General features: G+C 43.1%; 6 protein-coding genes across 8 annotated transcripts; 4 read left to right on the top strand and 2 right to left on the bottom strand.

Annotated features, from left to right (window-relative positions):
* Positions 1 to 20,293: 20,293 nt before the first annotated feature.
* itga5 (integrin, alpha 5 (fibronectin receptor, alpha polypeptide)) lies at positions 20,294 to 54,282 on the top strand. The gene is made up of 30 exons (XM_076740909.1): positions 20,294 to 20,698; positions 29,457 to 29,587; positions 33,834 to 33,934; positions 34,412 to 34,535; positions 34,684 to 34,745; positions 34,829 to 34,874; positions 34,966 to 35,091; positions 35,189 to 35,233; positions 35,474 to 35,517; positions 35,736 to 35,792; positions 36,389 to 36,441; positions 36,618 to 36,826; positions 37,534 to 37,725; positions 37,813 to 37,858; positions 38,388 to 38,501; positions 39,791 to 39,846; positions 40,256 to 40,413; positions 40,509 to 40,646; positions 43,167 to 43,234; positions 45,164 to 45,314; positions 45,451 to 45,543; positions 46,525 to 46,604; positions 46,711 to 46,791; positions 46,894 to 46,999; positions 47,359 to 47,517; positions 48,108 to 48,215; positions 50,496 to 50,609; positions 51,267 to 51,368; positions 51,457 to 51,579; positions 51,690 to 54,282. The coding sequence occupies exons 1-30, from the start codon at positions 20,484 to 20,486 to the stop codon at positions 51,771 to 51,773; spliced, it is 3,186 nt and encodes a 1,061-aa protein (XP_076597024.1). The 5' UTR covers positions 20,294 to 20,483; the 3' UTR covers positions 51,774 to 54,282.
* Positions 54,283 to 54,373: 91 nt separating this feature from the next.
* Positions 54,374 to 74,917, bottom strand: rapgef3 (Rap guanine nucleotide exchange factor (GEF) 3). 3 transcript variants are annotated; one of them, XM_076740912.1, is made up of 28 exons: positions 74,846 to 74,917; positions 72,379 to 72,464; positions 67,840 to 67,884; positions 64,326 to 64,432; positions 64,110 to 64,231; positions 63,328 to 63,505; positions 63,113 to 63,197; positions 62,643 to 62,703; positions 62,100 to 62,176; positions 61,839 to 61,985; positions 61,647 to 61,753; positions 60,884 to 60,972; positions 60,168 to 60,253; positions 59,318 to 59,461; positions 59,131 to 59,210; positions 59,005 to 59,035; positions 58,790 to 58,865; positions 58,458 to 58,595; positions 58,149 to 58,246; positions 57,816 to 57,941; positions 56,963 to 57,144; positions 56,370 to 56,460; positions 56,203 to 56,253; positions 55,937 to 56,024; positions 55,770 to 55,834; positions 55,618 to 55,672; positions 55,417 to 55,488; positions 54,374 to 55,285 (listed from the first exon to the last, which is right to left on the bottom strand). In XM_076740912.1, exons 2-28 carry the CDS (start codon positions 72,439 to 72,441, stop codon positions 55,167 to 55,169), a joined length of 2,583 nt encoding a protein of 860 aa, XP_076597027.1. In that variant the 5' UTR covers positions 72,442 to 72,464; positions 74,846 to 74,917; the 3' UTR covers positions 54,374 to 55,166. The 3 variants fall into 3 exon arrangements, with proteins under 3 accessions (XP_076597027.1, XP_076597025.1, XP_076597026.1); XM_076740910.1 differs by lacking the exon at positions 74,846 to 74,917 and adding an exon at positions 73,136 to 73,288; XM_076740911.1 differs by lacking the exons at positions 72,379 to 72,464; positions 74,846 to 74,917 and adding an exon at positions 71,157 to 71,628.
* A 1,035-nt stretch (positions 74,918 to 75,952) lies between these two features.
* LOC143327089 (tubulin alpha chain-like) lies at positions 75,953 to 76,715 on the top strand. The gene is made up of 2 exons (XM_076741251.1): positions 75,953 to 75,990; positions 76,382 to 76,715. Exons 1-2 carry the CDS (start codon positions 75,953 to 75,955, stop codon positions 76,713 to 76,715), a joined length of 372 nt encoding a protein of 123 aa, XP_076597366.1.
* A 415-nt stretch (positions 76,716 to 77,130) lies between these two features.
* Positions 77,131 to 80,359, top strand: slc48a1a (solute carrier family 48 member 1a). Its single transcript, XM_076741991.1, has 3 exons — positions 77,131 to 77,853; positions 78,718 to 78,885; positions 79,027 to 80,359. Exons 1-3 carry the CDS (start codon positions 77,724 to 77,726, stop codon positions 79,161 to 79,163), a joined length of 435 nt encoding a protein of 144 aa, XP_076598106.1. The 5' UTR covers positions 77,131 to 77,723; the 3' UTR covers positions 79,164 to 80,359.
* Positions 80,360 to 81,949: 1,590 nt separating this feature from the next.
* Positions 81,950 to 89,454, top strand: LOC143327086 (solute carrier family 26 member 9-like). The gene is made up of 20 exons (XM_076741245.1): positions 81,950 to 82,074; positions 82,281 to 82,420; positions 82,555 to 82,665; positions 82,813 to 82,988; positions 83,083 to 83,247; positions 83,325 to 83,477; positions 83,624 to 83,706; positions 83,796 to 83,943; positions 84,026 to 84,139; positions 84,259 to 84,336; positions 84,422 to 84,517; positions 84,591 to 84,697; positions 84,814 to 84,883; positions 86,244 to 86,336; positions 86,439 to 86,579; positions 86,738 to 86,989; positions 87,589 to 87,643; positions 87,991 to 88,127; positions 88,758 to 88,811; positions 89,446 to 89,454. The coding sequence occupies exons 1-20, from the start codon at positions 81,950 to 81,952 to the stop codon at positions 89,452 to 89,454; spliced, it is 2,307 nt and encodes a 768-aa protein (XP_076597360.1).
* A 9,378-nt stretch (positions 89,455 to 98,832) lies between these two features.
* Positions 98,833 to 102,689, bottom strand: tmdd1 (transmembrane and death domain 1). Its single transcript, XM_076742060.1, has 4 exons — positions 102,376 to 102,689; positions 100,694 to 100,813; positions 99,681 to 99,833; positions 98,833 to 99,195 (listed from the first exon to the last, which is right to left on the bottom strand). Exons 1-4 carry the CDS (start codon positions 102,584 to 102,586, stop codon positions 98,996 to 98,998), a joined length of 684 nt encoding a protein of 227 aa, XP_076598175.1. The 5' UTR covers positions 102,587 to 102,689; the 3' UTR covers positions 98,833 to 98,995.
* Positions 102,690 to 138,984: the final 36,295 nt, after the last annotated feature.

The raw sequence follows: 138,984 nt of genomic DNA, 5'->3' as shown, positions 1-138,984 counted from the left end.
GGGGGGGGTTTGCAAATCTGGGAAAGGATGTCGAATCACTTCCTGTGTATGTGCCCTATTCCCTAATGGACAATTAAAGTGAATCATGTAAAAGTCCCTGCTTGTGGCGAAGGTCTAATCCCCATCACAGCAGGCAAGGCACTCCTCAGCCCTAATTAATACCATATTCTTACAGTACTTTTAACATTTCTCTCCTACTTGCCTAAAACTGGCAGTGATAGTCATTCCCAGCAGGGACCAGACTGTGCTGACATTTATAGTAGTTCAGTTTTCAGTAGCGGTCTTGTATATTGATTGTTTTATCCAAATGACCTCATTTCCTGTAACAAAGGGGTTCACTGGAATACCTGTAAAAACAATGCTTTGCCCTGTCGTCTGTGTGGTTAAGAGTTTCCATACTGTGTGTGCTGGGCTGCAACTTTTTTTTCCTCTCATCACCCTTGGTGTCATGGAAACATGTATGCAAAAGCAGACGTATGTGAGTGTGTGTGTGTGTGTGTGTGTGTTTAGGGAAGGCATGTTGGAGTGGAGGGCACTTTCCATTTGTGGAATAATCTGAGAGGGTGGAGTGTACTCAGGAAATGTGCCGCTAAAGTTACAGGTGCAGTTTAGTTTGAAGCTGATAAGACTTCTTGTATTTTGTATAACTGCTCCTTATTCCTCATAAAGAAAGTTGAAAAGTTACTGGAGTGAGATAAATCAAACTTTTAGCACTGATTTTTGTTGACCCCTAAGCTCACTTCAAGGTCCAGTATGAAGGATTTGTGGCATCTACTGATGAGGTTGCAGATTGCGGCCAACCCCTCGCTCCACTGCTCCCTTTCTGAGCGTATAGGAGCTGTGAAACTTGTGGTAAACACGAAAGGCGCTCTGTAGACTCAGTGTTTGGTTTGTCCATTCTGGGCTACTGTAGAAACATGCCACTACATATAAACTGATGAAAACATACTTATGAATATTCCATTTCTGTGATATTCTGTGACAACATCCCTCTAAATCTTACACACTGGTCCTTTAACGGATCACAAATTTTCAGCTTTGCTACATGCTAGCTTTGTATAGCATGTTGCCACATGGCTCCTGCTTTGAAAAGATTTGCTTTTTGATGAAAGAGTTCAAAATTTTGCAGTGAGCTCAAACCTAAGATTGCACATTAGATCCTAACCGCCATTAATTTCTCCCTTCCTGCATGTCAGGGAATTTTGTCAGACAGAAACGCTATTTTTTACCTGCTGTCTCATTGGTGTCATTGTGTGCTGGGAATCAGGGCCTGGTCTCAGGTTACTGCTGGGAAAACAGGCGTAGCGTGAGTCCAACAGGTGATGGGCTTGATGGAGGGGCTTGTCATAACACTGCAGCGCTTCATCACCGTGGAGCTACTGCTGAAAATTAATTACGTATCAGGGATGACTTCAGGAGCTTATTTATAGCCTCTCTGTAGGGTCTTGGTGGAAAGGGGATCCCCTCAGGGACTGGAAGCAGAAGAGGCCTTTCTCCAAGAATAAGCTGCTCGTCTGGACACTGAGCAACATCCGTTTGACTTGTGGACTAAACAAAGTAATGTGAGGTCAGTCGGAGTGAGACCTGCTCTGGATCTTTGAGCCGATGCCACGTTTTAAGTGTTAGTAATCAGTAACAGATAAAGTTCAACAAAATGAGCATGAGGTTAAGCTCTCTAATGCGCTGGAATGCCGAACTGACCCGTCCTTCTGCGTCATTTTTTAAGTTTACGTCTCAAATAAATCACTATAAAGCAAACCAGGTGCAAAATAAAGACGACTACTGCTCCTCTGCTATTCACTATTCAGATAAAAACAAGCCGTTTTCCCTCGAAGAAGATGTTGCTGCTAATTGTCTGCTGGATTCAGAGGATGTCAGTCCAGGCATGCACGGTCACCTGAGCTGTAAACTGGTAAAGGAGGGGAGATTACGCAGCAGCAAGAGAGCAGATTTAGAAGGTCACACAACACTGCTGAATGTCAATCTGATCTCCGTCTTCTTCCTTTAATGACCAGGCACTCCCAGCTGCCCCCAGAGAAAATGTTATGGTTCAGCACTTCCGTGAGACGCGACGGCTTTCCCACTGGCCCCTCAAAGAAATCTGGTTACAGGGGATCTTCATTTGTCTGGGTTTTTAAGAGTTAACCGAGACCGACGAGGCGTTCTTGAAAAACATCAGAGGACTCCGCTGTGATCTCGGTACAGATTTACTTCAGTCCCATGTCAGACAGCATCCTGGGAGCTGATAAAATATTTCAATAGAAACTCTAAACGCCCTCCCTGAGATTAAGCTCCAGGGGAGATGAGGAGTTCAAACTGGCATGAATTGTTAGTGGCGTAACGTGAACTGGAGAGCAGCTAGATGGTTAATGATTAGAACATGTCGTGATCCGCCTCATTTCACCCTCTGGTCCTGTTTCCCACCACTTTTTCCCTGAGGCTGTAGCACTGAAAAATCATTGTTTGGTGTGGGCACAGAGGCTTAAATTAGATGCTTTTAGGTACTTTTCCTGGCCTGATGAAACATTAGAAATAGATCTTTGCCTGTATGTCGTATTTGGTATTGGAGGATTTGGAGGACCTCTGTTTAGCAGGTGGGCGCAGACTTCTCAGGGATGTTTCGGATATTTCACTGGATAGACTTATTTGTGCTAACTCTTTTCTGAGCAGATGGCTCCCATCCCAGTGAATGATGGGTAATCCCCTTATTTCATGTCCTTGAACAATTTTTTCCTGTTACCATGAAGTGTTTTTCTTCTTTAAAGGGTTGGTTTCACTTATGATTTAAAGGGTCAATTCACCCTCATTATGAAAAACCATTACTCACACACCTCTATTCCCATGCAGACCATTTGATTGAGGAGATTGTTTTGTCAACACACACTTTTGGTTTTATTTGTCTAACAACAAAGGTGATTGGAGCACAAGGTTTTGTTGTTCATACCGCTGAAAAAAATGACATGGAGGATGCTACTCACTCTCATGTCGGTACGCTAAATTTGAAGCTAGGGCTAGCTTAGCACAAATCAGCAGAAGGAACAAGCTAGCTTGTCAGGCCAAGAAACAATTGCAGTAACGACCCATAAAACCTCAACTTGTCCTTTTTACATTTCTGTTTTGTACAACTGAAATTTAGCATATTAGCAAATTTAGCATTTAGCAGCTAACTGCAACATATAACAGGGTGAACTCATTTACACAACCATCACACACAAACACCCCCCCCCCCCCCCACACACACACACGTACGGCCCTCTGCACCCTGTGTTGGGTGTCACTAGATTAGAGGGTTCTGCAGTTTCTCACTGACTCAGACTCTGACCCTGCACGCCTTTCCTTGCATTCAGGCCCCTTCATTAGGCTCCTGCAGAGTGTGGCCACTCACCCAGGGAGGGGAGGTCATCTCCCAGCCTTTTACTAATCACAGCCTCCCCCCCCCGAGCAGCCAGACCCCTCACCAGCAGCTGGCAGGTGAATCAACGAGCTCTTTGTCGAATCACCTGAAACTGTTTTCTCCCCTCTTTTTTTTTTTTTTGGTTGCTGATTATGGGGTAAAAGCCAGTGAGTCAGAGAAGTACCTTTGTTGGGTTTGAACTAACAGCTGCTCCTCATTCATTACCTTAATGTTTTCTTTCTTTCTTTGTCATCATGGAGGAGTCTCATAAGGCTCGGCCTCGTACTTATGCGGTGATGTATTCTTGTGTGCTCATGTTTAGAATCAGACCAAGTAATCCTCCAGTTTCTCTCTGGCTGTGTAATCCTGAATTTAAGCCTCACAAGTTGATGTATGGAACAAAATTCGGCGAAGATGGGAAAATAATGGTTCAGATCACATTTAAAAGAGGGATACAGGAAGAATGGAGGTGGAATGGAATCAGCAGGAGGAAGGAGTATGATGAGTGTACGATTGTGACAGGTTATATATGAATGGGGAAGGTTTGGGAACCCTGACCATTAATGCTTGGCTTTAAATCACTGGTGGTGCAGGGTGTGTCCCTATTATAGAATAAGGGAAGTTAAAGCCCCATGCTGTGCTAATGAGGATGCCCGGTGCCTTAACACAGCATGGGTGCTCCTGCCTGTGGAGAAGGTTGCGGGAAAATTGAGCTGCAGAGAGAGGAAGTCCACAGGATCTGGACAGAGATCGTTTCTTCACCAGAACACTGAGAAAAATGTTCCACACTCTGAGAAAACTAGCATGAGGAAACTTTGAGTCGGATTCGAGGGAGGGTATGAAATATGTGTCTTTCATTTGGATGGCTGAGTCATCAAACGGCGTGCATGTGTGTTATGAACTTCATGTTTTTCAGGAATAAGATTTTGGGAAATGTGCTTATTTGCATGATGATAAAGCCTATATGAAGCAGAGCGTTAGCTTGGATAATCACAAAGACTGGAAACAGGGTGGAGCAGTTTTAACCTAATAAAATATGCTCACCAGCGCCTAAAAACTCATGACTTAACATATTTTATCCATGCATGTTTGATTAATGCACACTGTTTCCCCTTCTTTCCAGTCTTTATGCTAAGCTAAGCTAACAGGCTTCTTTGTATCTGTCACTTCGTTTCCCAAAATGCTGAACTATTCCTTTACATTTGTGATTTTGGGATGATTTGAACCCTCGTTTCTTCAGCTACTTTAGATGTATCTATAAAGAAGAGCTGTGGAAAAGTGGCATTAGTCTGTGTTTTTACAATAGTGCTCTTAGGATATTCTTTAGTGCTTTTTTCATCTCCATTTACATAGCCATTAGTAGAGTGCATTAAATCTGTCAAAGTCTCTTTTATCCCTCAAAAGGAAAATGCAGTCACAGTCTGACACTGACCACAGCACTTTCTCCACTGCCTTCAGTTCAGGGGAAGTGTTCTGAGTAACTGTGGCAGAATAATCAAATACCTGTCTGCTTTAATAAAGCCGTTTCAAACAAAAAATAGAATTCCAATTGTGTGTTAAGGAATAAGAAGTGGTCTCACATGTTTTGATGTGGTCGCGGTTTCCTTCAAAATGATGACAAGAAGCTTCTGTATTAACCTTTAAGTGTTACCCAAAAATTAGTCGCCATGGGCTAAACCCTGTGTTAAAGAGACGTGACCTCGAGGTGAAATGGCTGCGTGAAACAGGAAGAAACACACCCAGATTTTTTTTGCTTTGCTTTGCTGATTGCGTTCAAGCCACAGTTGTGGTGTTTCAACACCTTTTTAGTGTTTTTAGCGACTGTCCAGTCTGAACTGAGTGTGTGCTTACAGCATGCGGATAACAGCAAAGATGCAAATAAATGCACTGAGGATGAAAGATTTTTGTTTGCTTGTGTGATGATAATGTCTCTACAAATAATTCCTGAGCTCAGTATTGATGCACAAACATGCCACACACACTGAACTGTGCTGGACTGAACTGAATTATTTTGCAATGGTGTTGCATCATAAAACATATTCTTTGTGAAATAAAGAACTTTTCCTTCCCTTTCTCTGTTATAAAGGAAAAATTTTCACATTTTCAACATTTTGAGAAACATAAATTTGCTTTCTTGTTTATATTTGATAAGAAGATGATGGACAACATGCCTGTTGATAAGCATGGCGCTGTGGCCAGGGCACGGTTAGCTTAGCTTAGCATTAAGAGTGGAGGTGTGGGGGAAACACGCCTGGCTGGCTCTGTCCAAAGTTTAACCAGCACCACTAAAGCTCAGTAATTAGCACAGTATGTCTAACTTCCTCAGAGGTGCTGATTAGTGGATTTTGTTATCTTTGGACAGAGTCAGGCTAGCTGGTTCTCCCTGGTTTCAGTCTGTGTGCTGAGCTAAGCTAAGCAGCTGCCGGTGTTTAGCTTCATAATTACTGTACAGGAATGAAATCCCATCAAATTTAGCCTAGAAAATGAATATGTGTATTTCCCAAAATGTCTAATTACTCCTTGAAGGACTCCACGCACATTTCTCATACGAAGCTTGCTTGTCAGGTTGTGGATGTTCTGTTGCTCCTGACAGATAAGTATTTCAGCAGCTTAGAAACAGATGTTCCGTTTTCTTTTACATTTGTCTATGAATAAGCAAATAAAGTTTTATAGTTATTCTGTTATTCGCTCTGTCAAGTATGTCCGAAAGTGAACCGCAGGAAGAGTCAGCAAACTCGCACCGATGACAAGACTCCAGGAAGTCTCTGCGTCCGCTCACGATATACTTACAGCGCGTAACTGCCTGTAAAACCACAAGTTGTTTGTATTGCATCATTGATGTGCGCGACTCAGCAGAGTCTCTACAATGAACAGACGTCTCTTGAGCTCAGCCTTCAGACAGTGGACGTGAGTAGGAGTGCAGTCATAGACTTAAGACCCAGACAAAGTTCTGCATCTTTGTCTGCAACTTTTCGCCATCTGTCAAGATGCCTTTATGAGTAAAACCCATTTAACAATGTGGCCAATTGTGTTATCAACAGATGATCTGCGTGTAAATCTTTTAATGTGGTGAATTTCATCAAAAAACGTGCGGGCCACCCTCGGATCAGTGGTAATGTGGCGAATAAAGACGCTCCAGATCCCAGGATTGGGGAACAATTGGCTGTTGTTCTCATGAAGTTACTGTTCCAGCTTGTCCTGCTTGAGCTTCTCTGTGATGTGGGGTGAGAAAGAGGTTGGTATCAGTTAATCATTTCAGTTGTCAGTGCATTTTCTTTTTGCTGATCTAGAAAGACGCACATGTTTGTCCTGATATCGCCTCCAATCCGCTCTTATCAAAAGGCATCTTCAGAGAGACTGGAGCACCTGGCGGATCGAGGTCAGGTGAACCAGATGGCACCTGTGGAATTCAGCCTCCTCACCTGCTGCCAGGGTGTGGAGCGTCCAAACACCTGGATATAGTCTGGACACTGAGTTCTTTCTGTTTGGATAAAAATATCTGGCTTTGACTGTCTGTCTGGGGGTTTTTCAGACTGATGTGTTGATAAGTGAAAAAAAAAAAAATCACATGAGAAGCGTCTGCAGAATTCCAGCAGGGCCACGCATCAAAAAGATGTCTGACTGGAAGCATGATATTTTATAAATGATTTTCAATGTGTTTCCAATCAATATATCTCACATCTGAGGGCCTCTCACAGTTCAGAAAGCTGTAAGAGGCTTACATGCACTGAATCTACCTCATTCCCTTTTTACTAAGCGTGTGGTGGCTTTAATTGGCTGTAGGAGGTTGTGGTTCAAGACGTAAGGACGCCCGACATGACTGCTATGGAAATAGCACATTATGAGCAAAGGAAAGCCTTACTCATACTGTGCACACAGAGGGGCCTCCATCGCTGTGTCATCAACGTGCAGGACTCTCAGCTGAGAAAATGGGCCCTCCTCAGCCAGTAAATGACCCCACCCAGCTGGTCTCTGCTGTCCTCATCCAAAACCTCCTCTCTCCACCTCTCACTAACATCATCAACATGGCCCGCACCACAACTGAGAGACATGGAAGCAATTATAGCAGCAGGAACGGGAACATACAGGGTGAAGTCAAATCTGAGCAACCTAAGGAAATCAAAGCTCTCCTTCTGCGTTAGCATGCCAGGGCACTGATCACCGGTTCAGGAGGCCGTCAGGAAGAGTTGTGTCATGAAAAGGAAAAGCTTTTATGCATGTCTGGTACAGGGAAATTAGGGGATTTGAGCATATGTTGGGTAATAGGGCACTAATTTTACAAAAAAAACCCCAAACCTTGTAAACTACTGCATTACAACTATGCTTAATGTGTGTGTGTGTGTGTGTGTGAGTGTGAGTGTACTGAGCATGTTAGAACTGTACACCTATCGGGCAAGCATACCCAAATGTAAGTACTGTACTTGTACTTGGTCTGAAAATAGTGGTATCAGTGGATCCCTAAAAATAACCCTGATGATGTCATGAAGGTTGTCTCAACTTGGGCAAGAAGCCCAACTTTTCAAAGGAAAGTGTGACAGGAAAGTTTCAAACTGTGGACATAGAGGTGGAAACACGTGGGTGTTAACAAGGCAGGGTGGGTCTAACGAGACAGGCTAACAAGTAAGATTACAGGAAGTGTAGGAGCAAGATTTTTGGAACATCTGCGCAAATGCTGCCTTTAGACAGAGCCAGGTTAGCTGTTTCCCCCTCTTTATGCTAAGCTAACTGTCTGCTGGCTGTAGCTTCATACTAATAGTACAGACATGAGAGTGGTATATCTCTTCTTATCTCACACTTTTACCTAATCAACCTCATTGATTTCTGTAAATATATACTTATTCTGAATTTGATGCAGCAACACTTTTTGGCCATTTGCAATGATGGTCCCGGAGCAACATTAGGATGGGATGGAGCGAGGTTCACCACTTTGTGAACACATGATTGTATAAAGGATTTTATTACAAGGGCTCAGGAACACTTTGTAGAACACTTTGTAGTCGGTAAACACGATTCATTTGCAAATGATTATAGTCTGTTTGTATTAATGTTTTGAGTTCCAGCTTCTTTGGAATCAGGGTTGTACTTCCTTTCTAACATTTGCAGTGCACGCAACAATAAGTCAACAATCATAACTTTCACAAGAAATTAAAGCGACTCTTGTGATTGAAGTCCCAGTCATACTGTAATGGCTTGAACTAAAGCTGCCAATAAGAAAAAGACATCAATCCTGAGGCTTTGAAAGCTGTGAGCATTGATATCCAATGAGCACAGTTTGGAGTGAATGGGCTTAAAAATGCAAGGCCAACGACTTGGTCCTTGAAATCATTTTTGTCTCTGGATCCACACCAGCGGCTTTGATTCTCACAACATCCATGTAATTATTTCTGAATGATGATAATTTTTCTCACCACTTACTTCTCACAGGCTCATCCAACATTTCCTCTGATCCTCCCTTCGTACTGTGCTGTTTTTTTTTTTTAACTCAAGCCTTTCCGCCCAGGCAGAGGTCATTATCGTTCACATCACATGGGGGTATTACGAGACGACAAGGTATTTCTTCCAGGAGTAACCGAACTCCTCGGTGGCTGTGATTGGGCCAGATCGTGACGAGCTGAGGTGGGTCCGTCTGGAGAAGCTGGACGCGCCCATGACAGCAACTCCTCAGGGAGTGCACCCCTCCTTGTTACCCATGGAAACTGATGTATAACACACACAAGTTTACTCAAGTGTTCCGGGTTGTCCGCGTCCCCTGGTTGTGGATTTATGTAGTATATATCCTGCATGTGCAAATGTGTGTGAGTCAAAGTAGGACAGACAGACTGAGGGATGGGGCTGCGTTGTAAAAGGGAACTTTCTGCCTTAACAGCTCCCGTACCTAGGCAGAACGCGCGCAGAGGCCTGTTCCAAATCGCTAATAGAAAGCAGACGCATGGCGCATGAGGAGTGAGGCTTTCACTGCACAGCTCCAGAGGGAAGCTGTGACGGAGGAGAGGAGGTGGGGAGAGTAAGTCAAGTAGGCGAAAAAGAAAGAAAAAAAGAAACGGGCAGATAAGAAACCTTTAGCTGTTATTTGCCTTTGGAGCCTGCCTGAGATGGGAGCGTTAACTCCCTGCTTGTGTTTGAGATTTCTCCATCCGCTCGCAAGATGAGTACAACTGCCTGATAAGGAGGAAGCCAGCGTAGCACTTAACGGAGATAATTCTTTCAAACTGAGCCTGTTGCATGTGTGAGAGAATACGCGACCGCTTGACATCTCATTGATTTGGCTGAACGGATAAAGTGCCTAACTACAACCACATGCACACACACAGATAACCACCCAGCTTCAACTCTGAACTCCCTGACAGCATGTTGAAATGTGGCCAGCAGCGTGTTGGAAGATAAACATGGAGAGAGAAAATGTGAAAAGTTGAGTATGGTGTAATAGTGTTTTTTTTTTTTCTGTTAGACAAACTGTGTCTGAAATGGGAATAGAGGGGGAAGAATTGGAGGTCTTGGGTAATCTGGGAAATTGGGACTTCAGATGATTCATCATCATCATTTTGTGAATCAGATGTTTTCTCAAGACCACCAGACCTTTTAACCTCCTCATCGCTGCCTTTCCTCTCCTCTCAGTTTCATATAAAACTTGCCCTCACGTCACATTTCCGATCATCTTCCTTCTCTTTGCCTGGAGAAGCTCCATGCTGGTCATGTGTGAAACATCCGGCGAGTAAGAACAGAGGCTCCACTTCAGTGGAGCCTCTTTTTCTGCCCGTATGTCAGGTCATGAGCAGGGACAGCGTGTGCTAGACGGTGGGAGCGCACTGATAAACGCTACCGAGAAATACACTGCCTTATTTAGAATCACAGTTGGAAGAGGGTTTGAGTCACAAGGCACTGGCAGCACAGTCTCTCCCAAGGGAATTCATTAGGGAGAATGAATCAGCATCTTCGCGCAAACATTAGGTGTTAGTGTTTATGCTCTGCAGCCTTTGTGTGACATAGGTATTGCCATGAATGGTCAGCTCTTCCTTGGAGTGAGACATTTAGTCTCCAGGTGGTGGAGATGAATCAGCTCTCAGAACAGTGCTGTCACTTCCTGCATGAGTCTCAGAAACTGGAAACTAAAGGCTGAGATTTCCTTTTAGTTTCATTTTGAATAGCTTGAACTGCACTTAGTGATAAATCATGATAAAGTTTATTTGATTAGCACTTATCCAAACCAGTGTTACTACAACAAACACGGCAGCAAAATGCTCGGTGATGTATGGATAAACAGGCTGGTGTAAAGGATAAAGGAGGAGAAAAACTTTAAACAGAGCAAGGTGCCGTTAGAATAAAGTGCAGTGGATCTCAAAAGTTAAGAAGAAAATAAACCAAAAGATTAAAAGCCTTTTCATAAGAATCCGTCTTCAAAGTAATCTGAAAGGAGAGGCTGATGTAATAAGTCAGAAATGTCTTATCAGCTGTCTCCAGTTACCAAAATCAGCATGAACCTGAAAATCAGGCAAATCTCTACAACTATCAAAAACATGTATTTATTTCAGAAAGAGGGAGGAAGGATCTGAACATCTGAAAATTGATTACGACTGCTCAGAAAGATTAGGTTTTCTTTCACATTAGATACACACAGTTACGATTAGACTTTAATAAGAGAAGCTCAATCAACTTTAAATCAGCTGTAATTGATATTTCTATAATATCAAAGTATGAAATGACGGTGTGAAAGGGTTCACTCACAGTGACGAACCTACAGAGAACTATCACCTGCAGCTACCCCCTGCTTTACAGAGCTTTACAGTGAGTTTTGAGCTCATTTGTAAGCTATTTTATTGCCTTGGTTCACTCTCACTTCTCTCATGGTAACATTTTGGGTCAAAGCAGGAAGCAGTTTAAAAAAACAAAAAAACACTGTACACTTCCTGCTCAGTGCCAAACAGCAGATAGACACAGTTAGTGATTAGCTAGCGAACACGGTGGAGCAATCATCAGCTAAAGAACCAGATATTTCCCCCAGCAGCTGGTAGAGACCGAAAACGGAGCTAAAAGAGAGGAAATGCTGGATTGAGAGTCATAATAATAATAAAGCTTATTATTATTATTATTGTTGTTGTTGTTGTTGTTGTTAATATGCATTCTGTGTTTTGGACCTGTACTCATTAATTTTCCTGTCGGTAAAGTGTTGTGGAAACTGTGGAGACTTTGGCTCAATAAATCAAAATGTTGAAATTAAGAACCGTGAATGCTTTGTGTTTTTTTGTTTGTGTGTGTGTGATACAAACTCTTCATCTCCTGTGGTAGTTTTATAGGAAGTTAGCTACTGGCAAGATCATGCTTTCCTGTTGTTTTCCACCTGGGTGTTCCATGATAGAAAATGAGTTTTTAGTGAAATAGGAGATGAAGCGCTGTTGTTAAAAAATGTATGTTTTGTCATTTTCCCCACGGGGAAGACACCGCTGTGGCTCCAGTGTGTAGGTGGTCCTCTGCTAATCCCTGAGCCCTGTGTTATATTACATTACTGCTTATGCCTGTTATGTGTGGTCAGGAAATGCATTTTGTCAATGCATTTATTTATAATTACAGCAGCATTATGTAAATGCCAGGTTACAGTGAATTGGGTGCGATTCAGAAATAATGCAGCATTCGTTTTAGCAGTCGCACATGGAGACGTCAACACATTCATCTCAGCAACATGTGACGTTAAATAAGCTGTTAAATGTGTCTGCCCTCCTTTGAAGAGCAGCCGATTCATCAGCAGCACCAAAACACAGCATTCCTCAACACAAACGCAGGAAGACACAGATTGTTTCAGTTCTTGGCAACATGGCGCTCTCCTAATAATGCATGTGTCCCCTGATAAAACATGCCAAGATCACCCAGTCAATGCAATATCCACACATTAGGGGATATTCAGGGGTGAAACCTCCCTGCCTTGTGCTTGGCATGTGGATTTGGTAAACCTGCCTTTACTGAGCAAAATAAAAGCCAAGATGGAAAAGTTATTTTTAGTCTGCAGCAGGCTGTTTGAATTATGGATCCCTTACAGACCGGAGAGGAGTCGTACAAGCTGTAGCAGATTCAGCATTAACGACTGTCCCAAAAGCTAAAAGGCCTAATAAAAAGATTTTCCATGGAGACGTCCCAGATCGAGATGCACCAGCAACAACAATACCTGCCTTGGTGCTTTTTGCCCTGCTGGTTATTGTTTAAATGTCAGTTCTGATTTTAAAGCACGTCTGTTCTGAACATATAAAGACCCGTATTACTTCTAACAGGTGGAGATCCTGCTTGGATTATTTAACACATCAACCTGTGATGTGTCAGATTTCAAGTGGAGGAAGAAACCTGCAGTTGAACCATAATAATACTGTTGACCTGGCACCCTCAATTAGAGAGGACACACTGTTTGCTTGTGTGCATGCTTTGGTTTGTTTGGCATGTAACCTTATCCAGGCAGAGGACACACTACGTGCCGAGTCTTCTCTAACGTCTTCATCAATTTCGGCCCCCACCAAAAAGCTGATATTACCGCGCCAATCACTCCCCGGGGCCCCTCACCCTGTGCTTGCACCAGCAGAGACCATGGCTCATATAAGGGAAAGGCATGAGCTACTTCAGCAGACCACCACGGGATCTGACCTTGCTATTACTTGTACATTAGCGAGATGACAGAATACCCTCTGCATGTTGCATCGCACTGGCTGATACCACTAATGCACTGATCATAAACCTCTGATGGCTTCTATATAAGGCTGTGCAAGTGTGCATGACACCTCGGTGGTCTGGACAGCATTAACATCAACATTGACTTATAAGGAGGAGCAGGGCAGATTAGGGAGAGTCGGGGGGTAGGTATAACGTTTTAATGGGCATTGTGACTCATCATCCCAAACATTGTTTTTAATGTTTACAGAAGGTGACACAGCTAAAGTGTGGTACATTCTTTCAGACCTCCGCATAGTTCAAGACCCACTGTGTTGTCCGTCAGCCTCGGCAAGGCACAGTCTGGACAGGACATAAAACACAATACATCAGGAAGTAGTTAGATGACGACAGAGTGGGAATAAAAGTAGTCTTTACCACAGCGCAACATGTTGAAAATGTTCTCAGCCATGGTGGTGCACTGCAGTATCCAAAAAAAAAACAAACCCCCCAACAACCATTAGATGATTATTATCATGAAATTTTGTACAAGATTCATGGTCCTCAGAGGATGAAAGTCACTGAGTTTGATTATATCAGCAGTTCTCAAACCAGGGAGCTGACTCATGAAATTTGGTATGGACGTTCATGCCCTTCATCAGGGTGAATTGTAACTACAGCCATGTTTCCGAAAAAGCTGGGATGCTGTGTAAAACCGAAACAGAATGTGATGATTTACAAAACAGTGAAACCCCACATCTAATCGAAAATAGCACAAAGAAAACATATCAAATGTTGAAACTGAGAAATTTCATTGTTTTTGAAAATTATATCCTCATTTAGAATTTCATGATAGCAACATGTTTCGAAAAAGTTTGGTCAGTGGCAACAAAAGACTGGAGAAGATGTGAAACGCTGAAAGAAAACAGCTGGTGGATCATCTCAGAGTTAATCAGGTTAACTGGCAACAGGTGAGTAAAAGGTATAAAAGAGGATCCAGAGAGGCTGAGTCTGTCTGAGGGAAAGATGGGGAGGGGTTCACCACTCTGTGACTCATTGTCTACAGTAGGTAATGTCATTAAAACTGGCCTGTCTGCAGTCCCAACTTATCACCCATTGAACATGTTTAGTGCATTATGAAGCGTAAAGTACGGCAAAGGAGACGTCGAACTGTTGAGCAGCTGAAATCGTACATCAAGCAAGAATGAGAAAACGTTCCGCTTTCTAAATGACATCAGTTGTTCTCATCAGTTCCCAACAGAGTTACAGAGTTATTAAAAGAGCTGACGCAGCAGAGTGCTAAACATGAGCCTGTCCCAGCTTCATTGAAACGGGTGCTGCATCAAATTCTAAATCAGGATATCATTTTCAAGAACAATGAAATGTCTCAGTTTCGACATTTGATATGTTTTCAAAGGCAAGACGTATCAGTACAAAAACAAGCAAGATATAATAAATCAGACTACACAAAAATTAAGATATAGTAAGTTAATGGACTCAGTGGTTGAATTCACATTATTGCACATAGGAGATATTGATATTGTACAGTTGACTCAAACCACCGCTGTGCCTTAGTACAGCCTCACAGAGCTGCTGGTGGCTGCAGAGCCTTAATCTTATTACGATAGGGATCAAAAAGAAAGCAGTAAAGGTATATAAGCATCGGCAGGCTGTGTTGAATGATCCGCCTCTGCATGACTGAACACAGTGATAAATGGAACTTCCACCACAGGAAGGAAGAGATAACTTGAACATATTCACCACAAACATTCAGGAAACTATAAATATGTTACACCCTTAATGTCGCTGCAGATGATGCATGACGATAGTGAATGTAAAGACCATCCTGCAAAAAGCATTGCTCCATTGTTCGACTGTCTTATTGCAAACACTTTGATTGTTGTTCCATCAATCTCATCGCGAAACGGCTCCATCAGTGGAGGAAGTGCATGTCGCCATTCAGCTGATGAAGTGTTGAAAGTCACTGTGATGGTGTTGCGTCTACTGGTCCCATCAGCCGTTCATTGTCATGAGTGGAGCAGCCAGAGGCCTTTTTAAGCGTGGTGTGTCCTCTTCGATCATGCATCTCACACAAATTCGCATGTGCTTAAACTGACAGCGGTTAATTTCAGCCGTGCTGTTTTTGCAACAATAACACAAGGCAGTAAAAACAGAAAAAGAAAACGTTTGTCTATGGATATAAGAAGAAATGCTATCTATACTTCTATTTTCCCTTTAGGAGCAGTTTGTTTTTTGTCATGGGAGGCCGGGTGCGACTGTTTCCATATGCATTGTGTCAAACATGTTTGGCCCAGGGAGTGGGTGTGGGAACGCAGCAGCAGCAGCAGCAAATTGGAGGGAATGTGTGAATGGTTATACGTTTGTGTGTGTGTGTGTGTGTGTGTGTGTATATATATACGTGTGAAACAATACCCAGAGGCTCTCCAGTGATCACACTGATTCACTGCCCTCTCCCGCTGTACCCCCAGATACACACATTTTACAGCCGCATTCCTTCACTCTGAGGCCTGGCGGCGGCCTCAGCAGCACGCCCGCCCCAATAGCAAAACACAGGAGGGGGTCAGGGGGCGCACCATTACTCTGAGAGACAAATAGGCCATCCAAATAAAACATGACACCCTGAGCACGGGACCTGAATGCAAAGCTGGACAACTGGCTGCGCACACACACGTCTTGTTCAATGACATCTTCAACTCAAACATTCCTGTTCGCTAGTTTTCACAGTGAGAGGGTTCTGACCCGGTTGTGGACTCATACCCTCTGCGGTTTATTTGTTCTTCCTCCATTATGATGACCTGAAAATCTTGCCTGCTGTGAGCTCAGAGTGTTAGCAGTTTTATATTTCACTGATTCTGATATTCGAGGGGATTTTCTTATGATCTTTGACCGTTATTTGTAGGCGAGCGCTTGCATCTTGTCTTGTCGGCCTGACCGCTCCACCTCAGTGACCTCCCATTAAATGATGTCAAGCATTTTATGTCCCCTCTTAAAAAGTTGTGTTTTTAAGTAAACAAGTTCAGTGAGCTCGGACAGACAACTGTAGCGCAGCCCTGGCTGTAAATGTAGGGGGGTCAGAGCTGCTGTTGGGGGACACTTGTGTGTTATGGAGTGTTGAATGAGGCTGCTGGTTGCAGGGTCGTTTGCCCCCAGCGGCCTGCATGCTGCTGCTTTACAGCTCTGCTCCCTTGGACTGATTAGCAGATGTACATAAAAGCACAACTGCTCATTTTCTGGGGCGTTTTGTGGCTGTTTTAACAAGGCAACTAAACAATGGACACTGTTTGGATCATCTTGCTTCCCACACACGTTGTCTCAATTTGTCTGGATTGACAGTAAAAGCTCACAAGAGGAAGCTGTTATGCAGAAGGGCGGGTGAACTTTGCCTTGTAAGGATGATTTCTCCTTCTAAAACAATCATATGATTCATTCGGCCACTACGTTGCTAAGAGCTTGTGTTGAAAACAATGGACAGTCCGCTCAGAAACATGGGCCGGCTCAGGACTTCCACCCCTTCATGACAAATCTGTCATCCTGCAATGTCTCGGACTGGCTGGAGCAATCAACAGCACCTCACCACCCTTCCTCCTTCTACATGGGGAATGTTACAGAGCCCATTGGAAAGAATAGGAACTGAGTGTGTGTATGTAGCGTGTGTGAGTGTAACGGAGACGAAAAGAGTAGGAACTCGCTGAAACAGGAAGCCCAGGCAGGCTTTTACATTGGAGGAATTTCCTGCTTGTAAGATGTGTATCACTGTTTTTCTACAGTCAAGGAAAGACGGAGGGAGGAGGAAGCCCCGTGTGTTTGAAAGGACAGGTTTCAAGCTAAGCGTTTAGATCGAGAGCAGGTTTGAATCTGAGCCACAGTAGCCCATTCTTCTCTGTTCATACACCACATTTTCCATCATTACCTTCAATTTCCCATCCACACTTCACAAAATCCAATACATCCGAGAGGAACTGACAAACTGCTTTAAGGAACAAACAGAAGTTAAATCCTCCTGATTGTTGTGACTGTTGACTTATGTGTGGACCAGCTATCAAGTTGCCTGTTGTGGGCTGTATTTGCTGTCTGTTCCCAAGTGGTAAAATGGTGTTTATTCTGTGACTTAAAACGCTAACAGTTGCCTGATGGCAGCTATCAGGGTGTCTCCCCACCCCGCCCCCATGGAGCCCGTCAGCGAGAGCTCGGCGTTTGTGCGACAAAGAGAAATGAGATGAGGGTGGGGTGGAGGCCGGTGCCTCAGGGGATGAAGATCATTTGAAAGTGGTGGATTGATGTGGTGGTTGTTTGCTGCAATAGAGTCTACAACTTTTACTTTAATTCAGAAACTAAGAGTAAGGGAACAGTACGGGCACTTATTTGCTTTCTTGTCTACACAGGGGGTGTTTTCAGTCATATGGCTGAGGCCCATTTGACAGAACAGATGTACTTTTATTTGAATCAATGGGCAGCCGTTGACACAGGCCGCACAATGGCCTGCATGTTACTTGTGCCATGCATAGCTGCAAACCAAAGCATATTTTTAGGCTTCAATCCTATTTTCTTGTTTTACACGTGTAACTACAGTGATTATGTGTTGGGCTCTGGGTGCTATCAGAACATACAGTAAGTGACCTCCACCCAATACTGGGACTAAGACATTGTCTTACAGCACCTCCAAGGCTTCCTAATTAATTATTATGATGTTTTCTTTATTGTTCATGAAAAGTTTTTCCCAAAAGTTGAACTTTTGCACGTTTTGAGAAACATTTACTTTCTTGTAGGAAGCTGTCAGGAGGTGGTTAGCTGAGCATAAAGACTGAAAGCAGGGTGAATGAGCTAGCCTGGCCCTGTTCAAAGCTAACGGTATCTGTCTTCCAGCACCTTAAATCTGAACAATTAAGAAATATTTGGGCACATAATGCTGGGAGTGCTGGGAGGCAAATTATATTTTGACAGAGCTAGCCTAGCTATATATGCTAAGCTAAGCTAAAGTCTCCTGGCTCATAGTTAATAAACCAATTTGAGAGTAGCATTGATCTTCTCAACTAAACCTCATCAAGACAGCAAATGAGGATATTTCCCACAGTGTTGAACTATTCCTTTAAAGAGTATCATGGCAGACAGGTGACAGGTACGTTTCCTTTCATGTGTCACCACATCTGTTTAACAGCCTCATAAAGAATGGTAATGTGTAAATGAGAAGCAGTTGCATGAGAACACTGAGTTGACACCTTCTTATCTTCAAATAACTGTGAGAAGATAATGACACTAAGTGGTCTTCTGCTAGAGCTATTAATAATATGTCCCCCTTCATCGGAAAATTCAGTTACCAGGGAGGGAGAGAGCCAACGTATGTGCACATGTGCTCGTACATATATATATATATATATATGCCTGGCCTTGCAGAAGTGCCAATGTGTCAGGTCTATATTTAAAATAACTGGCCAGCTGTGTGGAGTACTGTGAAATGTTCTTTAAGTGTTTTGCTGCACTTCAGATCTGTTACCATAGCGGCCAAGTGATGATGTCAAAGCAGAGGCATTGAAATAAAACCACACCCCCTTTTTCAACGGAAATCATAGTTGGAGCAAGATGGAAAATACTGTTCAGTGAGCCCGGCCCAATTATGCATCACCGAAAGCAGAACAGGCTCTGGCTATAAGCTGGCTTGGAGGTTGAGTTGCTACTGGATGACACACATAACAGACGTGTGTGAGGGGAAAGAGGGGAGCAGATCTCTCTGAGATGTCACATAGATAATTGTGGGTAGATAGCTAACACAAGAGCTGTGCCGACACCAAATAAGACAGTGAGTAAGAGGTGATAGTAGTATTATCTGTTTCCAAAGTGTTTGCTTTCCCCCTCTGACTAACCTCACCCATGAGGTCATAGGACTCAGATGAGGATGACGACCTCCACTAGCTGCAGACTGTCAGAATATCCCCGAACACAAATTAAAGTGTTGACATACCTTCACTGGTATGTTTGTGGCAGACGCACAAACATCTCCTCATTTCAGAGCTCTGAAAACCAAACCATGGCATCAGAGGGAAAGTTTGGGCTCCACATCATTTTAATGGCTGCATATAATCTGTCTTTCTGTCAACCACGCCTTGAACTCTGGCCCTGCTTCATCTGCAATCTCATCCCGTGGACCTAAAAACAGAGTGAGAGAATGAGACCCCTCCAGGATTAGGGCTTTGAACCATCAAGTGCCCCCAACAGCTGTGAACTGCCCCCCTCCCCAGATGCTCTGGATTACTCCCACCAGTCTGCAGTCAGGCTTCCCTCCCTGCCGCTTCAGACTGGTTATAAATACGAGCAGCACTCACAGAGAGTTCATGTTGCTACTGCCATGCAGCCAAATTTGGCCCCTGCGTTCAATCCCAGAGGCTTCGAGTGAATCAGCTAAACCAACAGTCACTAATTCCAGCCGACTAGGACAGGTTTATTAAAGGTCTCATTTCTGTGAGTAGTTGCTTTTCACAGCCTAACCACTTTCCTCGGTCTCGTGTGACTCAGAGGCAGGAATACGCAATCTTCCCACACCCCCACCAAGAGCATCAGAGCACATCATATACCCAAAATCAGATCCACGCTGTAATTAGCAAGAAAAACATATGGATCACACATTGAGCTGCAAGGTTGTGTGATGAAGTTATAATTAGTGTGGAGTTGTGCAAATAAGTGCTGGGAAGTTTATTTGACCTGTGGAGCGTCGGCTGTCAATATTCATGGTTTTAGCAAAGACAAAAAGGAAAAAAAAGCTGCTGCAAAATATCAAATCCATGAATGAGAGATGCTCCAAGTTTGAATTCCTGACTTATCAGTGAAAACGTCAAGAGATAAATATCCACAAGCTTATCAGGTCATGGACAGCAGAGGCATCCACACAGCCGCTCATGTATTAGTGGAAATGTGAGGTTTCATTGAGCTTCTGATCCCCTATCAGACTGCCTTCTCTGACAGCAGCTTCAATCTCAGAAGCTGAAGATAAAACCAAAAGGTGAATGTTTGACCCATTGTTCTTTTAGTTAATAATCTTAGTGTCAAAGATAAGAAAGTTTCTGAACTCAAAAGTGCTAAAGTAACCACATCTTTACCGCGCTGATAAACATACTATAGATAGGTTAGTGGATGAGAAGAGCCCCCCTTCATAGATTTTTAGGGAATCACAGGCTCCTCCTCTCCCAAACTTTGTCACGGGTGTGGGAACTCCCTGCTCCATGTATCATGAGTAGGTGAGCGGAGAAGGCGTGGGCCCGGAGAGAGAGGAGCGAGGACGCGGAGAGGAGCTAACGGAGCATTAATGAGATACTGGCCGGTTAGAGTTACAGGGATGCAGTCTTAGCCGTACTCCACCACTGTTTTCAGGCTTGATCTACGGACTGAATAGCGCCAAAACTGGGACAGTTTCGCCATTTAAAGCAAACTTTAGCGGATTAATTTATTGTCAAAAATGGGCTTGGAACGGTTTCGCGTAAAGACGCCGGGGACATTAACGCTAGCCCTTCTCGCCCGCTCACTCCTTTGTATCATCGGGCTATTATTCACTTTTTCTCAGCCTGTCTGCGAGGCGTTCAACTTGGACGTGGAGAACCCATCTGTTTACAGCGGACCTAAAGGGAGCTACTTCGGATACGCTGTTGACTTTTATTTGGCTGATTCTTCCAGGTGAGTGTCTTTAATACAGAAACTGTGTATTTTTGTAGTTATACTTTTGTAGTTTTTATACTTTTAACAGTTAAAACAGACTATGTGGCTTTTCAGCAGCAAAGCTCAGTACAAAGTCTGACACATTTGTTTATGATTTTTTTCCGGGCGCTTCACGATACCCCGCTCTGCACAAATATGTTGCGTGCAAACTTTCCCTTGGATGAAATCGCAGGTTTTTGCCAAACTTGAGAACATTTCCAACTCCCCCGTTAAAGTTACAGGACAAGTTTCCGATAGGAAATACGAAATGCACTTGTGGGATGTTGTTTTGGCTCTGGCATTAAGTCAGGGTTCTTTGTATATACTCTGATCTCTGGACACATGCTTTACGCACAGCGCGCGCCCTCCGTGCGCACACAGCTTACTGTAATTGAATATATTTAGGAAATTGCATTCGTGTTCTAGATGGCTCCTGCATTAACTATAATAATGCCAATATAAAAGAGTGGCTATTTCATCATAACAAAGAATGAAACCCTTCTCCTTTAAATCAAATCTTATTGCCCTTCAAAAGGACATTTAATCCTGACCTTTTAATCTGTTCTGCCTTTTAAAGCCTGTTAACTGCAACCTTTAGCAATCACATCTCATTGGTCTGAAATGCTGCTGCTGGCTGAGATGCTTCCTGGCTCGGTGGGGATGTGATCCCTGTGACACCCAGCATGCTGTGATTGTCTTTTTAAGAGATTTTGGCATCAGTCATTTTTTAGGCTCTTAAACTCAAGCATACATGCCTGTAGTCGGGTCAAACACCCCAGCAGGATGAGGAGAAAATAATAATGTGACATCCTGACTGTCCTAGGAGCATATAACCTTAATATCAGATGGGATGCAGTGAAAAGCAAGGCATGGGTTAATTTAACTGCTGACAGATCTGCATTTATGTTGCTACCCATTCTGTACATTTTGGTGAGCCTTGGACCCAACCCTGTAATCGTCATAATCATTAACAAAAGGTTGTGTGGCCACAGTCAAGGTTTCACTCAGACATAATCAGACTTCCTGGCTGAGTCTGTGTCTGCCGAGCACCAGGGGTGTCTCAGTCCACTGTTCAACCAGCCAGCACGCTGGGATTTGAGAAAGGGCTTTGTGCCGAGTGGGCCGCCAGCAGCAGCTCTAGTTTCCCTGTTTCTCCTCCCCGCTTCCCTGGACGGCAGACACTCAGACATGGTGAGATTTCCCCCCTCTTCCCCTGGCCCTGGCTGTCTCTTTAAAAGCCTGCTGCTATTGGTCTTCGTTTCTGTGCCTGGGAAGAGAGGCTTCAGAAGAGCCGTATGATTTAGGACGTGAAGCTTGAGTGCATGGACCCCTCTTCTCTCCCCAGCATCCCCCTCCTTACTTCCTCCTATGCTGATGTCATTCTGCAGGGCTTTTTAATTCATCCATCCAGTAGACCTTCCCCCACTGTCTAGCCTCCCTCCCCATCATCTCCTCGTCTCATTAAGTGTGAGACAGAGTAGATGTCATTTCACTTATGACTTAATCTGAACTTTTCTGCAGTTGAGACGCCATTCTTATGGAGGAGGAGATGAGACAATGGTTCGTATGTGCGGAGCAGGAATAATGTTTAAGTGTAGCTTCCTACAACCCAATGCCCTGTAATTTTCCTGCAGATGATATGTAGTCAGAAGTCAAATGTCAAACAAAACAAAGCACGAGAGAGTAGATTTAAGACCGTGAGTCATGACTTTATCTGCAAACCACATGTATCTGCCACTTTTCATTCAGTTTCTTAGAAGTTGACACATCAAAACATATCAGTATAGTCGAAAGAGTCTCTGTTATCTCTTGTTTTTACTGTCACATCATCATCGCCCACACTTTGGGGAGTGGGGGAGTAGCTGGAATCCTGGGGTGAGGTCAGTTGAGGGTTGAGCAGGGGGTTTGTTCTTGTCAGGATGAGCCGCTGTTAGCCTGGCTCCGACCTTATGAGGACAATTACTGCTGCTTTTGAAAAACTTGGTTGGACTATAGTGGTACATTCGCGAAATGAGACGGATGGCAGATGCAGATGCGGAGACAAGGGAGCAAGACAGCTCTCCCATCCATAAATATCAGGCCTACAAACACAAAGGCTGACTTTCTCCCTCTTTGCTCATTCTTGACGATGAGTTTTTATTATGCGGGTCTGTCGTGCCCTTCGGCCTGGTGTAATAAAGTTAAGTTTGGACACTGGCCCACCATGGAAGAACGCCTGAGGATAGAGTCTGTGAACTGTGTGTGACGGCTCTTGTCAGGCACACACAGGAAGGCCATGAGGATAGATGGTCCCCTGTTGTGTGTGTGTGTTATTTCATGGAGAGTGAGGATTGACTCCTTGCGTGTATGCCAGTCCCCACGCACCTCTACATCATGGGAAGGACTTCTGAGGGCTGACACTCTCCTCAAACACTTACTAATCAAACAACGGTATCTGACTCTTCTTTGACTCTCTCCAGTGCCAGGCGGGGATAAGGGAGTGGATCATACAGAGATAGACAAAGTCAAAGGTCAGCGGCTGTACATAATAACAGACCTCTCCTGGAGTATATGAAAGGATGAGACAGCTCCTGGTATCTGTCAACAGGCGAATGTTGGGCTGTTGAGGAAACATAAATTTTAAACACTGTTTTGGACTTTTCTAGCAGCACATAGTGGGATTATATTGCCTTTAAAAAGCTATGTCTAATGATGGAGGATGCTCTGATGGGGTAATATGTTCCAGTCCACGCATGTGTTTCAGTAACATGCTGGTGATGTGCATTAGCTCACGGATGGTTTGACCATGACGAGCACACAGCCGAGGTCAGCCGGTCCATGTAGGTCACTCTCCTGGAGTTCACCCTCTCATACAGGGTTAAAGTTGAACTAATATTGACTTTGGACCAGGGTCTCTTTTGGCCACTAAAACAGCAATGTTTTCTCTGTCTACACTGAGGTCCCTCTCCATATATGATCAGTCTTATTTCTGTTATTGTTTTCATTGGTGTCCTTTTCTATGGACCTGCTTCTAAATCAAACCAGTAAGTGTTTGAGCTGCAGGAGCGCAGCTTGTATATTTGGGCTGCCAAGCTTTTCTTCATCCAGGTTCTTGTCGTTGCGTGCAGACAATGGGGCTCTTTGTCTGACGGCAGAAATTGTTTACTGATTTCCATCGGAGGAGTTTTCACTATAACTCATTTCTTTCTTGATTTATTGGCCTGCTATAGGCTGCTGTAATTTTCTGTTGTCAGACTTCATGCACCTTTGGTAATCAGGCCAGTAGGTCGGGAACATTAGTGTCTGCTGCTGTAAAGGTCAGTCGGGATATACTAAGCATGGCTACACTGCAGTCTGTCTGAAACTTAAAGTGCCTGTCTAGCTTTTACTGGTCTGTCTGTAAAAGGGGCTTTAAATAATGAACCTGTGTGTGTGTGTGTGTGTTTCACTGGAGAAAGATGTCAGTGTAGATGGTGACGATGTGTTTAAAGGGCCCGTGGACCCTGCTGTCACGTCTGCTGTATTGGGTCGGGAATGCCCCAAGGACGTCATGTCTACCCTGGAATGGAGTTAGCCGTTGGTCAGGGTCGTCCTGACTCATACTTTTCTAGATTTAATCTCTGACTGCCAGCAGGTCTGGTTTGTTTTAACCCCAGGTCACTAAATGACTCACATCCATGGTAACTTGATAAAAGCTATTCTTTATATAGCAGAAAGAAAATGACGCCATCATCTGCTTGTGCACTATGAAATTCTAGTGGCTGAAATTCAGATTAGCATGAGAACTCATATTTGAGATGGAAATGAGACGTAACCTCTGGCCATTACTGTCTCTGGATGTGTGTGCACGTTTGTATGCATGCGTGTGTGGGTGCCGCCGGGGTTGGGGGTGCACAGACAAAGTGTTTCAACAGCTGCTTCACCCCCTCCTGTCTCCATCACCATGTTTAATACAACAGCCTCTCTATCCTGAGGTGAGAGGACCGGACCCCCTGATGTGGGCATTGTGGAGAGGTGTGAACCACCAGCAGTTAAACTCCCTGCAGGAAGATTTTAGGGCAGTTGGACCATGAAGGGGGAGGGAGGGGTTGTATTTGGGGGTGGGGTGGGCAACAGTTTGGTTTGAGAAAATGCATAAGTTTGAGTGCAAGTCATTTTGTTGGTTTTATAAGTCGCAGGATGTTTCAAATTTCTCACTTGCCACTTGTGAAATGCTTTTTGCATGGTTGGTGGTTTTGACGGAACAGCTGCTGGTTTATACACATTAACTGTAAAAGCCCCCATAAGGATGGTTTAATCCAGCCACAGGATGATTGCTGCTTGCTGAACGGTCGAAAGTGAAAACAATTGCTAAATCAGTTTGGTGCCCACTTGCTGATTCAGCTACTGGGCAAATAATTCCCACCAGCTCTGCAGAGTAAATCATGAAGTAGAAACTATCATTTCCAATTGCCTTTAATGGCCACACGTTTTTCTGTGTGACAATAACAAAAAAAAAAAAAAAAGACATCATTTGGCTGCCTTGGCCAGCAGCACTTGTAATTTGCAGGCCACCTGTTGCCCAACACCATTATCCTTTTGAGAATATTAAGGAAATGGTTTTGTGGTGATGATGGAATCAGATCCTCGACATCTTGGACTGTTTATCTGATCAACACTGGTTGGTGCGGGTTCAGATCTCAGTGGCTCCCTTTCAAGTGCATCCTGGGATGTGGAAATGTCTAAATTGTTAAAAAAGACGTGGCTTGCTGCAGCAACGTACAGATCCTTTACAGGTCCTGCGACTTACAGTACCATCTGACCACTAACAAAAATGTGGCTTCAGCACAGTAGACTCTCTGTAGTCAGCACACGCCATCCCAGCAGGCACTGCTACTCTCATCATCTCCAGAATCCTGGACAGCAGCGCTGAGAACATGTGTGTATGTGGTGTGTGACTAGACCATGGTCCATATGGCAGACGTAAGGACTCAAACAGCTTCTGTCTGGCCTTGGCTCTGGGAAGACGTGAGACTGTTCGTATGGCTCCATGTGGTCTAGAATAAGTCATCACACACTTCTTGTGCTTCTCATTTCTGTCGTTCAGCTGATCTCACTTCAGCTGCCCGCACATGCTTTGAAAAGTCAATATTGCCGCAGTATGACATCATACAATTATTCATTAATTTGTTGAACATGTCATCTGACAGTCCAGCTCCATATTTCCACTCTCATTGATCCAGGCGTCCTTTAATTATGTCGGCAAAGTTATTCTCCAGAGTCGAAGAAGGGGTAGAGATGTTTTCGTTTGGCATGCTCCATTTGTTCTCCTCTGCTGGGGTGAGCACAGTAAAAGGTCAAGTGCTGCCTCTGGCTCAAATCAGGTCACTGCATCTGAGTTCCTTTACTGATATGGAACCACTCCAGTGTTTAAGCATGTGTTGAGAGCTCAATGTGAACTCTGTGGGTCACTGTACATTTTTTCTTAGGTGTTGCTGAGGTTTGAAGGCCACACCTCCCCCCCCCCCCCCCCCTTCCCTTTGCATGTGTGCTGTAGCAAGCATTGAGTCCTGTTTATGACTGCAGATGGTGACTGCAGCCGGCACTGGCTGGCTTAACAAATGTGATTGTGATTTTTTTTTCCCTCTCTCTCTAACTTAAACTGGTTATAATAGTGTTGAAGTGACATCAGCTCTGCAGCTGGGCTGGAAGACAATTAAATGTGGAATGGATGGAAAAATGTTTGGGCTAAAAGGGTGGGGGGTAACAGAGGAATTTGCCCTGTGACAACCTCCTTCTCTAACCTCATCATAGGCCTTATTAGCGATGGCTATGCACAATAGTGTCACATCAGCAAGTTCCAGGACTCTGCATCACCCCTAATTTCTCAACCCCACATAAAATAGTGGTTGCAGTCTGACAATTATGGTGTGGTGGGAGATTTTTTTGTAGAATGTCCTCTGATTGCTTGAGCTTCAAATGAGACAAGCCCAGGCCTCACTTACAGTGAGGCTGTTGTTTACACATTCCTCACACGCAGCCCAAATTACTTACAGTAGTTTAATTAATGCTTAATTGTCAGCTGCGTGGTGGAGGTCATTAGTGGCTGCTGTATGGTAGCTGGTGGGGTTTACTGTGCTAGACGTGGTGAAGCCGCTAATGCTTTTCATTCGCCTTCTGACCCATTAGGACATCGTTAAGTCTCTCTCTTGTGAAATGGGTTTGCTGTTTGTCCATAGCAACACGAAACAGCCAAATGAGCAAGTGAAGATTGGTTTAATTCTCCAGTAGCCAAAACATTTCCGTGAACATCTCCAACGACTGGTCATGGCTTTTCAGATCCTTAGCTTTGCCTGCTGTGATCCTTATCAATCCAGTGACAGTGCTGCTTTAATCAACCTGCAAAGTCTTTTGTCTAGACTCACTTTAGCTGCAGCCACTTAGATGCAGCCTGATGAGTCCATCCTTCAGATGCACAGCTGAGGATCGCTCGCCCCCTACCAATTACCTGGATTTGCATATCCATCCCAAGAGCTAGTCATACACTCCACCCACATTTACAAAGGAATTTGTAATGCAGCACTTGGCCAGCTGCAGTTAGAACTTCATTAAATGCTAATGATACCAAAGCTCTACCTTTTGAGCACACAGCTAGCAGATAAGGTGTAGGGCGGGGAAACGCCAGTTAAGGACTAGACTGATCCTTACCAGATAAAGACCCATTAAATGCTAATTCTTCCTCATTTACAGTACTTTCAGATTGCTATCAATCTGTTTGTGTGTGTGTGTGTGTGTGTGAATGTGCGTCTGCACATCTGCGTGTATCTGTGCAAGGTAGTGAAAACCCGCTTCAACTGCCAACTTGCTGATTAAAGCATGATCTGCATGATCTGCTTGTTGTGTTATTTCCTGTATTTTTTCCCTTTGAAAAGCTGCCATGGCAAACTATGGCTGGACTCTGTTCAGATCTGATTCAACAAAAGATGCTGCGGGTTCCAATTTCCTTGGCCTCCTTAGTGTGTACATTTTCCTCCAGTGGTGTCGTTTGCTGCATGCATGTGCTTGCATTATTTCTAAACGTTTTTTTTTTTTTTTTTTTGCCATAGAAACATCAGTTCTCCTTCTCTGAAACTTGTACAGACAGTTAATAGTTTTCTTTTTTTTTAAGTGTTCGGGCTCTCAGGTGTGTATGCACAGTACTTGTTCAGAACAGAATAACAGAGTTTGCTCTGCCAGAGTTAAATATTTACTGACTGCTTGCATATCTCTGTGTTAAGAGTTTTTGACACAGCACGCAGGAGATCCTCAGCTGTCCCATTGTGAGAATCCCAGGAAGCCTCTGTGATTTACATTATTGTACAGGTGGAGCTCTGCTGCTCTGCTGGGATATTCCTGCGTCTGCACATGCGGTCAGAGACCGTTCTGTGCTCTCCAAGTCGGACCGATTTGTTTCTTTTTCTCTCTTCCAACACAAACTGGGAGTTTCTGCTCCACATTTGGAATTGGCATTGGGCTGTATCTCTTTTGAGGTATTAAGACCACAGTAACGGTGTGATACTGAACTCATAACTTCTGCTCTGTGGCCTTCCCTTTGTTCTCCCGCAGTTGTGTGTTTTCAAAACCATAGATGCTGAAATGAATTTAAAGCTTTGTACTGACCACCAACACACACTGGCCCACTTCTGTTAGACTTTTTTCCATTAACCATCCCATAACTTTCTGCATTTTGTCATCTGAGGTAATAAATAGGTTCAGTGGGATTAATTATCGTGGATCACAAGGCCTTGGAAAATTGCACCATCTGACTGCTTTTTGACTCATGCTAGCTCCCCGTTTTCCTCTGGACCCTGCTGAGTAGTGACCCCTTTGGGGCAGGATTCTAAGTTTAGCCAAAATGTAAACGTTCATGCACTATTGGAAGATCTAGGTCAGGAAAGGGTGTGCTCTTCCTGTTTTGGAGCCCCCTAGACGCTGTCTGGTCTCAGTGGTCCCATGCCTCCTTTACCCACATCAGTGCCATCAACTATCTGTGATGCTTGTCAAGTCAAGTGCGTCTAGAATGAGGTAATGGCTAAGCCTTCCACTTAAGACACATTATCTTCTGGGGGATATTTTTCCCAGCATTACCGTGCCCAAATCCTGTTTCTCTCCATTAACGAATCATCACTCTCTGCTTTTTCTTCTTTCATCTCTGAAAGCTGTCCTATATGTCATTAGTCCCGTGCTCACCTGCAACCTCACCGATTCTTTCTATGTCAGTTGAAGTGGTTGGCCGCCCTTCCTGTCGTCGTACAGTGTAGCCTCAAGGACTTAGAAGTTTAGTGCCACAGCTGAAGAAACAAGAGTGTGACTCCACTTAGCCTGTCTGCTTTCTTGTTTTCCTATTGAATCTGCCCCACAGGGATACATGTGTGACCGTGTGAGTGTTTCTCCTCGTGTTTCTGACGGCACAAGTGGAGCAAACATGTCCATGAGCATCACATGTGCACATGTCATAGCAGCAGTTTCCCCAGGTTGTATGGGATTATGTATAGCAATGCTGCAACCTGTTAAAATGTTTTGCTTCTGAGTCAGAATACAGCTCGCTAAGCGGTAAAATGTGCGTACTGCTTCATGTTTAAAGCTGTCGAGTGGGAGGTCTGGAATGCATTTTTTAATTGAGGCCAGGCTAAGAGCTACAAACCTTTAGCAATGGCAAAGAGTTTCAGGTTTGTAAGGGTCCTGTGGTTTGGTAAACTTGTAACAGCAAGTTGTCTCTCTTTCTGCCTCTTGTTTGCAGTGCGAGTGTGGTGATAGGAGCTCCCAAGGCCAACACAAGGCAGGTTAAAGTGACAGAGGGAGGATCCGTCTTCTACTGTCCATGGAGCCTCAGCCAATCAGATTGTCACACCATTGAGTTTGATACTGAAGGTAAGCATTTTGATACAGCTCTTGGGAAGGTCTGACATCTGTGCGTCAACGCGAATGCCAAGCTATTTATTTTTTATTCTCCTGATATTTGCTTGGAAGACAAATCTTCAGCAAATGCTTTTCCAGTGTTTCCCCACAGGATTTTGGGGTTAGGGTCAGTGATAGATGCTTATGAAACTGTGGCGGGACAAATTAATTAATGGGAAGCAGTGCTTTTCTAACTTGATGATTTTTTGTTATGCAATCTGTCTGTGACTGCCAGCTTGCTGGAGAAGTAGAGAAACTGGAGAAGGTGTTTGAACTCTTCAAATAGCTGAGGTTTGCTGCTTGTATGTACACTTTTGAAGCCATCAGAGCATTTCCTTTCAGCAGGTTTGGATCAAGCGTCACTGTTCCACTTCACTGAGCTGTTGTTGGCTATGCTGGTTCCTGGATGATCCTTTTTTTTCCTGTTTGTGTCCTCTCTTTGGGGATGAAAGGGATAATGGGGTGCTGAAGAGGTTTTTTGAAGGATACTCCTTCCTTCCTCTAGGTTGTGTTTGTGTTGCCTTGCCCCAGGAGCTATAGGGAGATAAGCAACCAATAAACAAATAGGGCAGACAATGAAATGCCCTGTTTGTATGACAGGTGAAGGTGACACCACCGGGCCTGACAAAAGGGCTCCAGTTGAGCCAGAATTAGGTAAAGTGGTTTTGGGAAGCATGAGGAAGTCTGTGAGATTGTCTAATGAATGGATTCATGTTTCAGTATGTTGACAGAGAACCCCTCAGCCTGTTTGGCACAGTGTAGCCATGGCGAGGTGAGGATCGGGGCAATCAAAGTAAAAACGCTGTGTAGTTTCCAGCTTTCAGAATGAACATAGAGGGACAGTTCTGCAGCACTTTGGCTTCTTTCCTGAGAAATCAAAGCTTAGCATTGAAGGCCAACTTAAATTCACTGTCCATAATGCACAATAGGGAGAAATATTCCACAGAGTGTTTCACAAGACTGGTTTAACAACATTCTTTTATTGGCCACCGCTGCTTGGTACCCTTTGCTCCACTATTTTTTTTGTTGTTTTTCTTGCTACATAAAATGTGTTGCGCATCCACGGGTGCTGGCTGGAGGCCACAGCGAGTGATGTCATGTGCAAGCAGCGAGGCCTCATACTGAAGGTTAGTCCCGTGGGTTGTCAGAGAATGTCCTTCATATATTTTAAGGGGCTTTGAAGGAGCTGATTCGAGCGCCAGAGCCGGTTTCTGACATCTGGATCATGACTGAACCACGTACAGTGGAGGAACACTCAATACATGGACATGTGCATGCAAATGCAGCCATGCCAAACAGCTGTTACATGGATGACATTTACTGCTGCAAATCATTTGCTGTAGCTGTGACTTTTTTCTTTGCCAATCGTGATAGTAAAAGCTAGAGCAATAAAAAAAAGACATTCACGATGAAGCTGACATCCAGAATTTTTCATTTTTTAAAACTTTCTCCACTCTGAATTCTTGAGTAAAGCAGAGCTGCTACATTATATTTTATCTTCCACTAGATTATTGCTGTGCAGTATATTCCTATAACAAAGTGGTGTCGCTGTCTCTTGGTGTGTTTGAGCTCTGACCCACAAGCCACAGACCCTCTTAATTAGCCTAACTAATTGGGTCAAAGTGGCCAGAAGCCCCCTCCTATCCACTTCCTCTTGAGATAAGAGCCTTTCTATGGATCTGAGAGGGGAGAGAGGGCAGTAGGGAGGGTGTGAGAGGGGCACATACAGGATGGGAGGAAGGGAGGGAGGGTAAGAAGGCCAGAGGGAGTGAGGGAGCGGAGGAAAGAGGGAGAAACCAGAGCTCTGTCCCCCTCTGTTTTCCTGCTGTCGGTACTCCCACAGGGGGCAGCTGATGTGATGAGTGAATTTAGCCATTTGTCTTCGACCCCACCGACACACACAAAAACACACACACACACACACACACGCACACACGCAATGAGAGGCACAACCTCACTAATGGCTGTCCTCTCACACACAGTTCAAAGGCGAGAGTGGGTCTATGGGACGCACTCTAGACCCCCACACTGCTCTGCCAGTCCCGGGAGAGACTGGGCCGGGCACCATGTCACATCAGCACACTGCACTAACCGGCCTCCCAGGGGGGCTTCGGTCAGATGACATGTTGTTGTGGGCTGTTACTGGGCTTCCCTCTGTCGCCGCTATTTTCATTGAAAGCATTTCATGTGACTCCTTCAGTCGCCTCACAGACAACAAACAGAACTTTTCATCACCCATTATACTGACGCAGAACTAATGCTATAACCAATGCCACCATGTGAGAACTATACTTAGCTAGTTACTTTGATTTACTTCCTCTCTTTTACATGGCCAGTGGTCTGACTCACCGGATGTAAACTAATAGGCAGCCAATGGCAGGCCCTTCCACTATCTGTGTGTTACAGTTTTCCAAATCACTATCGCTATGGGAAACAACAACAACCTCAGAGCTAGCAGCCAATAGGCTGGCCTATGAGGAAATGGCGAGTTACTCTAACCTGGTTGCTAACCTCAGGAATGTAAACAAACTAGCAGTTCTTATCTTTTCTTTGGCAGGGATTTAACCATTTTAATGCCAGGACTCACCTCCCAACGTGTAAACTTAATTTCCCTTTGTAATTTTGCAAGGGCACCATCGTCGCATCCTCGATGGCCCAAGATGATTGTGATTGGTTTAAAGACAAGTCACAGCATTTTTTTTTTTGTTACCCCTATACTGGAAAGATAATGGGTGCAGCCAGACCTTTCACCAGTATAGATAGATCTGGCTGTGCAAGACTACACGGCCGATAACTTATCACAGTTCTGCTGTATGGATTACTGGAGGTCTTTTCCACTGCTACCTCTGGTTGCCTTGTAACATGGCTCAAACCAACACAATCACTGTTCAGCACCAACCTTTCCCTGGTTGGCCTTGTACAAACAAAGACCCCTGAGTTATGAAAATATTAACAAGGTGTATGCTTTAAGTAAGCGCACCATGCAGCTAAGGCTGATTAGTTAAAGTAACAAGCCCATAAGAAGCTGTTTGAAGTGCTGGTCCTGTTATTGCCTATATGGCTAAAGCACTTCTTTTCACACATGGACTTCTGACCACTTAACACACTGTGGGCAGGGCTGGCTGCTGTAGGCCCATGATGAATAACGTTAGCAGGAAAGCCCACTGATGGAGATTAAGCAGAAATACAGTTGGGTTATTAAAAAACTCCCTGCTTACCGTCTTTGGTGAGGGGAAGCAGCGCTGAAAGCAAAGGAGAGAAAGGGCTGTAGACACAGAGGCGTGGGTGAGATAGTGTAAGAAAAATGAATAGGAAGATGTAGATACTACTGAAAATGAAAACAGAGAGGGAGACAGAAGTGTGTGTGCCTAAACAGAGATGACTGAGGGGTTGCTATGAGGAAGCCGGGCCAGAGTGTGTATGTTTTCCTTGGACTGCAGCCCCTTTGCTGTTTCCACAAAGACACGGAGCAGCTCCAGGCTGCCTAGTTGGCTGGGAAGGAAGACTTGAGGCGGACAGGCATGGATATAGACACACAGCCTGCTTTCTTCACATTCACATGGGTCATGATCTCGTCCAGTATCTGTCAGTCCTCAGTCCCTCAGAGATGCTGCTCTGCTCTGTGGTTTGACAAAGCTTAGAAGGGAAATTAGTCTGCAGGACTGCGAAGGTGGTTCTTCAGAGCTTCTTGGGTTGCTCTCGACCTCACATGTGCATTTCCCTTGCAGATGCTCTGAATTCCCAGCCCTCAGTGTACGAGCTATACGGTAGTGATGTGACCTCCTTGCCTAATCAATTTGTTTGCATTTCATTCTTCATTGCAGCACAGACGTCACATCTGTCTTCCAATAAAGCTGTGTTTAAACCTGACTCCCCACGCCATCTGTCACGTCACCTGCTGCTAGTCAAAGTGTTGATGTGGGAGATCAGCGTAAGTGGACAGGTGGTCAAACAGAGCAAAGGGTCAGTGAGGTTAAGCTAGACCAGTCCGGTCCAAACCCGGCCAAGCGACAGGAGAACTACCGTCTCCTGAACAGTGGCCGAGTAGCAAACATTTCTTTTCAACTGGAGTCTTAAAACCTGCTTTCTGCCAATTGTCCAGATGTTTCCAAGGGTCTGGGAAGGGAAGGCAGACTTAGGATACTCAAAGTCCAACTAAAGGAATGCATGTTTTGCCATACTGCTGTTAATCAGTGTCATTTTCCTGTGTTTTCCTCAGGAGACCGCACCGTCTTGCTGAACAACACAGAACATCAGGTTGATTCCAAGTCCCACCAGTGGTTCGGCGCCACTGTGCGCTCTCACGGTGACACAATTCTGGTAAGGTGACCCTCTCAGAGATGATTTCAGCTTTGCAGCACACCACTGATGCTCTCCACTGTTACGATTGTGCCTTTCGGTGAAGCCGACTATCCATGTGGCTGTGAGAAACTCTCTACTTGGAGTGAGGGGGAGTGTGTTTGTTCTCAGAAATGTAAAGAAACTTTATTGCCCATTAAGCTGTTCATTCAGGTTCAATTTTCACCTCCAGTCTTGACACACTGTAAAGAAATGTTTTGCGTCCCCCCTCTGTGACATCAAAGTTGAGCCGCCTCTTGTTTGGTCTGATAGTAAGGGTTGTGACCTGGGTTGAGTTACGTGGTTACCCTGCTCCAGATGTACCACTGACCTCAGCCTGGCTCTCCTCCTGAGTTCACCAGGGTGTTCTTGCAACTGGAAAAACATCTCCTACCTAAAAGCTCACCCCATTCATCACCAGGTCTCCTCCCATCTCTCTCCACCTCCTCTCTACCCCAGGCTTGCGCCCCTCTCTACTCCTGGCGGACAGAAAAGGATATCCCTCGTTCTGACGCGACAGGAACCTGCTACCTCTCAGCCCATAATTTCACCAAATTTGTGGAGTACGCTCCCTGCCGCACAGGTAAATGTCACCTCTCTTCAAGTCTGACAGTGACTGTAACATTAGTTGTTCTTATTTCTCATACCATTTCTTGATATGACAGCTGGCCTTTTATTACTTGTTTTTTTTTTTTATGAAATTCATGACACTCCACTCCTGTGTGTTTTAGAGCTCAGTGATGCAGAGGGACAGGGTTACTGTCAGGGAGGATTCAGCGCTGACTTCACAATGGTAATAACTACGTTCCTGTTATCTTTTCCTGGGTCATCTTTTCCCTTTCCATTGTAATAATTCTCAGGGTTTTTTTCTTTCAGGATGGCAAAGTTGTTTTGGGAGGGCCGGGCAGCTTCTTCTGGCAAGGTATGTAGGACACAGCCACGTGAAAATCCTTAAAACCAGCCCTCAAAATATCCTTCCAAGTTTATTTTAATTTCTCTTTGGTCTTATTTAGGTCAGGTGATCTCTGCCGCTAAGGAGGACATTATCAAAGCTTACTACCCAGGCTATTTTATGCAGTCTGTGGAGAGCCAGATCCAGACCAAACAGGTGCAGGCCAAACATGATGACAGCTACCAAGGTAAGGCTAATATAGACGGCTTTTATGATGACTGTACATTCACACATACATTCATTTGTTTGCAAGCTGAGGCTGATGTCTCCACTCTTGCCTACAGGCTACTCTGTTGCTGTTGGGGAATTCAGTGGTGATCGAATAGAAGGTAAGTCAATCAAATAATGTATGCAGCCACATGGCCAGTGTTAGATGAGGCATTCAGGAAGTAAAACACATGTGCGATGTTGCATGCAAATTCAAATATTACATCTGAAGTGATCATAAACTGAAGTCAGCTCCAGTATTTTACATGATTATTGAGCTGGAAATGTCATCAATACTGGAATTCTCTTATCCCCCTCCTGCACATTTTCCCTCCTAAATCTTCTCTCTGTGCACCCCTCAGATTTTGTGGCTGGTGTTCCAAAAGGACTCATGCTTTATGGTTCGGTAAGAAAGCTTAATCATCACTCTCATTGTGGAGCTTTTCGAAAGAGAGGCCTGGGCTTTATACTTGGGACTGATACAGGAAACTAAAAGAAAGAAAACAGCCTCGGTGATATTGTCACAGTGGGATTTATTTTTGCAGTGAATTCCATGCTAGAGACCGTGCTTATATTAGACCTTATAAAAAAAGACGTTCACCATATGTGGCTGCTGTGTTGCAGGTGTCCATTCTGAATGGTACAGATCTGAAGACCATGATTAACTACACTGGCGAGCAGGTGAGTCTGAGAGCTCCTGTCCTCTAGAGAAAGCTCCCTCATGCTGCACTTCCAATGTGTTTTCATTGCTCAGCTCCTCATGAGAGCTCTTAATTTGTTGAGTCAGTGTAAGCAAAAATAATTTCCTGTACAGCGTTCTCTTAACTAGAGTTCGGTCTCTTTCGTGGTTTGCTGTAAAGCTCAATTATTGAGGGGAAAGTGCAATGGCAATTTGTGCAAATGGTTCTGGGAACAGAAATGCACTGAGCTTGTTTAAACAGCGATGATTAACTCAGCTGAATAAATACAATCACAAGTTCAGACAGCTTCAAAAATGCTGATGCTTTTTAGACCAGGACAGAAAAACTGACCAGAAACAGAAGCAGCACAGCAGCACAAACGTTTTACAGGTTCTGCGAACTGGGCCCAACCTGTAAAACGCATCAAGCCTTCATGTTTGCTTCAAGTCTCCATTTTTTCTTGTAATGCAGAAAGCAAGTTCGCAGTAGCACGACTGTTTTGTATTATCTAAGAACAAACTGAATCTTGGTGATCTTAATGCCTTTTGACAATGAGATTTTCATTGGCCAAAGTAATGGAAATACTTTTGTTTACAGATGGGATCATATTTTGGCTACTCAGTGGCAACGACTGACATCAACAGTGATGGGTGAGTGGTGTCTTTGTGCCTCTCTGTTTTTCTCACCCTCCCTCTCTTCTTCCGTCTGGCTCTTTCCATCTAGATGATTAGCTGGCAGAGTCTACATTGGATGTCACCAACAGCCCATTACAGGCGCCGTCAATGTGTTGGACCTTAAATGAGTTTGTGTGATTTCTTGTCTGCAGGATGGTGGATCTGCTGGTGGGAGCTCCCATGTTCATGGTCCGAGGCTCTGACGGCCGTCTGGAAGAGATGGGCCGGGTCTATGTTTACCTCCAGCGTGGCCCCCTGAACCTGGAGCTCCACGTACCTCACCTGACAGGCACACAGGTGTTTGGGAGATTTGGCAGCACAATTGCATCATTGGGAGATCTGAACCAGGATGGTTTCAATGGTAAGAACGGGGATTTTAGGAGGGGGATTGATGGACAAAATAATTTGAATCATGATTTTTTTGTTGTGTCTACAGCTTAAAATGGTTTACAGAGGAGGTTAAAGTATAAAAACTGTAGCTAGAGATAATCTTATTGCTTTAAGGGTTTTTTTTAAAGTAAAAAATAAGGAAAACAATTGAAAAAAGTTAAGTCATTTTTTTCTGTTCCATTCTATTGGACATATCATTTAGTGTGATTAATTTGATGATTAGAGGTTTGGTTAAGTTAACTGTCAGTCTGAGTGTTGTGGTAATGGCAATGCTGGTGAGCCGGTTGGTCTGTCCGGCATTTTGGTCCAGACTATTGGCTTCATTGGCATGAAATTTTGTGCATTTCATTTCATGGTCCCAAAAAGATGAAGCTTAATGCCTTTGGGGATCTCATGATTATTTCATTTTTAGCCTGTCATTCATGTGCTAAAACCTCAGCAAATACCAGCCAAACTAAAGATGATTAGCCTCAGGTCTAGTTTGTGTTTACTGCTAATTAGCAAACATTAGCATTAAGCTTAAAGCACCACTGTGCCAAAGTAGAGCCTCACAGAGCTGTTATCAAAAGGAATGTTCTGCCTTATAATATTAGTTGCTTTCTTTCTTAACTTCCGCATTAATCACATTGTTACTGTGGCTGCAGTCTAAGATTTTTCTTGACTTTCTCTCTTTGGCAGACGTGGCCATCAGTGCTCCGTTTGGAGGGGAGGATCAGCAGGGACTGGTCTACATCTATAACGGACACTCAGAAGGACTCAGGGAAAAGCCATCTCAGGTGATCACTGGCCAGTGGGCTGCTGGGACTATCCCTGCCAGCTTTGGATTTGCCCTCAGAGGTGCTAAGGACCTGGACATGAATGGATACCCAGGTGAGTGAGGCTGGAAGTATGCCATGGCCCTCATTAGCTTTTCATCTTATTAGGATGTTTTCTAATTCAGTTCCTCTATTTCCTCAGATCTCATAGTTGGAGCCTTTGGTGTTAATAAGGCAGTTCTCTACAGGTACGTTGGTTTACGATAAGATATAAAAATAGTTTGACACTGTGGGAAATATGCATCCTCATGTTCTTGCTGAGAAAATCAATAATGTTTACACTAAATATAGTGGTGCATATTTAGTGTAAACAGTATTACAGGGAAACAGCTGGCCTGCCTCTGTCTAGAGATAAAAAACTGTCCACCTAACCGCATGTTAATTTACAAGTTATTGATGTAATAAATGATTATGTTTGTACTAAAAATGAAGTGTAAAGTGTAAATATAGGTTTTCAAATTAGTTTTAGGCAGTTTTTTTTTTTTTTTTTTTTTTACCATTGGACAGAGTTAGCTAGCCGTTTCCCTCTGTTTCTAGCCTTTATGCTAAGCTAAGCTAACCATATCCTTAAGACACAGAAACGAGAGTGGTATTAATCTTCTCATTTCTCGGCAAGCAAAAAAGAATAAGTCCCATAATCTCAAACTATTCCTTTAAGGCAGTGCAAGTGGGAATTAAATCTTTGATGACTGTTTACATGCTTTTTGTCATCCACAGATCCCGTCCAATAGTTAACACCAGCGCCTCTCTGACAGTTTACCCCACCATGATCAACCCTGAAGAGAAGAACTGCATCATCACCAATGGAAACTCCAGCATTCCTGTTTCCTGGTGAGTGTTCAGCTCATGCAGCAGCAAAACTCTGCTTCCTGTGACTCAGGCTTCAGCACTGCTCTGTCGGTATCTGTTTGACCCAACTGCAAAAAGATGGGCTTCCCCATTTCCCCCCCCATGAATAAACACTCTTATCCTGCCAGGAAGTTCTGATAAGGAATATCCTTCTCCATCAGCGGTATTGATTTGTACCGAGAGCTGCTCCTTTTCTGACCTATTTTCAAAATGTCCTCATATCACACTGTTTCTGTTGCGGAGCACAGGAATAACATGCTGAATAGCAGCATTGTTAGCCGCTTTTGGCCTCCTCCGAATGTGCACAGTGTTCAGTTCCAGAAAAGGGGAGAGGAAACAGACGACGGTTGCTCGCTGCTCGACATGGTTGACACCGCGCTCACGTGTCTGCTTTTCCCCCCTTTCCAGATCCTGATCCATAAAGGAAACTCTTGTATACACATGTGTCTTGATTACACTACGTTGCCTGGCGATGGGGAGTTTTTGGTGGGGGTGAAAGGAGAGCACAAGGGATAATGGGAGGGAGTGCGGGAGGGGAGGGGCTGGAAGGTTTTTGCTGTTGCTTTGAATGAGATATTGTTTGGTGGTGGAACACAGCTGGGAAACATCAGGACACGTAGACTCCCGTGAGCGTGCGCACTCAGCCCTGCAGACACAGGAGCACATACATGAAGTTATTACAACACCTCGAAAGAAGTCCTTCCACTCTATGTGTCTGTCTGTCTCATTTTTCACCCCTCTTCCCTTTCCTGTTTTTTTTCCAGCAGACTCTCCCATTTTCCTTTCTCACTTCTTCCAGTTTTTGCTCTGTGCCTCTTGTGTGGGTTTACTAGTAAAGGGATTGGGGGTTTTGGGGTTGCAGACTTTTGGACAGCAGCAGTGTGTTGTGCAGCTGATGTCATGGGAGAGAGCTACAGGCTTATATAGACAGCCATTGACTGGTCAGCCCTGAAACCCGAGTCGGTGCTCAATTTCACCCTTCTTAACTCTGCTATGCCTTTGTGTGCGGTGGGGCTGTCGGTGGAAATGGAGTCGCACCGATTTATCAGCTTGGCTGGTGAAAGCGGTCAGATGCCAGGATGTCTCCAAACATATGGCTCTTTTTTTCATATTGTGCACTGTTTTCCCATTACGCCTCATGTCTTGTAATGTGAACAATGTAAGGAGCTGACACAAGAGAAGTGTCTGTACAGTATATTTGTACTGAATTTCTGCCATAAGCGAACACGCTTCTTCCCTCATCATGTCCTTGTCCCGTCTGTCCAACACAGCGTCAACCTGAGTTTCTGCATATCTGCTGATGGGAAGCACCTCCCAGGCATCTTAGGTGAGCCAATTTTCCACATCTGCACTTTATTACAAGTAAGGAAACTGTCAAATAGCCACCAGTGGTAATGTTTTAAATCCATAACAGTCTGTAGGTTAAAGTGATTTGGCTGGTGATGTAGCTTTATGGATTTTGTTATGACAAAAAAGGGAGTGCAGTAGGTCAATTATCCTCTGTGATGCACCTTTAATAATCAAACCTTGTCTGTGCTCAGCCCCCTTCCCTATCAACCCCCAGTTATTGCCTCTAATTGCTCCTTCCTTAACATGCAAGTGTTTCTCGTGCCATTAAGTTACATTGACTGCATTGTGTGTGCCTCACAATATTTATGGAGGTCTCTTTTAAACCTGTCATTACCTGACTCAAGAACATCCATCATGCCATGAATGCTCATTTGTGTGCGCTCCAGATTTCCAGGTGGAGGTGCAGCTCGACAGTCACAAGCACAAGCAGAAAGGTGCAGTGAAGAGGGCTTTGTTCTTGGATTCCCAGCAGCCCTTGCTCCAGAGGAGTGTGACGGTGCGCCATGGCGAGCGTGTATGCAACCACACCAAGATCTACCTAAGGGTATGCCCTTTTTCTCACTGATAAAATTCCCCCTGCAGCTGTGATTTTTGTACAAACTGCATCTGACAAAATCCCTGGTGTTTCTTTGCCTGCAGGAGGAGAAAGACTTCAGGGATAAACTCTCCTCCATTTATGTGGCCTTGAACTTCAGCTTGGATCCAAAAGCTGCAGCTGACTCCCACGGCTTGCGGCCCATCCTCAACTACCAGACCACCAACGTAATTGAGCAGAAGGTACGTTGACATGCACTACAGCTAACTAACCCTGGAGTGATCTACAGGGCTTCTAGCATCAATAGATGGTGGGAGTGGCGTTCCCTAATAATGTCCATATGGTTCTCCGACTTGCTTCAACCCATCCTCTCTGAGTTGATGATAAGAATATCACCATCGCTGAGTAATCATTCCCTGTATCACCGGCCAGCTACTCAAAGACTTTCTCCTGTCCCTGATGAAAGAGTGAGCCTGTTCTTTTTAATGTAAATTCTAAACTACTCTGCTGGGAAGAGGTCCAATGTGTCTGGAAGGCTGTTTTCAAAATGAAAATGTGAGGCATATGCACAGTGAAGTGTTTCCCCGTCCCTGCAGGAATTGTTTTCAGCCTGCTTGGCTGCACGACGGTGCATACTGTAGGTGACTGGTTCCAGAGCTGCAGACACAGAAGGCTGGTAGATATTTCAGGGTGGGGCACAGCCTGGAGATTTATCCATCTGGTTGAAATCTCTCGGCAGTTTGCCAGTTTTCCCCTAGCAGTGAGCAGTGTTGGCTCAACATGTGGGCATCCTTTCAGCTGTGGCACAGCATGCACCATATGTGAGTTCAGCAAGCAGCGTTTGGGGAATGGCAATCAGCGTAGTTTTATCTCCCCCTCCTTCTCCGTTGCACTGATGTGTTTCTGTCTTATTCCTGTTGGATCAGGGCTGAACTCTGTCATTGATGTTCTTCCTAGATATCAAAGCTGTCGGGCCTCCAACAGATGTGGTCTATCGCTGAACTGGGACCTTGAGACAAGCCTCAGCTAAAATCTCAACCTTAAACCCAAAAAAGCCCTCTTTTACTGCACACCCAAACCTGATTTGTGTATATGTGTGTGAAAGGGGAGTATTGTCAGCCGGCCAGCATATTTCATCAATCTTGTTTGAGACTGTGTGAATGTAGCAGCGTATAAACAGTGAAGGGTGACTATTATACCGCAGCCTCGGCCTTGATCAGACACATGATGCCCTATTGATTTCCACACTTTGAAAATGTGTGGCAGGCCATGCAACATTTCACTGACGCTGCCAAGTTCTTACTCTGTACGAGTTGCAGTCAAAATGAGAGATGGTTGATGTATTCGCCACAGTCTCACTCTCTCTTAACGTATTCCACATGTCTCTATGATCTATTAATTGCCATCGTTCTCAGATCTTGTACAAAGGCGTACATTTATTCAAAACCAGACATGATCCCAGTTTTTGTCACCTTTTTAGAACTTGGAAAGGACTAAAATTGCGCATCTGTGCCCTCATTGTTCTTAAAATATCTGACCAGATTAGTGTGAATTTGATTAATGTGCTCCACTTTTGCCAAGTTAGCATTTTGATTTCACTACATGATACTTGCCCTCATTATGTCTGAGGTCAGTGTTGTTGTTTAGCTACGGTGATGGGCCTGCAAACATCATTTTGGTGCCCTACACAGGCACACAGACCAGGGTGCACATGTGGCCAAGTTAGCATGGTGGTTACCATGGTGTCCATAATTAGAGCCCCTGGATGGTGTAATGACAAGGGGGGCGCTTGGCTCTCTCTAATCTGCGCCTCCATTTCTATTTATTATCCTCATCGTCACAAGTATCATCACACTGTCACAGTTGCAGCGGGATGCAATTTAGCTATCCGCAGGGCTTTCCCTGCCGCTGCCCTGCCACACGTTCAGCGGTCATCCACTTATCCAGCAGTGTTTCTGTTGCTTTGCTGTCTTTCCCTCCACTGTAATCTTTGAAGCCCCCTCTTCTGCCTTTCAGGTCAACACAGATATCCTATGTCTCAGTAAGCTCCTGTAGGCTCCTCCCTGTCTATATGATCATACAGTGCTGTGGTTCGCTGGGTGGTGTAGCGTGTGGTGAAAGCGAGGTTCGCCACATCGCGCTGTGATGTGGGACGCTGGTGAGAGCTGGGAGCAGGCAGCCGTGTGCTCAGCTCCACAGGAGTAGCTCCTCTGGCACAGTCTCCGGGCCTGGACTCTTCCTCCGTTCATCATTTCCGTCTCTTGCGTTGCAAACAGACAGTGTGTGTGTGTGTGTGTGTGTGTGTGTTTGCGCGCCTGGACAGCTGGCTCAGGGGGGAGTATGTCTGTGCCTGTCATGACCTCACTGGGTCAGTCATCGTCCCTGTGAGCCACAACATTGCGTTTAACTGTCTGATGTGCCGTGGTGATGTCTTGTAGATAAAGGGGACTGTAGTGCCGGTGTGTGTGTGTGTGTGTGTGTGTGTCTGTGTCTGTGCACGTGTGTGTGTGTGTGTGTGTGTGTGTGTATGTGTGTGTGGGGTGGTAGTCGGGAGGCAGGGGTGGAATGTATTAGTCATACCACATGTCGCATCTTGCTGCACTCATCCTGTTGTCTCCCTTAAACAGATGACTGATTTATCTCGTGCGCCTAATTGTCTTCACGTGCAAAAGAAGTGTGTTTTCAGTCAGAACCTACAGTACGATCGTCATGGCCTGCAGCCCGTATTAAAACTTTTATCACCCCCAATGTGTATCTTTTAGGCCCAGATTCTTTTGGACTGTGGCGAGGACAACATCTGTGTTCCTGACTTGAAGCTGGCAGTCCAAGGGTGAGTCTGTTCATTTCCTCATATAGCTCTCATATAAAATCCCAGAGCATATGGATTTCAGGAAATATATTATAATGCGAAGGATATTACATGGTAACTGTGCACAGGGTGAAGGAGAATAGCACATCATGTAGGTGCAAGGCAGAAAACAACAGCGCCTGCACACTTGCAGCAAAAGTTTGATAATGACAGCCTTTCAGTCCCACCTGGATCTTCCTTTTAAGAGATACAACAGATGTCTTTTTTCATGTTGTGGTGGTGACTTAGCTATCTTTTTATAGAGGGGTTTGAAGCTCCAGCTCTAACTTAATACAACATATTTCTGAACATGAGTGATGCAGATTCTGGATTATCATTTATCTGTGTACTTGACTGAATCGATGGAATTCGTTTTAAGGTCTTCTTATGTTTATTACCGTGGGCGGTTTGGATGGTTGACCACACCTGTCATCATAGAGCTTATCAGCCTATTGATGCACATGATGTGTGAATATGGGTGCGGTTTCCAGTTTTCACACAGTCAGACCGTAGGAAGATCGAATGGCTATCATTATCAAACTTTTGTGGTATGGAGAAATGTGCAGACGTTCAGCTCTTCACCTCCGCTCTGCAAATGGGACCTCGGATTCAAATGCTTAAGCGTAAACGCAGCTGTTTTTGTTGTTCTGCTGCTTTCTTTAGACAAGCAGACCAGAGAGAGACTGTTAATAGCTACAGTAGAGCAGGGGGACTCTGAAAACAGGACGCAGCTCTGCCCTACAGGTGCTATGACAAACAGTTAATGGGAAAAGACAAGAGAGATGAAAGGGATCCGTTTGGAAAGCACGGCCTCTGCGTGCCAGAGTCCCAACCTCGGTCGCCTCTGGAGCCGTCAGGAGCACCGTGCTGTCACACTTTGAGTCAAGAAATCTGTTAGCATTTTTCTCAGCAATAACAGCCTCCCTGATACTCCCTTCTCTGCTCTGTCATTTCGATTTCACATTCCTATATTTATCTACCATCTGCCTCCATGTTTCTTCAATGTATGGCTGATCCATCGCATATGGAACAACCTGCTGTGAGAGCGTTTCCATGCTGTGCGTCAACCAAGCGCAACCCCAGAAATACAGTGTGATTAGTGCAATTAGGATAAAAGCTTTATGTTTTTGTCTGGTCTGTAGTAAATTAACAGAGACTAATAGGAGTGAGAAGGGTTGAAGGGATGGCCATGATTTAGAGGAATTTCGGGAAAAAAAACTGTCCATCATTCCTGCAGTGTTGTTTCTTCTATCATCCTGCCAAAACACATAACCTGTTAGACCGAGGGTCCCTCTGGGAAGCTTTAAGGTTTTGTGGAGTTTTCTAATTTTGAGCCTTTGTTTGGTTTAAAAAGTGCAATGCCAGTTAGAATCTGAGTGCGGTTGACTCGCAGGCCGGCAGAGGATCAGCATCAGAAATCTTCTCTCTGTTGCTCTCCTGCACTGCTTTATGGGAGCAGACTCTAATTAAAAGCGTCTGTGTGGCCCTCCATATGGAATTTCTCATTGTTCTTAGCTGTGGAGGGAGGTGGAGGGAGTGAGAGAAAGCAAGCGAGGGGGAGGTGTTTTACAGTCCTGCGCTCTGTAATACAGCGTGTAGGACTTTATTACCACATCGGAAAAGTTTTTAATGCAGGAGGGGCTTTGTGAGATGAAGCTAATTTATGCTTTCTCAAGCCGAAACCAAAATAGATATGCAAAGCACAAAGTCTGAAAATGTATTAGTTTCATTAAAGCAATGGCAATTTAGTGCCCACTCTTCTGCCAGCAAACACAAACAAAGAACGTCATTGTTTACTCTAAACAGCACAGCTCAACTTCCTCCATATTTATTTGTCTAAGGAGTCCTGACACCATTTACTCTGACCGTTGACCCCACTAGTAATCATTTTTTCTTTGGTTGGGTCCTCAGGAACAGGAAGGAAGTCTACCTGGGTGATGACAACTCGCTAACCTTGACTTTCAACGCCAGGAATGAGGGTGAGGGAGGGGCGTACGAGGCCGAGCTGTATGTGGTGCTGCCTCCTGAAGCTGACTACAGTGGTATTGCCCGCAATAATGAGGTGAAGAGAAACACAAAACACAGTTAAAACCCACAACTTCCAGCAACTATTATACCTTTGAGGACATTATTAAGGTTGCTGGTCTTGATGATTGTCCTTTGCTGTGGTTTGACCAGTCTGTCCTCTTGTTTCTCAGAGCCTAACTCAGCTCACCTGCAGCTACGAGACCGAGAACCAGACCCGATACCTCAGCTGTGATTTGGGCAACCCAATGAAATCTGGCACCAGTGTAAGAACACCGCTGTCTTTTGGCAGTTTTTTTTTTTTATCTCCAGGCCTGAAAAGTTTAAGGGTTATACAAAAATAAGTGCTTGGCATGCTGCGTAAAACATAAATAAAACAGAATGGAATAACTTGCTCGTCCTTTTATTGACATATAATCAATTGAAAACAGCACAAAGACAATATATTTAATGTTTTGCTTCATTAGCGTAATTGGGTTTTGGAAATTGGTCCATTGGTAACAGGTGATAGTATCATGATTGGGTATGAAAGGAGCATCCTGGAAAGGCTCAGTTGTTCACAAGCGAGGATGGAGCGACGTTCACCACTTTGTGAACTCATGACTGGATGAAGGAGATTACTTCAGGGGCTCAGGAACACTTTGTAGAACTGTTGTCGGTAAACACAGTCTGTTTGTCAATGATTGCATCCTGTCTTTATTTACGTTTTACACAGCGTCCCATTTTTTTGGAATTGTGGTTGTAGAAAAAAGTTGTATGACATCTACAGACCTGTGCGTGAACAGCACAGGAAAAGTCGGTCTATGTTAGGAAATGTTGTGACAGGAAGTACAGGCTCCACCTGTGCCCTCAGCTCCCTGCTGGGCAGAGTTCCCCTTTTTAATGATGGAGTCACAGGCTGGCACGCTTTTAATAGGTCTGCAGAGGAAGACCATAGATAGATAGCCAGATAGCCAGACTTCTCCATTTTAGAAACAGTTGTTGTTGGAGAATCTGCTCAATTGTTCTTAAGGAAGGTGTCAGACTGTAGCGTTATTGATCTGAAATGAATGAGAGGTAGATCATAAAACAGTAGATGCAGAGAGACTTAATGAACCAGCCTGTGTGGAAAACAATGGATCTGAAGGTCACACAGGGATTCTGTAGTTTTACTTCTTCTCTGTTAGTCATGGAAAATGTTGTGTTTTCTCATCTCTTTTTTTTTTCATAATGATGATGATTAATATGTTGGATCTTCCTCTTTGCAGCTGTGGGCAGGTCTGCGCTTCACAGTGCCACGACTGAAGGACACGCACAAAACCGTTCAGTTTGAGCTGCAGATCCGAAGGTACAGCTTCATGTCAACCACAACCGAGACAGGAACAGTTTCTAGAACGTCTCTCACATGACGTCAGCTAATCAGAATCTGTTTCTACTTCTCCCTGTTTCCACAGTAAAAATGAGAATAATTCCCACAGCGAGGTTGTACCTTACAAGCTGGAGGTGGTTGTTCAGGCTGAAGTCATTCTGCAGGGGTGAGCTGAGTGTTATGATTCCCTCATTTGAACTTTTGGAATTTCATCAACCCTCCGGTGCCTCCTGACACATGCTCTGACATCCCCGCTTTTCTTTTTAAGTGTGTCTCGGCCAGATAAGGTCTTCTTCCCGCCGGCCAACTGGAAGGTGACCAAAAGCTATGGGGTGGAGCGGGACGTCGGGCCTGCGGTGGAACACATCTATGAGGTAATCAGCCACACTCTTTAGCTGTACAGGCTCTTTGGGCCTGAGCAGATTGGGTTGGAAAGCAGATCCTTATTGTTCATAAAGCAAGTGGACTTCCCTGGGCAGCAGTGAGAGAAAACTAAAGAAAACACACTCCAGGTCAGGCAGTGTGATTTATTCTCAGGCTGAGCCGATCCACTTTCACTTTGGGTGAGATTTAACAGTGCTCTACTTTAGGTGACCTATTTGTTGATTAAGAAAATATGTAAAATTTCTGATGCAACCTCCCAGCTACAACTAAATATGAAACGATCAAGCTGCTCTTGGGGCATTCTAATTCCTCGCATACTAAAGTTTCCTATTCCATTTCCTTTTTCCAGCTGGTGAACAACGGGCCCAGTCGGATCAGCCACACCCCGCTTGAGCTGCGCTGCCCCCTCAGAGTCCAGGGCCAGAATCTCCTTTACCCCCTGGAGTTCTCCACCGAAGGTCCCATCAACTGCACCTCAGACAAAAACATGAACCACCTGCATCTCAAAGTAAGTGTCTCTGGAGCAGATGCGCACCTCTTGGGGGCGAGCGAGGCTAAATCGGGCAGTGAACATCTCCCGTAGATTCCCAGTCAGATATGTGATTAACAGTTGGGTCGTCCCGCTGGTCGGCCCACACCCACCTCCTCCTCCCAGCTTCCCAGCCCCACCCAGGACACTTACCCCGCCAATGCTTTGAAGTTCCAGCTCTTCCCCATGCTCCGCACAGCTTGATGAACCACCTCACCCTGCAATACACTCAGTCATCTTCGACATCCTGCGACGCGCCCCCTCATGCCAAGTTTCGTGGCAGTTGTTTGTGTTTACATGTGAAGCTTGACAAATGTTTGAGCAGGGCTGTGAGTGGTCATCTGTCTTAGCTGTGATCTAACCCTTTTTTTTTCCCTGGTGAATTGCTAAGTATGGTGTATTTCCATGTGAATCCATGTGGAGTAGAGCTCACATGCATCTGATTAATGACAGAAAGCCTCAGGGTCATGCTAACATTAGGTCTTGTATTGACAGGAAGGGTGGTGTGCTCTTCTGCCTGGTGACGTCAGTGTCTAATGGCTCGTGTGTTGTGCTCTCTCCTCCTTCAGCTCCAGCACACATCCACAGAACCACCTATCCTGGCGCTGAAGGCAAATGAACACCATATTGAGAGGAGGGACATCCACAAGAACCAGCTCGCTCATTTGACCAACCTGGTAAGATGCTTTGGTGTACAAAGATCATCAGCCCAGAACGGGAAGTCAAATGCAATAGGTGACTTGAATGAGGAGCTTGAGTTTATAGTTAAGGGTAAATGAGGTTATGTAGTTAAACAGCAGGCCAAGACTGCAGAAAAACAAAAGGTTTGAACAATGTATTTGCTGCAATGCCTTAAGTTAAGTGTGCAGGTCTGGATCTACGTTGGCGACACTGGCCCTGGTCTTATATGAGGCTCCTGGGATTGGGTAATTAGCTTATGATGTCGTTAAAAGGGAGGGGTCAGAGGGCACAGGCTTGTCCCATTGTGGTGATTAACATTAAAGAGCCTTTAGTAGTGGTGGAGGGGTGGAGAGGCTGAGAAGACATGGAACACAGGAGGCTTTTCGTCAGTGATACGCTGGTTACTTCACAGGCTGCTCTGTAATTTTCAGCTCTGGATGTTGTGCGGCCCTGAGCCCCGACACACACTGGTCCTTTTTGTCTACCCAGCTGCAGGTAGCTTCTCTCCCAGCTTCCATCTGTGAATACCTGCCTCCGCCAAAGAGGCCTTTGTACGTGCGCCCGTCGCTCCTAACTGCGCTCATTTATCATGCATGTCCAATGACAGCTTAGCATGAAGGACCCCATTCTCCCGTTTCTCCTGCGTCTGCACTTTTGTTTTTTACGCTCAGCAGCACCGACGTCTCTGTTCAAAGTGTCTCCTGATCAAAGTGTGTTAGTGTTCAGGGATGCTTGGACGGAGCTGTCAGCATAGGTCACAGTGTGAGAATTTCATATGACCTTCCCCGTCGCAGAAGAGCTGAGCTGTGCATAAAGAACAAAGGACGGGCTTTAAATTGCACAATAATCAAAAGACATTTCATATTTTGTTGTTGCAGCACTTAAGTTGTGTTGAAACACAGATATATTCACTTATGTTATATTTGGTACTACTTTCTACTGGAATACGCTATGAGCACTGAAGAGTTTGTAAGCTGTAACTCTATAGCTTTACTAATGGTTGATAGATAATAATCAGCTATAGGACATTAAAAACTACTTTGAGGTTGCCAGGTTGTGATCATTTCTCTGGCAGATGTTTATCATTCGTATTTTTAGCTTTTAGCTTCATCAGGAAGGTCCTCTTGATGGATTCCATTTATTAACAGCTTATAAACATGTACAACTGCAGACAGCCTGGGAAAAGAAAAGATGTTCTAGTAAATGGCTTATAGCCGATCTATAAATCATTAGTAAAATATAGATTAACTATAAATAAAGCCGTTAGATACAATTTAAAAACCCTTAATAAAAGGAAAGTGATACCATATATTATATCACGTGTGTGTCATACATTTCCTTATATTCTCATGTAGAGATAGGTTAAATAGGTTAAACAGAATCCAGAAGGATTAAATTTACAAAGACATAAATCAGAACAGATCGAATCAGGTGAATTTTCTGCCCGTCGACTGCTCGTCTCAGCCTTTTTTACGAAGTGTCAACCTGTGTTGGCTGTCTGTGTGCAGCAGCTGTGCAGTGAAGCCAGACTATTATTTTATGAAGCAGTGAGAACATCCTCCACGCCCCCCCACCCCCCCAAAGATCCAGATCTTGACCACATAATCCCACTGGGGAGGAAATGTTGGACTGGCATCTTTGGCACTGGCCCATGTTTGTGGCATTTCCACAAACTTTTGTGGCCCCGGTGCCGTGGGGCATCAAGGAGATCTACCAGGAGGAAGTGGACTGATACGCGCCCTGTCTGTCTGAATACTCTCATTAAGTCTGTCTAAGAATGAGCCTAAAGGAACTAGGCGGGTACTGTCTTCTCCTCCTGTGTTTGCCTGCTCGGTGTAATAAGTAAATTAATGCGTTCCCGCAGGAAACCCACCGGGACCCCTCAGTCTGGTTGGTGGTCTATCTCCAGCAGCAGCTTTAAAACAGTGTGTGCATGTTCTGAAATGTTAAACATTATCAGGCTGCATTATGAGGATCTAATTAAGACTGCGTATTCTACAGTCTTGAGAAAAATGGGTTGGTTTTAGTGGTTGGGCAATAATGTGGAGAGTGGCGCATGCTGCATTTTTACAGTCTCATGACATTCCTTCAATCTAATTTGAAGCAGGCGTGGAATAGAGATCATAACATTGGGCTCTTTGTTAAAATTATTTGACCTGCAGCGTTAACATGGCTGTTATTTGTCCTCCTAGTTTTGTGGAAATAAGAATGACTTAAAGGAAGCTTCATTAGCTTTTAGTTAACATTGTCTTAACTCCTTTCTCTCCTCCTTGCAGTCCTGTTCTAACGCAGAATGCTGGACGCTCCAGTGCAACGTGGGTCTGCTGGAAAAGGGGACCACTGCTATCCTCAAAGTGCGCTCCCGAGTCTGGGCCGAGACCTTCATTGAGGTTCGTCGGGGGGTGACCCTCAAACTAGACATGCACTGTAGATGAACACGTGTTGCCACCAGAGGACAAAGGCAGAGGAAAAGGCTGTGCACTATAGATTAGGCTTTTCCTGCCAGTGCCTATGTATTTTCTCATGTCAGGCTTTGGCAGGAAGTGAGAAGTTTTTCATTAAAAAAGAAAACATGGAGATTTAAAACCTTAAATGCGCAGCTGGCAATGATACATAACTGCAGTAGTCAGTCTCACTTATTTGTTTGGGTTGACTAGGCATTGGCACTGGTTTGGGATCAGTTCTTAAGGCTGCCAGTATGCACAGTCTCACATATTTGCCTTGACAAATGGGACAACAGTTGCTAACTGAGAATGAAGATTGCGGATTGGTTGTGCATGCTGCAGTTTCCACAAGTTTACATTTTTTTTGTCTGCCTGCCATGTCTGAGCTGCTCACTTTTTACCACCCCCTGCATGCTGTAACACAAGGCATATGTGTGAATGCATTGAAAATTCATTATCTGGTATTAGCGTCTCATAGGAAAAGAATGCTGAAGGGATTTTCTAGGAAGGGGCTCACGGTCTTTGTCGCCACCTTGTGTGCCTGTAGTGGATTGCATGCATTTTTTAATCAGATTTAGTAACCTGAATTGTTGCTTCCTGCAGAGAACGTACAAGCAATATGTGCTGGAGTGCGTGGCCAGATACAGCGTGAAGAAGATGCCGTATGCCATCCTACCCAGACATTCTCCCAGTGGGCACAAAAAGGTACTGAAGATCTTTTTTCATTCATTAGTCCAACGTCATACAGAGGTGGCATCTCTTTGTTGAGCCAAACTGAAACTTTTATCCTCAGGTGGTGACACCAGTGGTGTGGAACAAACCAGACATTGAAAACTCAGTTCCTTTGTGGATCATCATCTTGGCCATCCTGGCTGGTTTATTGCTTCTGGCTTTCCTCATCTACGTCTTATACAAGGTCAGTGAAATAAGCTTTTTCGAGTCCTTGCATTCTGCTTATATGTGTGGTGAATTGCAATCAATCTGTGCTCATTTCCAATTTCTGCCCCTCTAAAATCTTCTTTGTAGTTCGGCTTCTTCAAGCGATCTCTACCTTACGGCACCGCCATGGAGAAAGCACAGCTCAAACCGCAGGCTGCCTCTGAGGCCTAGGCGACAACCAGAGCCACCAGAACCACAGTACCTGGCCATATGATTGCAACGGAGAAGGATGGAACATGTAGAGTGGATCAGACATCAGTTGAAGAGTTAAGAGAAAGAGAGACCACTGGAACTCCACTGTGCTGCACTAGATGAAGACAAAAATCCAAAGATCTCCAAGCCAAATGAATGTTTTCTTTTTCTTTCTTTGTTAATTTATGTCTTGTTTGTTGGCAGGTTGGGATTATTACCAAATAGAACTTTGTTTTTTTCTCTAAGATGAGACTGAACGACAAAAAAGTGACTGCAAAAGAGGTGCAGGCTACCGTCAGCTGCAGATGCAGTGAGATGCCTGTTGGGTTTCCTTTTGTGGAGAGTTCTGCTTTACCCCTTTAACTGCCTTATTTTGGTGCTAATGATTTCTGATGTGTTCATTGCCTCTGACAGGATATGGCCACATGTAGCGTGTGGCAGGCAGGAGCTGTGAGTTATGCTGCCTACAGACAGCTGAAAGTATTCTTCTGGTATCTCCTGAACACATGGTTTTACTTACAGAAGATGGTAAACAGGTTTCAGATGAAAACATTAACCTGAGCAAAGGCGCAATCTATTTGATAGACTCGCTTTTGTCACAAAATTTGGAAGTTTTACATAATTTAAGCCCTGCCCTGTCTGAGGTGCTCCCCTGATTCTTGCCTAATGCATGCTGGGATAGGCTAACCCAGCCCCCCGCAGCCCTGAACAGGTCAAGCGGGTGTAGAAAACGCATGGATGGATGTTTCTCAACTGTTCATGAAAATGATCTCTCTCTGCCTCAGGTTGGTGGACAGCGCTGGGTTGAGTTGTATTTGCACTCAAAGGAAAATCTACTGATATAATTCCAAAGACACCTAAAGACTGACTGACTGACCTTCCTTTGAGTTCTGATTTTGACTCCTACTGATCACTTTGTTTAAATCCTGTTTGTTCACGCTCAGAGTTACCAACGCTGGCATTGTCATTGTTGTGTAGTCGACTGGGATGGGACTGGAACCACCACAGACCTGTGAAACCTCACATTATGCTTGAAGCAGTGTGGTGCTTCGGTCGCAAAAAGCGGCGTTCTCCTCAAGAGCGCTTTGCTGTCTTTACTCCTGCTCGCTTTAGGTCGGGCTCACGCAGCAGGGAGAAACCGTGCAGGCGGATGATGCTTACGTGACACCACAGAGTTAACGGCGTAACGATGTCTTGAACCAAAGACAGGACAATCAGCAATGTTGTAGCCTTGACAGCGAGTTTTAGTGTGAGAGCAGGCAGGATCATCACTCATTTTCAGCTTGCAGTGCGCGTTACTGTGAGATACTGTATTTTTGATTGTCTTTTGAGTAAAAGCTGCCCACGTTTAGACAGAGAAGTGGCTGAAGTCATCCCACTACCAAAAGGCTACAGGGACTGAACATTAAAATGCCTTGTGTTGGTTTCTTTTATTCGTAATGTACATAGATTTTATGTGCCTTAAATGTAAATACTTCATGTCTGTGGGTTAGAGTTAGGGCTGTGTGTGCTTGCATGTATATATGTGTGACTTCATGCATACATGCATTTGTATGAATGGTATATTTATGAGTGTTTGTTCTGTGTATGAATTACCTTTCCCACTGCTTAGTCCTGTTTCTCCCAATCACCTCTGTAGCTTGAGATCATTGAGGTCAAGCCATTCTGCATTGCTGTTCATGTGATATCATGAATACAGTAAGTATTCAGGGTGAGTTGTTTAACTGCATGGCAGCAATTAAAATACTTAAAACCTCAGTGGATATAAAAATAATGAGTAAGGCTGCCGTCCAGATGTTGGCGTCCAGCAGGATGTCTTGTACCTCGAACAAAGGGAAAACAACTAGGCACTGGGAACTAAATGTTGTTTGGAAGTGCAATATTTATATTCACTCTTTTTAATATTACAGTGCTTTCTTTTATGTTCTATTTGTGACTGAGTTGTGATGAAGCAGAACTTCCTACGGTTCTGACTTTTCGCTTGCTTTCTCACCGAGTGTGAAACTTTTATTTTTCCACTTCGATGTATTCACCACTTCATTGCTGGACCACTTTTCTGATTTTACTGAGTTTTACACCACGGACTGACACCGACACGCAAACACCAGAACGTATCTGAGTTGAACTTGGGTATGTTGACATAGTTTGATAATTTATGAGCTCTGCCGTTGCACCTGTCCAAACACCAACATACTAACCACATGTTTTCCATTTGTTTGCCTCATCACACTCTTTTCATAGGCACCCTCTTATTCGATCCAGATTTATTATTTGTCAAATGGTCCACAAAATCCCAAGTTGGTAATTGATTTAAAACTTAAAACATTGAATGAAAATTCTTCACTGAACATGTCAGCTCATTATTTATAATGACAGGGGATCATTTTACTACTTCCTCCATGGTTACATCAGGAGAAGGCACTGGGTTTTTCCTTTTCTTTCTGTAGTTTTTTGTTTTTTGTTTTTTTTACATGTCTTGCCCATTTTCACTCTCCAGAACTTCCAAAAAGAAGTTGTACATATTTATGAGAAGGAGAGTATTTTTGAATTCAAAGGATGACTGATGTGTTGTGAATTTTTCTCACCCCATATTGGGGAGAACATTTTTGTCAAGGGGAAGGACGGGGTGGGGCGGGGGGGATCTTTGGAGGTCAATTTTTACCTGTTATGGTTTGTACTTTAAATAAAATATTTCCCTTTTTACAAATTCTTGTGCTTTCATTCAATACACATAACTGAGAAAATAATTTATTTAAAAAAAGAAAAACATATGAAATTATGTGCATGTCAGTTTGTGGCCTTGTTGCCAACAGAAGATCTGATACAATATATTAGTTTTAATGTGAAAATCCTAGTGCACATAAACTGACCTAAAGTGATTCGATATGGCAGATATCCACAGTGTGTGTATTTGTGGAACCACTGGAGTGATTCTTCCATAGACAGCAGGATACAAAATGTCACATATATGAATTCTGACATCAAAGACGGGCAGACTTTACTCAGCTGTACATGTTGTAACTGTGTGAGAGGAGATCAGTTTGCACGGTGGCACATACACAAAAATGTACACACTGGTGTGCTGTAAGGCTTTTTGATAGAAAGTGTCCCACAAGTCTCATGGGCACACAGATGCTCTGGTTCTGCAGTGGAGGTCATTACTGTGCACGCAGCACATTTTCACTCTCGGTGCAGAAAACTTATCCATGAAGGTCCAAGCTCTTTGAGTAAAACTGAATATACTCCGTCACCTCCAGAGGTCCATCTTATGTAGGCGAGTGTGGAGGTTTTGTTCATCCAGCTACAATCCATTGTCTGCTTCAGATGTGTGCTACAGTTTTTACAGTCTATGCACGGTTGCAGGTTGGTGTCCTAACATTCTATTGTTCTTGACAGCTGTGTGAGTTTGCGCTGGTTGTCGATCACCTTCAGGTTCTGAATGTAGTGTCGGATGTTGCTGGGACTCCTCAGAGGGAGGGCGTGGTCTGAGTCTGGAGGGGAAGAAGAAGTTTTTTACTCAGCTATGTCAAAGTGTTTGTATTAGCAAATCCTCCTTTTCAGCTCTTGAGCTTGCAGGAATTACAACGAGATACAGCAGTTAATCATGTTAGATGCAGCTTACATGTAGATATGCGGGTAGCAGGCACTTCCAGAAACATCCGATCTGCCAGGCCCCTCTGTGGAGACGACGGCACTGCAGGAGAAAAATAGAAGTTTACCTACCCGATATACCCTGTGTGCGTCATTCAGAGCAAAATCCAATTCTGCACCCTTGCCAGTGCTGAGAGTCTGCTAGGCTGACAAACTCGACTGGATCGCTCACCATAAGGCTGGCTTCTGCATCCTCGTACAATTTTCACCGTCTTGGCAATCATGCGCTGTGAGAATGGGAGGAAAAGGAAAGATTTTAAGTCAGTCTCAGACTGAGGACAGCGTTCGTTTAGAGAACGACCAGGCAATGTGTTTGTGTCTTACCAGTTTCTCAAAGTTGACCAGTTTGTCTACATAGTTTGGATTTCCCTCGTTGATGAATGTCATGTCTGGGCATAGACAGGAAGAGAAAACATGTCAGTGATTAGTGAATCAATTTACACAATGTTCACATCTAATTCTGCACAGGCGGCACTGCTGGTGTCTGTTACCTTTGAGCAGCAGGGGCATGAAGGGGATGTAGGGAGGACTGAGTTTGGCCACAGCCAGTCTGTAGGCCCTGTGGTTACGTGATGGATCCTAACAGGAGCAGAAAATAAACAGGGCACCATTAAACACTTAAATTAAAATTAACAGGAGATGCTGTAAGCTGCCGTTGAATGTTAAGAAGCAGGATGACAATAGAGAGAACTGCACGTTCAGATCTTTATCATCATTTCTAAAATGTACTGAAATTAAAGCACTCATTGCAGCTTACCATCAGCCTCTCATAAGCACAGTAGATTCGTTTTGTCTTGCTGGGGATTCTCTGTAATAGACAAGACCAAACAAATTGTTGCATGAGTCATTACCGGAGTTACTGTTCAGTAAACAGTGACACAACATCAAAATTCACCATGAGTGTTGCATTCAGGGGTTTCTCACCTCCCAGGTCTTGTAAAGCCTGTGCACTGCACTGTTGCTCAAACCGAACATCACAGCGAAGAATGAATTGAGATTCTTCTGCTCCTTTAATCTGTCACAGGGAGGCCACACGATTATAGACAGTTAGGTTTCAGACTGACAAAGTGCTGTTCTTGAAGGGATTTTTCATTTTCAGGTTTTAAAGACATTATATGGAAACTAGACTATGGGTTTACAGCCATGCTAGCAGCTCTGTGGGGCTATGCCTTGGCTGCCAATGCTCTGAGCTAAATGCTATCATTATCACATGGTAAACATGGTCACAGTGTACAGTTTAGCATGTTAGCATGATAATATTTGCTACTAAAGTGCAGCTGAGGCTGATGGGAACGTCATTAATTTCAAAGTATTCCTTCATAAACTAAAGTGTTGGACAAATTAAAACTTTGACCAGATGGTGGCAGTATGATGAAACGTCAGAGGATCACCAAAGTGAATGTCTGTACCAAATTTCATGGCAATTCATCCAATTCGTGTTGAGACATATTTCAGTCTGGACCACAGCAGAGGACTGACTGTCCTACACTGCCAAACAAACATGGTAAGGTTCTCACACTGCAGCAATCTTTATGAACTTCTTGAGCAGAATGGCTCGTTTCACCAGGTCTTCACAGAGGCACAGCTCGGTCACCACCCAGTGCTGCACCTCATTGAAGCGACGCACAAACCGCTCCAGGTTTGCTGTGATGGCGCCTGGGAATTTGTGACGGCCGAATATGTAGTAGATGAGCTCCACCTGAAGAGACAAGAACACTGAGTCACAACCACTGCCATTAACTGCACACACTGTGACAAAGAGATTCAAAGAGAGGCCAGTTTTATCAAGGGCCTTGAAGGACCAGTGTGTAGGATTCAGTGGCATCTAGCAGTGAAGTTGCAGATTGCAACCAACTGAAGACCCCTCGTCTAAGCTTCCCCTGTGATGGCTGTGCAGCTTCCATTCTACTGTGGAGGTGCAACGTGGCAGACTATGGAAGAGGACCTGCTCTCTCTGTAGATATAAAGAGCTCATTCTTATTTTCAGGTCATAATGGGTAATGCCAACATAACTGTAAATATTATATTACATTTCTGCCCATAAATCCCCTTAAATCCTCCACACTGGACCTTTTAATGAAGGTGATTTGTTTCAAAAACATGTGATGCATGCAGGAAGTGATGTAACAGATGGCTGTAAGAGTGCCAAGGTGTGACTCGAACATTTTTATCAAAGAGATACCAGTCCGTTGTTGAAATGAGGAAAGACTGAATGCCAGTTTCAGCTCTGGCTCTCCTTGCAAGATAGAGTACTGGAGCTTCGCCATGCTGAGGCATTTGAAGTGTAGATAAGCAGTTTCCTCTTTGTTCTGTGTCAATCAGTTTTATATGCTGCTGTGGTCAGATAAAAACTGCCATCTCTACTGTTACCTCATGCATGGCAGTGAACAGTTCCCAGTCATAATTGGTGAGTTCAGTGGCGATGTCTTTAGAGCCCATCTGTTCAAGGATGTCTGCCGTTCCTCGCTCAGGACCCTGCTGCTCCTTCAGAGGCATCTAGGAGAAAGAGGCCGAGAAAGAAAATGAGCAGATAGGAAATTGTGCTGGGATGTGCCTTTGATGGCTTTCTGGGCTTTGAACCAAACAACCAAACTCAGCGGCATGCACCGTAATAAATACTGATAATGAAAATACATCTGAAGTGAAGACATTTCCTCTTTTATCTCCAAAAAGTAATGGTATGGAGGGCACACCATTCCTCACCAGTTGTTCCACTTGGCTGCTTATACAGATGAACAGTCTCTCGTTGAGTCCCAGGGCCGTGTAGACTGCAGTGGCATCCAGCTTTAACTGAGCTCGTTCTGTGTGCGTTTAATGAGTCAGAAACTAAAGTTCAGGTTTAAGTTCATAATGAACTGACAAAGGACGGTAGACGGTCTAAGATGTGTAAGGCTAGATTAAAAATTGCATTAATATGCAGCTGTGAATGATTTATTCTTGCAATTCTATAGAAACTGCTGCTTTAAATGAAATATCTATGCATGAGGTGTGTCATCAACACCGGAGTCCCACCTCCCGTGGAGTTCATTTTGACCAGGATGTGATCTCTGCCAGGTTTGACGATCGCTGACATCACATCCTGTACAGATGAGTTGACCGGGAGCATCAGAGTGAGAGGCTTGTTGTCTGGCCTGTAGATCTCATACAGCACTGTGCAGAGAAGGGACAGAAGCCAAAATGTCAGGATATGCTGATTTGATCATGAATGACGTGAGTGATGATGTGCGGTGATATGTGTTACTCACAGAAAACACCCACAGAAACATGAGCCAATGTAAACTCATCTATGCTGTAACACATTGTAGTCATTTTGTCATTTTATTTGCTTTAGTGCCTATACACACCTTTATCTTGTGCTCTGATTGGTTGTAACCTCCCCACTGGCTCCTCGCAGTTTGAAAACCAATCAAATTGCTGGTTCTGTTGAGCATCAGAGTGACTCAGCAAGTCAGTGACATTAAACTGACAAATGACAGCAGCATGACATTCAAACTGTTTGCTCACTGAAACGTATCTCTGATGTTAATATTCTGCACCCAGATGCTGTGAACATGCTTACCCTGCTCAGTGACTGATACCCATTCTCCAATCTGTAACGACATTGAAAGATGAAAAACAGTGCAATATTCCTGACTTGAGAAGTCTGAGCAATAGGAGATATTGTAAGATAATATAGACAATTTACATTTTTGTTCTTCTCCTTTCGCGAAATTCTCTCAGTATGCTGGAGAGACGAAAATCACCTGAAACCTCCTTCTTCAACCTCTGTTTCAGCAACAGGGGAATAATTATTCCACATAAGTAAAATTATCTTAATTCCATCACAATACCCATGAAATGAGCAAGTGATTAAATCGAGCCTGCAATCTCACCTCGAGAAAGTCCAAAGCAATGGGGTCCTCTTTCAGCAGGAGGCCATACAGCGCCACCCACTGGCCAATCAGCTTCACTACCTTCTGCTTAGCTGTGAGAACGTAGGAAGCCTTCTCCTGATCTGAACCCTCCGAGAGCTCTGCCTGGTATGTGCAGCAGTGGTTAAGGGACACAACCTTAACCTTGTGTCAGGAGAATATAATTTACTTATGGCTATTAAAGTTTCAATACACAACATTCACGGCCACTAGATGTTGCCAAAAATGTGACCAAATGGGCACGCGGCCACACTTCACCCTGAACCAGAAACCATTATATCGCTATCCTGAGAGCCACCAGACTCCATTTGAAAAAACAACAATTTTACCTCATGAAAACACATTTCATTGAAACTTGACTGAATGAAACTCATCTAAACTGTCTTGGTTAGTCTTTTCACCGTTCCAACAACCACTAACTCTGTTTTGGCCAAAACTAACCCTTAATCTGTCAAGTTACATGTGAAAATATTCAGGCTCTGCGTGATGCTTTTCCCTGCTGTACATTCGTAACATACTCAGCTTGGTCAGGAACTATTCCCACAATCTGCTGAGCAACCTAAATCCATGTAATATAATTATCAGCTTGCTAGCTATCCTGCTAACAGTAGCTACCTAAAGCATCATGTAAAATATGCTTCAGGTAGCTAAAATTTTATGAATTCGATTGAATATTAACGCCTTCAAACTACACTCTGCCATTTCCTTTTACAGTGCTGTGTGGGAAGTCTCTTTATAAACACTCAGGATGCTGTTACTCCACTGCTGTTTACTGCTATCATCACTGTGTATTTTTATTATTGACCATCACAGGATATTGGTGCTGTAGTGCCGGACAGAGCTGGCTGGAGGGCATGAAGACTTTGTGGGTCAGCAAAAAGTCGCTCACACAGGGATCTGCAGGAAGACAAATGTCACAGCAACACACCGTTAACTAACGAGCTCACTGAGTCTCATCATCTTGAGTCACTCAGTTAAACAGTAAATTGTTAAGACGCATGTCTCCTCCTTTGTTTCCCTGTATTTTTCCCCTGTCCCTTTGTGTCACGTGAGTCCTCTCCTTGTGTCTATTCTTGTCCTCCTCAATCATGGCTCACCTACACCTGATCCTTGTGTCAATCAGCCATCTCAGCTGGAGCCAATCCACAAATCACCAGCTACAGGATAAATAGCCGGTTCTCCTCACCAGTCTTTGGCAGATTGCTGTACTCTCTAGCCTGGTAACATATCTTGGTCATGTAGCTTTCTTAGTGCCTTGTTCTCTGCTCCAGTTTTTACCTTTTTCTGAGTACCTAAGCTTTGCTCTCCTTCTGTATCCGCCTACCGGGTCTGCCCAGGTGCAGTCCACCACCTGAAATCCTGCTGACTCACCTCACCTGCCTGCCCACTCCTTCCTGGATCTGCAAGGATCATCTCACTAAATCCTTTTCTTTATTCAAACCATCTGAATCTGTGCCCTGCATTTGGAGTCCAGCCATTTACTCAGTCTTAACAGAAATAGGCAAGAAGATGCCTGCAGCCTCCCACCTATGGCGTCATTTCCATTTGAGTCCAGCTTTACAGTTTCCAGCAGATGTTCCAGGATTTTCTCAGGTGTTCCTGACATAACTGTGTACCTGCACAGAGCACGACAGAAGAGAGGAAGAAAAAGATCAGATTTTTTTTTCTGAAGATTTAAAGGAAATCCTTTGTATTGCACTACATGCATGCATTCTGCTTCCTCATTTGTGTGCTCACTACAGATGAATAAGACAGAATCCACAGAAAAGCTAGTGGCTCCCTGAGACTGTTCTTAGACACAGTGATGCTTCGACCTAACATATCTCAATTTAATGTGTTAGCAAGTTAACATTTGCTAATTAGCTCTAAACACAAACTACAGGTGACTTGCACTCACTGTACCTGTTAAATAAACCAATAAATTCAGAAGTAAATTATGAAAACCATCTTATTACATTTACTTTATTATTGTTTTGTGTGTAAGTTGATGTTGAGAAAAAAGCATTTGACGTAATCATTGCATTGTTCGTCCTGCAGACTCTTGTTCTGGTGTTTACAACACCTGTAACAAATCAGGATTGGATGGCGGTGTTGGGTCAATGACAGATCATATGTTTATTGTTAAACTATAAAATGCCTTGCCTTCCAGCACAAACTACATCTACATGGTAACTTTTATAACTCAATTTGAGATACAGCATGCAAACACTTGGGTAACATGTCTTTGTGGTTATGACTCTGCTTGTGGCTGCTGTTTTGTCTCAGAGGTGTGTGGGTCAGAGTTTCTCACTTGCTGTTGTTTCCTGCTCCCCCCTGCTCGTCCCAGTCGGTGCTCTTCTCCAGCACCAGCACAGTTTTCCCATGCTCCTCCAGACGCACTGTATTAGCCTCAACATCCTAAAGGACAAAAAACAGACGACCCGGTCAAATGGATACTCATTATATTTGTGGATCTGAATTTGTGGCGCACACAGTGAAATACCTTGAGGATGCGTATAAAGTCCTGCTTATCAACACGGAGGAAATGGCAGTTGTCTTCTCTCAAGATGATGGTGGCAGCACGAGGTGCATCGTTCAGCAAAGCCAGCTGCCCGAAGTCCTCGCCCTCATGGAGTGTAGTTACCAGGCCCTGTAAGCATAAAGTACTTTCAGTATTACATTATACTGGCATCCAATTTCAAGGCAACAAGGTGTGACAACTGTGAGATTTCTTATTATTTTTGCAACCAGTAAATGGATTTACCTTCCCATGTGTGATCACATTGACAGAGCCTTTCCAGATGATGTACCAAGAAGTGCCTTTATCCCCCTGACTGAACACTACATCACAAAAAAAGCACCAACACTGGTCATTTACACATATCTGTGTGAATAACTGTCATAATTACATGAAGGTCATGTATGTATTTTGTGTTGATGCAATGGGCTTTCTTATGTATGTATGGCTTTCATATTCAAGACCACATAGGCAGAGTGAGAGTGATACATGTGGTGACCTGCTTGCCTCCACTGAAACAATGAATCAGTCATGACATGAGCATCAAATGGTGATATTTGTGCTTGAGGGGCACACTGTACCATTTAAGCAAGTAAAATACGTAAATAAAATGTTATGCATCGTTTGATAGAGATGATACATGTGAAATGTGCAGAAGAGGATGTGAGGAGAGGGAATTTGTGCACATCGGCGCACTGCAGTCTGGTTCAACTACACATTGAAAGCGAGTGTGTGCAGCAGCGCTCTCCACCACCCAGGCTCAAACGTCAGCAAAGCTGTCACACTCACAGACTGTTCCGGCCTTGGCATGTGATTCAAAGACCAGCACCGCCGCCAGCTCCTTACGCACCTACAGGCACAACAGGGCAGGAAACCAGACTGAAATGTATTGACAACTCACATTTTCATGGCTTGATTGTTAAACTAATGGTTCTTTGGTCAGAGTAGTTTGCTTGATGAATTACTAATATCAAAAGTGAATAAAAATGGTAGAAAAATTATGGAGCAACTGTTGTCTGGAAAAATGTTCTTTATTTAGCAAACAATGCCTTTTAAGAGTTTTATTTTTATGCAAGAATACTAACCTTGCAGACAAATGGAGCTCTTTTATCACATTATATTAAAGTGAACTATCACCATCAAAGCAAAGCCTCTGAGCTGCTTGAATTACTTGAATGTCTCACTTTTGAAACTTAAAAACATTCTATAAAACAGTATAACCGCTATCATTAAAAGAGCAGGCAGTAATGGTGACTGACAGACGTGGAGAGATGAGCTGCAGCCTTGACATGAAGCAGCTCCTCGTAGATGACCTCCAGGTCCTCAGCACTCCTCTGACTGGGGCTAAACACAGGGACGTTGGATGTGATTAATAACAGATGCACTTATATAACTTTGTTTAAAGATGCAGGTTTGATAAGATATACAACAGGATTTCATGCATAGTATTCATGCAAAGGCTCCACATACTGACCACTTGCGTAGAATCATAGTGAGCAGAGCATCGGGACCCAGCTGAGACAGCAGCGACAGACCCTCCTGCAGCTCGTCCTCCGATTCCTTCTCATTTGACATGTGGTTCAGGCCACACTCGGAGTCCTGGAAGCGGTAAAACTGGGTGTCCTTGTCATGGAAGTTCAGCTCATGTTTCACTTGATTGAGGCAGGACACAGAGGAGGGAAAATAATAATGAGACCACAAAGAGTGCAGACCTTTAGAGATGTGGTGATTACATCAAAACAAGATATCACAGGTTTGTTTTTTAGAAAAAGGAAATAAAGGAGTAAACGTTGACCTTAAGGAGAATTCAGATGTCATGCAGTAACTTTAAAAAACCACAATGACAAGATACATGGAAATAAGTGCAAATCTATTCTGAGTGATCCTCTTCATTTGATGATGAAGTATTTATCCCCTGATTGGAGTGGAAGACAGCGCCCCAACCAAAGATCATAAGCAGCTAGTGAACACTTGGCGGAGTGAGAACAAACTGTAAAACACGCGCCCTGGCAGGCTCAGTCACCAGATTCCAGGCTACTTAGGCACTTCTGGGAAATTCTCAAGTGCAGCCTGAGACATTATTATCAGAATATCTTAAAAAATACCAGAATATGACAGGATTTCTTGTGGAATTATTCCACATTCTTCTTCAGTTAACGCCACGCCGTGACCTTGCCTAACACATAACAAATATTATGTTGATGCGTCCAAAGGTTGGTAAGTAAAACTGTCACATTCGAGCTCTTCAGTTCTTACCATGAACAAGGATTCCTTCATCCACCAGGACCTGCCACATTCCAACCGCCTGGCTTCTTGATTGCAGGCATTCATTTTGTTTCATCAGCCAATCAACCAGCTCCTTACCAGAGCAGCATTGTCTGCGAGAGAAATCCAGCATGTGAATTTGCATGCAATTTCCAGATGATTGTCACATTTTTAACATGGCAGAAATGACACCCCCAGCGTGGGTACCTGTATGTCTTGAGGTGATACTTCCGATCTCGGATCAGGCCGGGGTTCCTCTCGATCATAACACTGTGCACGGACCTCGCCGCCTTTACGACACGATCTGAAAGAAACTTTAAGAAAAAGAAGACCGAGCAGTTAAACTATTAGCATCTTTCCTTCATGGATGAAAATGTGAGTCATGTTACCGTTTATGTTGGGATCAAGCAGGCTGGGAAAGAGTGAGAGAGGGCTGTGTACATAAAAGAGGAGGATGTGTATCACAGGCGGTCTTGTTTACTGAAACAGCCGAGCTATGTGCTGGCAGCAGACAGAAGTTAGCGAAGTGTGTGTGAAAGAGAGGGAGACAAGTTTATTTCCCCTCAGCGTGGAGATTATGTGTGATGGCACAAACGTCAACAGCTTGAGTGGAGATTTCTGTGGGCTCTGGAGTGAAATGTGGTGTGTGTGTGGGTTGAGGGGAGGCGAGAATGTGTTAAAAATGTCTACGGTAAACTCTCCCACACCTCGCTGAGTTCCCAGCCTCTGCAGCTCACTCTCTGGCCAGCACGAGTAACAACAAACTTTCACTTTCTGTCTACCCCCACTGTATTTCCTTTGAACCTCAATTTTTTTCCCGCCCCCACACACATACATGCAACTCACCCGGGTCTGGTCTAAAACCTCAAAAGAGTGTAGACAGGGGTGCAAAACCTGTCACCCACTGATGCAGAAGCGAGGCTTGTGAAACACCAATGTGCTTTGTTTGTGGCTGTAATGCGACTGCCCTGTTTCAGGCCTTTTCTCGCTTTACAGTGCTTCTATTTCAAAACTGTATCAAACGACCACCCAAAAACATTTCCCATCTTAATGATTGACAAAAGTAGACATTTTTATTTTGCTCCTCCCTGTTCGACTCCCCCTCTCACATCTCCTGCGCCCAGTCTTGTGACTCCACGTGTGACTCAGACGGTTGCCTGTTTTTTCCTTGGACTTTCCTCACGGCACTGCTGTTTGCCCGAGGTGGTGGTCTTGAGATGCACACGTAACCACCAATGACCATTTCCTATGTTTTTATTTTCCTCCTTAAATGGTGCACTGTGAGGAAGCCGGTGTCAGAAACTACCTGCCCCCTCTTTCCTCCTCTAGTCTTCTGCAGTTCATTCAGGATGTAAAAACCCCTGCTGAACTTTGATCTACTGACCCCCACGCAACGATGACGCCAACGCCCACTGTTCTTTCACCTGGACTGGGAGCTATGACACATGTTTGTTCCATCTAACTTCACACAGGCCTGCTAATTATAATGTGCAACTATAACAGACTACTGTGGGTAACACAGTGCAGTACACACTCCAACCTATCATCCCCACATTGGCCTGTTCCCAGACATCACCGCAGTAAATGTGCCCCAAGGCGTCTGCGGTGCCCCGCTGGAGTTATGTTGTCCAGAGGTCACCAGTATTCCCAGGGGCCCACTTTCCCCTGGGACTCCTGTGGTCACATTCTCAGGCATGTCAGCTCCAAAACGCATTTTCTTGACAAGCAGTTTTCCATTACCTAACCCAGGCCATATGAAAACAATATCAAAAGCCATATTTCACTGAGCGGGCTGAGCCCTCGCTGCTAAACCTGACCGTCATGTTAACATGCAGGAAACTGAAACATTTGCGCTTTCTGTGGTTCAATCCAGTGCTGGTTGCTTGTGGTCTTTATTGTCTGCATGTAGGCCACCTTATCGTGTTATCTAGGAATTACAACCTGCAGGTAATTTTTCCACCTGAGTCAAGTTACAAAGCAAACACCTTTTCAAAGTACAATACACACTCAGCTGGTGCGCAGCGACCAACGCCGACGTATGGCCCATCTGTACAGTTTTGACAGCAGTCATAACCTGTTTTATGACCCGGGTCCATTGTGCTGATGAGGCCATTTTATAATCAAGAGTCTATATTCAAAAAGTGCCTTAAGACTGCAGATGCAAAGCATAATAATTGACTTCATATTGATTTAGACTTAAACTGTCAAGCTTATATAATCTCCACCTATGATCCTATATCACTGCACCTACTTTTCTGCAGGGCTCCCTACAGAACAGCTGTGCAGTCTTCAGCAGCACATGCTTGCTTACTAACACACAGCAGTTTGCTTTGAAGAAGGTTGTCTTCATCACAACACGGTCACATCGTCTGCTCTCTGTAGTACTTTCTTTAACTTCAGTCTAGTCCTGGCTTAAAGTGTGAGTCATAAGCTCCTGAAGTGTGCCGAATGTGATCTGGTTTCCTGCTTTTGTCTTGTGGGGTGGAATAATGATGAGAGCAGTTATGCACTGTGTGTCTCCCCTGTAGGCGAGACATTTCTCTGCTCCTTACTCTCCCGGTGACCTTGGTGGGCTGTGTTGTGTGAGAAGCAGCTACAGATGAATACTGTGTGAGTTGACAAGGAGATTAATGCAACTCTGTGGACTGCAGATACCTGACTTTTCCCCTCTCTCTGCGTGAGAAAAATACAAGACCACACTTCTGAGAGCAACATTTCCATCCTGCAACACATGACGGATATGGCTAAAATGTGTTTTTTCCAGGCCTTTGATGAGATCATTTGGTCATCAACATGTCAAACTTCTGCTGAACAAATGAAAAATGGATTTTTTAATGTGAACAATGACCGTAGTTATTAAGCTTGTGATCAAGTACGGTGAGCTCTGCTTCAGTGTGTTCATGTCTAAAGAGGAAACCTGCATCTTGAGCATATAAAACTTGGAGCCCGGTCAAACACAGGTTATTAAAAACAATCTGTCTTGTGCATCAATTATCAGAATGCAGTGACTTCCAGAGTCTGGAGTCAACACTTGCTAAGCAACTGCACAAAGCTCCAAGAGGTTAGCAAAACCTGCCTCCTGCAGACACTCCATCCTCTCTGTCTCCAGCACAAAACAAAATACACAAGCATCGATTCTTTTGGGGTTCAAAGATGCACTTTCTCTCTCTCGGTGTTCTGTGGGAGAGACCACTGAAGCCAAACTGGATTCACCTTCCATGTCAGAGCCCGTTATCAGTGTTTTAAAGGCTCTGTCCTTGGCATGCTGTTCAAGAGGCTGAGATAAAGCAGCGTGAGGGGCCTGGGGTGGGTGAGGCAGGGCTCCGGCAGGGTGGGGAGGGTCAATTAACTGTGAGTCCTGGAGTGCCCTTTAGACTCCTTGTGACTGCATGCCCCGTTAGGAATGTGTTTTTTAAGACTCGCTTGAGTAGTAATGCAGGATATTATAACAACAAAAGAACAAGTTCAGCAGTTTGAGAGGATGCAAGCGCTGCAACTCTGGATGATAGCAGAGGTCAGCGTGGCTTAAAGCCACCAGGAGAGAAACTTTCACCAGGCTGGTGAGGCTTTAAAGATGATCAAGGGCCATGCCAACCAGTGCCAAATATTCTGGTCAGCTAATTAGAGTGACAGATAGAGAGACCAGTGAGACTGTTGGATTACTTTTGACTTTGGAGAGGTGATGTACCAAAGCATAGCTCGCCATCTCTGGCATACGCACCTGCTTCATAGTGTCCTTTGAATCCAGGGCCTCTGGCAGCGGAGTCTAAGACAAACAGAAAGAAAGACGTTACCACTGCTTTCTGCATATTTAAAGCCTCTGAAGTACAGCAGATGACTCGCTTTGGAACGGCATTCCACAGGAACTAGCTGGACTGGTCGACGATGCTAATCTCGCTGCGGTCGCACCAAAAAAAAACAAAAAAAAAAACACATGCTATAACTGAGCTGGACTGTCCAAATAGAAAGAATAATTATTTTCTTTTCAATGGGATGAAGGTCAACACAAACACATTATCTCAACCTGTGCTGTGTTACCATTGTCTCCAACGTGATGTGGGTGGGTGAAAAGCGTGTGAAATGAAGTGGGAGGAACGAGTGCATAGACATGAGCAAAGGAAAGTACAGCGCGCTGCCACACGCTTTGTTAAGTGAAAAGGGTGCTTTTAACTGGACTGTTTCATATGAAAAGGCTTTGAAAACCTTGTAAAGATTATGTGTACTGTATCTACTGTGTCAGAGCAGCCGTGACTTAAACTTGCTGCCATGTACAAATATTCAACATTCCCATGTCTGTACTTTGGCCTAAGTTGTATTTCCTCTTTCTGGCTTGTTTTGATGCTTTTATGATCCCCTTGTAGCTACCGTTGTCTTGTCTGTATTCCCAAGGCAATTACTTGCAGTGGATTTAATTCAGAGATGTACGAAAGCCCTCTTTTCAGGGCAATTATTAAGATCAAATATTTCTCTTCAGATGTGGTAGCTTTTGTCTGAACCCTCACAAAATGAAGGGACCTGTTTACTCCATGTTTCACTTTGTCTGAGCATTGGGTTGCTCGTGTTGCAAGGACAAAATATTTACTAAATGGCACATGGGAAGCTGTGCATAACACATGAGTGTCTTTCTTTGTGTTGTGTTGATGCATTACTTAAACAGCTAGTGAAAAAAAAAAAGCAAAGTAATCACATGGCTTGTCTTTCATCCACACATACAGGAGCTGTTTGTATTGATCAGGAGGCTGTGATCAACTCTTCGCATCACTGAGATACGACATCTGTTAAGTGTCTCCAGCCCGTCTGATGGCAGACTTTGTGGCATGTTTTGTCTGCTCTGCTGTGCAGTCAGCTACGGCACATGATCACAGCCTGAATGGCAAACTGCCAGTTGTTTTAACTTCCTCATAAAAAAAGATGTCTCAATGTGATTTCGGTTGTGAAGTATTTCTACCTTAAAATGACTCCATAAAACCAGATGTTTAGTATAGTTTGATCCAACCAAAATGACTCATGTGCCCTTTGAGTATATACATAATGTGGAAAAACCATCCGTCCAGTTTGCAGACTGGCAGACACAATTAGGAACCTTTCTGAATGTGAGGCATCTTGCTCTTTTTTTCTCGCCGTCTGAGCACTGGTATGCAGCAAGGACAGTGAGACGATGCCTCGACATCTTCTAATGATGACAGCAAAATGGGCTCAGGTTTGACCCTGTTAGAGGTATCTGCCTGCATGCTCCCAGAGAAGGAATTAGCAAATGCCTCAGTGCCGGTTAAATTGTTGATATCACCCCTCAATGAGCAGAGATACTGGATACCATTCAGGGGGACATTTATCTCTGCAACTCTGCAACTCTGCAGCTCTGACTAATTTCAGCCACAGACACGCAGCTACAAAATGAATCTTGTGATTGAGGCTGATTGCACTGCAAAAACTGTTCCCAAAGAGAAGGTTTAGACATGTATAACGTCAAGTCAACGTATTAATTCCATGCTATCAACTTGAACTTTACACTTTGGTGTAAATCTCGTTATTGGCCTGACAAGGGCGTCTCTGTGAAAGTGTTCCTGTGCAATTCATCATGTGTATGATAACCTGAGTAAACACAAACTCACTTGGTGCTGTCACATCAAGTTTAGCTAAAACTTAGACTTAGACTTGGACATTACTTTATTGATCCGAATTGGGAAATTATGAGGAAGGATGAGAATAAAATAACTTTTCAGAGCGTGCTAAGGTGCTAAGGTAAGCATCACAGTTCATCCTTCCAAGATGCTTAATGTGACATATGACGTTGATATTCGGCTGGTAACAGCAGGAAGTTCACAAAGCGGTCTGCACAGATTTACAGTTGTCTTTGACCTGGTGATGCTTTAAAGTCAAGTAAATTTAGAAGCTAAGAGCCTCTCCGCTGCTCTGCGTCTTCCTCTGATCTGGAAACAAAAAACCTCCCCTTTGCATTCTTCCACAAACTCCTCTGTAAACTGTGCAGGGGTGAAGTGGTGAAGGTGAACAATGAACAATGCACTATTTATAACCTTGATTTAAAAAACTTGTGCTGTGTTACCTTCTTGTGTCCCCACACCCAAGCTGCTAAAACAATGACAAACGTGCTGCAGTCCAGTGGCAGCGGTCTTGAAATATCTCTTAACTGCTGTTTTGGGGGACCTGAACTGTGTCATAGTGGAGCTGATAGGAGGCGAAGTTAACTGAGTGCAGTTGTTACATAAACACATATCACCTGCGCTCTGACAAACTGTGCTCCTGCACCTCCTCCTCACCTACAACTCAAGACTTTTTGCTGAGTTTCACCACGAAATGCATTAGAAGCAATTTGCTCGTAGGCTGGAGGAGGTGTCACTCCAACAAAAACTAGGGCTTTTAGGGCAATTAAGCCACTGTGTGTCAGACATTCACCGGAGGTCAATTTGCACAACAAATTATGATTATACAAGCTTTTCAGAAGCTTTCAGCTTCAAGACATTTACAGAGAGCTCCAAGTGTCCCTGTAGTTATATACAATTTAGAGATAATTCACTTTAATTGAGTGCTTCCATTTTATGCTACTTTATACTACATTTTGGAAGCCAGTATTATACTTATGCTCAACTAGGCTATATTTACATGACAACATTAGTTACTCATTTCATTGCATTAAGATTATTAATACAAAATATAAAACAGCTAATGAATTATGATATGTTATCATGGATTAGGATACCAGGCAGCATATAAAGAAATTGAAATTAGCCTCACCTTTACCAGCCACCTGCTTACACACGAATGCATCACTAATTCTAACCCAGTGTTGTGTTTATACATATGAATATGTAGGACTTGTAACAGTTACTTTTACACTGTGATATTGCCACTTTTACAAGTACTATTACTAATATCTGAGTACTTTTGATCAAAATAACGGTTTACTATCATCACTCTCATCTCTTCGCCTGATAATATTTGTGTGCCCCCCCCTACAGTACACCAGTCTCCTAAACACTCCGCAGTTCTTTCTCTGGAGGAAACATGAAAGCAGCATACCCAGCTGATGCCTCGTATGGTCGGTGTTTCCACTGAGTAGCGGTCCGGGAACACTTGATAATTTTGACTCCGAAACAGATGCATCTTGTCTCAGATCAAAACAACCAACAAACAACTTTCCCAGTCAGAAGATCTGCACACGGACCTCCAGGCATTATTCACGGCGCAGCAGCTCGTCCAGTCACCCGCTCGTTACTGCACAGCGACGACGCAAGTCAGGCACACTGTCTGTTCAGGAGTCCGCATTTCGTGCCCCGGAATCCGGCCAGGAATGTGTATATAGTCCCTGCATCTAAACGCAGACGTGCTGCCTCGCTGGACGCGTGCGTCTCAGTACGGACGGAGTGCGTAATATTCAGCCATCCCTCGCAGCACAGGCGCACTGCTGAGTTTGCGTGTGTGCGCTCTTTGGCAAGGAACCACGCGGAGTCATCAGACAGACGGCCTCCCCCGGCATTTTTGCTGCGCAATTAACGGCTTTTGATTTATTTACTTTGACATCGATGCACACAGTGTGCATGAGGCCGCACTGCACATTTTGTCCATTACAGCATATCAGTGAACAGAAAATGTGTCAATGGCTTCAGCCTCAGGCAGATCTCACTGATGGCGCAGTGAAAGTGGTTAAGGATAGTAAAACCTGGACTTGTATTTAGAAGGTGTTGAACAAAATCGCTTAACAGACACAGAATGAAAAAGCCAACTCTCCTCCTCATCATCTCATTACACAGCACTGTGTTATTGATCTGCACCCTCAGAGGGGCTCAAACTGTGGTTCATCCCTGTCATGAATCATCCCTCGTCAAAAAACACAAACACTTCTACAGACTACCTGTTGAGGTGTTCACCTGACAGCTGCAATAAATATGGTTAAGGTCATTAAAGGAGGCATAATGTGCCATACTCGTTTGTTCGGTGCAGTAGTTCAGAGCAGCACACATGAGCTGCAGAACTCTGCCCACACACTTATCAGGTTGTCCAGCTGTTTGACTTAACGGGCCTGTAGACGCATGGACTTTCAGATAAACTGTTTCAAGGGCAGGTAAGGTTGAAGAACAGCACTTGATGTGTCTAACCAGTAGTTTTGTTCAGGTCTAAACACAAACATTTCATTCAAACCCACAGCGCTGTAGACATGGTACCAACAGGTGTAATGTGCAGCTGAATGTTACATGACTTCACTGACTTTGGTTGTGTTGTAATATATAAACAGATGACTTACTTCCCCCATCTCTGGTGTACAACGTCTTGGTGGAGAACAGATGGATTTGACTAAGTTCTCCATGGTGGGGATGGCTTGAACAGTATCTGTGTGAAACATGGAGAAATGGGGTAAAAATCAATTTCTATGAGAGACAAGAAACTAAAATGGAAATGCACTGTCATGTGAACCTGCAGACTGGCAACCAAGGACACAGGGACCCTCTATTTAACTTGATTTCCTGTACACCTCCAGTTATAACTGGATCATGGTCAACTGTGTCCTGCAGACTGGACACGTTACATAATGCTTGTTTAAATCGCAGCTATTGTTCCAGAGCAGGGCTGCCCTTCCTGTGCTGACCTCAATGCCCGAGTCAGTTCTCCATGGCTTTCTACCAGACACACACAGGGAGGAACATGACTTCCTCCCTGCTTCCCATGCTTTGGTTTGTTTGTTCCTCCAGCTGGAACCATGGAGGAGGGCAGGGTATTGGAACTGCCTCTTCAAGGGCAATATTATTAAAAGTCCAGCACCTGTTGCTCCATGTGTGTTACCTCTGTTTTACACATTACTGCTTCTTTCTTGAAGCCCCACTCCATTAGTGCGTGTGGTGAGTGAATGGTGGATCACAGAGCCTACAGGAAGAACTCAGCTCGCTTTCAATCACCCCCCATCATTTAAGATGCATAACAGAAGTTCCATTACACTCCCTGTACTTTGAAGCTTCCGTGAGCAATATCTAATACAGTCTCTGAGAAAAACAATAACTTCTTACCCTGTTTACACGACCATGGAGTCATGAGGATCCTCCAGTCACAGCTATCCAAAAAGTCAGTATTAAAAGTAGCGAACAATCAAAGCAAATAGAAATACTGTTTGAAGTGATAAACTTCCTGTCTCCTGGCAAACTTGTGTGACTCTCTGTCTCTTCTAAATGCCTCTCGGGGACTCCAGGATGCCAAATTAAGAATGTTCACAATGAAGGAATCCAGTTTTGCTTCTTATGACCTCCTGAGGGAGAGTAAGCGCGATAGTTTGGCTGATAAGGAAGAGCACATTGCCACAGACTGTTGATAATATCTGACAGAGTGACTGTTGTGATTGTCTCAGTGATGCACAAAGTGGCACAAAGGTGACTGTTTCGAGGGATTTATGGTAGTTTGATACCAAAACATAAAGGCTACAGCGAATTTCAAGGAGCAAACCTTATCCCCATTCTGCGCAGAATGGGGATAATCGCAGGATTGATTTCTGCACAAAAAACCTAGAAAACCCAAAGACTGTAAAGGCTTTGTGGCCTGGGATTGAAATGAAAGCTAATTAACACGGCTGCATTGTTTTAGGTTCAGAGCTCAGTTGTGAGCATCGAAAAAACGCAGCTCACAGGTAAGATTAAATCTAGGCTGCTGACACCTGGAGCTCTTCCTCGACTCAGGTTCCAGGTGACGTTATGGCGCATAAGCCTTCGACTTCACGTGCCCGTCTGGAATTTTGAAAATAAATGCTGCCCTCTATTGAGAACACAGATGCTTTGCAATCTGTATCGAGGATGAGCCTCAGTAGAACTGACACCTAAAGAATAAGAATATATGAAATCATCAGTTTGAGAGATTTAGGAAATAATCTCTCATCTGATTGCCTTTTTTACACAGCAAGCATTAAATGAGAGAGTCAAAAAACAATTTCAGTGTAAGTTTCAGTGATGGATGTTTCTGCACTTGTTTAATTATGTCTGTGTCTGTGTTTCTCCCTCTTTCTATATTTACGTGTGTGTGAGAGTGTTTCTATTTAGATCCTCTGGGAATGGGAGTGGGATTTCCTGCAACACATCTACGCCCATGGAATGTGCACTTTGCCATCCGTCTTTGTTGTGCCTGTCTGGTGGCACACACACACGTACGCACACACACACACACACACACACACACACACACACACACACACACACACACACACACACACACACACACACATTTTCCGTCCTCTCTCCTGGCCAGTTAGCAGTGACAGGGAGAGGGATATTTTTTATGGCTTTGACCCCATGGTCAAACAGGGACTGAAGCAGAAAGTGAAGCAGACAGGCGGCATGAAAACAGACGGTGACAATTATTCTTTCTAAACCTGCAGTTTGTCATCTTTGTTCGAACACATTTACCTCCTGCTGCGCAGTCAGATGGCGATGCTCACATTCTCACCATACCATTGAATTTGGTTTTAGACACTAAGACGCAGCAAATACTGTGACTTCAACATATTATTTAGAATAAATTGCCTGTTTGCAATGTAAGATTGTGTGCATATCAAAAGCTCAGACAATCTCGTCAGACATGTAATGATAATCTGTCAGACAATCTCACATTTGCACAACATACCACATGAAGGATAAAGTCAACTTTCCATTTGAAGAAATATAATAATACACGCTATCATACACCAATGAACCTATCAGTCTGTTATATAATTTGATAAGTGATCAGTAACTCACCTCTAGCACTCTCTTACAGGCTCTTTGGTGTTTTCTGCTTTTCGTGCTCAGCCTCTGTTCATAAATCCGAGGATGATTTCTCAGTCACAGCAGTTCATGTGAGTTGTTGGGAGTGTTGCAGGAGACAGCTTCCTATATCTTTCTAACTGGTCATGAAGAGAACGCCCCAGGGCATGGGCTGTGTACAGTACTGAGACACTGCAGTTTGTGTGTGTGTGTGTGTGTGTGTGTGTGTGTGTGAGAGAGAGAGAGAGAGAGAGAGAGAGAGAGAGAGAGAGAGAGACCGTGTGTGAAGAAAGGATCAGGATATAAGTCACTACACAGTGTTCAGTTTAATTTGCTTTCATGTCATAGCTACGAGTACCTTCTGTGATTTTCAACTGCGCCAACCCTGACTGCTGCTCAGCTCCTAACAACCACAGCAAACCTCTGAAACTCTGCTTTGAAACACAGATTTCAGAGCTCTACATAAGCAAATTTCCTAAACGTACAGTTAAAACATTGCTTAGAATAAATAATAATATGCTTTAGTGTTTCCTGCTGACAAACTTCCTGCCTGCCTCCATCTAGCTGGAGTCATGTTTTCATGTTAAAATCTCCTTTATTGTATTCTTTTAACTAAATATTGTTGCTTTATCTCCGTTGTGCTGACTGCTTTCATTTCTCTGTCTGACCTTATGACCCTAAGAACTTATGCAACATCTTTGTTTATGGATTTTCAGTGTGTCACACTAGATTAAATGACAAAGGCATTCACAATGAGCCGTCATGGTACCAAAAATGTATGCTCATATCCAATGTTCATCTTAAAGAACAAGTCACCAAATTATCATAATGGTTTTGGCATCAGAGGGCTGTGACCAAGCTAGATGATGAAATCCCTTGTTCACTATTTCCTTCAAGAGCGCTGCGATTGTCTGCTGCTGGTTTATCGAAGGCTTCCAGTAACAGCCGAAAGAAAATGAAAATGAAAAGTCAGTTTTGAACTATTTTGTCACCTAAAAAAATGACTCAATCAAACAACATGCATATAGAATTTGATCATGATTCTACGTGTCGTGTTTTTTCGTTAGTCTGCACTTTTTACACACTCAGGCGTGGCACATAATGCGGTCCAAATCCTGCAAGGGACAGCTGACTCTCAGGTTTGTCAGCCTATACTGACACCATCACTATCTTTTGTGTACATAAACAATGTCATTCAAAATAAGTTGGCATTGTTTAGGTCACATACTGTCATAACTGTGACACAAGGGACAGTCTTTCACTTTTAATTATGTCATTGATTAGTTATCCTGTAACCTGTACATGTTTTGCACCTGAAGTCATGGAAAGGCAGCAGAAAAGGGCCCTTGGTTTTTTGTCATATATTTTTGTTTGTACCTCCAGGATGTGCATGATGTCAACATAAAACGCACCGTAGCCCCTCGTGCTCTCCCAGTACACCTGTGTGAGGAGGACACACAGTTTTTAAAGACTTGGAAGTAAGTAGTATGCGTATTTGTCATGTTCTTTGTGTATTTTCTCCCCCTTGAGGTCATTTATGGACTGGTGCCCCACTGGTTTCAAGGTTGGCATCAACTACCAGCCGCCCACTGTCGTTCCTGTTGGAGACCTGGCCAAGGTCCAGAGGGCCGTGTGCATGATGAGCAACACCACTGCTATGGCAGAGGCCTGGGCTCGCCTTGACCACAAGTTCGATCTGATGTACGCTAAGCGTGCCTTTGTTCACTGGTATGTGGGTGAGGGGATGGAGGAGGGAGAGTTCTCTGAGGCCAGAGAGGATATGGCAGCTCTGGAGAAGGATTATGAGGAGGTTGGAGTCGACTACCTTGAGGGCAAGGGAGAGGAGGAAGGAGAGGAGTATTAAAAGTGATTCCATTGGTTTTTAAATATGTTCAAAAAATGTTATTTTTTTGTGTTTTGTCTGTTTTGCTGTTAATAAAGTTACTGAAACGCATGAAGTCGTCAGTATTGTTCATGCAACTTTTTCCTTTTAAAGAATTAAAAATCTTTATGAGTCGTTCCAAATCTAAATTGTGAATCTGAATAGGCATGTATCTGTGCCTCTGTTGGTGTAAAAAAATTTGAATACACTCATACATTCATGATTGTTAAGAACAGCATTTTAATAGATCAGTGCAGATTGTTCCGTTTGTGTAGTTTAATGCTGAGAGAAGGCTGCCACAGTTTATTATTTATTATTTATTGTTATTATTATATTCCGGTTCGTCGACATACCGCTAGGGGCGGTATGTCGACGAACCGGAAGTTTTTCTCTGTGCAAAGATATTTCATGTACACGTGATAGATGACTTTAGGAAAAATTGTCGAACATAAACTCGAGATATTCCGGGGTTTTTCTCGCACATAAACATACTCTAATGTGTGATTAGAGTACTATATATCAGTGAAGTACATGTAGAAACCAACAAAACCTAAGAAATGCAGTCCTCGCTGATATGTTGTGGCGTCGGCTGAAGACGGGTCCACGGTGGGAGTGTTCTCAGGATCACAGCTTGGCATCTTTGCGGCGCACATCAGATAAACACTCATCTTGGTGTTTTGCTGCCGTCTGTTAGCTAAAAATCGAGTTATTTTCTGCCAATAGTGTGTTGTAGAAGACACATTAACAGGTTATACTTGGTGATTTGTAAAACTAGCTTGGCTAGCGGCGACAGGCGTCGTTCTCTACGGTCGTTCAGCCGAGGGGAACTTCATCTTGTTTTGCTTTCGTTAGTATCAAGGATATTAGTTAACGTTACATAATGTGGCGGTAAGCTGGTGTTAGCTTAATACCAGTCTGTTTTTCTGTTAAACACGTCTCGGTTTCTTACGCTTGTTTCTAACATTTTGACAGTCGTAGTTGGATTTTACAATGGGATTCAACAGAGTGTACATTAGCATAGGATATGCTACCTTCGGCACCCTGGTTGGACTTTCGGCTTTCTTGGTCTGGAACATTGCATACAGGCAGCCGTGGACGGCGGCCATGGGAGGCCTCTCAGGTATGTTAACACCTATATTGTTAGCTGTGATATGAACTGTTGCTGCGATAGTGGACAGTTGTCTTCCTCGCATGATACTGGAGCAGTTAACTGAAGCTAATCCTCATACCAGGCCTGCACAGTCAAACATGACACCCCATGATCACACGATAAAAAGGTGTTTGCTCTTTATGCAGTCTCACTGTTTACATCACAGTACTTTCTCCCAGTATTTGTTTACTGTAACAACAACAACAACAACAACAACAATAATAGAATACTGTAATACAGATCACACTTGTGCATATGACCAGATTTGTAGCTTGTCCACTTCCTTCACTGTTGCGTTCACTGCCTCAGAGAATGCCAGTTTTCTTTAGTGTCACTTATTTTGGTATAATTATTTTGGTATGCTTACCTTCATATTAGTTATAACCCGACTGACATTAAATTTTGAGGCTGATATTGATATCGCCATTACATAAGCAGCAATACTGAAATCAGTCTCTTGGTTTTTGTTTTGTTTTTGTTTTAAATTGTGCCCAAGATATACACAGAGGGATGTTTTACAATTCGAAAAATCAACTTGTGAGTTTTCCTTGGTTCAGAGCCTCACAGTTAATTGATGAATCATTTAATTGTCAACAGTTACATTAATTGCCAGCTATTTTGATAATTGATTACTTGTTTTTGAGAACAAAAAGACAGAATTCTCTGATTCCAGCTTCTTAAATGTGTATATACTGTCATTCATTGCTGAATATTTTTGGGTTGTGGACAAACCAAGACATTTGCATAATATCATGTATTTGAATGTAGTCTATGTGCTGTATGGACCTAGTTTTAAAATACACTCTGAAAGTGTGTGTTTGTCTCTTCCGACAGGAGTTTTGGCGCTCTGGGCTCTCGTCACACACGTCATGTACATGCAGGACTACTGGCGCACGTGGCTCAAAGGCCTCAGGTTCTTCATCGCTGTCGGTGTGCTCTTCTCAGCTTTGGCTGTGGCTGCCTTCATCACCTTCCTAACTCTCGCCATCACACAGAAGCAGTGTAATCCTCTCTTTACTCCCTAGTTTATAATGAGTTATGTGTTGTATACTGTCGAATTAGAAGAAAACATCTATTATTAACAGCTCAGATGACTGATTTCCTCATGCATTTATTCATCACTCTGCTTTTTCTGCCCCACAGCTCTCACTGACCCGAGGAGCCTCTATCTCTCCTGTGTGTGGAGCTTCCTGACTCTCAAATGGTCCTTCCTCTTAGCCTTATACTCCTACAGATATCGCCAGGAGTTTGCCGACATCAGCATCCTCAGCGATTTCTAGTCTGATTTTATAGACTGTGATGGACTTTGAAGGTTTTAGGCTGCCAGCGGGAGCTGGTCAAAGGAGCACTTGTTACAAAGCGGAGGAAAAGCAGACATGGCTAGATTAAAAAGTCATCTGACTTTTACCACAAGGATTTGCACTTGTTGCACTTGCTTAACAAGCTCTGTATTTGTATTCTAACCTGCTCTCCTACTTTTAATGATCCACATATTATTCTCCTGTAAGTAGTCATAAGTCTAAACCTCTGAGGACTGGAACACCTTTTGATCGAATGGCTCGAGGCTGTTCATGAAGAGACGTGCAGGCGGCTTTTTGGACTGGCATTTTCAGATTGTTTCATCTTAAGAACAACTAATAAGGGACAATAATGAAAACCCCCTCTTGAAGAGGCTTTTAATCCAATGATGAGCTGTTAAAATGAAAATATTCTCAAAGCTGAAATCGTCAGAACCAAAACTAAAACCTCCTACCTGAAGCCGCTCTGCTAATGCTAGGTTGACAGTGTTTGTTGGACTGCTTGATGTTCGTACCCAAATGAGATTTGTCATGCTTTTTTTTTGAACCACAGAACACTCATATCTGTAGACTGTCACTGTCTTAGTGTCCGCAGTCAGTCTCTTCGCTCCCTTCATCGTCAGTGATGTATGAGAAATCATTTTTTAAAATTCATTTATTTCTCCCTTCATAGTCGGCTTTTCCTCTCATGACAGCTGAAGGAAAGGCTTTCCTGTGGAATTTGTGTTTTTCATCTTTTCTTCCACCAGGGGGCGACTTGCTTTTTTTTCTGCCAGGAGTCCGTCTGAAAATTCTGACATTCCTGTTAAGAGGTAACACAAATGGATTTGATGAATAATTGCACTTTAGTCTTTGATATTGATACCATTGTTTTGCACACAAATCCTGATACAGTGGGGGGAAAAAAAATCACATTTTACACATGGTCATCTGTTTCCCCTTTTAAATGTTCAAATACACTGTTTATATGTATCATTTCTTTTATAGTTCGTATGATTTGTGCTGGTCAGGTTAAACTAGGCTTTGTCACTGTCTGAGTTTCAGCTGTTGCTTATGTCTACCTTTTACCATAAAATGTGTGCAAATGTATTTTTGTTGATGAGAGGATGAATGTGAGGATGCTACATGTATGTATATAGAAACCAACCCATTAAAAGTTGCATTTATTGTTAATTACATCACGATGTCTCCTTGCTCCACGCGGCACAGATACAACAGAAGCCTCATGAATCAGTTTTAAGTGCAGAAGTTTTTCCAAGTGTTTCAGTTTCTAAGCTCCACCCAGAAGGTGTAGAGAGTCTTTAGGCAGCTTGATAAGTAATCAAACATGTGGGATTGACGCACATCTGAGCCAAATGCCTGCAGACGTCGTGCTTCTACAATAAGGTACAGTGCTGTCTTCTCAGACTTCTACGTTAAAACAGAACCAGAGCTTCTAAACGTAATGCAGACACTGAAATCGAGGTCAGCTCATTACACCCGCTGACTGATTCATCGGTGACATCATTAAAACGGGACACAAATCTTTAAGAAAGACAGCTTCACTAACTAATCAGAATAGAAACATTTGTGAGTGATTGAAGATAACATGCTGTATGATCAACAGGTGATCTCCAGTTAAATAGTGAAGAATCTCTTTGCAGCTCCGACTTGATATTCAGTCATTTCGTCTTGAGCTTTAACCCTCAAACCTAAACTCTGCAATGTAACAACAAGTTAACTGATTTAGCTTTTTGTTTGTCTGTTGTTCCCAGACATCACATCTGAACACTGTCTCACTGTAAATAGTAAAATGTCCATGTTTTTAAGCAGATTTGTAACATGTATTTCCTTATAAAACATGGAATGTGGTTGACTTGTTAAATCCTTTTCTTCGAGCGTGCAGACAGATGCACCGTGAACTTGAACGTGTGCTTTTATTTACCTGGTGTTGAGCAAATGTTTGAACAGTCCACCAACCTGTTGGCTGATCCTTCACCCTTCAAGGTTAGATTAGAGCCTCGCACTTGAAATATGCCACTTAAATATAAAACGACATAAGTGCAATACTAAAGATCCCCTTGTTTCCACAAGTGTATGAGTGTAATCCTAAAAATCAGATGGGCTTCAAGATATTCAAGTCTTGTTTTTGTCTTCTCAGGCTACTTTCTTCTTCTACTCCACCACATTTCAGACGACTTTAGTTACTAGTTCCTTTACAAATGCATTTTTACAACTATTTTGATCATTATGTTGTTTTTTATACAAAAATATTTCACTGTGTCACTTTTGGTTCTGGGTAATTGTAACATAATTTCTCACTATTTTCAGAACTTACAAATCAAACAATTAAACGATTAAATGAGAAAATAATCAACCCATTAGTCAGTAATAATGATCATTTGTCAAACGATTATACCTGATTATACTTGAGTAACATTTTAAATTCATGACTTTCATTTGGAACAGAGCATTATTATAGTGTGGTTTTAGTACTTTTATTTAAGTAAAGGATCTGAACTCATGTCAAAATGTAGTACACTTCAGTATATTAGAAATATAATTTGAGTATAGCTTTGTATGCTGGTGAAGTAAAATGAAATCGACGCTACCTTGTCTTGATTAATGACAAATTTTAGGACTATGTAAAAGATACCAGACTCAGCTGATAGATATGTTTTGCATATTCATTAACTTGATTGAATTATATGTCAGTTCCTTAAATTGCACCTGCAGAACAGTATTAGAGGCAATTATCTGGTGTTAATATGTTTCAGCGTGCCCTAGCCATGCACCCGGACCGCCCACGTTATGTGATTGACAGGCCGGCATATAACCTCCCAGACTTTGACAGCGAGTTTGACAAGAAGAGTCGACAATTCCCTGCTGGAGAGAAAGTGAAGAAGCTCTTCAGGTACAGACGCTCCGCACAGTCAACATGAGCTGCATGACCCCCCATCACACAAACTCCACCTCTGACAGGCTTTGTGTTGCGATCAAATGGTGGAAAGGCCTGAAGCTATGACTCAAGGCAAAGTTTAGACGTGTTCTGGACTTGTTCAAGGTAACAACCGGAAAACCTGAGCTCTTCAAAGCCTCTCTCTTGTTTGTTTCTGTCAGATGCTCCGTGTTGAGACTGAAGGGCTTGTTATTCAGACATCTGCCTGTACTGAGCTGGCTTCCCAAGTACAAAGTGAAAGAAAACCTGCTGTGTGATGTCATCAGCGGGGTCAGCGCCGGCACCATTCAGGTTCCCCAAGGTCGGCCGGCTTTCTCTGAGGCCTCGTGTAATGCACACTGTCTGATGCTAGTTGCTGCTTAAGTATACAACATAGTTTTTGTATTTTTCTGTACTTTTATGTGACAGTTATGAAAAGGCTTCTGTTCTTTCCAGGCATGGCGTTCGCCCTCCTGGCAAACCTCCCTCCTGTCAACGGTCTCTACTCCTCTTTCTTCCCCCTCATCCCATATTTCTTCATGGGCACTGCTCACCAGATGGTCCCGGGTAAATCCGAGTGATTTATCTACAGCCATTTCATACGATGACAGTGATAAGTTGCCAGAGCTGCAGATCAGCTGCGCTCAGCCCGACTCTGCCCAGTTTGCAGAATGGCAATGGAAATAGATGTGACACACTGCTTTCTGTGTGTAGGTACGTTTGCTGTCCTCAGCATTATGGTGGGAATCGTGTGTCTTAGGCTGGCCCCAGAGTCGGACTTCAGTCATTTCAATGCCACTCTAAATGCTACAGTGGTGGACACACGGCTGATGAATGAGGTTCGCCTGGGAATATCTGGAACCCTGGCCTGTCTCACGGCAATCATACAGGTACCCGTGGCACAAAAAGCACTAATTTTCAAAGAAACGTCAGGTGCAGTTTAATCTAAAAACAACTCATTCACCAGCACTTCTGTCCGTGCAGATCGGCCTTGGCTTCATGCAGTTTGGTTTTGTAGCCATCTACCTGTCAGAATCCTTCATCAGAGGCTTCATGACTGCTGCAGGTTTGCAGATCCTCATCTCGGTGCTCAAGTACATCTTTGGCATCAGTGTGCCACCTTATAGTGGTCCGCTGGCCGTTATATATGTAAGCAACTCTTTCATATTGTGATCGAAGAATCTGGTTGTATGATTGTATGATGTAATTTGAATGCTTTCTCACAGACTCTCATAGATATTATACGTGGCCTCCCTGATACCAACATAGCTTCGTTGGTGTTTGCTCTGGTCAGCAGCGTAGTTCTGATTGTGGTGAAGGAGCTGAGTGCTCGCTACCGCCACAAGCTGCCCTTCCCCATTCCTATGGAGATCATTATTGTAAGTGGTTTATAGCTTGTCATTTCTCAGAGGATGGAAAAGTGCACTTTCATGTAGCTGTTGCTCTGATTTCTTTTGTAGTTTTGTTACTGATATAGAGTATAATGTCGATAGCGGTGATTGATCCCTGTTTGTGTTGTACTCAGGTGGTGGTGGCCACAGCCATCTCAGGCCCTCTGCATCTTCCTAAGATCTATCACATGGACATAGTGGGAGAAATTCCTTTGGGGTAAAGCATAGATCAGCAAACCCGGACTCAACGTTTCATCCATTAAAATGATGCATGCAACTAATTTTTTGACTGTTTCTTTATTCCAGATTTCCAGCACCGATCCTGCCCACAGTCAGTCAGTGGGACGACATGCTGAGCACAGCCTTCTCCCTGGCAATCGTTGGGTATGTCATCAACTTGGCTATGGGCAGGACACTGGCAGCCAAGCATGGCTATGATGTGGATCCCAACCAGGTAGAAGAACCATGTATCTATTACTAGATCAAATTTTTTATTTTATCCCATTTTGTAGTAACTCATGCATGTTCTCATACAGGAAATGTTGGCTCTCGGCTGCAGCAATTTCCTCGGGTCCTTCTTTAAGATCCATGTGATCTGCTGTGCCCTGTCTGTGACGCTGGCTGTGGATAATGCTGGTGGATCATCACAGGTGAGTGTTGAGTTACCCTTGCAAAGTACTGTAATCGAGGTCAAGCATAAGCAAATTGTAAGGAAAAAAATCTCACACTAACTGCTAACTATTGCACCTCTGTTGCTTCCCTCTCATAGTTTGCCAGTCTATGTGTGATGCTGGTTGTAATGGTTACCATGCTTGCATTGGGAGCGTATCTGAAACCACTTCCAAAGGTAGGTGGACATAAGAGTATGATGCTAACACCTTTAAAAAATTTCGGCATGATTAGTGACATTTTTCTAATTTTGGTTTCCTCAGTCAGTGCTTGGAGCCTTGATTGCAGTCAATCTGAAGAACACGCTCCTCCAGCTCTCCGATCCCTTTTACTTATGGAAAAAAAGCAAATTGGACTGTGTAAGTCAAAGTCTTGGATGCAATGTTGCGTTGTCTTTTTTCCATACTTTATCTATTGTTCTTTCTCTTCCAGTGCGTGTGGGTTGTGTCATTCTTGGCCACATTTTTTCTCAGCTTGCCTTATGGAGTTGCGATCGGAGTGGGCTTTTCCATCCTGGTAGTGATATTCAAGACGCAGTTGTGAGTCCATACAACAACTCCATACAATATGCTATATTTTTTGACTGTAAGACAATGCAGGAGAGTGTAAACTGTATATTTATGTATTAGTCATTTTAGCAATGTGTTCCTCACAGTCGGAACGGTTCAGCAGTGGCTCAGATTATGGATACAGATATCTACAAAAACCCAAAGGTGTACAATAAGGTATGAAAGACGAAATACTTTTGTGTGTTTTAATTGTCAGCATGCAACCTTGTGTAAAATGTAAATAGAGACAGATAGCACAAAACAACATATGTCATCAATGTTGAAACAGAGTAATTTCATTGTTTTTGAAAATTCTGTCCTCATTTTGAATTTAATGTCAGCAACACATTTCAAAAAAGTTTGGTCAGTGGCAACAAAAGACTGGAGAAGATGTGAAGCACTGAAAGAAAACAGCTGGTGGATCATCTCAGAGTTAATCAGGTTTACTGGCAACAGGTGAGCAACATGATTGGGTATAAAAAGAGGATCCAGAGAGGCTGAGTCTGTCTGAAGGAAAGATGGGGCAGCTCAGTCTGTCACTCTATGACAGACTGAGCTGCAACAGTACAACAATTTCAGAAGGATGTTTCTCAATGTAAAACTGCAAAGAATTTTCTACATTGTCTACAGTCCATAATGTCATTAAAAGATTCAGAGAATCTGAAGAAATCTCTTCCTGACAAAGCTGAAAATCAGCACTGGATGGCCTTGATCCTCAGGCCCTCAGATGGTGCTGCATTGAAAACAGGCAGGATTGTGTAGTGGACGTCACTGCATGAGCTCAGGAACACTTCCAAAAACCATCGTCTGTGAACACAGTTCATCTCTGCAGCCACAAATACAAGTTAAATCTCTGCCATGAAAAGAGGAAACCGTATATAAACCAGAACCAGAAACACTGCTGCCTCATCTGGTCCCAAGATCACTTAAGATGTGCTGAGGCGCAGTGGAAAACTGTCCTGCGGTCTGAGGAGTCAAAATTTGAATTTTGGAAATCACGGATGCTGCGTCCTCTGCGCTGAAGAGGAGAGGGACCATCTGGCTTGTTATCAGCACTCAGCTCAAAAGCCATCATCCGTGATGGTATGGAGGGCATTAATGCACATGGCGTGGCTAACCTGCACACCTGTGCAGGCTCCATTAATGCTGAACAGTATAAACAGGTTTTGAAGAAACATATGCTGCCAAGTAGACAACGTCTTTTTCAGGGAAGGTCCCGTGAGACCCCAAACTGTTGAGCAGCTGAAATCGTACATCAAGCAAGAATGGGAAGCATTCCACTTTCAAAATGGCAGCAGTTGGTCTCCTCAGTACTCAAATGCTTACAGAGTGTTGTTAAAAGAAGAGGTGATGCAACAGAGCGCTAAACATGACCTGTCTCAACAACGTGTTGCTGGCGTCAAAATTTTGATTTTCAAAAACAATGTCTCAGTTTCAACATTTGACATGCTGTCTTTGTGCTGTTTCCAGTTAAATATGGGCTGTCAGTGTGTAATATAATGGGAGCTGCATCATTGTTTTTGTGATAACTCCACAGGTCATGTCAATAACAGGGGTGAAAATAGTGAACTACTGCTCGCCACTCTATTTTGCAAATGCTGAAATATTTCGGCAGAGGGTCATCAAAAAGGTACAGTGAAAAAACTATTTTGCTGTTGCCTGAGGTTAGCCAGCTTTGAGTGACTGTGGTCGTGTGGCGTATGGGTGTTTACACAACCATGTTTGTGTCTAGACCGGGCTGGACCCTGGCAAACTTATCCTGGTCAGGCGGAAGTTCTTAGAGAAAGAACAGAAGGAAAAAGAGAAAGAGGAGAAGAAGGAAAAGAAGACAAGAAGGAGGAAACTCAGCTCTTTGGTAACCATGAAGGTTCAGGTGGGAAGCAGCTCACAGCCAGAATCACACACAAAACCTTTTTATGTGTCATGATTCCACTGTCAATATGTCCCACTCAGTTAAACATTAGATTTTCTGAAAATGCGACCTGTGACCTTTTCTGTGCACCTTTCTCTATGCGTTTCCTCCAAATCTAGACCGTATCTCAGCTTGACCTGCAAAATGACTTTGACATGAACGACGGCAGTGCCAACAAACCTGAACCTCTCCCCAGCTATGTCAACTTCCACTGTAGTGATACTGAGCTGGGCGAGGAGGCGCCTGACCAAGAGCTGCCCAGTCCCTCTGCCGTCACACTGGAGTCCAAGCCCATGCCCTTCCACACCCTGATCCTTGACTTGGCAGGGGTCTGCTTCGTAGACCTGATGGGCATCAAAGTATTGACAAAGGTTTGAAGCTTCTGTATTTAACATCACATGACTGCAAACAACCTATAAGAAGCATCTACAGGGTCCATTAAATAGAGCTTCTGTGGTTCTTTACAAGGAAATGAAATGGTTTTTCACAGAGAAAGTTTGCATTTAACTAAACAGCAACAGCAGCGAGTGCTAACAGTTAGCCTTAACTGATATTTAACTGACATCTCAGTTAACTGCAACAAACATAATTGGAGCCTGATTTGACTGTTCTGATGTTGAAATAGAGATAGAGATCGTTAAAGTGCAAGAAAATTAAATGTCTAAATAAAAAACAGAGCTAACCTGGATTAGGCAGAATTCAGGTGACCGCAGACTCCAGTCCTGTAGCTCAGCTCTCCTCTCCGGTAGCCTGCCAATCAAAGAACCCCTGATATGTAAAAGCTTCCATTTTCTGTACAAAACCAAAGTTAAACCTTTTTGTGACAACATGTTCTTTCATCTGGTAGACTGAACCCTGATTTTCCTCACTGAACCTTTCTATGAGAGGACGTTTCAGAGTGTGGGTGCATGCAGTCGTGGTTTTTCCAACTTGTCCATGAACAGCTTTCTTTCCTTCATTTCTCTCACAGATGAACTCGAGCTACGCGATGCTGGGAATTAAACTATACCTGGCTAATGTTCAAGGTAAAATCTTTAACTACTGAGGAGCATTTTCACTTTTGTTGGCTCTACTGAACAGTTGGCATGGCAACGGAGACCTCGTCACTCATTCAACATTAAGTCCATTGGGTCTGTGAAGGACACTGGTAGGAAGAGAGGACAATAGCAAGTCAGAGATTACATAAACGCTTGGCATAGCGTGCACACGCCTCCCATTTCCTAGTGAGATAAAGTGATGATCCACGTAATTAATTTATTGTGACTGATGACCTTTAAGACTGCAAATAGTATTTAGTTCTCTTCAAAGACCACATGAACATCGAGCCTGCGTTCAAATCCGGGTGTGACATTTGTCGCCTTTCCACCTGCAGCTCAGGTGTATGAGGAACTGGAGGCCGGAGGAGCTTTTGATGACGGCAATATTGCCCGCAGTAATCTCTTCCTTTCTGTCCACGATGCCGTTTTGTTTGCTCAGCAGACCACTGGAGAGAGCAGAGTCTCCCCAAAGGTAGGCCCGGCTGTATAAAATAACCTTATCATACAAATCCCTTTCATAACATCACATACAAACACCTGCTGTTCAAAGGTTAGGACTATAGGGAGGGATTAAGAAGAGTAGAAAAGCAAGATTTATGCTCTAAGTAACAAATTCCTCTTTTAGCACAGCTTTTGTCACCTTATCTGGTTCAACAAGGGTAAACAGAAATATCACAAAGGTTTTTGTGACACCTCAAGTGCCACAACGAGCGGAGCTGTAAGTTACACCGAGGTCATGCTGCATGTTGTGTGCTTGATTTTGTCTTCTCTGACTGTGTGATAAGCACAGGCACCTTTTTAAGCCTCTGAGAGGACAGACATTGTCTTCAGGGGGATTTAAAACACACAGTAAATATGGATTACAATGGTGCAACATTGACCATCTTCAACTCATGATTCATGAAGGGATTGAAAAAACGTCTCTTTAAAAACTGGTGTATGCACAAATGTGGATGTGTGCTGTTCATGACATATTGCAAACTGTAATGTAATTATGTCGTGATTGCATAGGAAGAGTCATGTTGGAGTTCATTCATTCATTCAGTCATGTTGTACATGCCTGTTTGACTTCAAATATGTACATTTGCTTTGTTGGCTACAGGCAGAAAAAGCAGGACAGAAACTTGCTTTTAACATTAATGAGGATCTGGAGCAGGTATGCACTGGTCTGCCCATACACACTGACAATTTCCTACCTTTACTCACCATTATTCTATATTTAAGACTCGTTTTTCTTTCACAGGAAATGTTTTGATTGCTGCAGTGATGAGGAGCAGAGGAAACCGCCGAAGATGCTAACAATAATCTTCAGTGTCACTGTAATTTATGGAAATTTATTGTTGCCAAATTAGATTATGTACTTGATCTTGTACTTTTTGCCGGTTATCAATTATCCAGATAAAAATGTTTCACTTTGTGATTGGGCACAGTAATCAGTACTTGACCCCACTGACAGGGGGTGGTACACACCAGCACAAGAGACCCCAATAACAAGTGAGCGCCGAGCAGATAATGAGGGGAACTCAGGGGCTCAGTTCGCCCACCCCTCACAGCGACTGCGGAGCGAACCTGCTGACTGCGCAGTCATACAGAAGTGGTCTTGTAATTAACTGCGAGTGTGCATGGCCACAGCTGTGAGGTATAGCCAGCTGAGCAGTCTGGCTAAGTCCCTGTGGAGGCGAGACTCAGGGAAAGACTAAACACAAATGAAAGGAGGAATACATAGCATCAGCAGTTTCATGACTTTGTAGCCTGTACTAAGGACTGGAGTCTCCGTTGTTGTCCATCAGGCAGAGTAAAGCTTCAACAACCAAAATAACACTTCTAATTGTTGTCACTTGCACCAGCAGAGTGACTGTAACAAAGAGAAGTATGTAGGCCGTCTACGTTGTGTTTGTATAGCAGACTCTTAAAGGCCTGTGGAGTCAAGCCTTGCAGCAGGCTGACAGTGGCGTTGGTATGTGCGCGATGCATGAATGGATTTATGAAGCTATTAAGAAATCATCCTAAGGTACTCTGGCACACATCTGCTCCTCTGCTCTCCTTCCTCTCTGCAGCAAATTGGCACCACAAGTGATTACAAGGTTTCTATGGCCATCAGCTTTAATTTGGAGCTCTGGGAAAGTCTCTCATCACTTAATGGTGTGTGTGTATGTGTGTGTGTGTGTGTTCAATTTCATTACCTGCAGCTCATCCCTCTGTTTCTTCTCTCCCTCATTGTTTCCAGACTGTCTGTAGAAGCTCTTTGCTTGGGCCTGATTTAATTAATTTGAGGCAGGGAAATATTCGGATTGACAGAATTAGTTTGGCCATCGTTTGTCTCAGGGTCTGTCCTGCCTGTCGTTTCTCTAAATATTTCAACGCTTGGCTGTCTTTTCACATTTTACATAAACATAAACTACATCCAAATTCCTTACTGCATATTTGTTCTAAGCTGGTGTTGCAGTGTGTACTCCAAACAGTCACTAAGAAAAACATTAGACTTTTGAGTGTACATAATCACAACCACACATAACTATAGTATAGAAGAAGAGCATCTTCCCACAACTGCAATAAATGACCACAAATCGCAGGTAGTAATAGGACAGCTACAGAGAAGTCTTACAAAACAAAAAAATAAGTGTTAAATCTTTGGGAAAAGCTTTGTTTTCATGAGGTTTAATTGGCAGAGAGACAGTCCAGCACTACAGTGTGGAACACTTACAAGATCATTTCTTGTTAGTACCACATGGTGAAGTATTGTGATTTTCTTGTGTACTAACTGCAAAAACAATGTACCAACACAATGTGTATATAGCACATATTGTACACAGTGAGTATGTGGTACGGAATGAGGACACATGCTGCTGTCTCTTGCCTTTATTTCAGAGGCTACAGTGCAGGATTACTCTGGGCAAAGCACTTTTTTGGGGGGGTTGCAGTGTCCTGCTCAGGGGAGCTTTTTAGAGATTGATTTAACACCAGTAAGACACTTTAGCTGCCAGCTCACATCTGGAATACACCCACCCATCAGCGCCAGGCAACCCTTTGTTACGGCTCTGCCTCCCTGCCCTCATTACATTTCAAATTGTGGTGTATGGCTTTCATTCCTTTTTCCATATCCAAACGTACTGTAAGCTTTGGTCTATTTTGCTTTTTAATTTGACCTTCTTGATATTGTTCCTTATAATTACCCCTTTATCAGTAAAGCTATAGGTAAAAAAAAAACCAAAAAAAACCCCTATCCTCTCTGGAGGTCAAACGATGATTACATTGAATTATGAAATGCTTCTAGCTAAATCCTTTTTCAAATGAGATACTGTTATAATGGACTAGCTTCTCAATCCCTGTAATTGCAAGTTCACATAAAAATTAATTTTACACCCCTTGCACATTCATTGACCATGATGGTTTAATTAACAAGGTCCCTTTTAGAAATTTGAGACGAAGAGATTTATGTATTAAATTTGTTTACACGCCCAGTGGTTTCATACTATGGAGACTAATTGCATGGTGTCAGAGGGTATCTCCTCACTGAGTCATGGGGCCTTGTCATTTAGCACTCGTCCGCTTTTATGAAGAGCTGTCCCTGAGAGAATATTCAGCTCTGACCTTTCATAATCATTATTTAAATTTGGAGCGCTTTAATAAAGAGCCAAGGAGCCGAATTTTATGAAAAGACTGCTGCTCAAATGGACTGTGGGCTTGTAAGAGAGGGAACGAGGATGACAGAGCGACCAAAAACACCTCTGGAAATTTAAATAATGTCCGCATGACAGTGATCAAGCGACAGCAGTTGGTGCTTTGAATATGCATTTTACAGACCGATGTTTGGGGATCTCGTCTGCTTCATTAACATAAACCAGTTTGCGGCCAGGGAGTTATGGATCTTAATTGTGCAATGTCAGCAAACTGTCTTTGGAGAAGTTTTGTTTACAAAGATGCTGAAGGCAAATCAGACCATTGGTAGCTGGTTAGATTTAATGTTGAGTATTGTCTCATTCCAGAAGTTCAGCAATCAAATGGGCCTAATGAGGACAGGCATACATTTTTTTGGAGTTTATTTCTTACTGTATCACCTAATCCCGGACAATATACAGTATAATAGACAGAGACTATAACTGTGTGTTGGACTCATGGAATGATCGCCCCTCAGGCACTGATGTTTCTCATCCACATGCTATGTTGTAGGGAGGTTTTGTTTCAGTCTATAAATGATCTCAATTCAACTGAAGTCTGGATGAAATAAAAAGGAGTTTTTGTGCCATTCAAGCCCTTATAAAACATTGTCACGTGTCATCACAGATATCCCAAGGCTTGTTTGGAGCCCCACTAGGTGGCACGTGCAAACAAAATGGCTTCAAGACCCAAAATCTGTCGTATTCCTTGGTGGGAATATTGACAACTATTTTCGTATGAACACAGATCAGATCACAGCAGGCATAAGATGGGAGGTATTTAAAGCTTATATCAGGGAGTTAAAGACTAAGTTAAAGGCTAATGATAATGAGCAAATCAATCTCGATGTTCAAATGAAAGATTCAGAGCTGGACCTGTACCAAACTGATGAGAAACACAAGAGTGCCTTTTGTTGAGAGCTGGTATAATGAGCAGAGATATTAACAAATAACCTGATACCACACCAGAGACATGCAACAAGGCGGACTCCAATCCCCCCTTATTGTTCTGGCACTGGCTCTGGCTTTCCAGCAGCATCGAAGCATCTTGGGTGTGAAAATAGAAGAAATAGAGCAGATTATTTTGCTCTTTGCAGATAATAGAATCATTTATCTCTCCAATTTGACAACATCTATCTCAATGCTTTTTCAAACGTGAACAGTTTTTCTCAAATTTCATATAGAACAACAGGCGTCCAAGACTATGGCTTTTCCTACTACATCAGCCTTTGGAAGGCTTCAAACACCCAACCTACAATGATATTACTGGATTACATATGGGGTCATGTTTTGATTTCTCCCCTCTGACCCTCCAGAATGGCTAGACTTAGACCTAGACTTAGACATATCTTTACTCTTCTCATGTTAAAAAACAGACAAAAAACTCCCCTTTCTGCTTGGCATGGCAAATTAATGACCTTTGATCAGCTTCCTAGAAACCACAGGAGCTTCCTGTCATCACAGACCCACTCCGTAGAGGAGCTATCCATATCAGCTCGAGAGGAGCACTCAGATATTCAAGGACAATTGTCAGTAATGTTATGCTGCAGTCCAAATCAAAGGACAATTCACATTCCAGACTTGATGCTTGGAGAGATGATCTAAATGTAGATATTACAGTTGAGTTGGAAAATGCTTGTAAAAGCTCAAACGCAGTACTGAAGCTGATGCAATATAAATGACTATTCAGCACCTACGTGACACCTTTAGGGCAAATGTTTTTGGTAAACGTAACATTCCTAAAATGCTCTAATAACCACATGAATGTTATTTGGAGGTAACTTTAACAATGATCAATACCACTGTCACGTCTGTAGAGTAAATAAGAAGCTACAGCCTGCAGGTAGTTAGCTTAGCATAGCATGAATACCAGAAACAGGGGGAAACGCTAGGCTGGTGGTGTGATGGTTGGTTAACTTGTTTTATTTTGTAGTAATCCTGCTTTATGCATTCCTGTAAGTTTTACTTACAGGACTACTACTACTACTACTACTTTCAGTTTCCCGCAAGTTTTATCATCACCTGTCCTTGATTATCCAATCACTCCTCCCAGTCCTTATAATCCTAACGCTCTACCACCTGTTTGCCAGGTTGTTTTTGTTCTCCTTGCAGACTCACGTTCCACCCTTATTATTACTGTTGTTGTTTAGTTGTTTTATCTCTGCCTGGTGTTTCAGTTTAGATGACTTGTCCGTTCAATAAACATTCCAACACCCCCAAAAAAGATGTTTTGGGAATTAAATTTTGTAAGCGGGGATAGTCCTTATATTCCTGACAGCTGAACCAAATGCAGTGATCATGTTGGTATTCTGCTGTCAGTGTGACTGTGTGCTCTTTCAATGCCAAAAAACATGTATAATCTTCAAAACATGCATCAACAATGGAACGTTCTCTGGTAATTAATCAAGGCATGACATTATTGAGTCTGCGTCTCTTACTGAAGGATGGTTAATTATTTATAGTTAAATTAAGCCACAACCCCATGTCTGATGGAAAATACTGCTCAACCTGTTTGCCATTTTTTTCCTCTTCAGGAACGTGTGAATGCAATGAGTTCTTTCATTTCACGGTACCATTATTGCATTAAAAGTAATCACTGCATTAATTATTTTAAAAGTTTTTGACCTTTACGGAATGATTAAAAACTACAAACAGAATTTGAAATTGAGGATGTAGAAAAAATCCATGATGTCTCGGAACATTTTTTTTTTTTTTGTGGAAAAGGAAGCAAAAATGTTATTTGATTTTCATAAACAGCGTCATAAATGAAAGGTGGAGCAAGAAGATAAAGCTGTGGAAAGATAAACAAATTTGACCTTCCTCACGAGCACGGCATCAAGACAAAGATAGATTTGCAGCTATCATGTTGGACAGATATGCAAATGTGTGTCATCAGTGTGGTGTTTTATCATCCCATCAACTCATTAAACAGAGCGGCAGGTACTGTTTGCTCTCCTGTCTCCTTATTAGATAAAAACCGCAGTGTGATAACTACAGATACCAGCTCCTTACTGAGCCGTTCAGTATCAGCGGGGAAATTAGACAAGACAATGCAAAACAACGCAGTGTGGTGCAACGCTAAGGGAACTCATTAGAACACTACAGCATGGGAGGAAGCCACATGATGCTTTGCAACATGTCATCAGGGGTGTTGTGAGTGTTATTACACAATCATAATTTGATAGCTTGTGCACAATTACTTCATTAATTTTCAGGATGCTGCATGATAAACTCACGGGCCAAAAAGGACATAAATGAGGAAAGGCTTTAATGCAACGAGCTGGATCAGAGCTCATAATTTGCTGCATCTTAAATCAATTCAAATTGTATTTGTGTATTGAATTATCGTTTCAGGGGGATTACTATTTCATGTTGTGAGGATGCACTAGCCTTTAATCCATTTGCCATGGGTTAGAGTTACATAGACACTGACAGAATGTTAATATAGGTGTGAATATGCGGTCATAGCCACAGTAACCCTGTATGTAAAGATGTTTCTGCAGCGTTGTTTGATTAGACTTATGCACAGCAAGAGCCACTTGAAAAGTCAACAAGAACCATCACTTCCACCTCAGTTTCATCTTTACACATTGACTTTATTAATGTCAGTCTTGAAGAATTGAACTGTCATGAGAGTGGCTCAGCCGACACTTGAGTCATTCTTTAAAGACAAATACCAGCTGTGTCTGAGTGCCTGCAAATGTCTGTCAGACAGAGCAGGCTGAGAGCATTAGCCACACACGCATTAGTGAAATTGCACCCTGCTTCAACCGCATAATATATCAGAATCATTAATGCAAACATTTGCAAATTAGTTTTCCAGCGAGCTCTACATGAAAGCGCCCCATATAGTTCTCCATATAATACTCATTAACCTCAAAACACAAAGCTTACGAACTGAAAATAAAGGGGAAATGGAGAAGAGAGAAATCAAATGGGTTTGAATTTCAGTGGTTTTTACTAAAACGGAGGTTCAGACTCCCTCTCTTGTTGTCTGGTGTCCCATGGGTATCCATCTGTCTCTGGTGCAGAGGAAACACACCTGTCTGAAGCTCACAGAAGAAATCTCCTGCTTTCATCTCAATGCACAGACAAGCCAGGCAGCCATTATCCAAAGCCCTTTACTGCTTTTGTTTACCTCTCTATCATGACTCACCTGTCATCAGGGGAATTTAAGTGCTGTGGTGATTTATTAACTCTTTTAAATTACAGCTAAATTAAACTCATCCATTGGATGCGCTGACAGGAAGCGTCTTGCCTAGACTTTGTGTCTTGATATTAAACATTGGAAAGATAATACTGTCTTTAATTACCTGTTTCTGTAGGTTTAAACATATACCACAGGCTTTAAAAGCTCCGAACTTCAACACTAATGTGATTTATGCCATTCAGTAGAATCATGCAGATGTCTTTTTTCATTTTTCATAAGTGAAGTGCAATTTAAAAAAGAGGGAGATTTGCAATAGAAGCTTCTTTTTGTTCCACATCTACATGCACGCTCCCTTGACATTACTCCTACAGCTCTGGCCATTCAGCGTCTTTAGGCTCGTGAAGCATTTTGCCTTTAGTGTGACAGTAGCGCTGCTTGGTGATTCAGTGCGCCGTGCTCTGTAGAAACAGCTGCCTAAGTGCACCGCATTATGATCTACTCACCTTTCTCTCTCGCTTTTAACAACTGCAAATCTTCGTGGTGTAATTGCTTCTCCACAGCTGCTCTTAGAGGTAAAGCAATGAATATACAGTGTGTGTCAGTATGAAAAATATTTGTGGTTATTTGTGTAAAACTTAAAATGTTACTCACTTAATATATTCTTGTACTTGGCTAATTACAGCGCAAATGATGACGAGTCTTCTTATAATCTCCTAGAGAATCCGAATGACTTTTATTGCTCTCTGTATCACCGTGATAAAACAATATGGAACTACTCACATTATTTTCTACTATTGCAGCATGCATCAGATTTATTACAGCCATTTAGACTCATAAGTAGAGTTATTAAAACTAGAATTCTCAGCTGTAATTTTAATAATTATGTTGATTGTCCGCTGTAATGACCCGTCATGACCACAGGATGGCACTGTGGCTTTATCTGTAAACCCACAGGGCTGCTCTCATCTGATCAGCAGCAAAGAACTTTGAAGAAGTCTCAGATTCCCCCAAGGAAACCATGAAAGACAAAGTTGTGAAAGCTGGAGCCGAGGCGATTAAAAAAAAGTATGACTGTAAAAGAGCTGGTGTTGTGATCTTGTTTCCTGTGATCCATATATATTGAGCAAAGGGAGAGTGATGGTTGAGTGGGGACTGCAGCACCTCAGTGGCCCTGCAGATGAATGAAGATGCAAATGGAGGGAGGGGGAAGTTAAAGCCTTTAGTGACACTAAGCACACCCCAGAGGCCCTAGTGCAGAACGCTCAGCCTCAGCACATCAAGGACACAGCCCCTCTGTCTGAGCGTCCCCTTGGCACGCATCACATCCCGTCCATCTACATTTTCATCCAAACACTTGAATCCTTATGCTGTGCTGAGCCAATGACAAGAGACAGATGTGCTCTCCTCAGAGAATCCAGTTTGATAAGCTGCTGCTCCACAAACTATTAAATAACCCAAAGAAACCACCAGAGTAAAAAAGAAAAATCCCTATTTTACATAAGAATGGATATGCCCGGAAACCGTACCCTCACATGTTGGCTTCGCCTTAGCTGTAAATGTCAATTTCATGTCAGATCCTTTCTCTATTCATCCATGACTTCTGTGATTGCTTCATCCCTTTGCATGAGAATGACTTGAAATAAATGTTGGCCTATTCTGCCGCTCATTTACAGCGCTCTGTAAATGAAATGCATCTGAAAGGACTGGCCGACCATCATGTGATCAGGCTCTGCTTTTGCGGAACATGAACTTGTGCACTGCACTGTATATTTCAGACTTGTGGTGTGCTCCAACGGGCTTGATGTGTTCATAGTTTTCTTTATCCACTAGAGCAGCTTCCTTGTGGGACCTTGCCTATGCTAAGGAGTGTCACAACCATGATGCATGCCCCATGTGGCATTCTGTTTCTGCGAGTCATTCAGGCATACAGTACTCTGGCTTTCCTCTCCACTGGTTCCAGAAATACAGGTGAGCACACAGCAGGTGAACCTGTCATAGTCAGCACCTGCAGGATCCTAACAGCCAGCAGGGAAAAACTGAAGGACAGAGGAAGTTTTGTTGTGAAGAGTTCTGCTGCGCCACCTGGGAGGCTCAGTGATGAAGGTGAAACACAATGTTGTCCTCAAGACACATAGTGAGGAAGACAAACTGGTACAAAACATCATTTTATGGTATTGGTTTTATCAGATTTGTAAGTGCTGTGCCTTGATTTATGCGTTGTGTTATTAGATTATAGAAACAATCCTAATACAAAAGTGCATTTAATAAAATATTAATACAGAAGAAGAACACGCAGTGTGTGTCAGATTATTGACGTCCTTATTTTGGTCATAAATCAAAACTCAAATGCCCTTTTGGCCTCTTACAGCATTGCTCATGCAGGTCTGTAATTTGTTTAAATGTTAATTTATGAACTAATTGTCTGTAATTGCTGCTTAGTGCCACTGACAATCCAAGCTGTCTGCCTCCCGAAGCACATTAGGCCAGATTTGCAGAATAAAGTAATTAGTTCAATTACAAAAAAGAAAGTAGGGATGATGGAAGAAAGTGGGAACAAGAAGCTAGAAGATACTCCCAAGCCACGAACGTGTTTTCTGTCTTGCTGTTATGAAACATACTAAGCAGAGTGTATGAGAATACCCTCGTTGTGAGCAAATCATTTTCTTAATTAAAGCTTGCGCATGTCAAGTTAATTTGAATCTTCTTATACGGACATTTTCACTCCGCTCGGTCTCAGATGTCAGTTTCTGGACTGACTTCGCTGCAGCATCTCACATATCAAGTTATTTCAGCTTGCTAACAATCCTCGACTTCACACGTTAAAAAAATATAGCCCTGTGTTTTCTATTTGGCTTCTGTCACCCGCCAGAAGCTGCCATCACAACCAAGAGTGCTCCATTGTCTGCTAGCATTGTCATTGTTATTACTCTTTTGGATTGCCTGTGGAGGTATCGGCAGGCTCCGGGGAAGCAGGCGCCAGGCTGGATAATTAGTTGTTCTTTGATGCCAGACGGGCACATTGCCGTCACTTGGAGGGGAAATGGAAAGTGGCATCACTATCACAGTAACACCGGAACAACCTTTGGTGTGAGGGCCGGGTTCCAGCGCATCTGTCACACCACTAGTCATCTACCCACTGGCAAGACAATAATGCTTACCAGTCTAGGAATACACAGCATGGATAATTACTTTATCTGAAACGGAATTATTCTTGTCATATTTGTCATGATTAGCTGTGGTGAGGTGGAATCGATAGTGAGCTTCTGTATAGGTTCTGCTGATCAGTGTAGACAAAGAGATTGAAAGATTTGGCGTTTTAAATCTTCCATAAAATAGACTTATCGCAAACACAAATAGAAAGAGGACAAAATGATCCGTTTTGTCTTTATTTTCGTACTGTGTATGCCAGTTGTACTTGTATTAAATGTTGGCCGTGATGCAGATACTTAATTTAATAATTTAAACCCCCCAAGCTGCCTGTGGTGCAGCCTCCCAGAAGCTGCATCTTCCAGCACTGCATTTCCAGCCGTGAGCTTAGTGCCGGAGCTGCTGGTGACTACGCGAGACTCGAACGACGACGAGAAGTATGGAGACGCCCACCAGCAAGGTACCTCCGAAGCCCAGCAGGATGCCATACAGGAGCGGCAGAGCTACATCCAAAGGCCCCTTCTGGTACGGGGGGACAGGAGCCCGCTCCACAATCAGATCCAGGTCACGCCAAGTCAGATCCCTCACTAACACACACGCATTAAAAACAAAAACCACAGACACACTTACCATCTCAAAGGACTGTGGGAGCTTTTTTGTCAAGTTTTGACTTGAATGAAGCACCACGGAGGATTATAAAAAAAAAAAAGTGGACAGGTGATAATTACATTTTTGAATTTCTTGGTGTCCTGGGAAATACTCCTCACACGGTGAGAGTGTTGATGTTGAGAAATAATGAGTTGGAAGCATGCCCACGGCCAGCGAATCTAATCCGGCATCTCATCTAAACACTTAATAGATTCAGGGTTCAGTGAAACATTATATCATTTGTCATTCAGACAGTCTCCAGAGGGATAACCCGAAAAACTCCTCTTGACATCGACAGCCGAAGATATCTGGGGCTAAGACATGGCCGCCGCACATGTTAGGAGTCGGTTCTCCATCACTAATTCTGCTTCAGAGTGTATCGAACTAATGTGACTCTGTCAAGCTTTTTTTTAGGGCAAATTACCTTTTCTTTTTCGGACCCTCTGGCCTTCGTGCTGGTGGTCCTTTGCGTCCGACTGCACCGGTGGGAGGTTTAAAGAGCTGACGTATTTGTGATAATCCTCCACGTAGCGTTTCAGGCTCAAGATTTTGTCCTGGTTGATGTTCTTCCCCACTTCTGTAAAAACACAAGGTCTGAAAGTCACTCCAAGTGCAAAACGAGTATGTATTTTACCCTATAAAAGGTTGTCAGTTTGAATTTAATTGTTGTTTTCTTGCCCTGAACATAATTAGTTCTGGCAGGAGAGCAACTGTTGTCCTTCAGTTCAGAATAAAACAAAGTGAAGCACTTGAGTTTCTACGTATGAGTAGCTCTCTTCAGATCTGCAATCAAGTGTACGATAATTGCTGCATTCTGCATCCACATAGTTTTTCATCAAAGCCACCACTACCTCCCCCCCATGTCTTATAACTCATCTCTTCCCATCCTCTCCTTGTCTTTTTTTTTTTTTTTTTTTCTCCAAAGCTGCTGATGAAAGGAGCAGATGGTTTGTTCTGTGGCTGGTGTCAGCTCCACTGAGTCCTCTGTCAGATCATTTACACCTCCTTCTATCCAACGCCACTCGGCTGTGGAGCTGTGTGTACACTGGACTGCAACACATGCCAGAGACTGGCAGTGTGCAAAATATGCCACATTTGAAGTTCCAATTAAAACGAATCTCAAAGTAATGAAGCAATTACGCGCTGTTGTTAAAGTCTTGAGGAGGCCGGCTTGACCGAAATAGACCAATTTTTGAAAATACGCCGCCATGTACCCAAATGAGGCTTTGTTCCAATTTCTTTTTGTCAAGGGACATGCTGAGATGTCTGCTCGTGACATTTGCTGCTATCAACAACACGGCACTGTACATAAAAAGTGAACTATTTTAATTTGAAACCCATTACATTAGTAGCGCCACTTAGAATTATTCTATTTAAAAAGATTGTTCAAAGCTACAGGGGGCACGTGTGCTTTTCCCGTCTCCATTTGTTTCTCACCGATGGCGATGTCAGCTCTGCCGATGTGCTGCAAGGCGCGAGAAAGCCTGTCGTAGTAGGTCTGCTCGCCGTACCTCAGCAGCCAGTCTGTCAGGGCCGTCCGGCACTGAGCTTCACTATCTAGTAAACACAAAACATATGGCCCTCAGACAGACAGGTCTCTGACAGTCAGCTCGCTGCCAGAAACTCCCCAAGCTGAGCTGGACGTGTGAGAAACAGACAGGTCTCAGGGTGGACTTCTCTTCACTTCTGCCTTGTTGCAGCTTGTAGCTTGCAACTCTTAAAGATTCAGATTTTCCTGAATCTCTCTTAAAACAACAGGCACATGTTTTTCAATGGAAGTGATGGGGACAAAGTTCAGCCCAGGCAAATATGATGCTACAGTAGTCTGAGTTCAGCAAATCAAAGACTGTGGAGACCTCATAATAGCTTCAGCTGAAAATTAGCATGCATTCTGCACGGAAGGAAGACTGTGGATTTCATCCCCTGTGACATACACTGAAACTGCTCTAAGAGGAATCTCTTCAGTGCTGGTATTGACAGGAGGAATCATTAGAGCGGTGGGGGAGGAAATACTCATCAAAGAAAAGTTTACTTAGGAAAAAATGCTAATAAACACACTCTGAAAAATACTCCACTACAACTAGAAGTCCTTCATAAGTACGGCCAAAAGTCAACTTTTCATGAGCTCAGAAAACAGCCCTGTTTTCAGCTTTGTGACCAGGAATTTTCCAGCTAATTCAATATTTTGTTTAAGTAGTTTATGTAGTTTAAGAGGTGGGAGAGTTCCTTCAGCCCATAAAGGAACACTTCATTCAAATTCAAAATCACTGGCGATACATGGTTTTCATTGGACAGGAATGGAATGGGAAATTGTAATCTGCAAACCACAACTCTGATTCCTAAAGAGCTGTGACGGTGTGTTAAATGGAAATAAAAACAGAAAGCAATCATTTGCAAATGAACTGTGTTCACTGACAACAGTTTTCCAAAGTGTTCCTGAGCTCATGTGTCAATCCCCTTCATCCAATCATGTGTTCACAAAGTGGTGAACGTCGCTCCATCCTCGCTTGTGAACCACTGAGCCTTTCCAGGATGCCCCTTTCATACCAATCATGATACTCTCACCTGTTACCGATGTTTACCTGTGGAATGTTCCAAACGGGTGTTTTTGGAGCGTTCCACATCTTTCCCAGTCCTTGAAATATGTTGGTGCATCAAATTCAGAATAAGCAGATATTTACAAAAATCAATGAAGCTGATGAGGTCAAGCATTAAATATATTGTCTTTGTGCTGTTTTCAAATGAGTATAAGTCTTAAAAGGCTTTATTATTAAATGGTCACATTCTGTTTTATTTATGTCTTCCACAGCGTCACAATGTTTTTTGGAATCAGAGCAGGAGTAACTAAAGCTGAAAAACTAAATGAAAAATGCCTCTGAAGTGTAGTGGAGTAGAAGTTATGAGTTGTATAAAACGTAAATACTAAAGTACAAGTACCTCAAATTTGTACTAAAGCGCAGTACTTGAGTAAATGCACTAAGTTACATTCCACCACTGCTTTACGCGACCACATACTCTTTCAGTGTATGTAAGGATATATGCTGTCAGTATTGCTCTCTGAGGTCTGAAGTGCCTCAGGGCTACGGTGAGATGTGTTTCAGATGATGATGAGCACTAACCTGCAGCAGCAGAGGTGTCTCTCTTGGCTCGGGGCTTGAGATCTAGCTGATTTTTTTCCAGAGAGAGGCGCTCAAGGTGCTGGAAGATGTTCTCCTCTGGGTGAGAGAGGGCGAACAGAAGGTCCTCGCACTCCTTCGACGTCAGCAGTTCCACTAATCGCTGCAGCTGATGGACACTGATGTCTTCTGCCACTAAATGGCACATGACCATAGAGTATGCTGTGAATTCCAGTTAACGAAGCGTAATGCTGACACTATGCACAACAGTTCTGCTGCATGCCTTTGCTCTCAGTTAACAAGTACACTTGAGTGGTGTGAAAGTGTCATATCGCCCCCTTCAGCTGCAGAGAATAGAAACTGAACAATCAACATTTCACATCAGAGAACAGAACAATCAGCAAATTCAGTCTCACTGTGAGTTTTTTCAGTTGGTTTCTCACAACGTGTTGGATGCTGACGAAGCTGCACCTGCTGGAGGAACACGTGCCCTCACCTGTGTCTTCTCCAAGTGTTGAACTCAGAAGGAGAAAAACCAAAAGGGGACAGAATTTCCAGAGTTTCATGGCAGCCGACGTAAAGACTCAATACACACTGTTAACGACATATGTTAGTTAGTGAGTTAGTTTATTTTCAAAACTGAGAAGTGATCTAGAATGTATTTAAATTGTAAACAGTGCAACTGTAGCATCTTTAGTAGCCAATCACCAGGCAAAAGGTACTGATCCCGTTGAGAATATATTAATAGATGCATAAACTTTTGTGATCAGAGGAGAATCAAACATTTTATAGGAGGGCTGCAACAACTAAAACCACGTTTCCAAAAACGTTGGGGCATTTGCAAAACCTTGAAACACAATATTACTTGAAAATAGCACAAAGACAACACATCAACTGTTGAAAGTGAGACCTTTCACTGTTTCTTCTTAAATTACGTCCTCATTTTGAATTTGAGGCCAGCAACATGTTTCTAAAAAGTTTGGTCAGTGGCAACAAAAGACTGGAGAAGATGTGAAACGCTGAATGAAAACAGCTGGTGGAACATCTCAGAGTTAATCAGGTTAACTGGTAACAGGTGAGAAACATGATTGGGTATAAAAAGAGGATCCAGAGAGGCTGAGTCTGTCTGAAGGAAAGATGGGGAGGGGTTCACCACTCTGTGACAGACTGAGCTGACAGCGCAACAATTTAAGAACACACATCTGTGAAGGCCCATTAATGCTGAACCATTTATACAGGTGTTGGAGCAACATGCTGCCATGCCAACAATGAGAAAACATCCCACTTTCTAAATGACATCAGTTGTTCTCCTCAGCTCCCAAACGTTTACAGAGTTATTAAAAGAAGAGCTGATGCAGCAGAGTGCTAAACATGAGCCCGTCCCAGCTTTATTGGAAGAGGATATAATTTTCAAAATAATGAAATTTCTCAGTTTCAGCATTTGATATGTTGTCTTTGTGCTTTTTTTTTTCAATTCAATATGGGAGTTCAGTGTTTTCATGACATTGTGTTTCTGTTTACGTTTGACACAACGTCCCAACTCGTTTGGGAAATGGGGTTGTGTTTTCTTGCTAATTAATCAGTTTTTTCTAAAGTAATTATTTAGTTTAGAAAATGTCTGTATATACACATACGTGTGTGTGTGTGTGTGTGTGTGTGTGTGTGTGTGTTTCCATGTATTCCTCATGCTGTGGGGACATAAATCTGTTTGCACTGTCACACTGTGGGGACTCACCTTCCTCATGGGGACAAAATGCAGGCCCCCATAATGTAAATCATTACATTTTAGAATGAAGCCTGGGGTTAAGGTCAGGCTTAGACAAGTAGTTTTTGTGGTTATGGTTTAGGCTAACTCTCTAGGAAATGAATGTAAGTCTCTGTAATGTGTGTGTTTGACTGTTTGTTGCAGGTTAACCAGACCACACAACATGGAGGAACCTCTTAGCATCTCAGTTTGCCCATTGTCTCTAACACCGAACTCTCAACTGTGCTACCTCTGTTGTGTTGTCTGAGACTTGTAGCCATGCACTTAAATGCTGCACACTGTTACTAAAACACAGTGAGAGGCCACTGGGGGAAAGTCTGTTCCCTGCCTTTGAGACTTGGAGGGTGCATATATTTACATGCCCCCACATGCATGACCATGGGCCAAAAATGTGTTGCTTTGCTCTGTGGTATTATTATTATTTCATATTCCATAAAGTCTCCAAAGGAGATTGATTGTCAGGAGCGAAAAACAAAACAGACCTCGGCAGTGAGGGGGCATGCTCACAAACCTCTGGATGCTACTCTGATATATTTAAAATTCTATTGGACTTTAAAGCTTTATCCAGACCATGTCTGGATGAAAAACCCTGCAGTTAGTTTCACAAAAACTACAAATGGAATCTGTATCGTTGGCTTTGCAAAGAGGGTAATGCATGTATTGTGTTGTAGAAAATGATAGTGTAATATTGATGTATGGAAAAGTAAAACAGCAAAGACTCAAAGACTATTATGCTTGTCTTTGCCTTTGATGTGCAATACTGGAGAGAACTGTGCTGGGAGTAGTTGAGATGCATCTTCTCGAGCAGGGAGAAACATGTTTAATGACATTATTGTGTGGGCTACAGTGAGGGCATGTTTTAAAATGTTAATAAGCTTCATTTGCCAAACAGTAAAGGTTGTTTGTGTGGGCTGAGTCTCAAATTCTCCATGTTGGCTAATGAAAAAAAAAAGAGCTCTGGGGCTGAGAACCACAGAAAGTTGGGTGTGGGTGGTATAATGGCTCTGTAATGATTTGAGATGTTGCACTTGTGGAAAAAAAGAAACACTGGGCGCAAGGTCAGGAAATTTATTCATATCACAGAGTTGCTCAGTACAGTATCTTCTTAATGAAAATACATGCATAACATATTTTGCGCGATATATCACAAAGGAAATACATACAATGTACCACAGTACCATATAACAGCATGTTCCCATGAAACAGAGAGTTTTTCAGATTTACATGCAGAAAAACTTCTTCGACTGTTACCTTCTGGTTTTGCGACTTGTTAGCTTGTGGAGCCGCATCTCCATGTCTCTTACACTTCACACCACTGAAATCTGGTTGAGTACAGATACAGACTCCGGTGGAATGAAGGATAGGACACATGGAATATTCTTGCAGAGCACAGCTTTGTTAATTTCCAGCGTGAGATCCTCGTTGTGATTCTGATTCATTCAGTTTTCCCAAAGTGTTGCGCCACAATATGCGTGTTTATTGCAGGAACACAGAGCGCTAACTCGGTGTGCCTAAGCTCTACTTTCAATGTTAAGCTTCAGGACGGAGGCTGACCCTGGCACCTGGAGCAGAGCAGGCGATGAGGACTGTTTGATTTATGAGGAAGCCTCCGAGGTGGAGGGGGTGGCAGCGAGCGCAGCAGGAATTGGATGTTGGCCTCTCCCTTTTCCTGAGTTTAAGTTTGAGCCTGAGCCCGAGCGAGACCAGGCCTGCCCTGCTCTGTGGCTCCAGGGTTTCAGGCTGCTGTTGAAATCCTGACGCTCTGGCACGTTATCACAGGCCTGAGCTGAATGACTGTTTAGTCATCAGTGATGCAACCCCACCACAGCCCTCCTGGAGCCCACCACTGCCACCAGACACCGGCCTCGCTATCTGTCTGCCTCAGAGTCACGCTCCTAGGGAAACACAACACCATCTCAACACATCGCTCACTTGCTTTCTGAGAGTCATACTTTTCCCTCTTTTAGACATTTTAGACTTGCACACTTTTTTTTTTTACACAACTGCCATTCTCCTACGCCCAGAGATCTCTGCTGGTCCTGCTGAATCTTAATATAAGTGCCGCTTCGAAGCACATGTTTTCTCCAGGTGATCTTTTCATCTTGATAAACTCACCAAGTACTTCTGTAACACAGTGTTAGTTATAATTGTAGCTCGAGACATATCTACTGCCTGAAGTATTTGCAAGATCAGACTTCCTGTGCATAGATGAGCGCCTTACCTTGTTTAAAATGCATTACTCACCTTATTTGCCCCTTTGGTTCCCCAGTGACTCTGCGAATGCAATGCAAATCAAAGCAGAGAAATGCTCAAAGCAGTCTTCACGAGGAACTGGAGGTACAACTGACAACGTGATATCTGTCTTCTCTCTGACTTTTTTCTCCACCTGATTCAGGTATTGGTGCTTTAGAGGACTTCCCCGACCAATAAGATACAAGCACCTGAGCAGGACCACCCATTTTTGAACCATAAAAAGCCGCCACACCCTGCCATGTGGCGTGGCTTTATTGCCGAATATAAAGAAAAGGAAATCATAAACAGAAACTGCAATCAAAGTAAAGGTAGTATTCCCAAATTGCTGTGACCACACAACAGTTTTAGTAAAATCGTCAATTTCTTTAATCTCTTATTAACAGACACATCTTATCCACTTCAAAGGTTTTGACAGACTCTAAGGAAGGCACAAGCGTACAAATGAAATAAAGGAGTTTCATGTAATATTCATGTAATAAGGGCCTCGTGTTCATTATTTGATGAGTCTCTGCTGTAATTTGTTCATTTTTGTCTCACTCTCTGGGGTAAACCACATTCTTCATTAGGCCAAAGCATCTCTGAAGCATTTCAGAAGCCCTTCAAACACATTATCATAAAAATATTTGAGTGACAATTTGCAACAGTGGCAAGAAACATTTGCCTTTGCAGTTAGTTAAATAGCTGTATATTTTACCCCCCGAGCATCGCTTAGCCCAAAAATTACTCAATATACTATCAAAATAGCTTGGAATAGCAATGCAGTTAACTGAACTTGCATCTGTACAAAAGGTAGTGTACTTTGATTTCCGGCAGAAAGAAATAAGCCCAAACACTTACATACAAACGTCTTACTGACACAAAAACTTTGCAGCTCTGTTCTCCAGCTGCACGTATCCTCCCTTCAGCCTTAAATGAAAAACGGGGCGACACCCAACATCCTTCACTGTGAAAGGAGCGACTTTTTGAAAAGCATTCCTTCCCTTCAACAATGGCAGGGTCGAGGGGGGGGGGGGGATGGGTGCAGAGGAACAGCGCCGACACATTCCTGAGGTAGAAAGCTGCAGTGAGCCTCACCTGACAAGATATTTCTCTCGAGAGCACATTCATTTGAGCCCAATCTTCTTTATATGTGATTTTATTGACAAGGACACCAATATCTTTGAGTTATGAGCTGTTGTTCTCTGGAGACAGACAGTGCTTTACCTCTGTGTTCTGTGTGGGCCAGATAGCTGTGGACAGCATGACTTGTTCGAGGTAATCTTTTGGACCTCTGGAAGGTGACAGCTGAAAAACGAGCCTCTAAAAACACTCTGCTCGGAGGCGGCCCCGCGTCGGGCTTCCTAACCACACAGAAAAAGACTTTGCAGGGGAATTTTTAGCTCCACTGGTCAGGGTGTGACCTGTCTGAACTAATAGTGTTGTGGAGTTTAAAATGTATACGCAACTTCATACATAATCAAACCTCTTTCTGCAAAGAGGTGCAATGCAAATTCACTGCGAGACGCCACCATGCTGGCAGCACGTATCGGTGTGCATCAACTGATGTCTCCTTGAAGTCTCTGACAAAGGTGTGAGCTGTTTTCAGGGAGCTGCCGCAGGTGAGATCAAAAGCCCTGGTGCTAAACAGCAGCTCTTTTCCATAAAAAAGCCTCGTGTTTGCAACATTTTTTATTGATGTTACTAAAACAATATTGCGAAAATGTAAACATCAAGCACAAAGTGTGTTCGCCTGCTTAACAAGCTGTGTTGAATTTGATTGCTGCTGGTTTATGACTGTGTTTCAGATCAGATCTGGTCTTACATGGTTTCTGTTTTCTATGTTTTGTGCACCTAACATCCGTCAGGGTTTCTGGAAAATAATCTTTTCTCTGTTTGCTTCATGTGTCAAAGCCTGGTTAGTTCTATTGTTCAGAATAAAACAGCTTATCCTGTTGAGCCTAACCTTGAGTTTTCATTTCACTGGGAGACAGAGCTCAAAGTTGACACGCTGGTCAGCTGTGAGGTTTCTAAAAACCTTCAGCTTCATCTTTGGCTGGAGTGAAGAAGCGAGCTTGCTGGTCAGTCAGAGACGTTTTGGGCTGAGCGCCGACCTTCAGACGGAGAGGTTCGTTCAGGGAGGAGGTGCTCAGTTTCAGCGCTGCACTCCCTGAAGGCAACATACAGACTGAAGGCTCCGTTGCAACACGTCACTGAGAGGAATGTGAACTTCAACACACAGTATTTTCTGAAGTGCAATACAGCATGTGACACTGGTAGTTTTCTCATCAGAATACTGGCGATATCATTTTTATGGGCAGTCGTATTTTTATGACATTTAGTATTTTTAGAATCTGCACATAATGTACATACACATTGATTTTCGATCTATAGCCCTGTATACTTTTTATCCTGACCCTTCTGTGCCACTGTTTGTGCATAGTCTTATCTTATCTTATCTTAACATATGTAGAAAGCCACATGCATGTTAGCATGAATGCCAGTACTACGATCCTGCACAGATGGCTGAAACACTGCACTATTATTCTTAATGGAATTCCATTTAAACCCCATTCACACGAACAGCTCTGAGGTTAACAAGATGCTGCATTAAATCTCAAAAGAAAAGAGCGGCAAACTAATTTGGAGTTAGGATTACGCTGCCAGGTGCTAATCTATCTAAGTCTACTGCATTCCACTTGTGACACTCTGTTGAATGGATGAAGTGATTATTAAAAAATTAACAGATAATTATAATCAAAATGTAATCTCCAAGAGAAATGGCAAAACTGCTGTACGATGTGGGAGCGTACCATCGCTGCACCGATTTGCATCAATCAGCATCGACATTAAAATGCAAATTACAGTATGTTGGGCTATAGCACTAATTCAGAAAGGCGTTCACGAATGACACACGTGTGTAAATGTTACATAAGTATGTCACAGCTGTTACAGAGTCTTCATTCATGTCTATATGAAACATGCTGTACCATGAGCACATCACTGTACGTGCTAGCATCGTTTCATATTGACGTTCTGCGCCTTCTACTCCCATTCTCCAGTACAAGATGTACCTCAGAGCGAATGTGTGCAATAATCCCGTCTTTGATGGAAAAAAGTGCTTTTCATGTTAAGTGATGGTAATTGCTTCGGCGGCTTTTGACATTCATTGCAGTTTCAGTGTTTTTCTGTGAGATTCCTGGGTGTCGGCCCTCGCCTGTAGGCTCTGTGGCTCGAGGCCGCCCAGACGCCGTCTCCCTACCTCGATACTCCCCTCATCGCTCTCTCTCTGATGGCTCATTGGCTGATTCTGTTCTGACTTGCCTGGGCAGGAATGCACCCACCCTCTAATGCACTTTTATGTTCAAGCAATTTGACAATGAAGAGTGCCATCATTTTGCAGCATAAATATTTCATTCCCCATTTGGATGCAGATTTGAGATGTCACACCTAGAATACAAATCGGCTGTCTCTCCCATGGACAATAATGGAAGCCCTGTGTGAATGCGGTCTGTGTGAGCTCTACACAAATATGGTGGAATGTGATTAGGTCTTACTGAGAATCATTGTCACTGTAAAAAACAAAATAATAAATAATGAAAGTGTGGCTCAAATCCCACAATTTCAACTACTGGCAGCAGCCAGAGAGATGCAACTGCCCAATTGTTAAACAAATCACTTTTTAATGTTAATCTTTTCCCTCAGTCTTCATGAAAACTGACCAAAATACACTGAATGAAGAGACCTTGAAAGCAACAGTTGCAGGCAGCTTCAGTGTCATGAATGATCTCAGAGAATTCCTCACAGAGCCTTTTGTTGTCATGTGGACGTCACGTGAAATGCTCAGTGACCCTGGGTCATGGTGTTTTCTTACATACTGTTATTGTGAATGAACGGGTTATTTCAACATGCGGTCCATCAAATCCTTCACTGATTGACACTCTGACTGTAGCAGATCACATTTTGCTCATGGAATAGATCCAGAACTATATCCATGCTTTTGAACAGAAGTGGAAAGTGCATTCACAGATATACAAGGTAGTTTTTGCAAGTTACTTCAATCAAGAATTTATCTGCCAGCATCCCCTCAACCAGGTAATGCATTAAAATGCTTCTTACACACTAATGCATCAGTGACAGGAAAACCATAATGTCTGATGGGAGGCCATTTTCTACCAATAGATTCCCCTAAATCTTTCACACTGGTCCTTTAAACATCCAGCACATCTGTAGCACCATTAGCATTTATTTGGAGTTATGCTTCACTTTCATTTTAGCTCTGTTTTGGTCTCCACCACCTCCTGGAGAAAATATCTGACTCTTTAGCTGCTAAATGCTCCACTATGCTCCACTTCACCAGCTAGTCACTAACTTTGCCTGTCTGCTGTGTGGTGCTGGACAGGTGGTGCACTGTGGGTTTGCTGAAAACAGCCACCCGTGAGAGCAGCGAAAGTGAACCAAAACAGTAAATGTGCGAGCAGGAAAACAAAAATAATGAGCTGTAGGAAGCTATAAAGCTCTGTAGAACTGAGAGGAACGGCAGAGATGTTAATTCTCTGAGGATTTGTCACCACGAGCAAAACCTTTCATATTACACCCAGTCATTGTCACTATTCAAATACTGATTATGCCAACTAAGAGAAAAGCATCAATATGAAAAACATAGAATCTAACTCATGGGAAACTTTTTTCTCAAACACTAATTTAGAATCCATGCCAGGGATTATCCAGTGCCATCTAGTGGCCACTTCTGTCTGACCGCACATCACAAATACTTTAAAATGATTTAAAAATAGTCCTCAAATTGAGCGCTGTGTGCAACATGTCAAAAGTCGCTTCCCAGAATGAATGTGTTGGGGCAGGAGGGAGCTGGATAATTCTCCCATTCATGTGTGAGGGAGGGGGGGGTCTGTCAGTACCCTGTGTTTATGTACTTCTCTCTTTGACATAGTGTAATGGAACGTGCAGTAATAACAGTGGAGGGACGGCATCGCAGCGGGAATCATTGAAAATGCTCTGTTTTGCTGCAACATTGTGCCTTATCTGAATATTACTGGAGCTTGAATGGCTAGTCAGTGCCATCACTGCGGTGCGCGACACCACAGAAACCGGGTAAGGTCTTTTCTTGTGTCCAAACCATCGAGAACACACAGCACACTTTTTGCCATGGGGATTAAACGCCTTAAAGTGTAATAAGAGGTTGTTTGTTTCATTACGTCTGGATGCTCCAGTAGTCACATTCTGCAGAATTCGCAACGTATTATCTGCCAAGACTGTGTTCTCTCAGCGAGACAAGACGTTCAAAAGCTCCCAAAACACTCCCACTTTTTCTAATGGTGCACTGCAGCTTCATCAGTGAATGAGTCTGGGCTTGTTTTCTCTTCAGAATACCTGTCTGGTTTTTCACTAAGCCTCCTCTTCTATAGAAACTGGGGACATTCCAGCTGGCTGGAGGTGCTGATTAGTCCTGGTTTGTTTTGAATGAGAGAGTGTGGGGCTCCTGTGTCTGTGTTGTGGGAGGGGACAGGGGCAGTTGAGAGGTCAGCGCTCATCTATTGGCAAAGGTGAGGCAGGACACCCTTTGATTAGCTAGTCCATTAGTTAACCTGGTCTCACAACAGAACAGACGTGGAGCTCGTGGGTCACGTTTCGTTTGGTCTTCCCAAAGGTCTGACGGTGATTATGAGGATTCAGGCTTCTGTGTGTTTGTGAGTGTGTACGTCTGTGAGTTTCATATCAAGAAGCTAACTGCGCTGTCTGACTAACATGGAAATTACTGATATGTAACATTCATGTGCAGCTTCGCTCTTCAGTCCAGCTGTAACTCCAGACCTGAATTCCCAACTCACATAATAAAGAAAAGGTTATTCAAGGTGTATTTCCTGGATCCTTGTTTTCAAATACAAAGATTCACAGATGGATTGATTTTTTTTTTTCTCTTCCTGCTAACCTCAGAGCACAGGCTTCGGGTACCTTCACGCAGAAAGTCAATACACTGTCTAAAGGGACTGAAAGGGGTCACCGAGAGCCAATTTAGTTTCTTCAGCTTCTACAGTCAAAAGTTAATCCAAAGACAAAACAAGCAGCAGAAAAAGTGAGCAAGGTGTGACTGGGTGCACACTGTACCGGTTTGTCTCTTTGTAAAGGTTATTTGGTCAAATTCTGCAGGCAGCAGGCAGCAAGCTGCACAGAGAATAAGTCAGTGGTCTGCTCTTACTGAATAACCAAGCTGGATCTCAAAAAACCAGCAAACTGGTCTTTCAACAAAGCACCGACATATATATGGCACGCTGACAGGTTGTAAAATTAAAACAGCCTAAAGAAATTAGCAGCCGGTTAGCTTTGTTTAGCAAAAAGCCTGGGAACAGGAAGACACAGCCAGCCTCGCTAATTAACATGTTGCATCTTGTTTGTTTAATCCCAGGTTTAGAGGTGCTGGTAGGTAAATGTTTTTACCTTTGGATGGAGCCAGGCTCGTTGTTTCGCCCTGTTTCCAGTCTTTATGTTAAGCTAAGCTGCTGGCTGTGGCCTCCGATTTATCCTACAGACATCAGAGTGGTATGGATCTTCTCATCTAACTGTCAGACAGATTGTTTTTGTCATGAATGGCCAGCCGGTGGGGAAGCTTGCTTCTATGTCACATTAACTGCCAATCACCCCTCTGTGATCCAAACTATTTGTACGGTGTTGCTGAAATTTCCGCTCCTTTCATCACGTTGCCAGGTTCTGACGTGCCGAATGCTAGTTAGACAGACTTCCACACAGAGTTGTGTTAAAGAGAAACAATGATAAGTGATAGATACTGTGCTGTTGATGCGGTGGTAGCTATTAATTTCTTAATTGAATCAACACGCGCCATTTCTGTGAAATGTGTAGGAGGTGTGATTGTGTCGCCGCACAAAACAACAATTCAGCAGCAGGCTTTTTTTCATGGCTGGCCTGACAGAACAGAAACAGAGACGGTAAAGAGTGCCAGACGGTTGTCGAGCGCACGGCACAATCTCACCTGAAGGTATTTAAAGCTTCCTCTTAAAGCAGCAGGAAAATATCATGTGAGAAAGTGTTATTGTGTTTTTATAGGCGAAGGTGTGAAAATGGCAAAATTACAATAACTCTTGTGGGACTCCACACAGCAACACAATGTGCTTGATTTGTAGTGATCCTCACCAACAGCCAGCTTCTATATGTTGTGAATATTCTAATTAAATTGAAGCTTCATACTCCTTTTAAGGCAAAGTTAATAGTTTTATTATCAGTAGATAAAAGCCAATTGTCTTCTCAGATAAGTGAATGCTCATAGTGAATACTTATGACCCTTCTGGTCAATTGTGCCTTTAGTTTCTGTCTTTAATTACCTGTTGCCCTTGGTTGCTGCTTCTTGGCCCACATGGAGTTTAAAATGACAATGGCTGCAGACTTTTTCAAACTGCATCTTAATTTCACACAGAAGCAGGCGTCTCGTTTCCCTTTTGTCAGCTCAACAGACGACTGATTTTACAAACTGCAGCCAGCCAGCACAAATCAACACTAAGACCTAAAAAACTGTTTCCAACTGAAAGCTTCCTGCTGACTCGCTTTAAAACAAGAACTTTGTAGCACCCGATGGCAACACAAACATGCCGTAATGCTAAAAGACTGAGGCTAAGGCTACATGTCTCAAAGCATCCTCACCAGCTGGTGATTCATGTTAAAGACATGCAAATCAGCTGCAGTATTGCTCTTGTATTGCAGAGCTAGTTGTGTCTGGTATCATAGCATTGTGTGACATATTATCCCAGTTAGGACATTTAACAGCGTAATGAAGGGTTTGGAAGTAAATTCATTTGGAAAGTGTAATTGCTTCCTTAACTCTATCCTCTTTTTCCTGACCTTTTGTTTTATGTGTTTTAATGTTTGCATGTATGTTGTTTGAACTCTGTAACTCTGCCATCTTGACCAGGACTTAACGGGACTCACCTGGTTGAATAAAGGTTTAACAATAATAAAAACCTAAAATGTTATTACAGTAAAATGTTATTTATTACAACATAACCTTTGGAAGGTTTGGATACTTGGACAAGCAACACAGAGGTTAAATTTGCTTCAGACATTAATCAAACGCCATCTAATGCAGGTCTGGCTGGGCTTGATTAAGTGTAAACTAAATAAAGAGCAGGACAGAGCTGTTAGACTTTGATATACTGGCATCTTTGCTCCAGCACAATATGTTCCAGACTGCCTTTTGAAGCATTACAAGGTCACTACTGAGATAAACAATTTGATTTTTACACTTTTGCTCTTGTGTTTTTGGTCCAAAGTCAGAGAAAAGACTGTTTGCACACTTTGTGACAGGCCTGCTGTGCCTGGTTGCTGTGATTAGACAATCGCTGTTCGGGGGCAGGGTTCAGTGAATGGTCGATCACGGTAAAAGTGACTTCAGATAGTTAAGAAAAAATGGATAATAACTGAGGCTGCTGACAACCTGAGTAAGATGTTTTGGCAGAGGTCAGCTCCAGCTGTAAACTCGTAACAGGAAAACATCAAACTGTGAAAACTCTGTCACTCTGAAGCTCATAATCTCTTAAAGGATTGGTGGATCGGTGGTGGACCTGGACAGGTTTCAGGATGTCGGGGTCGAAACTGGCTCTCTAAGTCTCCAAATTTCAGTTCCATAAAGAGTTATAGGATTATCTGAGCTGAGCCAGAGAACATTAATGGCGACAACAAATGTTTAGTGGCGAGGAAAGGAGATGATCCTACATCATGCTGACTGTTATGCTCCATAACGACCTCAGAAAAGTGGGAACTTTTCTTTCTTGAGAGCGCCTGCAAGCTTTTGTCTCTGCTCTCTATTTAATGTGTCACCGCTATCAGTTTAATAATCTGTATTGTAGTGAAACAGTCAGTGTTTCAACGTCGTGTTTTGTTCCGCTTGTGTTCCCGTTGACAAAAGAACAACAGAACATAATGTTCTCACATTGTACAATAACAGTAAGCTCTACATATTTTTAGGTAATTCCTCTTTTACAGGTTTCAGTTTGCAAGTGCTGAGTGATGCCAAGGTTTAGCTTTTAAGAAATATACAATAAAAACAGTTTAGAAGTCAACATTTCTGGTCAAAACTTAATATTATGCTTGTTTTAATATGAATATTATCATGAAAATTAATTTCAAACACCCATCACTGAGTCTTTTGAGCGATTATTGTGCAACATAAACATAAAAGTCCATTTTAAGTTCTTCGTCAGTCCACTTCTACAATTGTGTGTGTACGTGTGTGTGTGCAAGTGAGCTGCAGCCTTGGCATGTGCTTTGCAGATGAAACTGCAGTACGTGTGGCACTTGATGTTGGTTTCATATTTCTTGGGGTGCAGAGCTGCCATCTTTACGTCTCTCTTTCCTTTTGACGAGTTGTTGCGGAGTCAGAGCGGAGGCTGGTGTGTGTGTGCGTGTGTGTGTGTGTGTGTGTGTGTGTGTGTGTGCGTGTGTGTGTGTGGAGGTGTTGGCATCTCTGAGGAAGCTTCTCTTAGTTCAGACACACACTCCAGCAGCACAGTGGGCCAATCCGTGTGGGATGTCACAGACGAGCACACCAAACCAGGACTGTCATTCATTTAAATGCGTACGTGCCAACAAGAAACTGACATTTTAAAGATGCCGTAATGAATATTTTTACATTAACAGTGTATCGAATGACTACGTGTGATGTGAAAGCAGTCAGAGGATGATCACCCTACACATCATAGTTAAATTAGCTTTATTGTTTTGGTCACTCCCGCTGCTCACTCACACAAAACTCTACAAATCCATCGAGCAGCTGACAGACAAAGTTAGCAGCTAGCTGGCGAACATACTGGAGTATTTAACTCCTAAAACGGCAGACGTTCCCTGCAGGATTTGGTGTAAAGCAGCTAAAATGAGAGTAAACATGGCTTTACATTCATCAAGTGGACACGAAAGCGGCTCCAAATGAATGCTAATGTTGCTGAGTGTCTGCTTGATTTCTAAACAAGCCATTGTTTGCCAATCCGTTCACCGTATCATCTTTAGTCTGTTAAGTGATGATGCTATGTCAATGTTTCTCTTACAGCTTGTTGCAATGCCCTCAAGTGGCAAATTAATCAAGAGGCCTTTTTCACAGTAGGAAAAGCACAGGCGTAAATAATGAAATTAATGATGTCTTTTTTAGCTGCTTCAGTTTCAGGGTCCTGGCTTTGTGCGTGCTGGCTCACTGTCATCATCACACTATTACTTTGTTAATGTCATCAGTAACACCTGCGCTGACAAGTCCAAGTGCCTGCTGTGAAAATGGCCTCTTAATGCAGATCAGCAGGCTACCAGCAATGACAGTTAGTCTTTCACCACATTTACTTGACTCCTATTTCAGATGTTTCCTCTTCCAACACTTATTCAGGTTTGATATTCTCACCCGAGTCAGGACCGCGATCCGACGTGCGGTCGGATGGCCCGTTCTCATTCTGTCACATGCTCATTTTTGTACAACCACAGAACACATAAGGGCTGTCAAGGCCTTATTTACGGGGTAAAAGCTCTGAGAACTCATCATATGATAATAATATGTTTGTTCCCATAACCAACAGGTGTAATGTTTGGTTCCCATGGGCGGAGGTGAGAATTGTTGTGAATGTGTGACAGAAGGATTTCATTCAGAATATTTTGCTGGGAGTGTTTTCTTTCCGTTGGAGATGAAAGGGACACATCGCAGGTGTGTGTGTGTGTGTGTGTGTGTGTGTGTGTGTGTGTGTGTGTGTGTGTGTGCCTGTGTGGGTGCATGCCGGTGTGTTTGTGTTTCACTTCATCTCTTGCGTAAGTTTATATTTGCAATGAATGTACAAAAGATGCACAACATTTGAAGACCTACGTTTTGGGAAAGTGGTGATCGCTCATTTTACGGATGTCCAACTTTGAGAAATAGAGAAAAAAAGTTGGAAACTTATCATAAAGTGACTTTTCTGACTACTGTAAGGATGTTGAATCATCCTGTGTCCACTGTCCTGAATGACAAACACAGGTTGATATTTAGCCCAGAGACGATTCCTGCATAATTCTATCCCTGGAAGTCATAGGCACTAAATTGAGAGTTTGTAATCTGGCATTGGTTATTTTCTAGCCTCTGCTTATCTGAATAGAACATGAGCAGCAGAATGAGTTTCTGACTTTTGAAAATAAGAGCCAAGGCCGTTGGCTTTACATATTTATTCAGTAGCAAAGGTTGGATAACGCAGCTGGGAAACTAAATTATGTATCAGCATCTAATGCTGATTCCTCTTCACAGGCCAAGCTCTCTAGATGAGGAGAGGGCAACAAGAATGGCAGATGTATAGCTCTGCAAGTGCCTATTTATCCTGCTGAAGTACGCAGAGCCAGAATAAATATTTCCTACTTTACATGTGGATAAGAATAGTGTTCTGGGGTTGGGATTTGATTGAAAGTGCTGCTATCTAATCTGTGATAAATATTCATCCCATGGCCTTTTGTATTCAATTGTTGTGGTGCCCAGAATTAATGGGAATTTATCTGGTCAGCTCCAAGACGCGCTGTAGATTCATGACATTTGGATGTCTCCCGTGTGGAGACGCTTTCGCAGTCTGGGAGAGTTTTGCATCCTGCTGAGAGCTGCAGCAAGATAGAACTGCAGATTTTCTCAGACTGAAGCAGATGTTGAAGAATTATCTAACATTGATAGATATATTTCACATTGATCATCTGTCTATTTAACTGTCCTTTAAAAGTCTTCAACCTCCTCTTTTCTGCTATCTCTCAGGTAGGAATTTTCCAGAAGCGTTTCTGAACAACTGTGGAATGCCGACAGGATGGAGCATGTCGCTGGGTCTCATCCTATCTGCAGAATAGCGTCTGTGCAAACTTGCACGAGCATAAAATGGTGCAAGACATAAAAAAGTTCACTTTCTACCAAGTGAACAAGTTGTGCATTAGCACGAACACTGACGGTGCCGGGGTGGTAGCGGTGGGAGGTTAACTGTGTCATCTGAATATAGGTCCTGGTTGTGACCATTCATAGTAAACTCCAGCTGAGACATTTAATGTAAAACAAGCTTTATGTGCATAAATACAGAGAAAGGGAGGAAGTACTGAGAATGTCTTTGGCTGAAACTTCATCAGACGGCATCATCTCCTCCTGCGCTAATTGGCTGCCTCAAGCCAGTGTTATATTCCCGAGGACAAGTGACATGCTTCATGCCACTGTGAAGGCGGAAAAAGAAGTTTCGTGTTTTACTAAAGAACTCAGACAAAGCTTTAGGCTGACTCACAAATGACTGTGTTGCTTTCGCCTCCTCCTCCACCTTCATTCCTCAAACGCTGAAGTATCCTACTGAGGTTACTGCAGGAATTTGACAGAGTGGAGGATGCCTTTATTTTTCCCCGAACGATGCTGACACAGGGCAACATGAGCTGGAGCTTTGCAAAGCTGCTCGTCTTCTGTGATCAGCTCTGGTTAAGTCACTGGACCTGCCTGCCTGTGAAACCTGATCCAGTGGTGAGATTTTCTTTGAAATGGAAAGGTAATACAGTTTGCCTGCCTCAAGCGTAGATAACAATTTGGGGCTTCTTGACTCTCTCTATTATGTGGGAGTACCATCAAAATGCATCAGTGCAACACATCTCCGTGGAGGTAATGGGATCGGAATCCCTGATAATGGTGTACAATTTGAAACCTCATTTGGGCAGGGTAGTTAAGCTGTAACACCAGCAACACTTGTCCATTATCTGCCTCGATGCTGATAAAGATTAGGTGAGATTTTGAATTAGGAAAACCTGACCGCAATGTCCTTTAATAAAGGAAAATACTTAATGAAGAGTCATCCTGGAGGTACCCAGTTTATTCCACTGGAAAATGAAACAAAATGAGTTTCAAAAGGACAATCTCAGCAGCAGACTGACGACCTGCAAGGAGATCATCAAGTGTTTCTTTTGCCTGGTCAGCTGAAGGACTGAAAATGCACCAGTGCGCCATCTACTGAAGCAGAGAGGGAAGTGTAAGTGCTGAAATGCTCAAGAGATCACTGAGCTTTCAGGCATTTGACAGAATCTCAGGAGGTGGTTGCCAACCTGCGGGTCAGATCACCTCTAAAGAGTCACAGGATAAATCTGAGCGGTTGTGATACGACTAATGAGCTCTGCTGCACATGTTCATAGGTTTTTGTTTTTTCATATCTTGGCCTGAAGCAATTTTTTGAAACTATAAGAGACTTTTGCAGTTTTGCAGGGGAAATGTGTCTTTAGTGGAAGTGCAAACGATTTGCAGACATCTAAAACTTGACAAGGGGCTTTTTGGTGAGGGGCTGTAAAAATATTGGGAACCACCGGCTTGAAAGTAACTTTAACTATAAATTAATGCAATGGAGGAAAAGTACATTTCCCTCTGAAATGTATCGGAGTAGACATAGAAAGTAAGCAGAGAATGGAAATGCTCAAGTTAAGTATATGTACCTCAAAATTGTACCTAAGTACAGTACTTGAGGGAACACATTTAGTTACTTTCCATCTCTGGACTCCACCGAAATAACATCTTATCAGAAACCTGAAAACTGGTCTTCCTACTCTCTGATTTAATGTAAGAAACTCTCCTGGACTTTTCTCACCCTGAGTCTGAGGCCTTGCTGGAACTTTCATTTGATTTCCATAGAAATTCACGGCGAGTCCACAGTGTATGCCTGGAGAGATGTGAAGTGAGCGGTCTACCCTGCCCTGATTTTAATAGGTTCCAACTATTTCCTCCTTTTTTTGACATCTAATTTAATTTTGCTCTTTAACTTGGTCTAATACACACTTGGCGCAGTGTGTGAACACAGTGTGAACCGGCCCTGTGATTTCACACCCAGCCTTGATGGGGGATTCTTGTTATTTTCAGTCTTTTGTCGCAATTTGGAGAAAATGCCCTGGATAAACAAAAATCAACCCAAACACACAACAGGACAGGATGAGGTATCATCTGCTTTATTTTTTAGATTAACTTCAATATATAAAGACCATAATGCTGCACAACAGTCCCTTTAGATAAACAGATACTGAGTGTATGTTCGTAGTAATTATTAAGAGTCAGGGGACTGTCGAATACTCTACACAGTATATTCATATACTGTCTTCCTTCATAAGCTATGGATGAGACTATTTCACTATGTGTCTCTCTCAGAGTGCAGCCCATTTTCACTCCTGAAACATTCCTTTTGCTTCTGGAACTCAGATACGGAAACTAGATTTTTGTAACTTTTGAAAGTTACAAATGGTTTGTGCAATCTCTTTTCTCCATATGAGAGTGGGCGAGTCATGCGGAGGTATTTTCTCCAGCTGAGGGAGACACATAAAAAAGAATGTTGGCAATATTATTTCTGAAACCGAGTTGACGTTATTGCAGTTTTATGTGTCATGGGAAATCATTGTGTCCTGGGCTGCAGCAAATGATTATTGAGAGCTAATAGTGTGCGATGTTTAATATAAGGAAGAGAAAAGACAGAATCACTCATAGCACCTCAGGGAATAAATTAAGGGTGAGGGAGAGTGAGGGTATGAGGTATCTCTGCAGATAGACGATCTTTATTACCACCTGCCTGGCTTTGTGTTGTGTCATTACTGGGGCACAACAAATTTCATACTGTACAGCTGGTTGAGAACTCTATTCCCAGACTCTGCTGGAATGAGCGCTGTGTGTGGACTGCAGTATTTACTGACGCCAATACATCCAGCAAATATTGACCTGTGAAATGTAGTGGGAAGCCATAGTGCCTGCAAACTCCTGAGGCAATGTGCAGCATTACTTCAATTTCTCTTGCCATATGTTTGACTTAACAAGTCCACATCCCTTTCATTATACACCTTGTGTTCTCAAGTGTATGAAGCCAAACAAAGATAAATTTGCTGTCTGCAAACCTGATCATACATAATTTACTTCTTTAACTCGTCGGGCCTGTGCAGCCCAGTGGTCTGTGGTGTCAGGTCGTCGAGTCTCCTCCACATCCCGGTCCCCAGGCAGGCAGAGGCAGATTTCTCTCTCATTGACCTTCTGCAGGGCAGAGTACAGCTCGTCTGTTGTGGAGAAAAGCAGCGTGGTCTCAGGAGGCCTGCCTGCGTCTGGGTGTGCTTATCAGCAAGCGGAAGAGAGAAGCTATTTTACCCTAACCTTCAACAAAGGGCACCTGGAGAGGTGTCAGCACAGGTAGTATTAACTTTAAGTACATGTAGCTACCAAACTACAGAAAGAAAGAAAGAAAGCAAAATAAATAATGTAAGTGTACAAAATGATGGAGAAACAGAGCAGTCATCTATTCCTAAATGAATTGATTTGGTCAACTGCCAAGAACTCCTGAAATGACACATCTGACCGTTGGAGAGTACCAGACCTTTGCTGTCACATGTGAAATGTTGTGAAACGGTCGGCACCAACACGAAAAATGTTACTGCCATGTGTGTTTTTTGTGATTTAATTATGTTATGAAAGTTGAGATGAGTCAGCATTGACTTTTGGTGGGGCGGGACATGAACAGCAGTCGCCTGGATGAAAGTCCAGTGTTTATTTAACCCATCCATCCATATTTAACCCCATTACATAATTCACATGAACTAATTTTAAGCCAAACTATCATCTTTTCCTAAAAAGTACTTTTGGTGCCTAAACCTGACCAAGGTGTGACCATTTCACAACCACTGATTTCACCATTTACAATGCATGAACGCAGTTTTTAACATATACAGTCACTGTCAGCATAATAACATAACGTGTAAATTCCATTGGATTTATTGTTTAGTGCCTCATCATTCTTTGTACATATTGTTAACTGTAATTATTTGAACTACTTAACCTCTAGTTCAGTCGTTTTTTGTGTGTCTTTTGTCCTTGTTGAGCTGTATGTCCTTTTTTCTTTCCAATGCATGTACACTGACTGAGTGCAATGTTTCAACTGCAGTCATTTTTATTGTATTTGCACACATGCTTGGCCAAGATTTTCATTCTGATTCTTGACCGCGGAGCCTTGCACATTGCAGTGATGAAGAGGGGTCTCGACCAAGCGTCTGTATGTGTCAAGTGTTGTTTTTTCATGCTGAATAATGAAATTAGTCTGCTATAAGCCAAACTGAAATGTAGTTGTCAACTCAACACTGAGCCATACGCTGAAAAAAAAAACAGCTAGAAAGTCAGATAAAGTGCCAGCTCCTCCTCATCCTCATGTGCTGGTGCTCAGCTGTTAAAGTCTGCTGTTCTGATCCTTTGCCTTTGACCTCTGTGCTTCATATTACTGCACCTCAGCCTCCACAGAGCTGCTGTATGAGTACCCACCAAACCATGTTGTGAGATAAAAGCCGTTTTCTGAATCTACTTTCCATTATCAAGAAGCTTACTTGTTTGATTTGTAAGTACATATTTACATATTTACCTGCATTGAGGTTCCTGAATCCTGCAGATTTTGATGGAGAAGCCGAAAGTTTTCAAGCCATGAAAGTGATTTCACTGTGGGTCTCTGGAGGTGAAATGAAAGAGAAAGAAGAGAAATTAACCACCCATTCTGCTTTTATAATAATCTCCAAAACAATAGTTGAATTGATTATTACATTAATTAATTAATGTAGCATTTTGTGTTAATTGTTCCCTTTATGCCGGACACCTGAATGTGTTGTTTCCCCATTAAAAACGGTTAATTTTTACATCTAGTGAAAGTCATCTTCTGCACAGACAGGCTAAGACTTAACTTGCACCTGATGATGTTATCAAGATCAAATGAATCATCCTTAAACTGACTCATTACTGTTTACAAAAATCAAAACCACACTGGAATAGATGCAGCTGACAGCAAAATGTTTCCTGTAAACTCTTAGTTTTTCATTTAAACTAATCAAAGTGTAACAGCGCAGACATCCAATCGATGAAAGAGGCAGAATTTAGGAACATTCTGCATAAAAGCACATATTTATTTATTTTATTTTTATACTTCATTAAGGAAAGGGTGGCTTATTTTCAGTAAAATAGTGAGTGAGTTTAGCTGCTTAATGTTGTGTTCTAAGCACTATAAATATGACTGGAAATCTGTGGGAGGGACTCGCTGTCTTGGTTGTTGCTCTTGAAGGAATCAAAAATGCTTACTGTGGCTTTCTCCAGTGACTTCTGGCCCACTGCAGGCCTTGCCCTTTGCATCATCTCACAGTGCTGGAGGTCTCAGCAGAGCGGCAGTGGAGCGAGTGGTGATTAAGTTGGAAGGTCAGGTGGAATTGATTCTTTTCCCCGTGGTACATCCTTGCAGCACTTAGACTGGAGACGAGTGCCAATTTGTTTTGGGAGCATAGGATTATTTTGGAGATGTTCGCTCCTCTTCTTTCCTCCTTTTCCTCCTCTCTCTCGCTCTGGTTTTTGATCTGCTTTTACTGGCCCTCTGGTGCCACCCCGACTGGACAACTTCAGCTACTGGCTGAAGGTCAGAGCACAGACAGCGGCCAGACATAAGGAGAACAAGGCAAGCCCTGCAGAGATTGGCTTAATTGAGCTCAATTACTTCAAGAGATGGCATTCTCTAACCCGGAATGATCTCTTCTAATGATTCATTAGTGCATTAATCACCCATTTATCTCATGGGAATAAACCTCTCTGTTTAAATAGCTGCTACAAACAAAAATCATTTGCCTTGGCGTGTAATGCTTCTCAATCTAGCTATGAGTCAACCCCACAACTTTCAAAGTGGATCACGTAGTATGTCAACAGTTTCTGTATAATATGCTGTAGCATGGTTGTTGATTAATTTGTCACACAGAATGTTCTTATTTTATTGTTTTTTATATCAAGATGTGCGGTCTGTATGACATTTACGGGGGAAGCAAAAGCAGGCGTCATGCATTTCACGTCATGTAGACAATATCTGAGCAGCATGAGCTTCAGTCTGACAACTTGTTCTGTTGTCTTAATGCCTCATCAAACAGTGACAGCGAGCTGTAATTGTGGACCGAGCTTCTTGTTTTGATAGAGCTGACTGACACAAAGCTGACAGCACACACAGCCGCCATCAGTTATGAAGCCACCGACATTGTCTGTGTTTGTTGGGCTGAGCTGATCCACAGGCACCTGAAGTGTATCAAACAAAAGCACAGAAAAATAGGCATCTGTCACTATGGTTGCTTAAAAAGACGCGTTAAAGTAGTATGAAAACCACAAACACAGCACAGATAAAATGGTGTATGAAAACTCAAAACTACATCCAGTAAATGCCTCAAACTAACACAGTCTGTGTAAATGTGTGTCCATGCATCATTTGTCTTTGCACCCCTGATCAGTGTGTGTGAGAGACTCCACCGGGACTCGACGTTTTTTCCCTCTTTCTTTTTAACAATTCATCCCTCTTCCCCTACAGATTGCTGCGCTGTAGCTGCAAGTCAGCCGGCTGCTCCCCTCGTAGTGGGTGGTGGATGCAGGCGCTCTGACTGTGAAGAACAGGTGTAAACCGTGCTGCTGCTAAGCGCCTCTCAACACATCCCAAAGGAAATGCAGACGCTGCACTCCCCCTCCACCTTGCTTGGTAGGATATAGGAGACAGCGGTGGTGGTGGTGCGCTGGGTTGGTGGGTTGGTGGGTTGGGTGGGTGGAGGGTTGGCAGAGCAACAAATGCAATCATGACGCAGGTAGTGGCTGCCTGGAATGGTAATGCTATTATAATGATTTTGAGGGAATGTCTTCATAAATGCCTGCTCTCTGGGGAGGCAGAGAGGAGGCGTGGGGGCCCTTGCGTGGATGGGCTCTTTTCACCATGAATAAATTCATGTCCACTCCTGTGCGCTGCTGCAGCCTCTGTTTGCTCATCTCGTATGCAGCTGCTTCTGTGGCCCGTCCCAAGAGATGAAAGTTTGTCAACATGAATAATAATTAGGACCAGGTCGACGGGCAGGTAATCTGCATGCAGGTTCCAGAGGCGTGCTTGCCCAGTATGCATCCATTTGGGTGGCCTTCCATTAGCATTTTGTTTGCGCAGAGACGCAGGTAGCGTTTGATCTCTTATCACGGCAAACAGAATAGATGTAATTTCTAATTGCTTTTAAACGAGATTAGACCTTATATAAAGAGGGAAATGACTGGCAAATGGGTTCTGTGACTTCTGGACATCTTTGCTTTTTGACCAGACTTTGTTAAACATTTCTGTTAGCCACCACACACACCCACACAAGTGTCAGGCCTGTTTGAGTTAGGAGACAAATAGCGAGTGTTTCTTATCGGCCGGATGTATATACACAGTAAGTTTGTGCAGTAGCACTCTGGTTTATAATTTTCAAATGTTCTCTGGTCTCGGTGCTGAATATTTGGGTGTTGCGTAAGACCAGACCGGCACACAGAACAGGCTGGCGAACATCTGGGGGACGGCTAAATTAGAACTCATGGGTTTTATAGATTTGATATAGAGCCTCTGGTGGCACCAGGTTCCTGAGTTGTTAATATAATGACAGGATGCTAATGATTAATTAAGAGGCTGATTTTCATTATTACTGTGGCAAGAGAGAGGTTTGATCTTGAAGTGACTTTGGAGCAGGGAGAAAAATGGAGGCTTTTGCTATTCTGAAGCCATACCTTCTCCTGGCACTAACAAGCCCCTGACAGCAAACAAATCTTTGACAAGTCCCCCTCATTGGCCGACCCCCTTTTATAGATAGTCTTAAGACTTTAATCCGGATCCAGTGACAGGCTCATCCTCAGTCAATAGGGTAAAGAGAAGCTCATGCAAGGGATGTGTGCGCTTGTCCAAAGGCTGGTTCAAGCGCACATGCTCCGAATCTTAAACTGGAGCTCACCTCGAGTGAAGGGTACTGAAGGAGGGATTGACATATGGGTTGTAAATAAGGCCCTGCTTTTGATTGTTTTTCAGTTTGCTACAATTTCATCTCCCTTAATTTTAGGCTATGAAAGTGATAACCCAATTTATTAGATCAAAAACATGTAAACTGAAAATTTGATCTCCATACCTCAAGTCAAAGAATGAGTTTCTGCTAATGGCTACATTGATTGCTAAGTGACTTTACTATTAAGTTAACTTGCGCTATTCAACCTTCAACCTTGTAAGTTTGCTATGTAATCCTTCTAAACTTTTAGAAACATATGTCCCTTGTGTTGTATGTGTGTGGTACGTGGCACCTGTGTGGTATGTGTGTTGGCAGTAATCCATGCACAGTCACATTTCAGAGCTTTAAGCTGGAGTGTGTGTGTGAGAGGATCTGCCGTTTGTAGCCATGTGCCCTGCAGATCCCAATCTGTCTTTGTTAGACCTGCTGCTCAGCCTATCGCACCTGGCTCGGTTGAGACCGATCACCACCATCTCCACCAGCCTGTGCAGCTGCAGCTAATACAACAGCTCACATGCACTTTGTAATTGTCGACTCTGTCCCTTGTGCATAGTGACATCCCCCACTTTCACAAACTACGCCGGAAAAGAAATTATGAGGCAGACTCAAGGTGTTTGTATGCACACAGGGGGCTGAGAAACAAAGCGCATTAACCTGAGAACTGTCCTTAAAGTACAGGTACTGCATTTGAATATTTCATCTTTGAGACAATTTATATTTTCCTCCCCCAGAAAAGCTTTTCCATTGCGCACATATTGACTCGTCATCGCTGGAATGCACAGGTGTACTAATAACATTAACCACGGCTCTGCTCTACTCAGGTGTCCCGCTGAGTCATGACAGTGTGACGGTGAGCCAGCATGCACGACACGGGACTCTGAAACTGAAACAGCTAAATGAAATTCACTTATCGTTAATTTAGCTATTCACACCTGTGCTTTTTCCTACTGTGAGGTGAAAATGTCTTCTGTGAATCTTTTTCATGACTGAAAATATTTAGTATAACAGTATTTAGCTTCACACTGCTGCATTTATATGCAAATTTAAATTTATTTATTAATTTATTGACTTGCAATAGGGTGATTTTTCCCCCAGAGCTCTTTCTGTCCACCGCAAATCATATGGCGAAACATTTCAAAATCATATCCTCTGTACGTAATCCCGGCTGTTTTACTGTCAGGTGAAAGATTTATATCCACAAAACACCAACTTGGAGGACTTCAGAAAAACAGCCTTCCTTGTAGTTCATCCTCAAGGCATTCACACCGTGTTTCTGCTAAACCAAAAATCTTTACAGCAAAGTTTCAAATTAAACATAACATACCAAGACTGGAGTTACGAAGTTTTCACACAGCAGCAGCGACGTGTCGAAGGCTTTGTCATCTATAATTTCAAACAGCTGTGCATTGAGTCGAGCAGTTACATCTGAATGAATCACACATTAGCTACCGTTCATTGTTTAAACATAAAGCACATCTTATATTGACTGGTTGTTAACTTTATCAGGATGTCAATAGTCATTATTGCTTATCTTGTCTTGATTATCCTCTGAGCTGTAAAATCAATTAGGCATAATCCAATCCCACTCTGTAGGTCAAAAGGTCACTCTGTATAATGATTCACTGTACTCTGTCAACCCTCTTATAAATGCATTTCTAATACATTTTTCCTTTCCTAAGAGCAACACAGGTGATTAAATCTTCCGAGCGCCTCAAGAATAAATCTAACCTACTAAATAATGGCACCACTTCACCTCTTCCTCAGTGGGAGAGTACAGGTCACGCAGTACTAATCATAAGGCTAATAATGTTGGATACAGTTATGAGCAGGAGCCACGCAGAATGGCAATGATCAATACAGATGAGCCAGTGTGAGCAGAGCAATGCAAAATATTCAGCGCAGGGCGCTCAGGTTAAAGGTGGACAACTTGACCTCGCTTGGTTTAGCAACTCACGTGGGATAATTGTGAATTTCCATATCCAAGGGCAGACTTTCCCTCAGATCCACACGCTCCACAAGCACCACAGCGAAGGAAACATCTTCAGCTTATTACTCTGCAAGCTCTGTGAATGACTCCATCTTTCCTTGCCTGATTACATGATCAAATACAAGAGTGACAAAAAGCAGTGTACAGAAACAGGACACTGAAGTAGTAATAATCCCCTTATTTCCCCCAGCAAATCCAATTTTAACAGCATATTGTGTCTGGATAGGTGTTCATCCTTGACTGGATTTGATGGAAACCTGCAATAACATGTGGGCACAGCTGAGATAATGCAAAGTGACATTGCCATGAGTGGCTTTGCTCTCCACATTTCTCTCCGGATATAATTTAATGACCCATCGCCGAGTTAGAAATCAATGTGATTAACAAAAAACACAAAGCCCAACAGGTCGCGATCATTACGTGGATAAATCTGTAAATCAATAACACACTCGCTTCTTCTGACATTAAAAACGCAAAGTCAAAACAAACGTCTCCTCCTTTGAATAATCAACAGACTGAAGCTTTCACGGGGTGGTGAAAAGCTGCAGGTTATTGAGGAATTGTCCCCGCCGCAGCCCCGGCCTAAGCCCTCCACATCTCTGGATGAGAGTACACTAATTTGATTTCACGGCATGCCGTTGAAGATGCATTAATCTTTCCCAGACCATCGCATGCCCCTGAGCAGCTGGAGTAAGAGGGAGAGTGAGACACAGAGAGGGAAGTGGGGTCGGAGCGACGTGCCTCCCATGCTAACGATGTTCTCCTGCCAGCAGAAGCGCATCCCTCCAGGCAGGCCGTGTAAACAGTGCACACCATCTCTAAATCACATTCACACCCTCAGAGACTTTCCAGGCTCTCCGTCCCTCTCCATAACCCCCCATCCCTCACCCACCTCCCCCGTCTCTGTCTGAGGAGACAGCATGGTCAGCTGGCTCCTTCTGCTGATACCAGTAACAAGTGTTTTTTTTCATTTTGTCACCTACATTGTTTATTTTTTTGTTTTTTTGGCATTCAGCGCTTTCACAGCAGTTGTGTGCAGGCTAGCCCTTTTAAAAACAACACTCCATCTCTCTAGTCCATCTTTAAAAAGTGTGATTTCTGTTCTTTTGTGCAGTCAGTGACTTCGGCGCTGATAACATTAGTATTCCATGTAATGCATCTCAACACCCGTATACATAGTCTGGACCCTATAGGTAGGCCCTGAGACAGCTGTGTGCAGCGATAACTTCTGTCACATAATCAAAGCTAATCCATAGCTGTGGGGCAACGCCTCATATCTTGCTTCAGAGCAAAGCAGAAATAAAAAAGATCCATCAATGAGCAAAATGTCCCCAAGTCGATTCTGGTCAACAGAAATCAAAGCGAAAGAAGAAGAAGAGAGGGAGGAGATAAAGGGGACTGCCGCAGACTCTCTCGTGCTGTTAACCCCCACCCACCTCCTGTCCCATTGGCCTACCCAACTGTCATATCACTCTGGGGTACAGCGCAGCTCTGCCAACAGCTTTCTTGTCTTGTTCCATTGATCCATTTTAACACACAGTGGTGAACGCATCAAACGCTGTGTGCCATGCAGGATCCCTACCCCTCCCTTCACGGCTTTCAAAGGAAATGATGAAGGCATGAAAATATGAAAATGCTCTTCACAGGGGTCTGTGAAGGAGGCAATTTCCATCATGCCCATGTCTATTTCCTATGTAGAGGAAAATAACACATTTCTCTGATGTTCCTCCACACAGAGCAGCAGTGACTCTACTTCTGCTGAAGCTTACAGAGAGGGTAGAACAGATTGGGGGAGTATTAAATTACTGAGGAGGCCAACATTTTTTTTTTTAACTCTTTATTTGGTTTACACCCCTGGGGTATGTAATCATAGCCACAGCAAATCCTTGGATTGGCTTATTAGCATATTCATATATCCTGAGCTATTTGTTGACATAAAACTTTGTGGTTGTCCTTGATAAGCATTTTTAACTGGTTGTTTGATTACGGCACAGTGGTATGTACTGTACACAGAGGATAGGCTGCACTATGGAAGCAGCAGACGTGAAAAGATGGCTTTTTTTTTCCAGGCAGGTTTAAAATTCAGGCCTTGGAATAATGAGAAAAGCATGTCACCCTCACAGCACAGGTAACGCTTGCATGGTAAGACAAGATTCGTGTTTTTTGAGTGAAAGCACGAGTACCCTGGGCTTTTACTCCAATAAAGAATGGATTTCACGAGAGCCGTTGCTCCACCACCTTTTCTCCATATCTGCTCTGCTAATGTAAATTTAGGATGTCGGGCTTGAAACAATCACAAATCCCTTCAATGCTCATCCAGGTTGATTAGTCCTTTTAAATAAACATAAGGTCAAAGAGGGATCATGGCATCATGTAGTGAAGTGAGCTGGCGTTGCGCTAAAGAGCCATTTGCATGAAGGAGACGTGCCCATATCAGGATTTGATGAGCTGCACTTGCTTGGTAAATAAATGAATTAATCCTGTCTATTGTCCTTGAGATTTATTCAGCTGGTGTCCTCGCAGGAGAGTAGAAGTTAATTAAGATCATCGTGAGGGATGTGGTTCTGTCTTGCTACTCATAAAGATATTGTGCTTGAGTGGAGAAGCAGTCCTTGGGCTGACTGCAGTGTACACAGCACAGATCTTCTTCCTCTCTGAAGTTAAATTTTGTGTCTCGTGTACGACTGGTCGGTTGTGGCGGATATCAGTCATATCTGATCAGTGAGTGGACAAAAGTCAAGTATTCAGAATTCATCCTCCTGCACAAGTGAATTTGATCTGATGATTGTTCAAACATAACGTTAGTACTTTTGCTAGATTGGAGCTTTTAAAGGAGAAAACCTGGAGGTAATTGAAGAGAAATACCTCCTGGGATTGGAGTCTGTTTGCTAATTTATATATTCACTTCTGGGTTAACATTTGCTCTTCCACAGACACTAAAAATGATTCAAAATCAAACATTATTGAGGTATTATTCGACTTATCACCTAACACTGTGCAGCTAAATTTGCAGAAAATTCATTGTCATTTGAGTACAGCTGCCAGGACTCGTACTGGAGAGTTTGTCTGAGGGGTGAAGTTATTTTCCTTCATTCCTCATTTCCTACAGATTGTGCACACGTTACGTTACTGCTGACATTTTTCCAAACAAGGCTTTCACATTAATGGATATATTTTTCCTTCCTCCCAGTTCTCAGAGGTCACTCTGTCATCAGCATCTTTTTAATCCGTCAAACTCTCTTTATACATTTTACATTATTCATCTTTTCTTTTTGTTTGTCTTACAAGTTTGTGTGATTACAGACCATGAAGGCAACACACAAGCAAAAGTGTAAAATGTCAGAGGTTCCTGCGAGTCCTTGAATGCACCAACAAGAAAACCATGTAGTAGTCCTGCTGTCAAGCCCATTATCAGGCAGTGTTACTTACAGTAAATGTGACATCCAACACGCAGTAATGTTCGCTGTCATTACTCATCTGAAGCAGGTTTAAAGTGTCTGAAAGAAGGCTGTCATCCTGTACTAACATGAGCCAACAGCAAGAAGGAAAACACACATTTGGCTTTCTAAAAACACATCCTCTTGGTTAATAATGCAGTACACGCAGGCGTGTTTTGTTGGAAATGGACTGAACATGCAAAAGCATCAGTGTGGTCTGACTCTGTGGTCCTTCTCTGTCAGTCTGAGTGGAAGTAAAAAACTCAGAGCTGCCCGAACGGTAAAACTCCAGGGAGCTGACACCTGAATATGTCACCGGCTTTATCGCCCCCTCCGGCACATTCACTCAGCTTATCCCAATCCCACTAGCAAATACTGTACTTTTCTACTTAACTCAGCTAATTAAGGGTCACATTTGCTCCTTTTAAATATCTGGACGTGCTGTTTTATGAGCCAAGCATTCTGCAATAAATATTGATTAACACAACCCCTTACAAAGGTGACAGATGGACCTGAAATCTTCAGTTTGTAATGTTAATATGGAGCATTATGGATATTTATACACTGTGTACTTAGATATGGTAACAAATGGAATGAAAACATTCATCTGTGGTTTTACACCAAAATAAAGTTACATAGCTGACGAGCAATAAAGGCACTATTAGAGGTGTAATTATGCAACCACCTCAGCGGTGCAGATGGATGTGTTAATGCTGTCTTCAAATACATTCAATGTGACACCATTATCTGATAAAATAACCCTGACTGAAATTAATGCATATCATTAGCTTGATTATATGTAACTGCACAAGCTGTCGTTTTTCACGAGCACGCAGCACTTTCCAATCGGTTCAAATTCATTTGAGTATGTTTTTTGAATTAACATATTTAAGAAAGCAATGTTTATGTTTCCCACCTGCTGAGATGTGGGATTGCTGTGACACGTGGCCTCTTCTGCTTTCAGATTGTTTTTATTAAGCGAGCCCCTTTAGATTGATGCCACTGAGTGACACGTGGAAGAGATCGCTGCATGTGTTTTCTGTTTGGTTTTGTTTCTTGCTGTATTCCCGTAAAAGACACACTTTAAAAATGCTATTACAATATCTAAAACCCAAAGCTGCATGTTCCCACAGGTCCTCATTACGACCGGAATTTTGTAGAAGTCTTGTTTTTGGCTTTTCAGAAATTACTAGACCCAAGACAAGATGTGCCCCAAGATGTTTCAGAACATTACCGTATATTTAAATCATTTTTATTTTTTCCATTACAAATATGTGTTGGGGCCAATGTTGGCTATGGTCCCCCCAGCAGCTATTTATGTGGCTTAATAGCCAGACACTGTAGCTATATTTCACATATATTTCTTTTCTGTGTACTTATAGAGACATGTGGTGGAGGCGCAGCAGTGATTGAAGTGAAGCCCTTAGCGGTGACAGTACCAGCCTTGATATTAATGGAAGCCCACATAATTGCGCATGCCATTAAGGAAGTACAGATGCTATCAGGGAGTGCACACATCGTTATTTCTCAGCGTAACACCTCATTAATATTTGTTGTTTTTTAATTTTTCTCACCACCTCCCTCCCACTTTGAGAGGAGGGGGGCCGGACTGGATGCTGTGCGGGATAGAAAATGACAGAGAGATGAATCTTCCTGACTCCAGGCAGATGTTTCCTGTTCAGCATTCAAATTAGAGCTACACCCTACGCCCACCGGAAAAAGTGAAACATTTCTGAAGCTCATAAAGTACACTTAGGCGCCTCTGTCGCATGGCCGCAACTTCCCCGAGTAGTTAAAGGTCAGATGGCTGAGAGCAAGGTGTGATCTATTCAAGGATGTGGGCAGGAGCTGCAGCATCCCTCCGTAACCTTTTGCAGCTCAGGTCTTTGTTGGGTTTGTTGTGACCTGTGGTTGTCACGGTCTGGAAGTGTTGGAGCGGTAAACACGGTAACACTATCGTTCCAGTCATATCAAATATGACAAAACCAGCTGAGCCACAACTGCGTGAGCCTTTGTGCTCTGCCAAGTGCCGCTCAGTTTCTTCTGACGGATGAACTCATCACTCATGCTCGTCACCACGGGCAATTAAAGGGATGCGCAGATGATCTTCATTCCCTCAACTCCTGCTGAGGCAAGAATTGATTTTTCAATCACTGAAATGCTTTCAAACGCACAGCGAGTTGCTTATGAGTTGGTTGCCAAACAAGCTAGAGCTGATCTGTGCCCAACACGTGCACGAGAAGGTATATTTTTCATGATAATTACGTCACTTTGCCTGGGCAACGATACCACTTGCTGCCTTCCTCGCCCCAGCTTTTAAATGAACGTTTCACACCCACGTTTGCGCTGACTTTTTTTTTGCAGCTTAAGAGATGATGAATTCTTTTGAGAAGCAGAAGTGTGGATATTGGACTTGAAGTCTAGACTCCTGTCATCTGTGTCTCCATGATTTCTCTATCATTCTGTAATATCTACCCTGTGCTGCAGGAAACACGCCGCTAAATGTCCTTATTACACAAGTCTTGGCCTTAAAGTTACATTGTTCCTTCTTGAAAGTTATATTCTCATTTTCTGATAGCATCTCCAACAATATTCACTGCTAAAGGTCTCGGATTTCTATTGTTCTAATATAATGCGAGCCATGATAATGAATAGTGGACGTTCAATATGGCTAATGCTGTTTCAGGCTGCTTGGTCGTTTTGGCATCTGGACCGTGCCACACCAGGCTTAACTGTGTCTGCAGTTCCTGTCGCCGACAGAAGAGTTAAGCAGCACATTAAAGGAGCCGTAGTCTGACGTTGTGGAGGTATTTATGTTCATTGCACCCCCTCAGCTCCCAGTGGCACTCGAGAGGTATGTGGCAGTTGAAGTAAAAGTGACTGTAAAAGTCTGAATTCAGCAAATTGACTGTGCGGCTCTCTGTGTCAGGATTATAGCCACCTTGATAGCACAGTTAACCATTTCACAAGGATGAAAAGAAAGGCTGCATATTGTACTTACTTTTACTTTACAGTCTGAGATTTCTTGACAGTGCATACACTGTTCAACGCCAAAACACGCACTCTTTAGCAAACACGAAACGAAGCAACACAAATAGTCAATACGCTTCATGTGAAGATTCACACGTTTTTTCATCCAGGTGCTCGTTATTAAGCCTCCTGCTGTTTTCTCCCAGCACAGCACTTTCAAAAGAATACAGTGGTTAAGCAGCATTTATTCACTTAGATAGAGACATCAGCAATGACAAACAAACTATTAAGTGGAATATAGAACATGTAGACCACATGCTGCAAATAATTGTTTCCTCACTAATGACCAAGAGGCAGAGGCAGAGACACAGTATTCACCCTTTAATAACCTCAGTTTGGGCATCCTCAGCGCGTGTGTGGCAATCCCACATAGTAACATTACTGTAATATATGGCTTTGTTTACAGTTAGAACCCTTAGTGCAACTACAGTTATTCATCTCCACCACCTTATTACTGCTATTTGCAATGAGGTAACAATTTCAAGGCAATTTTCCTGCATCTAACTAGACCAACTGGGAATATGTTTGTTGAGAATGATATGACTGGGACACATCACCATCACTCCTCCCCATATTACTGTCATGTTATGGCGCTCCAATATAATTACTGTATATGAATAATGCTGTGCAATATCTCTCTCTAAACGAAGCAGGCCCTAAATTGGCCCCAGAAGGAAATCTAAGTCATTCAAATTGAGAAAGTATTTGATGAACTGGTCCAAGTTTTATATTATTTCTACTTGGAAATTCAGTTTCTCTGTATTTATGCTCCTTGACAACAATTGAACTCAGTCCACAGTATTGTATGTGGAACTGACTGTAAACACTGTGAACCAAAACCAGATTAGAATCAATCAATGCCTCGACGCCTAATCCTTTGATATTAAACTTCAGCAATTCAGAGGACTGATTAATTTTACACTCCAGTTTTCATTCAAGTCATGTGTACCCGTTACCTTAAATGACAGCAGGTGCATCTTATTTCATTTCTCGTATTTGACTCCTGCTCGCATCTTCTCGCTGGCTCCTCCTGAACAGCACTAAGAGAATTAAGACGTCCGTAATGGTAGTGGACTAGATCGATTTCCGGGTCAAGTGGAGGACGGAGGACAAAGGAGAAATAAGAGAAATTAAATGCACCAATTACAGAAAGAAAACAGGAAGCCAAGAGTTAGCAAAAGTTTGTGCAGCGGAGGGTCATTCTTCCATCACAGCCCTTATTCCACATCTCCTACTCATTATCTTAATACATGAAGGTAACTCATATTACCATCACAATATGATGCGAAAGTCTCAGTAATATCTTGTAGACATGTAGAGAGAGAACTGCCTTTAACTTCTTCTCCTGTGAGCAGAAGCACAATGTCCCCAAGGACTGGTGAGTCTGGCCTAATGGCGACTTTGGGATAATTATTGGCATTACAATTCCTGCCAAAATATTTAAATTGTGTTATTTTAGAACTTGCTACTCCCTGAGGAGATCACACCACCTGTGTCTGCTCCTCACGTCTCAATCCCCTGTGGGCTGAGGCCTTTTCCAAACACAGGACAGCGAAATGCAAACAGACTAATGAGGGATTTATCTACTTCCCTCCTTTTGACTCATACACCCCAGCTCCACTTCTGGCCCGCATTAGCATAGTTTTTGTCCACAGTGAGATCATAATCCATTTGTACGCCCTTGAATGTAGCACAAGGAAACTGCAAAGTCTGTAATTTTCTGTCAACAGCACTGAAATCATCCCACTGTTCAGTAATCCAATTAAAATTATTCTTCAGCCTGATTCAAATGAGGGTCTTTCCCCCAGCTCTAGCACCAGATCAGCGATGTGGGGGGTTGTTAAGCACGTATTACTCACTGTGGGTGGTTTGCCACAAAGAGACAGCAAGACCCCATCAGAGGAAATATTATCCTGTGCCTTCATTACCCTCTGGACCAGTAACATTTCCCACAGCTAATGAGAGAAATATTTTTGGTTTGACACAAATAATGTTTTTGTTGGGACCTCGACACAAAATTACTGGTGGCTACATGTCCTTCTTGTAGTTTACGCAGTTGCTTTTTGTCACTGTTATTGCTGTCACAACTGCAGTCCAAGTTAATTTTTCAGGAAAACATCAATTAGGATGTGTAATGGAAAAACCCATGTGAGAATCCTGAGAGGGGATGGAGAACTCTCTCCACAATCATCCTAAATATCTTTGCGCTCTTTATCCACTTCCAATTCCTCTGTTTCTATTCCCTCCTCTCTTCATTTTTCCCCTTTCAGAGATCCATTCTTTCTAATTGGAGCTGATGAGGATGGGGATTTCATTACCGGCTTGCTATGAATTATTATGTGGTGTAATTGGCCCTCCAGTCCCATAGGAGGTGCCCTGCTCCAGCTGGACTAACTGGAGGATGCTCCTCTGGCCCAGGTGGAGGCCTTCATGCGGCTGAGGTCTGGCTTTAACTCAGCGGCAGATCCGTTTACGCCGACGCTGGGATGTGCGACGTGCTCTTACTTCAGAAGGGCTTTCAAACGATGCTGCAGAATTGCCCGTATTTATAGTCTTCCTCGTAAAGCTGATGTTGATTGAAATCTTTCTCTTCCATAATCATGAGTTAATTAACATGTGTTAATGACTTCTGAGATGCTAATTGAGAGCCAGTGTTTACACCACAATAAGCAATGCATTCAGGCAGCGGAGGGGAGTTTGTGACTGATGTATGGCTGGCCTGTGCTGCTTGGCCCGTGGCTCCCTCAGATGTACGTTTAATAAATCAAGCTGTCCTGTCGGAGTGACTGATAATTACCCCAAAGATCACACGCTGAAACGTTTCTGAAGGATTCTCAAATGTTTTCCTCTTTCACTCATTACAATTAGTGCTGTCTCCTCTCTCATTGGAGCAGATTAGCAAGTCTGAATGTGATGTGGTCTCAGAAAAAAAAAGAGAAAAAAATCTAATGTTGATTGCTAATTGAAAAATTAGAAAGTCAATTAGAGGCTAGAGATCTAATTAAAGTGGAATTGAATGGAAATCTTGCTCCAGACTCAATCGCTCTCGACAATGTATAACCTCCTCGAGGCTCTGATTTGCCTGGTGAGTGAATGCGGCTCTCCTTTGTGTCTTGCTCAAATGCAGTTGGCTTTTCTGAAGATGCGACAGATTGATTTGGATTCAATCACGCGTCCTTCCCTGGCTGTGAGAGAGATGAAAATAATAATGTAAAGTCATTACGTGAATGGGAAGTCTCTAAACAAAGAGACCCGTGTGTCTGCCCCTCGTGGAGTCGTTTTCTAATTCAGGCCTGAAGCTTACAGGATGGAGGAAGCACCGGATTCTTCTATGAGCTGACAGGCTTGAGCAGCACCTCAAATGTCTCAGTTGAGGCCATTATTCTTTAAGGAATTGAAAAATGAAGATGTCATGACAAACCAGTACATGGGCACAAGCTTGCTGCCCATCAGTTATGCTGTCAAACTCCGAGGCTAGCTGTGTCTGTCTTAGATCTACTGCACCCCAGTAACACTGTAGCCTCCAATCACATTATTGTTTACCTCTCACTTAGTCTACCTCACGGAAAGAGAGGTGTGTGCAAAATTGGTAAATTATGTATAACAACAGCCTGGGGCATCGGCAGATAATGTATTGACGTGGCCAGGTTCTGGTGCCGGCGGGCCCACTGGCAGCTCGTGGCTTCACCGTGTGAGGTCTCTGACAAACAGCTGTGTGAAAAATGAAAACTGTGTTGACTAACTGTAATCTATAGTTTTCTTCTGCTTCATTGTGTATTTTAACGTAATATGTTATGGGATTTTATGGGTACTGCTGACTGCTGCAATTTTTTTCTCCATCCTAAACATTTTTCCAGCCTCTTGGCAACGGCTGTAGAGATCCATTAAAATGATTGATTGAGCGTTGGGTTGGATATCTGAATAGATAGAGAGCAAGACACTTTTCACATCCAGACACGCCACAGCAGTGCTGCAAAGCCTTATAGTAAATGAAGTTTCTTACAAATATTGGATGAATGTACATTCTGCTGTCGACTGTTGGAAACCTTCTTGTGGATCCGACATTTCAACTTTTCGGCTCTGTCGCCAGACTGGGTGGTTTTCTGCCCAGTTTGCTGGTTTTGGGTTGCATTTCTGTTGGATAAAATGGGCTTATGCAGGTGAATTCAAGCTGGTTTACCATCACCCAATTCTTAATTGAATTACCATTTTGATGCATTAAAAATTACAATATATTATGAACATATTAATAAATATATTCCTTGGTTATACGAACACATCCAGCACAAGTGTGATATGTTGTAATTTTGTATTCATTCTGCTGAGAGGAGATATGAGTT

This window comes from Chaetodon auriga, chromosome 10 (assembly GCF_051107435.1).
Source record: "Chaetodon auriga isolate fChaAug3 chromosome 10, fChaAug3.hap1, whole genome shotgun sequence".
Taxonomy (NCBI): domain Eukaryota; kingdom Metazoa; phylum Chordata; class Actinopteri; order Chaetodontiformes; family Chaetodontidae; genus Chaetodon; species Chaetodon auriga.
Note: the sequence above shows the minus strand (reverse complement) of the source record. Positions and strands in the feature narration are given on the sequence as shown.

Excerpts from the sequence above, each read along its gene's own strand:
- itga5 (XM_076740909.1), top strand. The coding sequence starts at position 20,484 with ATGGGCTTGGAACGGTTTCGCGTAAAGACGCCGGGGACATTAACGCTA. Across the intron at positions 40,414-40,508 it reads ACACCAAGATCTACCTAAGG|GAGGAGAAAGACTTCAGGGA; the intron begins GTATGCCCTTTT and ends CTTTGCCTGCAG. Across the intron at positions 51,580-51,689 it reads TCATCTACGTCTTATACAAG|TTCGGCTTCTTCAAGCGATC; the intron begins GTCAGTGAAATA and ends TCTTCTTTGTAG.
- rapgef3 (XM_076740910.1), bottom strand. The coding sequence starts at position 73,160 with ATGACTCCATGGTCGTGTAAACAGG. Across the intron at positions 57,145-57,815 it reads TGTTCACTGCCATGCATGAG|GTGGAGCTCATCTACTACAT; the intron begins GTAACAGTAGAG and ends TTGTCTCTTCAG. Across the intron at positions 56,254-56,369 it reads GGCTTTACAAGACCTGGGAG|AGAATCCCCAGCAAGACAAA; the intron begins GTGAGAAACCCC and ends TGTCTATTACAG.
- LOC143327089 (XM_076741251.1), top strand. The coding sequence starts at position 75,953 with ATGCGGTCCAAATCCTGCAAGGGACAGCTGACTCTCAG. Across the intron at positions 75,991-76,381 it reads AAGGGACAGCTGACTCTCAG|GTCATTTATGGACTGGTGCC; the intron begins GTTTGTCAGCCT and ends CTCCCCCTTGAG.
- slc48a1a (XM_076741991.1), top strand. The coding sequence starts at position 77,724 with ATGGGATTCAACAGAGTGTACATTAGCATAGGATATGCTACCTTCGGC. Across the intron at positions 77,854-78,717 it reads GGCCATGGGAGGCCTCTCAG|GAGTTTTGGCGCTCTGGGCT; the intron begins GTATGTTAACAC and ends CTCTTCCGACAG. Across the intron at positions 78,886-79,026 it reads CGCCATCACACAGAAGCAGT|CTCTCACTGACCCGAGGAGC; the intron begins GTAATCCTCTCT and ends TCTGCCCCACAG.
- LOC143327086 (XM_076741245.1), top strand. The coding sequence starts at position 81,950 with ATGCACCCGGACCGCCCACGTTATGTGATTGACAGGCCGGCATATAAC. Across the intron at positions 83,478-83,623 it reads TTCCTATGGAGATCATTATT|GTGGTGGTGGCCACAGCCAT; the intron begins GTAAGTGGTTTA and ends TGTTGTACTCAG. Across the intron at positions 84,140-84,258 it reads ATGCTGGTGGATCATCACAG|TTTGCCAGTCTATGTGTGAT; the intron begins GTGAGTGTTGAG and ends TCCCTCTCATAG.
- tmdd1 (XM_076742060.1), bottom strand. The coding sequence starts at position 102,586 with ATGGTCATGTGCCATTTAGTGGCAGAAGACATCAGTGTCCATCAGCTG. Across the intron at positions 100,814-102,375 it reads AGACACCTCTGCTGCTGCAG|ATAGTGAAGCTCAGTGCCGG; the intron begins GTTAGTGCTCAT and ends TGTGTTTACTAG. Across the intron at positions 99,834-100,693 it reads CAGAGCTGACATCGCCATCG|AAGTGGGGAAGAACATCAAC; the intron begins GTGAGAAACAAA and ends GTGTTTTTACAG.